This window comes from Loxodonta africana, chromosome 7 (assembly GCF_030014295.1).
Source record: "Loxodonta africana isolate mLoxAfr1 chromosome 7, mLoxAfr1.hap2, whole genome shotgun sequence".
In the NCBI taxonomy this organism is placed as follows: domain Eukaryota; kingdom Metazoa; phylum Chordata; class Mammalia; order Proboscidea; family Elephantidae; genus Loxodonta; species Loxodonta africana.
In genome coordinates this window covers 2,007,245-2,144,965 of record NC_087348.1, presented here as the reverse complement: position 1 = coordinate 2,144,965, position 137,721 = coordinate 2,007,245, and the positions used below count along the sequence as shown (strand labels likewise).

General features: G+C 56.0%; 6 protein-coding genes and 1 long non-coding RNA gene across 12 annotated transcripts; 2 read left to right on the top strand and 5 right to left on the bottom strand.

Annotated features, from left to right (window-relative positions):
• Nucleotides 1-1,463: 1,463 nt before the first annotated feature.
• On the bottom strand, nucleotides 1,464-9,005 carry MRPL23 (mitochondrial ribosomal protein L23). Of its 2 annotated transcripts, none has more exons than XM_064287572.1 (5): nucleotides 8,916-9,005; nucleotides 6,688-6,810; nucleotides 5,826-5,908; nucleotides 5,064-5,137; nucleotides 1,464-1,736 (listed from the first exon to the last, which is right to left on the bottom strand). In XM_064287572.1, exons 1-5 carry the CDS (start codon nucleotides 8,930-8,932, stop codon nucleotides 1,566-1,568), a joined length of 468 nt encoding a protein of 155 aa, XP_064143642.1. In that variant the 5' UTR covers nucleotides 8,933-9,005; the 3' UTR covers nucleotides 1,464-1,565. The 2 variants fall into 2 exon arrangements, with proteins under 2 accessions (XP_064143642.1, XP_064143643.1); XM_064287573.1 differs by lacking the exon at nucleotides 8,916-9,005 and adding an exon at nucleotides 7,766-8,554 and having other exon boundaries at nucleotides 1,465-1,736.
• LOC135231772 (uncharacterized) lies at nucleotides 8,931-10,050 on the top strand. The gene is made up of 4 exons (XM_064288939.1): nucleotides 8,931-9,309; nucleotides 9,366-9,492; nucleotides 9,582-9,802; nucleotides 9,890-10,050. Exons 1-4 carry the CDS (start codon nucleotides 8,931-8,933, stop codon nucleotides 10,048-10,050), a joined length of 888 nt encoding a protein of 295 aa, XP_064145009.1.
• A 20,629-nt stretch (nucleotides 10,051-30,679) lies between these two features.
• TNNT3 (troponin T3, fast skeletal type) lies at nucleotides 30,680-44,924 on the bottom strand. Of its 2 annotated transcripts, XM_064287569.1 has the most exons (11): nucleotides 43,782-44,924; nucleotides 43,533-43,547; nucleotides 40,509-40,527; nucleotides 37,758-37,803; nucleotides 36,536-36,652; nucleotides 36,296-36,373; nucleotides 35,879-35,992; nucleotides 35,653-35,762; nucleotides 35,337-35,427; nucleotides 32,407-32,447; nucleotides 30,680-30,862 (listed from the first exon to the last, which is right to left on the bottom strand). In XM_064287569.1, the coding sequence occupies exons 5-11, from the start codon at nucleotides 36,617-36,619 to the stop codon at nucleotides 30,808-30,810; spliced, it is 573 nt and encodes a 190-aa protein (XP_064143639.1). In that variant the 5' UTR covers nucleotides 36,620-36,652; nucleotides 37,758-37,803; nucleotides 40,509-40,527; nucleotides 43,533-43,547; nucleotides 43,782-44,924; the 3' UTR covers nucleotides 30,680-30,807. The 2 variants fall into 2 exon arrangements, with proteins under 2 accessions (XP_064143639.1, XP_064143641.1); XM_064287571.1 differs by lacking the exons at nucleotides 37,758-37,803; nucleotides 40,509-40,527; nucleotides 43,533-43,547; nucleotides 43,782-44,924 and having other exon boundaries at nucleotides 36,536-36,838.
• Nucleotides 44,925-55,132: 10,208 nt separating this feature from the next.
• Nucleotides 55,133-99,375, bottom strand: LSP1 (lymphocyte specific protein 1). Of its 3 annotated transcripts, none has more exons than XM_064287566.1 (11): nucleotides 99,209-99,375; nucleotides 66,816-66,950; nucleotides 64,936-65,100; nucleotides 63,131-63,320; nucleotides 62,647-62,754; nucleotides 61,658-61,701; nucleotides 61,409-61,490; nucleotides 60,666-60,800; nucleotides 60,204-60,281; nucleotides 59,963-60,065; nucleotides 55,133-55,611 (listed from the first exon to the last, which is right to left on the bottom strand). In XM_064287566.1, exons 1-10 carry the CDS (start codon nucleotides 99,274-99,276, stop codon nucleotides 59,976-59,978), a joined length of 1,095 nt encoding a protein of 364 aa, XP_064143636.1. In that variant the 5' UTR covers nucleotides 99,277-99,375; the 3' UTR covers nucleotides 55,133-55,611; nucleotides 59,963-59,975. The 3 variants fall into 3 exon arrangements, with proteins under 3 accessions (XP_064143636.1, XP_064143637.1, XP_064143638.1); XM_064287567.1 differs by having other exon boundaries at nucleotides 64,945-65,100; nucleotides 99,209-99,373; XM_064287568.1 differs by having other exon boundaries at nucleotides 62,647-62,739; nucleotides 99,209-99,371.
• Nucleotides 56,746-58,143, top strand: PRR33 (proline rich 33). Its single transcript, XM_064287565.1, has one exon. It carries the CDS (start codon nucleotides 56,746-56,748, stop codon nucleotides 58,141-58,143), a length of 1,398 nt encoding a protein of 465 aa, XP_064143635.1.
• A 1,790-nt stretch (nucleotides 99,376-101,165) lies between the features above and the next one.
• LOC111748845 (uncharacterized) lies at nucleotides 101,166-106,555 on the bottom strand. 2 transcript variants are annotated; one of them, XR_010322366.1, is made up of 3 exons: nucleotides 105,855-106,555; nucleotides 103,486-105,742; nucleotides 101,166-103,115 (listed from the first exon to the last, which is right to left on the bottom strand). It is a non-coding gene; the product is annotated as an uncharacterized LOC111748845 (long non-coding RNA). The 2 variants fall into 2 exon arrangements; XR_010322365.1 differs by having other exon boundaries at nucleotides 103,486-103,623; nucleotides 103,776-106,497.
• A 13,945-nt stretch (nucleotides 106,556-120,500) lies between these two features.
• SYT8 (synaptotagmin 8) lies at nucleotides 120,501-123,470 on the bottom strand. The gene is made up of 8 exons (XM_010601688.3): nucleotides 123,317-123,470; nucleotides 123,046-123,221; nucleotides 122,511-122,609; nucleotides 122,198-122,365; nucleotides 121,959-122,126; nucleotides 121,646-121,754; nucleotides 121,416-121,549; nucleotides 120,501-121,329 (listed from the first exon to the last, which is right to left on the bottom strand). Exons 1-8 carry the CDS (start codon nucleotides 123,408-123,410, stop codon nucleotides 121,096-121,098), a joined length of 1,182 nt encoding a protein of 393 aa, XP_010599990.2. The 5' UTR covers nucleotides 123,411-123,470; the 3' UTR covers nucleotides 120,501-121,095.
• Nucleotides 123,471-137,721: the final 14,251 nt, after the last annotated feature.

Here is a 137,721-nt window from a genome sequence, read left to right as displayed (position 1 = left end):
AATATGCCTTGGTCAAAAGCCACAGGCCCGCAACACTGAGTTAACCCTCACCTGGACCATGGACTCTAGTTAATAACAATGTACTCATGTTTGGTTCATCAGTTGTAACAAACGTATCACAGGAATGTAAGCTAATAGGGGGCCCTGCTGGGGAGGACGGGGTGGTGGGGGGTAGGGTGGGGTGGGGTGGGCTGGGGCGGGGGGAAGGGAGCGATAAGAAGTCTGCACTTTTTGCACAGTTTGTCGGTAAACCTAAAACTGCTCTAAAAATAAAGCGTATTAAAAAAAAAAAAAAAAGCAAAGGAAGGTTAATAACAAGCGGCAGCCGGGGCTTGTCGAGCTCGCCAGTTAAGACAAGGAAGGTCGGCTGTGAACCCGCTCGGGGAGGTGTCGTCAGCAGCTCTGGGTCCCCCCTCCCCAGCCACCCTCCTGGGACCCAGGAGGAATGGTGTCCACAGAGTGCCAGGCTCCTCAAAAAAGCTGATTCAGCCTCCGGAGCCGGAGGAGGGCCACCAGCGGTGGGTGGCTTGTGCGTGGGGGGCTCTCGCTGGCCAGGCCAGCCAAGAGTGAGCCCCAGGAAAGGGATGCTGACATACACCAGGCCTGGCTTCTGGGACAGGCTGAGAGGCACCTGGCAGCTCCTCCTGGCAGCACTTAGCTGCTCTGGGTGCAGGCAGTGGTCCAGCCCAGCGCAAGGTGGGTGCACCTGGACACATGGACACTGGTCATCGTGAGGAAGGGGCCCAGCCCTGGCCTCCAATGCCCCTTCTCCTCTGCTCACTCCTTTGAAATCTACAAAACTATTCAATTTTGAGGTTCTCCCTGACTGCTCTCCCCTCTGCCTCCAGACCCCAGCACCTCTCCAGGTCTGGCCTGCACTGTTGCCTCAGTCCAGCAGTCAAGAGGCCCCCTGCACAGTTGGTGGAAACTCTCCCACACCTCTTCTGTGCTCCACACCAACCCCCGACCCCCCGTCCCGCACAAGGGCCTCAGACCTGACCCTGGCTCTGCCTCCCTCCCCACCCCCGGCTCTCACACTGAAGCCAAGCTGCCCCCTCAGCCTGGACTCACCCTTTCCATGTAGACCCTTGGAGCTGCTTTCTGGGGGCCTGCCACTGCCTGCCCACCTCCCCACCTAGAATGGGGGTTCCCTGCAGACAGGACCAGAGTCAGTGCCACTCGCCACTCCAGGCCAGCCCGGGCCCTCTCACGGGTTCCGGCTTCACCTTGAGGCTCATCCAGCCCTCTGAGCCCTCTTATACCCCAAGAGTTATGTGGCTGTACTGATCAGATGGATGGCCCACCCTACCACCCTGTGCTGTGTGAAGCAGCCAGGGGCCCAGCAGGGTTCACCCGAGAGGAAAGCCAGCAGGGCCTCCTGGGCGGGGTGCACAGACACAGCCTCAGGCCTGCTATGGGGGAAGTGGCAGCCAGGCCGCAGACTGGTGTGCCCAGGAACAGAAGGAGACGGAGCTCTGGCTTGTTTGTGTACAGCAGGACTTTTATTGGGGCCACAGGGCTGGCTCTGCATAGCTGCCCATTTGCTGGGCCCGTCAGGGGCCCCGTCACAGGCTGAACCAGGCAGGGACACCGCCATGCCGGGGGTCACTGCTCCGCCGCTGCCGCTGCCGCTGCTCCTCCATAAAGTGGTCCTGGAGGTGGGCGTCAGCACTGCCCTCGGGGCCCTGCTCCTTCTCGGGAAACAGGTTGGGGAACGTGAAGGTCTGTCCGTGGGCCTACAAAGACAGGCAATGAGACAAGCAATGGGTGACGGCCAGGGGTCGCTGCGGGCCACCACGAGGACAGCTGCCCATACCCCTGCTCCCCGACCCTTTCAGAAATGCCCTGTGGGGGAAGAGCAACCCTCCGTACCCTCTCTGACAAGGGCAGGCAGACAGACAGACAGCACCTCCTCACCGAGCCCTGTTCAGTCGACCTGTGATGAAATCTCTGCTGCCAGGCAGGCCAGATACAGCCTGGCCAGCAGGCCAGGGTCCCTGGCCATACCTGCCTGGTGGCCGGAAACTACTCCTCCTCAGCAGTGCCTTCCCCTCTCAGACCCTCGACACCGGTGTGGCCTCATCAAAGCCACCATCACGGGCAGACCACTGTACCCAGAGACCTTCACCACCATAGAGGTCCCCCGCCCCAAGCTAAGGCCCTCAGGAAAACGCACCTAACGGACAGAAAAGTGCCCACGGCAGCAGACTGTGAGACTGGATGGCTCTGCATGTTAACTGGCCCTGTGTCCCCCACTAATCGTTCAGAACGTGCCCGGGCTGGCCTGGTGCCGACCTGACCCCAAGGGGTCAAGATGCCGGCCTGAGAGGGGCCCTATGGACACAAGCTGCCCTTCCATCTGGAAATATCAGTCAGCTGCTCAGGAGATTCAGAGCGGAGAGGAAATGGCAGAGAGAGGAGCCGGGCTCGGCCCCTCTGTCCCCACTGCTCCTGCACAGGGAGGACCAGAGAGGCCATCCAGGTCTGGGAAGTTTTAATGAGTCAGATCAGGATCGCGTGGTCTTGGAGACCCCCGTCTGTGGGGCAGTGTGGCTGTGGGCAGGCGGCCAAGTCTGACGTGCAACACCCTGGGCCAGGCTGGTGGTTTGTACGTTCCGCTCACAAAGAAGCACGAGGCCCGTGCATGCGGTAGCTGGCGGCACAGGATCGGTTTACACGGCGCAGGGACTTCCCTTCTTTCTTAAGATACCAAAGGGCAGTATTTGCCATGCAAGTGTGCTGCCCTGAAGGGGGATCTGTGTTGAATAGTGAGGTGACTCTGTTAGCTGGCTGAGGCTGGGGAAGCCCAGATGCCATTCTGAAGTATGAATGTGAAGACGGCAATTTATGACTTCGGGGGAATATGGAGGGGCCCTCGGGAGAAGCCCTGGCTTCTCACTGCACACAAAAACCACTTGTAGGTGCCCAAGTGACAGGCAACCAGGGGCTCACACGATGTCCCCTTTCTATCTCAAGTAACCTTGGACCTTAGAAAAGATGCCAGCCTCACCCTTCAAGGAGGGGAGCAGGCTGGTCGGTGGAACACAACAGGAAAGGGGAAAAACATCCCCATAAAAAGTAAAAAACAATCCTGGCTCCCAACTTGCCCGCGTTGGCCTTTCCGGCTTTTGTCTGTACCCGGGCCTGGCTGCCGCCACCTGCCCACGGGCAGCCCGTTCTCGGACTTGCCCTTGTCTGCCCCGTCATCGTTAAACGTGGTTCTGTGTCAACCTGGCTGCTGCAGGCAGCCCACTGCCACGGGTCAAAGGTCCTTTGTTATTTGGGTAGTGGTGGTGCTTTGGAGAGTGCAGGGGACTCAGGCCAAAGAGATGTTTATCAGGCTGTCAGAGGAAAACTGTGTGACTCCCAGGGCGCGGGAGCGCGCCTCTCCACAGCAGCCAACTCAAAATAAATCTGATAATTTAATTTGTGCTTCTGATGGTCCCCATGTGTGTGTTACAATTTGCTCTGTTATTAGAAGCCCAGTCGGGGGCCCAGGACCAACCCTGGGAGGAAGAGCTTCATGGATGGGCGGCCGAGAGGGGCCTCTGAGCCCCAGGTCCCCTTTGAAGTGGGACAGGGACCACGTGGGGACAGGACTGAATGTCCCGGCAGCTCCAGGGCAATTCAAAGGGGGGGGGGGAGGCGGGGGCACGTCACAAATGTTAATTCTGGAACTGCGAGGCCGGCACAGGACACCGCTGCGCCCAGTTGCTGCGCCGTGTCTCTCGCGGCCCTGATTTCACGGCGGCAGCTGCAGACACCCGGTCTGGGCCTGCTCAGGTCAGCTTTCACGGCCGAGGTGGGGCCCCGAGAAAAATGCAGGGGCTCAGATGACTCAAAAGCCACTTGTAACTGTAGCCCGCCTCCTGAAGTGGCTGGTGGTGGATGCCGGCACATGGACGTCAACCCGCATGCCACGCCGGGGACAGATGGTGGCCGATTTCACGCCAGGACACACAGGCCTTTATAAGGCCAATGGCCGTGCGCGTTGCTCGGATTGGCTAGTTTTACGTACAGCAAATATCAGGCCAAATAATGGGGGGGGGGGCCCTGTTTAGAACAACAAATGTACTACTTTTCAGAAAAGCAGCCATTTCCACCAGTCTTTCCAAAAACGGCCTTCTCACCCTAGAATCAGCCAGTTGGCTGTCAGGATGTCGTCCCAATAGCGCTACTGCCATCTAGTGGTCAGGACCGGCAGCTCTCACAGAGCTCCCCTCCGGGGATGTGCACACTCGGGGGAACCCGAGGCAAGGGTCTTCTATGCAAAATGGGGGGCCCCAAGGCAAGGGTCTTCTTCCAGGGCTGTGCGTCCAGTATCCTAGTCTTTAACACTTTTAAAAAGGGTCAAGAAGAGTGTCAAGTGTCTCAATCTCCCTTGGACTCAAAGCACAGAACCTAGGCACGGGCTTGGCGATCCCAGTCTTGCCCATGGCCACTCTGGGCTTTGACAAAGGCCTCCGTGGGGTACGTTAGGCCTTTTCCCTGGAGCTGGGCCAGGCCACTCCAGAGAGCAGTGCCCACGCCCCTGCGATGTGCTCACAGACAGGGCGCCCAGAGTATGGACACACCTGGACCACCAGGCGAAGGTGACCAAGCTCATGCCTGGATGAGGATCCAGGGTCCACCCAGTGGGAGGTGCTGGGCCCACACCGACTGAGGGTCCAGGGTCCACTGGGGGGTGGGCTCCGACCTCAGGACAGGCCAGGTTTGGCTGAGCTCTAAGCCCGAGCCCCCTGCCTACACCCTTCGCTCCCAGCAGCATCGCACTGTCCCCTTGCCTGGAGCCCCCAAAGACAGCACTGAATGGGGGGCCTCCTGTGTGGTGGAGCCCACACCCCAGGGCTGGGGCTACTCTGCCTGTGGCTCCTGAGGGCTGTGTCCACGGGCCTCCCAGCCCCACACGGGCCTCCCAGCCCCACACGGGCCTCCCAGCCCCACACGGGCCTCCCAGCCCCACACGGGCCTCCCAGCCCCACACAGGCCTGAGCTCAGGCCTGGCTCTCAAGGCCCCTGCCCCGCCCACCCGCCTGAGGCCTCGAGCACTCGGCAGTACTCACCAACTGCACGTAGGCGACCTTGTAATCTGGCTTCTTCACCCTCACGTGTCTGTGATCCCGCTTCCTGTTGGAACCTGGACATGGGGGTGGGGGGAGAGAAAAAATGGTTCTCTGCTCTGAACACAATGAGACTGAGAGCCCCCTTTCTAGAAAAAGCCATTAGTAAATTAAATGTCCCGCAAACGGCAGCCCACTGGGCTCGGACAAGGACTGCCGTAAAGTCTGAGTTACGTTCTTGGGGGCGCTTCCCTGGACAAGTCGCCATGCTCTCCCTCCAAACTGCAGGAGCCCCAAGTACATCAGGATGGTGACCCCAGTGCCGGGCCAGGGTCAGCGAGGCCACTGGCGTGGGTCTGTGGGCTATGTCCTTGGGCCTCGCTCTGAGGACAGGGTCACAGCTCAGCAGCAAAGGACGTGGACAGGAGAGGAAAGAGACTTTGCTGAGGAGCCTCAGCCACCCCCGTGGGGCCCCATCTCTGAGGCAGAGGAGCTAACAGGCTGCCAGGACTGGAGGCTGAGGGGTGTCCTGGGGAGCTGGTGGGCTATGGGGGATGAGTGGGGCTGGAGTGCCACAGGGGATTGGCTCAGAGCAAACTGTGGGGATAGTCTGCCTGAGTTCCAGGGCTGGCTCTGCCACCACGTCAATGTGGCCCTGGGCAGGTGACCTCCATCCCTGTGCCTCAGTTTCCTCCTGCGCCCACTGCAGGGGCCGTGCAGAGAGCAGGACAGCGTTAGAGCCAAGCTGCCCCTGACCACGCTCACCGTGCTGCACCCGTGTCCGCACGGCCGCCACCGGCACCTGGTAGATACTCTCTAGGTAGTTCCTGAGGTCCACCCTGGTCATCCTGGAGATAAGGAGAGAGAAGTCTGACCCAGGCTGCTGAGGGTGAAGGGTGGGAGGCTCAGGGCCGCATGGCAGGGCACTCCACCCACACATGGAGTGAGGCTAGGCTGGGCCAGGAGTACCTCCCTTCCAACCACATGGGCACCTTGGTGACCAAGCGGGGCACCAGGGCATGGCTATTGTCCACCTCATTGCCTCCAACCACCTCCTGAGAGCCAGTGCCAGGCAGGGCACCAGGACAGATAGGCAAGCCCACGTTCCTCCCCATAGGGTCTGCATAGTCATGAAGCCTTGGGCCCCAGGCCTCATCTGCCCTTGCCCTTGAAGGCCAAGGGACACCGACCCTCCAACTGTAGGCAAATACTCAGCCCCCAAAGTCTGGTCACAGGGGGATGGCGGCGTTCCCCCGCGGCCACACAGTGCTGGCCCCAATGGACTGTACGGAGCTCAGCAGCTGTGGACACAGACGGAGCCTGACATGTTGGAGGGGCTCCTGTGTTGCACATGGAAGCACGCTCCCCCAGCCTCCAGAAGCCTGGCCAGGAAGCAGCAGGAGAATCGGCCGAACACTCTAGGAGAGAGTAATCTGCTGCCTCAGTCATTCAGTGGGAGCCCCCAGGTAGAGGGAGAGCAGGGCTGCATGTCAGGTGCCCCCAAGGCGCTACAAGGCCGCACCCCATCAGCTTCTGCTGAGCAGGCAGCCTGGCAGCTCCCATAGTGGGAACCCACCCTGTGAGCCGGGTTATGCAATGTCACCCCCCCACCCCCACCACAGCTTACTCCAGGGGGATCCGGAACTGCACGGTGTCTTCCGGCTGTGCCGTGCCGGGCCGCACCAGCTGGATGAAGAAGTTAGTACGGAACACGCGGAGCTGGGGACCGCCCAGCTGGTACAGCGGGTACCTGTGGAGAGTAGTGCGTGTGAAGACCTAAAAGACCGGCCCCCCAACCTGTAGGGCCCCTGCTGGGCACAGGCCTTGCTGGCCCCTCTGTGGGTGGGCACCCAGTTCTAAGGATGGAGTATCCAGAGGAGCAGGCCTGACTTGTTTTACCGGCGGGGGCGGGGGGGAGGGCAGCAGTGGTTCAGGCCCAAGGGAAGGTGGCCATCAGGGGCTCATGCCTTCCCCCTGGTGACCAACTGTGGCACTGCAGTGGGCGGAGGGAGCTGGGGACACTTGGCAACTGTGGACATGGGTGGGGAAGCCCCCATGTCTTTGGACCCTGCATTTGGGGCCCGAGAGGCACATTTGCCTAGGGGTCTAAAGGCGCTGAGGAGGAAGACGCAGTTTGATGGGTCTGCAGCATGACCGGCCAGGAGGGGCTGGAGTCGGGTCCATCCTTTCCATGTCCTCACACCCACGCTGACCCCGGGGCCTCAATCCTAGCTCTGAACTGACCCACACTGCTGACCCTCCTCCTGCGGCCTCCGCTCCTGGGTCTGGAACACACTGTTCCACCTGATGGGGCCAGCCCCTCTCCCTCTCCTTAGGGGAGCCTCAGCCCACCTCACCCTGTCCCCACGGACCCACCGACCACCTTGCCCGAGGTTTCACCATCCCCTTGGCCTCCACTGTGCCCTGGGTATTTCATGAGCACCTCAAACTTATCTCGAGTGGAACCCTTCACTTTTCCTCCTTCCTAACAGAACCTGGCTCCCTGCCCGTGGCCCTAGCTCCCCGGGCCCCACCAGTGACTCACCCCCACCCCACCCGCATTCCACCCCTGAGCAAGTCCCATCAGCCCCCTCCAAAGCTGCTCTGGTGCACGGGGGGGGGGGGGGGTCCTGGCTGCACCTCCGCCCTGCTTCCTCTCCCACCTCCCACAGCCACCCGCCCCGGCCCTGCTCTCTGCGACTCACTGAGGCAGCCACAGCTCCAAGTTTCAGTCCTCAAGGCAGAGCCTGTCTTGATCCCAGTTAAGCTCCAGCCCCCACCTAGCCCCCAGCAGGAAAGTTTGCTGAGGGAGGCCCTGTGGTCTGTACACCTCCACCTGCCCTGGCAGCCCTCTCCCTGCCCCCGCCCCCCAGCTCTGTGCAGGGGCCCCCGAGTCTGCACTGCCGACACCCCACATTCTAACCACCCACTGGATGCCTCCCCACGGATGCATCCACGCAGCACATCCAAACACACTCACCACCAGACCCCCAAACCGACCCAGCAGCTGACCTGCTTTCCCTCCTTTACTGTCACTCATCACCCAGAAACACTAAGAGTCCCCCGTTTAAATTCCAGGGCAGACGTGAAGGAGACAGGGCCCTGACCTCACGACTCTTGTTCTCTGGGACCCTCCTGGTACGGCCATGTGGGGAGGGACGGGGGCCCAGGGCTGAGCTGGGATCAACAGTCTTAGACCCTCCTAGAAACCAGTGTTTCCCCACTCCCTTCTCCTCCAGGGGAGTCTGGCCCCGCTTCCTGTAAGCAGGCCTCTCCACCTTGGCGGGACTGCTGACATCAGGCGGCCTCTTTACAGGAAGGGGCCTCCTGTTCACGCGGGGGGCTTAGTGGCTCCCGCACCCCGGTGTCTGCAAACATCGCCACGAGTCCCCTGGGGACAGAATCGTGGGTTGAGAGGCGCTGCTGCAGGTTAAACGCTGTGGTCGCTGCCCAGCCCAGGCCTCTTCCTGCGCCCCCCCAGGCGGGCGGGACCCCCGCCGCCCCGCAGCGCCCTTCCTGCCCCCCACTCGCTCAGGTTGCCTCCTCCCCTCGGAAGGCTTCGAGCCTTCGCCTGGGCCCCACCTCCCCACGTGCCCGGGGCCCCCACAGCCCTTGGCCTGTGCCCTCGCGGCCCGGCGTGCTCCGCAGCTCGGGGGCCGGGGACCGTCTCTCTCGCCCCGGCCTCACGGCGGGGCCGGCGGCGCCCACGCCAGGGCCGGGGTCCCCCAGGGTGCCCGCGGGGGGGTCTGCCGCGTCGGGGCGCCCCGGGTGCGCGTGCTTGTGCCACTGCGGGGGCGCCCGCGGCAGGGCGGGGCGGGCCGGGCGGCCGGGCGGCCGGGCGGGGGCCCTACTCACAGCACGTTCCGCGCCATGGCGGCGCTTCCGGTCCGGCGGGCGGAAGGAGCGGCGCCAGGCCGGCCCGCTGGCACAGCGCCCCCTCGCTCCCGGAGGCCGCGCCCGCACGCCCGCGCGCCCGCACGCCCGCACGCCCTGCACCGCCGCCCGCGCCCCGCAGGCCCCGCACTGCGGGCCTCTCCGCACGGCCTGACCACGCCCACGCACTGCCGCAGGCTCGGCCCCGCCCGCAGCCCGTCCACCCACGCAGATCCCGCCCAGCGGGCCTCACCCGCAGGGCTGGCCCCACACGGTCCCGCCACGCCCTGCACCAGCCACGCCCACTCCGCACTGGCCACGCCCACCCCGCGGCAGTCACGCCCACCCCGCACTAGCCACGCCCGTCCCCGCAGCAGTCACGCCCACCCACCGTCACGCCCACCCCCGCACTAGCCACGCCCATCCCCGCAGCAGTCACGCCCACCCGCACTAGCTACGCCCACCCCGCACTAGCCACGCCCATCCACCAAGCAGTCACGCCCACCCGCACTAGCTACGCCCATCTCCGCAGCAGTCACGCCCACCCCGCACTAGCTACGCCCGTCCCCGTAGCAGTGACGCCCACCCACCGTCACGCCCACCCCCGCACTAACCACGCCCATCCCCGAAGCCCGTCCACCCACGCAGGTCCCGCCCAGCTGGCTTCATCTGCAAGGCTCGTCCCACACGGTCCCGCCCACGCCCCGCACCAGCCACGCACATCCACGCAGCAGTCACGCCCACCCACCAGCCACGCCCAGCGGCACTAGCCACGCCCACCCCGCAGCAGTCACGCCCACCCGACCAGCCACGCCCATCCCCGCGCGGGAGCTTCGCCCACAGCGCACACCCAGTCCACACCCTCGCAGGTGTCTGCACTCCTCTGGGCCACTGATCTGTACCCCGTCACATCTCGCCGTTTCTCCAATTCCCCCCTACCCATCCGCGGCTCACAGGCCCCACCCCGCACCCCGCAGACCCCCGAACACCCCTGGTTGCCTATGCCCAGGGGCTGCCCCAACGCATGGCCATGCTCTTCCAGCTGCTGAAGGAGGGGATATGGGGACGTGGGGCGGAGAGAGCTTGTCGAGGGTTCGAGGCTGACCGTCCCCCGTAGGCCCTAGCCTTGGCCATTTTTCCTTTCCCTGTTCCCCACCCCCCCGCCAGCTCTCATCATCCCCCCATCAGTCTTCCGCCCCCCCACCCCTTCCCCATTCCAAGGGCTCCCCAGCCACTAGCTGCTGACCCCTTTCCAGGCTGCACTGCTCCAGCCTGGGCACGGCTCTCACCCAGAGGGACCCTCTCTTCGTTAGGGCCCAGTCTGGGCCTCAGCCTGCTCTGCCCTTATCTTCCATGGCAGCTATCTCGGAACAGGGGCTACAGGAATGGGCAACTGAGCTCAGACCTGTCCAGACCAAGGACGTGGTCCTCGTCTGCAGGTCCCCCCCTCCTAGACGTCTCGGCCTGCCATCTTTGGGCCACTGCTCAGCCCCCTGTCTTCCGGTCAGACTGACTTGTTTCCCTCTGCACCCCAGAGCCCCGGAGGCCAGGGAAGTGGGGGGTCAGGGGAGTTGTAGGAGGAGGGACTCCAAGGGGATCATTGGGGGCTCTGATGGGGTCAGAGCAGGAGGCGAGACCTGGTGCTGGGGACAGAGGAAGCCTGAGGGGCAGGGGGGTGGTGGAGAAGCAAGGTGAAGGGGCTTTCTGGGGGCCCTAGATGAGCAGTGGGTTTTTGGTGTTAGATGAGCAGGTCTGCGAGAGACAGGACACTGGAGGCCTGTTATTCCTGTGGCATTAGGGTGCCGAACACAGGGACACCTTGACCCCACTTACAGAGGAGGGAGGCACTGAATGAGGCTGGGCACTGGAGAGAGGTTAGGTGGGACCCTAGGGGACAGCCTGTCCGCTGGGGGAGGAAGAGGGCGTCCAGGACAAGGCCACCAGCTCACAGGTTAGAGGGTGGTGGCCGCAAAGGAGATGGAAGTGTGGAGATGTGCAGCTGGAGAGGAGGGCTGTACACCGCTGGCTGTGCCAGGGCCTCATGAGGTTGGCAAGGGAGCAGCAGGGTGGAGGAGGGGGAGGGGTCAGAGAGCGTGGGGCTCCCGCCTGGGGCTCAGGGGGCATTCCGTTGCTTTTTATAAAGCAATGACTCTGTTCTTGGCCATTCTGATCTGAAGGCAGGATGTCCTCAGTGTAGCTGAAGATGGGTTCAGGGCTGTGTGGCTGATGGGTCCCCTCGAAGAGGAAGGAAGAGGAGAGGTCTGAGCTGGGTGCTGTGGTTCTTGATGAAGGAGGAGGCAGAGTGGGGTCTCATGGGTGGTGCAGACCCCTCACACTGCCTGTCACTTCCCTGGCTCTCCACCCACTTACTGGGGTTGCCCCATAACCAGAGAGACCATGGTGGCTCTGAGGTGGTGCGAGCCAGTGGGGGCCCTTCTCTATCCCCACCCACCCCCTCATCCTCCATCAGACAAGAAACCCACTGCCTCGACCACCTGCCTGTTACCTGAGGTCAACAGCCCAGCTTTACAGGGCCAAGGCTGCCAGCCATCCAGGATGCCCAGTTAAATAGGAATTTCGGATACATAACGAATTGGTTGAAGGATATCCTATGGGTATTTGGAATATATTTTTTAATTTTCACATCCATTTTTATTTGCTAGATCTGGCCACCTACTTGGGGCCCTACCAGGCACCTGTGTATCTGTGCACCTGCTCAGGGCTGGTGCTGGGGAACCCCCCAACCCAGGGCAGAAAAAGAGGGAGGGGCTGGGCTGGAGGCCTTCTGCGCGGTAGCTTCCCTGCTGAGCTGGTCAGGCTGGTGAGCCAGGGTGTTTTCCAGAGAGCAGGGAGCCCTGAAGGGCTTTCACAGGAGGGGCAGGATCTGCTAGCATCTTGGAAAGTGCCTTCAGGCCGAAGTGGGAAGCAGGGTATCAAGGAGGCCAGCTCAGAAGCTCTGGGGTACCCGGAACCAGGACAGGCTTCTCTGTGCCTCAGGGGCAGGAGAGGGTCCCCAGGAGCCTGCCTTCCCGGCCTGCCCATGTTCATTCACTCATTCTGCAAATACTTACTGGGAGTCGCTATGTGCTTAGAGGGGTTTTGGTGTTTGGAAAACAGCAATGCACAAAGAACTAGGCAGATAACATCCAGGCCTGCGGGAAGCTGGGTTTGCAGGGGTCAGACAAGCCAGATCCACACATGTAAATGAAGGATATCAGGTGCAAGCAGAGACGCGGGCTGCACAAAGATAAAAAGGAAGTAAAGCCTGAGAGGGTGACGGGATGCGGCAGGTGTGGAGTTCTAACAGACACTGAGAAGAGAGCATTTCGTGGCACCTGAGCAGCATGTGCAAGGGCCCTGAGGCCAGCACGCTGCCTGCCCAGGGGGAGGAGGGCAGTGTGGCTGGAGCAGGGGCCCCCTCCCCTCCCCAGATTTCTGCCAGAAGCGAGGTCTCCCTGAGGTCCTGAGTGGTGGGGTGAGGCCCTGGGGCTGAGAAGGGTTAGCCCTGGGGTCCGAGGAGCAGGTGCTGGGCAGAAATGCCCAAAGACCAGCCCCTGCGACCACTGGGGTCCTGCTGCCCAGGCAGCCGAAGCGGGGCTGGCAGAGAGGAGAGAGGGCAGTCGGGAGCTGCAGGGGTCTGGGTGACAGGGAGGGCCCCTCTTTCTGATTTATCCCCACTGGTTGTTGCACCTGATTCGGAACTGCTCTGTAAAACTCCGTTACAGTCACCCCGGCCCTGTGTTTTCACTTTCATTTGCACCTGACAACAAAAGCAGGCATAGCGGTATGCTGGCTCCCTAAGGAGTCCTCCACAATGGCACAATGGCACAATGGCACAATGGCACAATGGCACAATGGCACGAAGGTGAGGGATTTAATAACGACAAAGGTAAAAGGCATGGTGCTTCCTATCTGGCTTATGCGCACCTGCCTGAAAACCCATTGCAAGCCTATAAAGAACCAGAGTATTCTAGAAAGGGGCGGGATGTTGGGGTCTTGCCCCAGGGGGCTCCTCCATGAGGCAGGCCAACCAGCAGGGCCCAGATCCAGCCCAGGTCTGTGTGATTGAAAGCACCCCACCCTGAGCCTCTCTGGGTTGAATTTGTCCCCCCAAAAGACATTTCGAAGTCCTAACTCTTGTACCTGTAAATGTGGCTTAGTGTGGAATAAAGCCTTAGAAGATGTTCCGAAACCAGTTGCCATCAAGTCCATTCCAACTCATAACAACCCTACAGGACAGAGTAGAGCTGCCCTGCAGAGCTTCTAAGGAGCACCTGATGGATTTGAACTGCCGACCTTTTGGTTAGCAGCCATAGCCATTAACCACTATGCCACCAGGGCTTCCTGGAAGATGTTGGCAGTTCACGTAAGGTTACACTGGGGTAGGATAGGTCCTAATGTCATAGGAGCGATGTCTTTATTAAGGAGGAGAAGAGACAGAGGCACACGCACAGGGAATGCTGCCATGTGAAGATGGGGGCAGAGATAGGAGGGATGCAGCCATGAGCCAAGGGAAGCCTGGAGCTGCCAGAAGCTGGAAAAGGCAAGGAAGGAGCTTCCCCAGGAGCGCAGGGTCCTGCTGACACCCTGAATTCCAACTCCTAGCCTCCCGAACCTAGGGAGAAAGAGAGAGTATAAGCCCCCCCGGTTTGTGTGCTTTGTTCCAGCAGTCCCGGGACGTGGGTAGCAGTGGAAGTGGTCCCCTTCGTGAACAAATATGTGGCTTTGCCAGGAGAGGGCGGACACCCAGGCTGGGAAAGAGGCTGGGGGAGGGGGCTACTCAGCCATCCCTAGCACCCCCCTGGGCTGGCATACACCTCCCCCTTCCGTCTGGCTTAGAAGCCTCACCTGCTTTGGGGCTCTGAGTGAGCCACCTCCCTAGACCTATGGTCACCCACCTACAAAACAGGTTTGAAGAGCCTGGGTGTGCTGCCTGAAGATTTGCCATCCAGCCTGGCCAGCAGGGCGGGAAAGTGCTACGGGCCCGTGTGACATTAAAGTCTTGGTGGCTTTCTTCTCTAGAAGGCCCCTTGAACCCCCTCGCCACCAGTGTCTACCTTTCCCTCTGGATCCCTGATTCCCAGGGGGTGATGGCTGTCCATCCCTAGCCAGGGTCTGGCACACAGGAGACATTCCATAAAAGAAATGGTTGTTATCACTATCATTGTAGTTAATGACTGTTAAGTTGGCTCTGACTCATTGTGACCTTATATATAACAGAACTCGAAACTTTGCCAGGTCCTTCACCACTCTCGCGATCGTTGGTATGTCTGACTCTGTTGTTGTGGCTACTGGGTCAGTCCATCTCATGGAGGGTTTCCCGTGTTTTCACTGACCATCTACTTTATCAACCATGATGTCCTTCTCTAGCAATTGGTCTTCTGTGATGACGTGTCCAAAGTAAGGGGGCCGAGGTCTCTACAGTCTGGCTTCTAAGAAGCATTCTGGTTGTTTTTCTTCTAAGACTGATTTATAAATTTCATGGATAAAACATAGTGTCTCAATTTTTATATACTTTTTTGTGCATTTATCAGCCATCTGTATTTCTTACTCTATGAATTGTCTATTTATGTCTTTTGTTCATTTTTTTCTCATTCGGATGTTAACGGTTTTCTTCATACACTAATTATTTTATCCCCTTGTCTGTCAAATTGGACTCAAAATATTTTCCCAGTTTCTCACTTGCCTTTCAATATTTTAAAGCAGCTTTCTTGGGGTATAACTGATACATAATAAGCTGTACCCATCTAAAGCATAAATTTGTCAAGCTTTGATGTACGCAGTTTACAGTTTTGACTTATTGCAGTTGGTTTCAATTGATTCATTTTGCTTCTTAGCATAGGTCATGTTTTTCTGTTCTTTTGCCTGCCTGATAATTTTTTATTGATTTCTAGACATTGTGATATCTTACCTTGGTCAAGGTGCTAGACGTTTTTGTATTTCTATAAACATTCTTGAGCTTTGTTCTGGGATGTTGTTCAGTTACTTGGAAATGGTCTTCCCCTTTCAGATCCTGCCTTTATGATTTGTAAGGTGGGTCTGGAACAGCATTCAGTCTGGGGTTAATTATTCCCACAATTGAGGCAAGACCTTCCTGTGCACCCCACCCAGTGCCCATGAACTATGAGCTTTCCCAGCTGGCTGGTGGGAACGGGCACTGTTCCCAGCCCTGGTGAGCATCAGGACTGTCCCTCTAGTCCTTTGGGGTGGTTCTTTCCCTGGCTCCATGGAGTACCCTCCTCACACGCACGTGCCGATCTGTGCCCTGATCCTAACCCTGCAGCTCTCCAGGGCTCTCTCTGCAGCTCTCTCCTCTCTGATCCTGTGTCCTGTGAACCTCAGCTGCCTTGGTCTCCCAGTGCCTAAGTTCACTGCCAATGTTGCCCCTTCCCAATAGAATGCCCTTCCCTCCCAGGGGGTACCCCTTGTCTGAATGGCATGTTCCCCATTTCCACCAACCAGTTGCCTTCGAGTTGACTTCAACTTATGGCAACCCCATGTGTGCAGAGTAGAGCTGTGCTCCATAAGGTTTTCATGTCTGTGACCTTTTGAAAGGAGACCCTCAGCTCTGTCTTCTCAACTCAGGGAGTCAGTTGGGTTCCCCCTTCCCACAGTACAGCCTGGGAACTCCCTCCAGGCAATAAGCTGGACAGTCGTAGGGCTCAACTTAATTGTATTCCATCTGTTAGGACCACTGCAGTTGATTGACCGATATCTGCTCTTGAAAAACCATTGTTTCATGTATTTATGTATTTTGTCTTTATTTTTTTTATTGTTTCAGGAAGGAGGATAAGTCTGGTACCTGTTACTTCATCTTGGCGAGAAGAGGAAGTCTGCCTTTCAGTTTTGATGGACAGTTATGATATACAGAAATTGTAATTTTTAAGTAGTGACATTCACTGGCTTTTCCTTTTCCCCTCTGATTCTACTATTGTGTTTAAGCTTAAAAAATTTTTCCCAGCGTGAAAGCAGATAAACATGCACCTAAAATTCTTTCTAGTTTTATTTTTAACATGTTTTTTTTTTCTGCAGTGAACTCTCTAATTCTTCTGGACTGTATTTCATAGATACTGTTTTTTGGTTATTGTAGTTATGTGAAATGCTCAGCATCTCTCAAGCTGAAATAACTGAAGAAAAATGTCTTGCTTTGAGTCGCAACATTGTAGGATTCTACGGGCAAAATATTGAATGATGCAGGAAGTATCAAAAGAAGATGGAAGGAATACACAGAGTCATTATACCGAAAAGAGTTGGTTGATGTTCATCCACTTTCAAGAGGTAACATATGATCAAGAACTGATGGCGTGAAGGAAGAAGTCCAAACTGCACTGAAGGCATCGGTGAAAAACAAGGCTCCAGGAATTCATGGCATACCCCCTGAGATGTTTCAACAAATGAAGGCAGCGCTGGAAGTGCTCATTCGTCTATTCCAAGAAAATTGGAAGACAGCTACCTGTCACTTTGAGGACGAAGGTGCGCCTGACCCAAGCCATAGTGCTTTCAGTCGCTTCATATGAATATGAAAGCTGGACGATGACTAAAGAAGACTGAAGAAGAATCGATGCATCTGAATTAAGGTGTTGGTGAAGGATGTTGACTGTACCACGAACTGCCAGAAGAATGAGCAAATCTGCCTTGGAAGAAGTACAGCCAGAATGTGCCTTAGAAATGAGGATGGCAAGACTTTGTCTTACGTGAGACTTCATCTTAGGTACTTCGGACACGTTATCAGGAAGGACCAGTCCCTGGAAAAGGACATCATGCCTAGTAAAGTCAGCAAAAAACAGAAAGACCCTCAATGAAATGCACTGACGCAGTGGCTACAACAATGGGCTCAAACACAGCAATGCTTGTGAGGACGGTGCAGGACCAGGCAGGGTTTCGTTCTGTTGTACATGGGGTCGCTATGAACTGGAACCGACTCGATGGCACCTGCCAGCAACATCAACAACAGTTATGGGAAACTCATGGTGACCCCATGTGTTTCAGAGTAAAACTGTGCTCCGTAGGATTTTCAGTGGCTGTAATTCTTATGGAAACAGATTGCCAGGCCTTTCTTTCAAGACACTGCTGGGTGGGTTCGAACCGCCAATCTTTAGGTTAGTTGTTGTTGTTGTTAGGTGCCGTTGAACTGGCTCAGACTCATGCTGACCCTGTGTACAACAGAAGGAAATACTGTGCAGTCCTGTGCCTTTCTCACATTGTTACGCTTGAGGCCCTGGTTGCAGCTACTGACTCAATCTATCTCATTGAGAGTCTTCCTCTTTTTCGCTGACCCTCCACTTTACCAAGCACGATGTCCTTCTCCAGGGACTGACCCTCCTGACAACATGTTCAAAGCATGTGAGACGTAGTCTCACCATCCTTGCTTCTGAGGAGCAATCTGGCTGTACTTCTCCCAAGACAGATTGGTTCGTTCTTTTGGCAGTCCATGTATATTCAATATTCTTCGCCAACACCACAATTCAAACGTGTCAATTTTTCTTCGGTCTTCCTTATTCGTTGTCCAGCTTTCACATGCATATGAGGCAATTGAAAACACCATGGCTTGGGTCAGGCGCACCTTAGTCTTCAAGGTGACGTCTTTGCTTTTTAACACTTTAAAGAGGCCCTTTGCAGCAGATTTGCCCAATGTAACGCATCCTTTGATTCCCTGACTGCTGCTTCCTTGGCTGTTGATTGTGGATCCAAGTAAAATGAAATCCTTGACAACTTCAATCTTTTCTCTGTTAATAATGATGATGCTCATTGGTCCAGTTGTAAGGATTTGTGTTTTCTTTATGTTGTGGTGCAGTCCATACTGAAGGCTGTGGTCTTTGATCTTCATCAGTAAGCGCTTCAAGTCCTCTTCACTTTCAGCAAGCAAGTTTGTGTCATTTGCATGAGGCAGGTTGTTAATGAGTCTTCCTCCAATTCTAATGCCCTGTTCTTCTTCATATAGCCCAGCTTCTCAGATTATTTGCTCAGCATACAGATTGAATAAGTATGGTCAAAGGATACAACCCTAATGCACACCTTTCCTGACTTTAAACCGCGCAGTATCCCCTTGTTTTGTTTGAACGACTGCCTCTTGATCTATGTAAAGTTTCCTCACGAGCACAATTAAAAAAAAAAAAAATTCTGAAATTCCCATTCTTCACAGTGTTACCCATAATTTGTTATGTATGATCCACACAGTCGAATGCCCTTGCATAGTCAATAAAACACAGGTAGACATCTTTCTGGTATTCTCTGCTCTCAGCCAGGATCCATCTGACATCAGCAATGATACCCCTGGTTCCACGTCCTCTTCTGAATTGCTGCTTGAATCTCTGGCAGTTCTCTGTCGGTATACTCCTGCAGCTGCTTTCGGGTGACCTTCAGCAGAATTTTACATGTGTGTGATATTAACCATATTGTTCAGTAATCTCTGCATTCCGTTCGTAGTTGAGAGTAAGCCATTTGCATCATCCAGGAACCTTCTGGAATGTATTTTGTTGTTTGGTGTGAAATGAAGACCTCATTGCCTTTCTTTTTCCCCTCCCAAATATATATCTGATTTTCTCCACCTCATTTGTTAAACATCCCAGCCCTCTTGCGTTGGCTGTGTTGCACCCAGGTTCTCACATGTACATGGTATCATGCTGATCAGTACTGTAGAATGAGAACCTATTTCACAGTCTGTACCAGTGGATGGTGGGGGCTTATGAGCTATGGTTAATGGTTGAGTCCACTGCTTAGCAGCCATGTGACCCTGGGACTTTGCTTGGCCTATTCTGAGCTTCAGCTTGCTCCTCCGGAAAATGGAAGTGAGAGCGTCCATCCGCCCCAGGGCTGCCGTGAGGATTACACCAGGTGAAGCAGACAGCTGCTTGGCAGGAACGCTGGCCGGAAGGGAGCGCTGGGCAACATCAACTAGCATTACCTTCACTTTTTGTAGTTGCTCTTAATTTTCACAGTTTTCTTAGTCATTCTTGCTTATTTTTTTTTTCTATGCATTTTTATGAATTTTAGCATCACTTTACCTAGTACCCTCCCACTCCTGGTCCACCTCTTGCCCCGCAAACAATCCTACTTGAATTTTGACTGAAAATCCAGCAAACCTATAAACTAATTCAGGATGAAGTTCTTCCCAACCAGGAATGTGGTGTGTTTTTCAATTTTTTTTCTTTTCAATCTTGTTTCTCTATTTCTCATTAAAGTTTGTAATTTTCTTCATATAGGTCCTGAACATTTCTTAAGAGGGCAACTGCTAAGTGTTTTTAGGCTCTTTGTTTTTAGTGGGAATACATTTTTTAAAAAATCTACTTTATCTTCTCACTGGCTGTTGCTAGAGAACAATTTTTTTTAAATGATTTAAAATATGTATTTGCGTCTGGCTACTTTCCTGAATTCTCTCATTCATTCTGAAAGCTTTTCCGTTGACTCTCTTGGGGATCCTAGGAATGTGGTGTTTTGGTCTCCTTCTCTCCAGAAGTTATACATCTTGTTTCCGTTCAACATCTTTTGCATTGTCCGTGATTTCCAGACCCATGCTCGACAGTAATGGTAAAAGCAGGCATCCTTGTTCTTGTTTAGTTCCTGTCTCGTCCTGGGACGCTGTCAACATTTCACCAGCCACTGGCAGGTAAAGGAAGGGTGCGTTTACAATTTCCTACAACTTCTCGAGTTTATGTTTTGTTTTGTTCTCAGAAACAAGCGCAGAATTGTAGTAAACGCACTTCCCTGGTATTTACAATTACGAACTATTTAAGAGCTCTCAGAAGGTAAAAATAAAAACATGAACAACTGCCATCTGCCTACCCACCCATTGCATAGTTTAAGGAAGAAAACATGGCAAATTCCCCGCAGTGCCCTTGAAGCCCCTTCCCAACAGAAGGCCCTTCTCTCCAGAGGGCACCCCTCATCTCAGTGCCATGCTCCTCCTCTCCACCGCCAACCAGTTGCCATACAGTGAGCTCCGTATCATGGCGACGCCGTGTGCACAGAGCAGAACTGCTCCGTAGGGTTTTCACGTCTGCAGCCTCTCAGAGGCGGATCACCAGGCCTTTGCTCAGAAGAGCCTCTGGGTGGCTCAAAGTGCCAACCTCTGTGTCAGTAGCCCAGCACTTAGCCGTTTCAGCCGCCCGGACCCCTTCCTCATTTCCAGGCAGATATAATTCATCGGTATATTTAAATTTTTAAGTAAGCAGTGTCATACTGCTGCTTTCCTTCAGCAATTTACCCCTGGCCCTCCCCTCCACTCCCAACATTGTGGATTCAAGGCTTCTCCAGGGGTCACACGGAGCTGTGGGTCGTTGGTTTTAACTGTGCAGGACACATTTATGAACAGACTGCAATTTACCTACCCATTCTCCTTGCTGAAGCTAAAGAACCTTCTAATTTGGGGCAAGCACAAACAGTGCTGCCACGTACGTTTTTGTGTCTGTGTGTGGGTGTTTGAGTGTGTCTACGTGTGTATCCTCCTGTGTGTGTGTGTGTGTGTGCATGTGTGTGCGTCCTCGTGTGTGTGTCCATGTGTGTCCAAGTGTGTGTCTGTGTGTGTGTGCCTGTGTGTCTTTGTGTGAGTGTGTATCCTGAAGTGGGATGGCTGGACTGAGGCATAGGTGTCTTCGGGGTGAACAGGCATAGCCGGCGGCTCTCTCGGGTCATCACCTCCTCAACATGGCTAGCGCCCCACAGCCTCAGTGCCTGATACTTTTCCGCTGTAATTTGCTGCATCTGCTTTCGGTCCCACCCCTCCGTGAGTCATTTGAAAGTGAGCTGCCCTCATCATACGGTGGGTAAGAGGGTCACAAACATGTGTCGTCATACGCAATCAAGGCTCATGTGTCGTGTTTGCCACATCTCTTTGGTCTCTGTTAATCCAGAACAGCCCCCCCACCGCCCACTCTATACTCTTTTTTGTCTTTTAGGTCAGTGATGGCTTTGGAGTCCAGACCAGCGGTCCTGGATTTGCTGAGTGGTTTCTTCATGATTCGATTCAGGCTGGACTTGTTAGCGTCAGGAGGCAGGCAATGCCTGTTGTCCGATGATTGGAGACGCTAAGATAGATCACTTGGTGGAGGTGGTGCCAAAGGAACACTTTTGACTTTATAATTGTATTAATCGGTCAGGTCACGCTTCGAGCCTGAATATTCAATCCCTCCCCCCACCGCGTTAACTTCTTGCCCAGTTATCTTAGCATCCACTGATGACCTTTGCTTCCGTCACCGATGACATTAATGGCAGTCTACTGATTCTCTCCTTCCCTCTCCATTGATGAAGCTGCCTTCTTCTGCAAAGGTTAGCTTCTCCTTCTCTTGGCCGACATCTCCATGTCTTCATCTAATTAGCCTTTAGGAAGGCTTGGTGGCTCAGTGGTAGAATTCTCTCCTCCCATGTGGGAGAACCAGGTTCGATTCCTGGCCAGTGCACCCCCTGTGGCTTTCATGTTGCCACGATGCAGGCTGAGATGGATGAGGAAGAAAGGCCTGGCCATCTACTTCCAAAAATCAACCAATGGATCACAGTGGTCCAATTCGCAACCAGTCATGGGGATGGTGCAGAACCAGGCGTGGCTTTGTTCTGTTAACCATGGGGCCGCCATGAGTCGGGCTGGCGGCAGCAACAACAGGGGTGGTATGCAGCAGCATCTTGTGTGGGTTTTAATTAGATTCCCCAATGAGGACTTTTCAAGTATTTGTTGACCTTCAAGTTTTCTTCTCTGTGAACTGCTTATTCACACCCTATGCCCATTTTTCTATTCAGTTGTTTGCTTTTTCCTGATGGTGTGTTAAAGCTCTTTGCACGCAGCAAAGCCTAATTCTCTGTCAGTGATAATGTGCTTCAGATATTCCCTCCTGGGGGATGGCTTGTACTTTGCTAATGACGTCTTTGACGCAGAGGAGTTTACTTTTAAAACTGTATTTTACTCTTCAGTAATTTATTTACGGTTTGTGCTTCTTATGTCTTATTTAAAAAGTGTTCCCTGTTAGAAGGCCTTTATCATATACTCCCAGTTTCTTCTAAACATTTGAATGTTTTCTTTTCCACATTCGGGTCTTTAAAATGACCTGGCATTGATTTGTTTTGTGGATGGTGTGAAGCGAGGCAGCAATTTCATTTCATTTTTTTCCCCAGTGGCTCTGCAGCTGCTTCTGCACCGTCTCGTCTCCAGGTATTTGTCATTTCTCCATGCTTGCTGTCCGTCAAGTCCCCCTGTGTATGCAGGGGTCTCTGGTCTCTCTCTTGTCCCACACGCTCTCTGTCCATCCCTCAGCCAACTTCCCACCACCATAGAGAAGCACGGTTTCACATACAGCTGGAGGTTGCATAGCGCAGCCAAGTCCCTGGGTGGTGAACACTGAATGTGCTCGGCTGCTAACCAAAAGGTTGCAGGTTCGCATCCACACAGAGGTGCCTCAGAAGAAGGTCCTGTTGCTCTATTTCCAAAAAATCAGCCATTGAAAACTGTGTGGAGTGCAGTTCTACTCTGACACACCTGGGGGCGCTGTGTTGGCAAACTAGATTTGCTTCCCCCCCATTTTTCTTCTCCTCAAAATCTCCTTGGCTATTCCTGGCTCTATTTTCTTCCATACTGATTATGGAATCAGCTTGTCAATTTCCATATAAGCCTTGTTGGAATATGATTGAGTTGTACTGAATTCATTGATTAATTTAGGGAGAACTGACATTTTTAAAAGATATCAAGCCTTTCTCTTCTGGCACATAGTAACAATCTCCATAGATTTAGGTCTCTTTAATATCTTTCAATAACAGTTTTTATTTTCTCTATAATTGTCTTGCACTTTTTTTTGTTGTTGTTGTTGAATTTATTCTTAGTTATAGGAGCCCTGGTGGTGCAGTGCTTAAGTGTTCAGCTACTACCCAAAAGATCAGTGGTTCAAATCCACTCAATGGCCCTGAAGGAGAAGGACCTGGTGATCTGTTGCTGTAAAGATTACAGCCTAGGAAGCCCTATGGGGCAGTTCTACTCTTTCACAAGGGGTCGCTATGAGTCGGAATTGACTCAACAGCACCTAAAATTTTTTTAGTAATCTTATGTTTTTAAATTTCCAATGGGAATGTTATCTTTAAAAATTATGTTTTCCAGCTCTTGGATACAAACAGATGCAACACTGGCAGTGCTCACTTCTCTATGCCAAGAAATATGGAAGACAGCTTCCTGGCCAACTGACAGGAAAAAATTCATATTTATGCCTATTCTCAAGAAAGATGATCCAAACGAATGAAGAAATTATCAAACAATATCATTAACATCACACACAAGCAAAACTTTGCTGAAGATCATTCAAGAGCAGCTGCAGCAGTATATCAACAGGGAACTGCCAGAAATCCAGGCCGGTTTCAGAAGAGGACGTGGAACCAGGGATATCACTACTGATGTCAGATGGATCCTGGCTGAAAGCAGAGAATACCAGAAGGATGTTTACCTGTGTTTTATTGACTATGCAAAGGCATTCGACTGTGTGGATCATAACAAATTATGGATAACATTCCAAAGAATGGGAATTCCAGAAGACTTAGTTGTGCTCACGCAGAAGCTATACTTAGACTAAGAGGTAGTCATTCGAACAGAACAAGGGGATACTGCGTGGTTTAAAGTCAGGAAAGGTGTGCATCAGGGTTCTATCCTTTCACCATACCTATTCAATCTGCTGAGCAAATAATCTGAGAACCTGGACTATATGAAGAAGAACAGGGCATCAGGATTGGAGGAAGACTCATTAACAACCTGCGTTACGCAGATGACACAACCTTGCTTGCTGAAAGTGAAGAGGACTTGAAGCACTTACTGATGAAGATCAAAGACCACAGCCTTCAGTATGGATTGCACCTCAACATAAAGAAACAAAAAAATCCTCACAACTGGACCAATAAGCAACATCATGATAAACGGAGAAAAGGTTGAAGTTGTCAAGGATTTCATTTTACTTGGATCCACAATCAACAGCCACAGAAGCAGCAGTCAAGAAATCAAGAGACTCATTGCATTGGGCAAATCTGCTGCAAAGGACTTCTTTAAAGTGTTGAAGAGCAAAGATGTCACCTTGAAGACTAAGGTGCATTTGACCCCAAGCCATGGTATTTTCAATAGCATCGTATGCATGTGAAAGCCAGACAATGAATAAGGAAGACCAAAGGAGAATAGATACCTTTGAACTGTGGTGCTGGCAAAGAATATTGAGTATACCATGGACTGCCAAAACAATGAACCAATCTGTCTTGGAAGAAGTACAACCAGAATGCTCCTTAGAAACAAGGATGTAGAGACTGCGTCTTCCATACTTTGGGCATGTTGTCAGGAGGGATCAGTCCCTGGAGAAGGACATCGTGCTTGGGGTCAGCGGGAAAGAGGAAGACAGTCCACAAGATGGATTGACACAGTGTCTGCAACAATGAGCTCAAGCATAACAAAGATTGTAAAGATGGCATAGGATGGAGCAGTGTTTCGTTCTGTTGTAAATAGGGTCACCATGCATCAGAACCAACTCGATGGCACCTAACAACAACAATAACTCTTGTTCGGAGCCCTGGTGGCACAGTGGTTGAGAGTTATGGCTTCTAACCAAAAAGTTCAGCAGTTTGAATCCACCAGCTGCTCCTTGGAAACCCTGTGGGGCAGTTCTGCTCTGTCCTATCGGGTTGCTATGAGTCAGAATCTACTTGACGGCAGTGGGTTTGGTTTGGTTGGATTTAACTCTTGGTTGCTAGTAAATAAGGAGGAATTTGATTTGTGTACATTGTGCTCATATGGAGCCACATTGAAATTTTATCAGTTCCAATAACAGAATTGTAGCATCTCTTGGGTTTCCTTGTAGACAATTATGTGTTTGTGAATAATATTTTTCTTTCTTTCCTACTTCTCTCTTTACTTTTTTTTTTTTTTTTTCCTGTTTTCTTGTTTTACAGGTCTGGCTGGGAGACTTGGCAATGTAAAGTAGAAGGTGAGTGCTGACATTCTTATTGATTCTTTATTTTTAAGGGGAGTCTTCTAACATTTCACTGTTAAGGATGAAGTTTGCTGTAGGTTATTAGAAGATCCCTAACTCCAAGATCTTTTATTTTTTCATGAATGGCGTTGTATTTTATCCTATGTATACATTTCAATCGTTTGCACTCTTCATCCCCTACGTGTCTGTCAGTTTGTCGTACTGTGGGGGCTTGCGTGTTGCTGTGATGCTGGAAGCTATGCCACTGGTATTCAGATAGCAGCAGGGTCACCCATGGAGGACAGGTTTCAGCTGAGCTTCCAGACTAAGACAGACTAGGAAGAAGGACCCGGCAGTCTACTTCTGAAAAGCATTAGCCAGTGAAAACCTCACGAATAGCAGTGGAACATTGTCTGATATAGTGCTGGAAGATGAGCCCCCCAGGTTGGAGGGCACTCAAAAGATGACTGGGGAAGAGCTGCCTCCTCCAAGTAGAGTTGGCCTTATTGACGTGGATGGAGTAAAGCTTTCGGGACCTTCATTTGCTGATGTGGCACGACTCAAAATGAGAAGGAACAACTGCAAACATCCATTAATAATCGGAACCTGGGATGTACGAAGTGTGACTCTAGGAAAATAGGAAATCGTCAAAAATGAAATGGAATGCATAAAGATTGATATCCTAGGCATTAGTGAGCTGAAATGCACTGGTATTGGCCATTATGAATTGGATAATCATATAGTCTACTATGCTGGGAATGACAACTTAAAGAGGAATGGTGTTGCGTTCATCATCAAAAAGAACATTTCAAGATATACTTTAAAGTATAGCACTGTGGAAGGACATCATCCACGAAGAAAGCAAGAGGTCACTGAAAAGATAAAGAAAAGACAGGAAAGAAAGAAAAGACAAAGATGGATGTCAGAGGAGACTCTGAAACTTGCTCTCAAACTCGAGCAGCTAAAGTAAAAGGAAGAATTGATGAAGTAAAAGAACTGAACAGAAGATTTCAAAGGGCCTGTCAAGAAAAGTATTGTAATGACATGTGCAAACAGCTGGAGATGGAAAACCAAAGGGGAAGAACACGCTCGGCATTTCTCAAGCTGAAAGAACTGAAGAAAAAATTCAAGCCTCAAGTTGCAATAGTGAAGGATTCCATGGGGAAAATATTAAACAACACAGGAAGCATCAAAAGAAGATGGAAGGAATACACAGAGTCATTATACCAAAAAGAATTAGTCGATATTCAGCCATTTCAAGAGGTGGCATATGATCAGGAACCGATGGTACTGAAGGAAGAAGTCCAAGCTGCTCTGAAGGCATTGGCGAAAAACAAGGCTCCAGGAATTGATGGAATATCAATTGAGATGTTTCAACAAACAGATGCAGCGCAGGAGGTGCTCACTCGTCTATGCCAAGAAATATGGAAGACAGCTTCCTGGCCAAGTAACTGGAAGAGATCCATATTTATGCCTATTCCCAAGAAAGGTGATCCAACTGAATGTGGAAATTGTAGAATGATATCGTTACTATCACACGCAAGTAAAATTTTGCTGAAGATCATTCAGAAACGGCTGCAGCAGTATATCAATAGGGAAGTGCCAGAAATTCAGGCTGGTTTCAGAAGAGGATGTGGAACCAGGGATATCACTGCTGATGTCAGATGGATCCTGGCTGAAAGCAGAGAACACCAGAAGGATGTTTACCTGTGTTTTATTGTCTATGCAAAGGCATTCGACTATGTGGATCGTAACAAACTATGGATAACACTGCGAAGAATGGGAATTCCAGAACACTTAATTGTGCTCATGAGGAACCTTTACACGGATAAAGAGGCAGTTGTTCGGACAGAACAAGGGGATACTGTTTGGTTTAAAGTCAGGAAAGGTGTGCATCAGGGTTGTATCCTTTCACCATACCTCTTCAATCTGTATGCTGAGCAAATAATCCGAGAAGCTGGACTATATGAAGAAGAACGGGGCATCAGGTTTGGAGGAAGACTCATTAACAACCTGCGTTATGCAGATGACACAACCTTGCTTGCTGAAAGTGAAGAGGACTTGAAGCACTTACTAATGAAGATCAAAGACCACAGCCTGCAGTGTGTATTGCACCTCAAAGTAAAGAAAACAAAAATCCTCACAACTGGACCAATGAGCAACATCATGATAAACAGAGAAAAGATTGAAGTTGTCAAGGATTTCATTTTACTTGGATCCACAACCAACACCCACAGAAGCAGCAGTCAAGAAATTAAAAGATGCGTTGCCTTGGGCGAATCTGCTGCAAAGGACCTCTTTAAAGTGTTGAAAAACAAAGACTAGGGTGGGCCTGACCCAAGCCATGGTGTTTTCAGTCACATCACATGCATGTGAAAGCTGGACAAACAATAAGGAAGACCAAAGAAGAATTGATGCCTTTGAATTGTGGTGTTGGCAAAGAATATTGAATATACCATGGACTGCTAAAAGAATGAACAAATTTGTCTTAGAAGAAGTGCAAACCAGAACGCTCCCTAGAAGCAAGGATGGCGAGACTGCATCTTATATACTTTGGACATGTTGTCAGGAGGGATCAGTCCCTGGAGAAGGACATCATGCTTGGCAGAGTACAGGGTCAGCGGAAAAGAGGAAGACAGTCCAGAAGATGGATTGACACAGTGGCTGCAACAATGGGTTCAAGCATGACAATTATTGTAAGAGCGGCACAGGACCGGGCAGTGGTTGTACATAGGGGTCGCTATGAGTCGGAACCGACTGGACAGCACCTAACAACAACAACGCTCTTTGTATGTGAACATCAGTCAGTTTTCTAATGTGAAACTATTTTTGCAGTGGAGAGGACAACCTTGGCAGGATGTAATTCCTTAAACTTCGTTGGTTTTTGTTTGCTTTGTGTTTTATTTTTGGTGGAGAGATTTTTAACTACTGGTTCAATGTCTTTAAAAAAAACTGATCTATTCCAATTCTGTACTTCCTCTTTAGTCAACTGACGTTTTTAAGATATTAAAGCCTCCTCTCCTGGAGCATACTAACAATCCCCACGGATTTCGGTCTCTTTGTCATCTTTCAATAACGTTTTTTTATTTTCTCTGTAGTCGTACATCTTTTGTGGGGTTTATTCTTTCTTACCTTGAGGAGTTGTCAATCCTCCCTAAGTTACACTATATTCTTTCAGGAAATCGGCTGTCTTCTGTAGTTTCAAATTTATGGTCATAAAGTTGTTTATGGTTCTTTTTTATTATACATTTAATCTCTGTAGTGCCTGCAATTATGTCCCTCAGTGACCTTCTCATCTTGTTTGTGTTTTCTTCCCTTTCTGTGAAAGTTTACTCAAGGCTTGGCTGCTTTACAAGCCTTTCACAGAATCAATTTTTTACTTCATCGATCGTGTCCATTATATTTTTGTTTTTTATTTAATTAACTTCTCTTTTCCTTATTATTTCTTTCCTCTTTCCCTTGGTTTTAATCTTTTGTTCTTCTAATTTCTTGGATGACACGTTGAATCTATTGGAAATTTTCGTCTTCCCTCTCCCCCTTTTTCTTTTCTAATGTAAGTACTCAGGTCCCGATGTTTCCCTCTAAATTCTGTTTTCACTGCATCCCTGGGTTTTGAGATGTGGCTCTTCCATTATCACTCAATTCTAAGCATTTTCTACTTTTCCTGATGATTTCTTCTATGACCTGCGAATTTTTCAGCTGAGTGTTTTTGAATTTCTAAACATATGCTTTAGAAGTTATCATTTAGCTAAGCTCTGACTTGGTCACAGAGGGCAGGCAGTTGGTGTCTAGGACTCACTTATCACTTGGAGTTTGTTGAAACTTGCTTTACGTCCTAATGTATGGTCAACTTCTGCTAATGTTTCCCACACATTCTCTTGTTTGGGGGAACGTGTTCTAGAGACATGCATTCAGGGGAGCCTAGTTGCTTTGTTCAAATCCTAGGCATCCTTCTCCACTCTTTGTGTCTCCCTGACTAACGGTTTCTGTGGGATGTGCCCTAAAGCCCCTCACATGGTTGGTTTGCCCATATGATTCTGCCATTCCTATTTTGTACAGCTTGCTATTGGGCTCACATACATTCCGAGCCACTCGTCCATGGCGACTTCCTTATTCCCTGTGAAACTCTTTGCCATCTAGAGGTTTGTCCTGCTCCAACACCTTGTCTTGGTGCTATCCAGTCACTTGAGCCCCTCATTTATGATATTTAGGTCTTCAGCTTTGATAACCGCAACAGAGAACACTTGGTTACGGAAAGTGCTTCTCTCACGTCCTGCTCATATTTCACTCAGGATGTTGACATCTCTGTGGGTGTGGCACGCGGGTATCTGGGGGGCATGTGTGTTTGTGGGTGTATGTGGTGTGTGTGGGGTTTGTGTATGTGCATTGTAGGGCTTATATGTGTGTTTGAGTCTATGGGTGTGTGTTGGGGTGTGTATACACATGGGAAGTTTTGTTTGGGGGAAGCATGAGTGTGTGTGTGTGTGCATGTATACGAGTGCACGCTGGGACATGCACACGTGTGTGGGGAGTTACGATTGTGGGGGGTGGAGTGTGCGCATGTGTATGTATGTGTGTGGGTGTGTTGGGGTATACACACGTATAGGAAGTTATGGTTATATGTGGGGGATGGTGTGTATATGTGTGTGGCTGTGTTGGGGCAGGCATGCATGAGGGGGTTATGTTTGCTGGGGCATGGGATGTGTGTATGTTTCTGTAGGTGTGTTGGGGTGTGCACACACATGTGGGGAGTTATTGTGTATGTGGAATGGCTGCATGCATGTATGTGCATGTGTGTGTGTGTTGGGGTGTGTACACATACGGGGAGTTATGCTTGCGTGTGTGGAATGGGCTGCATGCATGTGTGTGTGCATGTGTTGGGGTGTGCACATGTATGGGGAGTTATGCTTGCATGTGTGGAATGGGCTATGTGCACGTATGTGCATGTGTGTGGGTGTGTTTGGGTGTGCACACAAGTGTGTGCATGTACCATCTGAGGTTGGGTTTCATCGGCGGGCTGCAAGCACTCCTTACAGACCGCACTGGGTGCCCTGCCTCTCTTGCCCATCAGCGGGTGAACAGTGTGGCCCTCGCCCCCCTTGCCTCTGTGGAGAGGCGATGCTGGACACCACGATTCCTCCGTGACTGCTGTGCAGGGCTCTACGTCTTGATCCAATTTTTGTGATTTATACTTTCCATGATTCCATTTTGTCAGGGGTTTCACGTTTATGGGTGCAACTTACACTGTGTCCTCTTGGAATATAGAAAGGACTGTTTGTGTTTTCGTGTTTGCTTTCTTGCTGGAAAATGTGCTTTTTTGCATTCCTTCCCCTCCCAGTTCATGCGGCGCTGGCCTCTGTCCTGAGGTCCTTAGAGAAGGGTCTCCCAGGGCCTGCACGTCCTGTGGGGTGTTTGTCAAGTTCGGGGCATTGCCCTTGAGCTACATCCCCTCTGCCTGCACGTAGGGACGCTCCACCCTTCCTCCCTCTGAAAGAGCAAAACTCGGACCTGGCTCAAGTCAGTCAGTGAAACCCCAGCTGGAGTGGAGACCTGAGGGCTGGTGTCCTGGTGGGTTGAGGATAGGCGTGGAGGCCACTGGCTGAGTCCTGGGTGCAGAGGTTCTGGTGGCCATGGGAACCTGCCCTGCCGTCTCCTGAGCTGAGCCCTGAGATGGGCAACCACTTTCTCACTGGTCCGCGAGCCGCAGAGCTGCCACAGGATGTTCTGCCTCCCCCCCCCCACTGGCTCAGCCGCAGCACAAGTGCACACCTGGTGGAGGGGGGTCTGCTCACTTTATTCCCAGGCCCCAAGAGGTGGGGACAACGAGGACAGAGGCGGGAGGGAAGCTCCGGGACAGGCTGTGACTGTCCTGGAGCCTCAGAAGGAGCCTTGGTGTGGGGGCTGGGGGACAAGACCCATGGGGGGTCTCTGCCTCAAAGGTCCTCTTCCACTCCACCTCGTTACTTCCAGCGCCCACCGACCTTACCCTTGGCCGTGGCACCAGCCTTCTTGCTGCTGCAAATGGGAAGTAAGGTGGTCTTGAGTGTCAAGGTTGCGGCCGAGCCCCACCCAGGCCCCCAGGCCCTCAGCCCTAGCAGCTAGGCCCCATGGGCTGCTGTGAAGGCAAGGGTCCGGCCCAGCCCTCCTGGTGCCCCTGCCCACACCTCACTCAGCCCAGCAGTGCCGACTCACCTGTACCTGGCCAGTACCTGGGCCTAGTGGATTGGTACAAGGGGTCAGTATGATTAGGGGTCACGGGGGACTGGTGTGCAAGCCTGGGACGCCCACCCTCTCCTGCCCAAGGGCTCCGGGCATGGGCAGCCATGGTGGCTCTCGACCCCAGGACGTCTATCTCACAGACTTGTCTGTTTTCCTGACTTCTGGCTGGGAAGAGCTCGTCTTCCTTTCAGCACAGCCTCATGTGGCAGGAGGGGCTGAGGGTCCCAGCCTGAGGACCAGGAGGGCCTGGGAAGCCATGGCTCTGTGGCCTCCAATTGGGTCTAAACCCTGAAGGTCAGAAGTTCACCCCACGAGGGGTTACAGCCCTCTGGAGCTTGCCCCAACTGGGGACCTTTCCACACTGCACCCCACAAGGACACTGGATGGTAGGCTGGGGAAAGGGCCAGGTGGGGGCACAAGGATGTCTCAGGCCCAGGCCTCTGGGATCAGGCACTGCAGCTTAACAGGACCTCTGGTCCAAGAAGCTGGTACCGTGGCCAAGCTAGCTGAGGACAAGGCCTGACCCATGACCATGCCCTGGGCTAGGACTCTTCCGCAGGAGGAGGTGGGCTGGGGAGGTCCAGCGTGTCTGTGCACACACCCTTACACATGCACATACATGCACACACGTGTGTTCCCCTCACCCACACGGTCCAGACTTGACCCGCACAGCAGAGACCAGGGTGGGAAGCTCTCCCTATTGTCACTGGCCCCCAAGAGCAGTAAGGAAGCCAGGGTCAATGGAAAGAGGGCAGAAAATCCCCAAATACGTTGTAACCCGAAATTGGCCCCTGGGCCCACTATGCTCCTTGGGGGTGTGAAATGGCTTCACAACCAAACTTGGCAACAAATCCTGAGTGGGGGGCATGCCACCAAGGGTGTCTGAGATGGGCCTCAGGTGGTGAAGCCGTGCAGCCCTCAGGGTCCTCCCTGGCAGTGTTGCCACTGGTTGCTGGCCCTGGTGGGGGTGATTTTATAGACTGATTCCCCCCCGGGATCAAATCAGACCCCACACCACGGACCCTGTCCCTGGTCACCCTTTGCGGTAAAATGCAGGTGGAGGACCAGCAGTCTGAGGGCCTCCTCCTGGGAGAGGTGTCCCTGGCTCTGCCCCCTCCTGGTCTCTGTGCCGGGTCTGAGCAGGTGCAGTGGGTTCTGGGGCAGAGGGCCGGGCGTGTTGGAGGAGGTGCGGCCCACAGTTAGTTGGGTTATGCTCTGCGCAGGGCACCACCACTGGCCCTTGGTTTAGGGATGGGCGAAATGGCCCATCCCCGTGGGGGTCGCAGTGGCCCCATGGGGCCGTGTACCCAGCACAGAGTGAGGGATGGTAAGCTACTCACTGCTTCTGGGCCTGGTCGATACGGCTCCTGAAGTTGGTGATCTGTAAACAACACGGATGACTTACTGTGCAAGGCTGAGCAGGGCAGCAGGGAGGGGTCAAGACCTTCTTCTCCAGAGGAGAGCATGGGGTCACTGCAGTGTATTCCCATGTGGCCTCTTGTGATGACAGTTCCTCGGCAGGCATCCCCAGCCCCTAGCGCACCCGTGGACCTCAGCACCCCACACACCACGAGGATGTATATCAGCATCCCGCACACCACATGGATGTCAGCACACTGCACACCACGTGGATGTATATCAGCATCCCGCACACCACGTGGACATCAGCACACTGCACACCACATGGATGTCAGCACACTGCACACCACGTGGATGTATATCAGCATCCTACACACCACGTGGATGTCAGCACACTGCACACCACGTGGATGTATATCAGCATCCTGCACACCGCGTGGACATCAGCATACTGCACACCACGTGGATGTCAGCACACTGCACACCACATGGACATCAGAACCCCACACACCACGTGGACGTCAGAGTCCCGCACATCACGTGCACCTCAGCACGCCACACACCACGTGGACGTCAGAGTCCCGCACATCACGTGCACCTCAGCACGCCACACACCACGTGGACGTCAGCACCCTGCACACCACGTGGATGTATATCAGCATCCTGCACACCACATAGACGTTGGAACCCCACACACCCCGTGGATGTCAGCAGCCTGCACACACGTGGACATCAGCACCCAGCACACCATGTGGATATCAGCACCCTGCACACCATGTGGACACCAGCACCATACACACCACAAGGATGTCAGCACCCTGCACACGACATGGATGGATGTCAGCACCCTGCACACCACATGGACACCAGCACCATACACACCACAAGGATGTCAGCACCCTGCACATGACATGGATGGATGTCAGCACCCTGCACACCATGTGGACACCAGCACCATACACACCACAAGGATGTCAGCACCCTGCACACGACATGGATGGATGTCAGCACCCTGCACACCACGTGGACTGTCGGGCTCCCTTACTGTTTCCTGGTGCCTTGTGTGAAGGGGAGCTGCCCCCAGCCCCCAGGGCTCGTGCCTCCCTATTACTCACAGTGGCCTGCGCTGGAGACCTGGGCCAGGGCACAAATGGCTCTGAGTGACCACTTACCATTGGCTGCGGTGGGATGCAGGCCAGGGGCATGGAGTGAGTGCGGCTTCAGGGAAGTGGGGACTTGCAAGTCCCTTTGTCTCAGCCTGGGCTGCCTCTTATAGTCCCTGAGCCCTTGGGGGCCTGGCTGGTGGTCCCAGCACAGAGCCACACACCTTCCCTCTCTCCCCTTGCCCCCAGCTGCCCCCTCCTCCTGAGTGCACCTCGGGGACAAGGTGCTGTGGCCAGATCTAGGGCCAGGAGCTGGAGAGAGAAGGGGGCAGGGGGGCTTGGCAGAGGCCCATGCCCAGTCCGTGCCTGTGGCCTCAGCATTCTGCACGATCTGAAGGGTGCCATGCGTGAGCTCCCCGTGCACTTCACACCAGCAGCCGGGCCCACAACGTCCCGGGTACTTACAACTTGGCCAGCATCTCCACTCTGGCCCGCAAATTCATAATCTGGAAAGACCAGATAGTTATGGGGCTGAGGCTGCTGGTCCTACCTCACCTCAGCTGCCTGGGTTTGAGGCCTCGAGGCTCCCCCAGCCCCAAGGGCCCCACAGACTATGGGTCGATGAGTGTGATCACAGGCAGGGAGGGCTGGGCTCATGTGAATGCTTCTGGGGCTCCTGACTTGGGTCTGTGACCCCCATGCATGCAGGGGGACCCTGTGGCTGTAGGACTGCCTTTCCAGGGAGGCTCCCCAAGAGGCAACAACCTTGCTCTCTCAGCATACCCACCAGCTGGACCATGCTGGGCCCGTGGGGACATGTTCCCTCCTTGCGGTTACACGGGGTGGGGGGGTTAGGAGGACCTCTTTCTGCTAGAGAGAGGAAACTGAGGCACAGAGAGGTTAGGTGGGCTACCCGAAGACACAGAGCACCAAATGGAGCCCTGAGTCTGTGCCCATCACCTTGCACCATGCTGTCAGTTGCCCCATTTGAGCAGTTGAAGGAAACACCCTACAGCATGAAACCACTCCCCTCACCCAGGCCCTCTGACCCAAAGTTCCAAGAAAACAAAAAAAAAAAGTCACCCCGAGTTCCTCACCAGGCCCACGTGGCCTTGGGGGGCAGGAAACAGCCTCCAACGCTGCCCCACTCTACTTCTCAGACCAAGGCAGCCTGCCTTTGGGGCCCCAGCCACCCCCCGGGGCAATGTCTACATCAGGGCGCTATGGTCTGAGCCCCCAAAGAGGAGCAGCCCCACCCCTTCCGCATCACTGGGAGGGGTGTGGGTCACCTCCTGCCTGCTGTGATGCCAGCCGAGGCAGCAGCACCCTGGCTCCGCTCCCTGGGACAGGATGGGGGCTCGAGGAGGCATGCATCTTGGGGGGGAGGGGGACCCTGCTCAAGGACCCGGGGCACCAGCTGCCCACATGGGCACAGGAAAGCTGACTTCTCAGGGATCTAGGCTTGCAGGGACACCGGGAGAGAGACTTCCTAGTGTGGAGAGCTTAGTGTCCCCCAAGATGAGCTTGGTGACACGGGGACTCCCTACCAGCCTGAGGTAAGTTGGAGAGGACCCTGCAGCCCCTCGCCCAATGTTCCACCCTCACCCCTGCCCTCACCTGGTCAGCTCAGCACACATGGGGGCCGGGCTTATGCTGTGGTGTCTTGGTGACCTGCCCCAAGGGCATGCCAGCCACAGCCTCAGGGATTGGGGGCATTTGGTGGGTTCCAGAGGGTGAACCCAGAGTGTGAAGGGGGTCAAGAGGCTCTTGGTACCCAGCCTACAGGGGACCAGGAGGCCTGCACTCACGTCATATTTCTGACGCTTCAGTTTCTCCCCAAACTCGAACTTGTCAGTCTCCAGCCGGTACAGGGTGTCCCAGAGCTCCTTGGCCTTGTCCCTGTGGAAGGGGACAAAGAGATGATTGCCAGTTAAGCTCTGGACAAGCAAGGCCAGGCCCACCTGCTTGTCTCTGGCCACCACTGGGAGTTGAGCCCAGATGCCTGGAAGAAACCATGAGGGTGGGTTTAGAGAATGTTCTGGAAGCTCCATTGAGGCCAAACTATTGCCACCGCCACTGCCCAGCCCCCCAGCACGTCTTCTCCCTGAGAGGGTGTGTCCTTACCGCAGCTTGTCCTCGCCGAGGTGGTCAATGTTGAGCGGCTTTCGCCTCTCGGCCAGTATCTTCTTTTTCATCTCCCGAGCAGTCTGCTTCTTGCCTCTCTTCTGGTCAGCCTGAGCGGGGACAGGGTCCAGAGAGAGGAGCCTGGCCTCAGGAGCCTGGACTGAAGGCCAGTCCAGGGGTTTAGACAGAGGCCAAGCCATCACTTTGCTCTGAGGACCACACTCACCTTGGTCAGGTAGCTGCTGTAGTTGGCACCCATGGAGGACAGAGCCTTTTTCTTCTTCAGGTCATCCTCAGCTCTCCTCTTGGCATCCTCCTCCTCCCTCCTGGCTTTCTCCTCCTGTGAAGAGCCCAACCAGTATATCCTCAGGCATGGGGTCATAGATGCGCTGTTCTCTGGGCAGAATTCAGGGCCCTATCCTGGACTTGGAAATTTCTGGAAGCTCCAGGTAGTGGTTGAGGTCTGCCATTTTGCAGGTGGTTCTACAGAGCAAGGCCACCATGGGAGCCTCACCAAGGGCTCTGACCACTGGCAACTGTGACCAAGAACACAGGAGAAGGAAAGACAGGGACTCATATTTCTCTGGGCCTGGGGCTCATTGTGTCAGGGTCTAGGGGTAGGGAGGGGGTTCCTGGGCCTCACTGCCAATCTGTTCTGGCGCTCCCTCTCCTTCTCGGCTCGGATTCTCTGTTGTTCAGCTCTCTCTGCACGGCGCTTCTCCTGTGGTCAGAGGAGCAGTTCAGCCCAAACTTTCCACCTTCCAAGAGCAGCCACCAGTGGCCCCATCATCTCATGTCAGTCCCCTCCCCTGGGATGTGGGCTGAGACCACACCTATACAGATGCAGAAACCGAGGGCTGGGACCAGAACTGCCCAGACTCACAATTCTTTCCTTGAGAGCAACCAGCTCCTCCTCCTCCTTCTTCCGAGCTTCGAAGTGGCTGTCAATGAGAGCCTGGAGCTCCATGAGGTCTTTGTTCTGACGCTTCTTCTGGATGTCCTGTGGGCGGGAGATGCCCGTCAGTCTCCAAGAAACCTCTGATACCCTAGACCTGCCTACAACAAGCAGCACCTGCCTTTGCTCCAGCTGAGAAGCCCTTACTCCAGGCAACCAGAGAGCTGAAAGCTGCAAGGGGCCTTGGGCCCTCACCACACCTCCATGGCTACTGCCTTCCTGCAGGTCCAAGCCTGCCTGATCCCTTAGCTGCAGGGTGGGAATGGTGCCCTTTCTGTGTGTGAGTCCAAGTGCTGCCTGGGCCCTGCTCAGCCATGAAGTCATCAGCATCCCTGGGATGGACTGGATCTGATGTGGCCTTGTTTCCATTCTCAGCGATGCCCTGTACGGCCTTGGTAGAGAGGATACTGGCCAGTGAGATAATTTGCTGGGCAGAAAATAAACAGGTGGATGGGTGGGTGAGTGAATGAATGTATAGGTGGATGGGTGGATGGAAGGAAAGGAGGAATGTTGGATGGATGGATGGATGGATGGGTGGGTGGATAGATGGATAGGTGGATGGGTGGGTGAGTTGGTGGGTGGATAGACAGGTGGATGGATAAATGGGTTGGTGAATAAATAAATGGGTGGGTAGATGGATGGATGGGTGGCTGGCTGAGTGAATGTATGAATGGATGGGCTAATGGAAGGAAGGATGGATGGGTAGATGGATGGGTGTATGGGTAGGTGAGTTGGTGGGTGGGTAGATAGGTGGACGAATGAATGGGTGGGTGAATGAATGGATGGGTAGATAGATGAATGGGTGTGTGGATGAGTGAATGGATGAATGGATGGGTGGATGGAAGGAAGAAAGGATATATTGATGCATGGATGAATGAGAGAGTGGGTGGGTGGGTGGGTGGATGGATGGACGGGCGGATGGATGGATGGACGGGCGGATGGATGGGTGGATGGGTAGGGGAGGAAGAAACAAGAATGTCTATTCCTGGAGGAATCTCCCATAGCCCAGGAATGTACTAAGGTGGAATTGACTAGACCAGGAAGCCCCAGCTCTGGGTGCTTGAAAGGGGGTGACTTTCTCAAGCCTAATCTGAGACTGCAGGCTGGGGACAGAGGGGATACCATGCTGACCTGAATTCCACAAACTTACATCAAAGTCTACTTTCTCCCCTTCCGGGATCTTAGGAGCAGTGAGTCTGAAGAAGAGAGAGAGAGAGAGAGAGAGGCTCAGGAGCAGAGACAGCTTGAGACCCCACAAGGGTCAGCCTGGCCCACCTGACCCCAGCCCAGGCTGGCCATGGAACCCTCGCACCCAGCCAAGGGCACCTGCCTAGTGGCGCATTTGCCTGACCTTTGTTCTTATCAGGTATGTAATCCACTGCCAAAGAGAGTGGCTTGACTCTGGGAATGTTTCAACCTCCCAGTGCCCTTCTCTGTCTTGCCATCTTCTGAACATCTCAGGGTTGTTTTAATCCATCTGTCCAAGGAAGGGGGCCTTGGGTTTCTTCCTCACACAAATAAACAAAAGTGGCCAGTTTGGAACAGAAGTGGGGCAGCAGGCAGGTGGTAGGTCTCTGTGGTCAGGTGCATTTCTCTGTCTCCTGTTTATCTTTCTTTGACTCCAAGGAAAGAGAGAAGGGGGGCTGGGAAGACAGCACCTTGAAGAGTCACTAACCGTCTGGCCATCAGCCTGGCCCCCTCCCTACTGCATTACATCCCAGATGGATTAAAGAGTTAAAACAACAACAACAACACATTAAAAAAACCCAAAATCATCTGTAGAAGAAAGCGGAGCTGACTATTGATCCAACTGCTGGTGAGGAAAAGGATTTTCTAAGCTCCAAAGGACCAGAAGGTCCCAGAAAGGGGAAGATGTCCAGATGATTACATACAAATGAAAAAGCTATGTATGTGAAAAAAGGCAAACATTGAAAGGCCAAAAAAAAAAAAAAAAAGACTAGAAAAATATTTTCAGCAAACCTGGAGAAGGCTTAATATCCCTATGCGAACGGATGATTAAAAAAAACCTAGAGACGCCACCATAGCTGCTGCCACCGCTGCCCACCCATGAGATCAACGAGCTCAGACACAAACTACCAATTCTCCAAGACAGGCAAGCAGTTACCAGCCACTCGGGCAGGGGCTCTCACTCTCAGTAATCAAAGGAATGCAAACGAAAATAGCCCGAGAAGCCATTTCTCCTGCATCAAGGGCTAAGATGTGAAAGCAGGGCGCTGTCCATGGAGAGGGGGGCGTGTGCACAGACGCCATCACACGCCACGTCGAAGGCCTTGGCAGGCCCTTCATGGAAAGCAATTTGGCAAAGGATGTCAAAAGCCTTAAGAACGCTCATACTCTTTGACCCAGTAATTCCAATTCTGGGACTGCGGCCTAGGGAAATAACCCCAAAGACGGAAAACGCTTCCCACCCAGCGTTATTTATGATAGTAAAATATTGGGGCAAGCCTTCATGTCCTACAATAGGGGAATGGTTAGGAAAATTATGGTTTGCCCGATGGATGGAATACTATGTGGTCATTCAAAATATTTAAGAAGACGATGTAAAAACATGGAAAAATACTTAGGAATAGTGCTAAATTTTAGAAAAGCAGAATTCAAGGTCGGACAGACAGGGCGATGTTTAAAAAACAGCACAGCATTTGAAACTTTTTTTTTTTTTTTTTTTTAAAGCCCTATGCATGGAAAACTTGTGGGGGGAAAAAAAAGCTTTTTATTTCTTTCCACTCTTTTCCACAGTCTGGCTGGCTGGGTGGGAGAATTAGGGGTGCTTTTTTTTTCTTCTTCTTCATTAGAATTTTACGTATTTTCCAAATTTCCTTTAATGAGGTGTTTTGTTTTTATAGTGAAAACACAAACTGTGTTTTCGAGCTAGAAAATATCTTGTGATCTGTATGACTTTATTTTAAATTGCTGAAAAGGAAGGTGCAGGGTGGGCATGAGCTGGCCACCCTTCCACCTTTACACTCTTCTCTGAGCCTCGGTGGTGCCTAGCTCGGTGGGAAAGAGCACTGGGTGTGGATGTTTGGGTTAGAATCCCAGATCCTGCAGCATGAACAGCAGGCAAGAATACTCAAAGGGATAAAGGAATGAATCACGTACGGAGCGCTTGGACTCGAAATCACTGAAGAGCAGAGAAGTCAGAAGAGTTGGGTAAAAAAGAAACCTCCAAACTCCTCCCAAGCAGGATGAGGGGAAAGACCCTCCCAGAAGAATGGCTCCAACAGGGGCTCCAGCAGCCCCAGGCAGGGACACAGCGGACTTGGCCAATGTGAACGCCAAGGCCGGGCCATTCTGAGTGGGTTTTGGGGAGAAGACCCCTCCCGCCCACCCCCAGACCCCATTTATGTCGGTTTTCACACTGAAGGCCTCAGAGGGCCCTGCAGTGTCACAAGCACAGTGAGATCCATGAGGGAAGGGGAGCACCCTGGCTCTGCTCTCTCTGCCCCTTGTCTGCCAACCCTCTCCCGATCTGGCTGCACCCCCACCTTCCTTGGCCAGTAGCTCTGGGAGGCCTTCTTCTCCAGGAAGTCTTCCTTGACCACCCTGGATGACTCGCACCCAGACTGGACCCTGGAGTTTGGTTCTGCCCACCCCTGGGGGTGAGGAATGCAGATACAGTCTACCCTGGCATGTGGACATCCCGAATCACGTTCTTTTGTCAGATATCTAGAATTTTAAGCACCAAAGTGAAGCCCAAAGGAGTGGTCATGTGACCTCTGGATCTTGGGTCTCTGATTCAGCCCCCACCAAGGCTGGGTGCTTGCTCTTCCTCTGGGAACTGGGGCCCTGTCCTGTGGGATAGCAATTCCCCAGTCATCCTGCACACTGGGCTCCAATTCCGCACCCCAGCCCAGGGCCCTATTGCCCTGCCCCCACTCACCTGGGTCTTGGCTTCTCCTCTGGTCACAGCAGCACCAGTGTGGGGAGAGGAGGAGAGACAGACCAGGTGAGACCAGAAGAGACCAGGTGCCTCTCCAGCTGAGCCCACCAACCCCCAACCCAACCCGCCAGGGACCAGAGGGTCTTATCCCCACTCCAGGCCTGAGAAAGGCCCCGGTGGGGTTCAAGGACAGCTCGCGGTATGGGAACCAGGACACAGAGGGGGAAGGAGAAAAAAATAGAGAAGAAGGAGAAGAGAGAAATAGAAGCCGGAAGTAGAATTCTCCAAGAAGGGACAGACAGGAAGAGGTGGAGGAAAGATGAGGACAGGGAGGCAGGAAGAAAATGAAGATGAGGTTGAAGGAGCAGGAGGAAGCTCTGCCAGGGAAGGCCTCGGAGGAGCTGAGAAGGGGACAGAGGATGGGAAGGCAAGGGGAGAGGGCATCTCCCTCCTTCTCAGGTCCTGGTCTGTCCTGGTCTTCTGGTCATCCCCATGGGCCACCCTCTCTGTGCAGGGCAGAAGCTGGGGGCCTGTCTGGCTGGGGGAAGCAAGGGACAGACAGACAGGCAGAAGGACAGGCAGACATATGGACAGGCAGGCGGAGGAATGACGGGCGGGGGTCCTCTCCATCTCCATGTTGGGCTCATCCCTGGAAAGGGCTGCGGAGGGCCAGAGCCAGCAGAGCCGAGGGTCCGGGCGCAGCGGTGGCAGGACAAGCGGCCTTACCTCCCTCATCCTCCTCTGGCTCCTCGGCGGCGTCTTCGGGGCGCAAGCAGATATGCAAGAGAAAGGCCGTGCAGAGGCGCCACCAAGCCCTCCCTTGGACCCTGGCCCACTAGTGTCCCGAGCTGGGGAGGATGGAAGAGCTGGGTCCCAAGGAAGACCTGGATATAGGGGCACCAGTTTTTTTTTTTTTTTTTAAACAAACTTTTTTTTATAGAGAAGGCCTGGTCACAGTCCGTCCCCGTGGGGCTGGGAGGGTCTCTCTTGGAAAGTGGGGACCACCCTAGATTGGAGCCCCTGAACTGGGGTGGGGGCACAGGCCCAAGGGCAGCTTCGAGGTCAGTTGGGTTGAAACTTAGTGACTCAGTAAACAACTGGGCTAGTAGAGGTTCTCAAGCCTGCGGGCCTTTCTACACTGTTTTGTGTTTAGCTTCCTGCTCTGTAAGGAGCCCAAGAGAACCCTCAGGGCGGCCCCCCCCGGGGCCTGAAAGTCCACTACAGCCACCCAGCCTGGGTCCCAGCTTCTTCACCCTGAGGATGGGACTTCCTTACCCCCCGAGGCAGCCTGCCCTCTGACCCTCAGGATTGGCTAGGACTCTTTCCCGGTTGACTCTCTCCCTCTAGGCCTGCCTTGGTGCAGGCGCCTGTCTTTAGGCCAGAGCCCCCAGACCCTGGACTTCTGCTGGCCTGCCTGGACTGGCCTGGCCTCCCAGACACAAGCAGGAGGCCAGTGTGGCCTACACTGCCCTCCAAGCTCCTCTTCAGCCTATAGGATGAAGACATTCAACTGTGTGGGGTTCCTGCCCCCACTCTATCTGAACCCAGTAAAGCCAGACCCAGAAAACCTCCCTGACCTTCACAGAGATGCAGAAGGCCCCATCCTGGGGGCTGAGCTTGGCTAGACCCCTGTCCTGGCCAGCACAGGGCCTCACCACAGCTCATGGATCACGTGGTGGCTTAGGAACCCACTACACACCCGCCAACACCTCCCTGTCTGGCGCTTGGCCCTGCAGGTGGCCTGATGTCACTCTCCCCTGACACCTGGGGGCGGGGGCCATGGGGAGCAGAAACCCTGCAAATGGGCCAGAGCTGTCTGGGAGGGGGACAAATGGCCTGGCGCCTTTGGACTGCTCCTATCCCTGGGACTGGCTGGAGCAGCACCTGGCTGAGGCCTTTGGGGTCCACAGAGGCCTGGGCTGGGGCTGGCGGAGGGAATGGGTTGGGAAGGCCAAGGCCCACAGCCTGAGCAGCAAGGAGCTCCAGCCAGGGTGCCCCGCCGGGGCTTAGTGGAGGCTTCTGGTGGTGGCCTCCGTGTCTGGGGCTCCCCCTTGCTTCTTCCAACCTGTAGGCCTCAGTGCTGGTTCTGGGATGACCTTGCCCCTTCCCGGTGACCTCTAGCAAGTCGTCATCTTCCACCTGCACTGCCTGAATATCCATCATTCAACCCTCTGCTGGGCAGACAGCCTCTCTGGGGCCAGGGCAGTGAAGACCCTTGCCTGGTCTGTGCCGGGTGGAGGGGGGGTAGTTCTGGGCTCCACTGAGGTGGCATGCAAATGAGCCTAAAAAGAACTCCCTAACTCTGGCCCCAAGCCCTTGAACCTACAGCTTCCTCACCTCTACCTTGGGTATGGCAGCCCTGCTGCAGGGGGGAGAGGCCCACCCAGGCCTCCTCACACTGGGTGTGTCTGGCTCTGGCCCAGCAATGGGTGGGATTCGACCTGACTGATTACGTGCTTGCACGCATGGCCTCTGGTAATTCCCAGTCCCCATTCCCACCTCAGGCCTCAGCTGACTTTCTGCTTCACCCCACTTGCCCCTCCTCACCCTCCCTGCAGCCTCACCCCTCCTGACTTTCCAGCTTCTGGCTCGCTATCTGGGGCAGGGTGGAGGCTGCCTGCTCTACCACTCCTCTGCTCTTCCCCACCCTGCCCTGGTGGATCAGGAGGGTCCCAGTGGACCCCAGCACCATCCTCCCAGAACCCACACCCTTCTCAGGGACCCTTCACCCTTCAAAGCTGGCCACAGCACACCTTCTTGCTGGTGGCCTGGGAAGCACCCCCTGGGTCCTTGGCCCTCTCTCCTGGTAGAGGCCACGAGGAAGCCTGCACTCCACTGGCCAGTCTTGCATAAATCATCCCTTCCTCCAGGCCCAGCTTGTCCTCACTCCACCCCCAGCTCACAGGCCAGAGTGGTCATTGTGGTCAGCAGTGGCAATGGGAGCGAGGTGGAAGTGAGGAAGTGGCAGGGGCTTTGGGGGCCTAGGGCAGTGGCGGAGCCCACCCTCACCTTCTAGACACATACCTTCTTGAACTTCCTCTGCAGAATGGCATCATGGGGACACACGAGGAGAGAGAAGAGGAGGGAGAGAACAGCTGTGAAAATGTGCGGGGGAAGGTTCTGGTGGGAGGGGACACAGGAGGGCAGAGGAGCCTGAGCCAACCAGAGCATGAGCAGGTTAAGTGGCCCTCTTGTTCCTCTCTTGTCTGTACACACCACACATGGCCACACATACGCACGTGTGCCACACGGAGATGAAGTCATGTCACATACCTGGCTCATGAACTTCATGGACTAAGGAGGGCCATGGAACAAGAGGCAAGACCACGGGTCAGAGGCCAAAGGAGAAGGATTTCCAGGTTAATGGAACAGCCCGTCGCCACTCGGAGGGTCAGCAGCGAGGTGGGGGTGGGGGGCATGCGGAAAGCGAGCGAGAGATGGTCAGTAGTCAGTGCCAACCTCAGATGCCACCCCACCCCAAGGCCCCCAATCTTGCTGCCTGCTCTCAGAGTCCACCCCTCACCCAGTCTCGCCTCACAGATGGGTAAACTGAGGCTCAAAGGTGCCGTTTGGAACCGGCTCTTGTTGCAGTGACAGCCCCTGCCTCGGCCATATTGGGGAGGGGGCCTGGGGACCCCCATGCCTCCCTTTGTTTCTGGAGAGGACTTTCATGCAGGGCTATGGTGGCAATGCCAGGGCCTTGCAGCGTGTGCCCCCTTGCACCCAGGTTGGGGCCTGTAACCAGGGAGGCAGAGCTGAAAAGTGGGCGTAGCGGCATGTCCAGGATACCCCCTATCTCCTCCCCTGCGTCTATCCACTCTGGCCCAGCTGCCTTCTGGGCCCAGGCCCCAAGGAGGGGAACTCTGGGCTGGGTTGGAGGGATGGGGCTAGACTGACAAGAACCCCTGCTGGGGGCTGACAAAGGGGCATAACTCTTTAGCAGGGTGAGCTGGGAGGAGCACAGATGAAGGCCTTGCCCTGGGTGCACAGCCGCCTGGCCCTAGCACCCCCTTCCCATCTGCCCTCTCTCTCTCCATAGCCAAGGCCTTCCAGGGGGCTGTGCAGGGGTCCTGACCTATTGGGGTCCCTCAGTTACCCCCTGAGCTGGAGGGATAGTCTGGGGGACAGAGAGTCTGGACCATGTCCCAGGAGCTCAGCCACAGTTCCCCCAGTCCCAATCCCCAGCTTGGAGATGCCCCCTCCGTTGTAGCCCAGCTCCCTCCAGCTTGGGGGGCCCTCCAACAGTCCCCACCAGCCGGGTTCTGGTGGGAGCTCCTGGCACAGCCTGTGGAATCGGGCTGGCCCTGCCCTGGCATGGGATCCCTACCCTCCCTGGTCAAGCAGTGGCCATGGTTAGTGGGTTACTGTGGGGCCACATGTGGGGCTTCTCGGCCGGCTGGGTGTCCTGCTGCCTCCCCCCTCGCGCCCCCACCCTGGTCAGGCACCAGCGAGCCCTAGGCCCCACATGGGGTCAGAAGTCCTTTGTTTCGTACCTTCCTCATGGACTTCTGCAGGTGAGGGGTGCCGGGAGTAGAGCGGTGGGAGGAGAAAGGAGAGGGTTAGATAAGGAGGTGCACACGGCAGGGTCTTAGAGGCCAGGGGTGAGGGGCGTCAGGACGAGTCAGGGACAGGCAGGCATGTTGGGGACACTTGGGATGAAGGTCGGGGCAGGAAGGCTGGGAGAGCCAGGTGTGGGCTGGGGTCCTGGACCCCACTTACCTTCGTCCTGGGCCACTTCTGGGGTACCAGGAGCAGGAGGAGGCAAGAGGGAGGGAGGGAACAAGGACAGTCATTAGAGGTATGCACACAGGGCTGTAGAGGAGGGGGATGGTCCCAGAGGGACAAGAGGAGCAGTGGGTGCTTGCTTGGGCCAATGGGGTGCGAAGGAGAGTAAGCCTGTATTTCTGGGCCCAGGACTCAGGGGATGGCCCCACCTAGCAGGGGCCTCTACAGGAAGGACATGGCCCACCGGGGACGTCCTCCTCAGAGGCCCTACGGGACCCCCACACTAGGCGACCTCTTTTTGCAGCCCTGCTCCTGAGGGGTCGGGGTTCAGAGACCACTGAGGTGTCTGAGCAAGAGAGGAGCCTGGCTCAGACTCTCCCTGCAGGTCTCAGCATGAGGACTTGAGTTAGTAATAATGTACCCACATTGGTTCAGCAGTTGGAACTAATGTATCACACGAATGCAAGATGTTAATAGCAGGGGAGACAGCAGCTCACAGGGGAGAAGGGCTTCACTGGAGTGCTCTGTGCCCTGTGTAATTGTCTGGATACCTAAAACTGCTCTAAAAAAAATAAAGTGTATCGGTTTGAAAACCAAAAAACAACAACAGAAAAAGCACCCTGCTGCTTGGCCACATTCTGCCCATGGGAAAACATCTACAAGGAAGATCGCCGAGGTACAGACGCCGAGGGTCTTAAGCACAAGAGACCCTCTGGTGCCCCCCCGTGGACCCCTTCCTTTCATGGCCACCTCTGTCCTGCCACATTCTCTTCCTGAGGGAAGGGTTGGCCTCCTCAAGCCCACGTCTCCCACCCAGAAAGGTCTCTTCCACCTTTTCGGCAGAAAAAGTAATATTTTTTGTTCATGTTGTTAGGGTAGCCAAGTGTTTTCAAAATATTTTCAAAACATAGCACTGAGCTGCTCGCAGGAGGCCCTGCCCCTCACGGTGGCGTGAAAGCTCCCGGCTTGAGCGAGTGCCGGGTGCCAGGTGCCTGCACTCCTGTGTGCAGCCTGAGAACCTCCGTGCCGCAGAGCTCCCAGCACCACGCCTGCCTGGGCGCGCTTTGGCTGCCGCGCCTGCCCAACAAGGGCATTTCGGGAGGAATCCCAGATCACGCCTGAAGGTTGTAAGCACAAGGGGCAGAGGATGAGAGACTGAGAGGGAGGGAGATGCTGAGAGAGACAGAGATATGGGGGGGGGCATGGAGATAGAGAGAGACAAAGAAAGATACGGAGGGAGATACAAAGATACAGAGAGACAAATAGAGAGAGAGAAAGACAAATACTGAGAGGGGCAGAGATACTGAGAAACATAAATGAAAGAGACAGAGAGATAGAAAGAGATACTAAGAGAGAGAAATAGAGACAGAGGGAGATGCTGAGAGAGGGAGTGGTCAGTGTCATGCAGGACAAGGCACTTGATATTAATCTGAGTGAGAATGGCAATGATCAAATTCCAGGTAACTCCAAACACCTCGCCACGATGAGGATGACGTATTAATGACCACAGACAAAGAGGATGACATACTAGTGACCATGGATGAGTGTGTCAGTCTATTAATGCATTAGAGAGACGGGAAGTTAGAGGTGGTGGCGGCCCCGGAAATCATGGGGGAAGGATGGGCAAGCTCGAGGAAGCCAGGAGAGGCCATGGTAGGTTTGGCTGCAGAGGGTCAAGCAGGAAAAGGAGAGGTTAAGAGGAGGGAGGCATTGGGGGCTCTAGGAGGCCTCCAGAGGCTGCTAGAATTACCTTCCTCTTCATACTGTTCTGCATTGGAATAGAGACAAAAGAGAGTGGCCTGTTAACAGAGTCTGCAGGGCTGGCCTGGGGGTTGGGGGGTAGGCCAGAGGAGGCTGCCTGGCACAGGAGGAGGAAGAGGTTTGCAAGGAGGGCTGATGCCTGGATGCCTCCATCCTGCAGTGGGGAGCACGGCAGAGTGGCCCCACAGGCCCCCTCTGGCCAAGCCTCCCTGGACACCACCTTCTGTTGCAAACTTCTTGGTAGTGCCCAAAAAGACAAGGCTCCAAGGGGGAGCCCATTGTCATGGGGGCCACTGTGAAATTCACCCAGTGAACACGGGAAGTCTGAGGTGTCCAGGCCAGGGTGTTCCCCAAACAATCAAACACACACCCTCCCCAAGTGTGGTCTTCTGTGTAGGGGGATGCAGAGGGAACAATGATGACTTTGACACTTACCCTCAACCTGTTCACTGTGGGAGGAAGAGAGAGAGAGAGAGAAGGGAGAAGGTGAGAGTGGGCTTTGCTCAGGCTTGTTTGTCACAAACGCCAGCAACCCCTCCAGCCTGAAAGCGTTCCTTATACATAAGCCAAGGGTCAGAGGGTCCCAAGGTGGGGGCGGAGGCTGGTGACTCTGACTGGTACTCACACTTCCTCGTCAGACATCGTGGGGGTGGGTTGTTTCTGCAGAGAAAGAGAGAGACCAAGACCAGAGTTAGGAGTTGCCTTGGTGGAGAAGTACAGGAGAGAGGCTGGGGTGGGCTCTCGGAGCTGGGGGATTGTGAGGAGACATGGTGGGGTGGGTTGTTTCTGCAGAGGAGAGAGATCAAGACCAGAGTTAGGAGTTGCCTTGGTGGAGAAGTACAGGAGAGGGGCTGGGGTGGGCTCTCGGAACTGGGGGATTGTGAGGAGACATTCGCAGGCAGGAGTCAAGGGCCAGTTCTTGGGCCTTGGGTGGGTCCACCTCCCAGCCTTGGGCCCCTCCACAGGCCCCTTGCTTCCTCCGAGGCTCCAGCCCCCTCCTGCCTGCCCAGCACTCACTCTGGCTGAAGCTGGAAGGGACGGTCATCCACCCCCACCCGGGCCGACAGCCTCCCCCAGCATTCCTCGCCTAGGGTCATCCAGAATGCACAGGCTTGTCCAGGGCCAGGGACCGCCCATCCAAGTCCTGCTGATGTGGCTATTGACCTGCCTCTGGGTGGTCTTTGCCCAGTGGCCTAGGCTGGGGGAAGGGGCTCTCCAGGAAACCCGAGATCACCGAGCCCTTGCTCCCCCAGATGGGCCACCTGGACCTTCTCTCGAATGCCTGCCCCACAGCTCCCCCCCATGAGAACCCCTCCTCCTTTTGGGAGCCTGAAGCTCCCTTCTGTGCACAACAGCTTCCCACCAGGACCTTGTGTTCTCTTGATTAAGGGGGAGCTCTGGAGTCTCCTGTGTGTGCCCCCCAGCCCTCCACAGCTCCTCTCAAAACCACAGAGAACAGGAGCTGGTACATGGCCAGGGTGAGTGCTCAAGCTCCTTTAGCCAAGGACAGGACATGGGACATGGGGACACAAGACATGGGACTGGTCTGGCTGTTCCTCCCTGTGTTTACTCACACACCCTGTGCCCGCACAAGGCCCATGTGGGCTGCAGGGCTGCAGATGGCCCCTCTGCCCCCACCCCTCCATGGCTGCTTCCCCAGGCCCCAGGACGCTCTTGAATTTGTCAATGTCTGGGGGAAACGCCAGGCCGGATGCGGCCAGGTGCGGCTCAGCGCTCGGGGACTATCTGCCCGTGGGCTGTCCACTGCGCGCGGGCGGCCAGGGCCGGGGGCCTCACAGCTGCCTCAGAATGTTGGCTCAGGGTTTCAAATCCCGAGCTCCTGACAACACATTACAGCTTGCTTGAAGACAATCGCTCTGCCCCCCAGGGAGCCTTGTATAAGAAAAACACAAGTTAATCATCTACAAAAGCATCCACATTGCATTTCTTAGGTGGGAACTGTTCTCCAAACCCGCTTTCAAGAATGTTCATTTCCCAGAGCAACCTAAGCTCTGTGCAAAATTAACCAGCAGCTCTCTGCTAACTGCCTCGCGGGGCTGCGCGCTTCCAGGTTCAGCCCAGGCCTCTGCTGCCCCCTCTAGTCACAGCCTGTCTCTCAGCCCTCAGCCCAGTGCTCCTCAGTACTGCTAGAAAGCTTGGCCCCTCCATGGGTGCAGCCCCCTTTGCCCGGCCTCACCAGCCCCTCTGGTTCTGCCCTTGCCCAGGAGCTAGCGGGCCCCTCCCCGCCCACTCTGTAGGGTTAGAGGGGCCGTGAGAAATGTGAGAGCCAGGACCATCCTGCTGTCCCCACCCCTCACCCTGGCTGGGCCCTGGCACCTGTTGTCTGCCCCAGGAGGATGGCGGTACTGGCCCAGGCCCAGGAGCAGATTATTTTTAAGGAGCTGGTAGCAGCTGGGGTGTCCAGGAATAGGCACCAAAATTAGCCAAGACGCCTCAGCCCAGAAACCCAAGATGGGGGGGGAGGGGGGCGCTGCACCAGCGCCTGTCCCTTAGCCTGGCCTGCCCAGCCTCCCTGTCCCCCAAGGGGTCACCTGCCCTTCGGGGTTGGGGGTCCAAACAGGCACACAGTGAGGGCTCCCACACTCCCAGGCAGGGTTGTCCTGAGAGGCCCTTTTGGAAGGGGGGGGGGCTGCACTGCCTCTGCTGCTCCCGCCAAGGCAGGTCAGCCCCCACCCCCTGCTCTGGGCAGGGTTCAAGGCCCTTGGGTCTCCTGCTCCCATTCGGGGGTCTCTGGGCCCTGGCCCTCTCAAGGGAGGAGGGGGCTGAGTGGGGAGTGGAGACAGGATTTGGGCAGCTGAGAATGCACAGTGGGCAGGTCTCATCTCCCCTCGGAGGAGCAGGCATGAAAATGGCCCCTGAGGTCAGTTTTCTTGGGGGACATGCACCCTTCTTCTCTCCTTCTCAGGCGACAGGCGAGGGATGGAGGAGGGGGGGACAGGAGTTCCTGGCACCCCCTTGCCATGGAACCCAGGCTACATCATCTCCCCTCGCTGCTTCAGCCCTCATTTTCCATTGAGTCAATGGCTACTTGCCCCACCTGCTCCCAGCATGGCAGAGAACACTGGAAAGGCTGAAGGGGCTGGAGCGTGCGAGGGGCTGGGCCTGGGCACCTCAAGAGGGGCCACTGAGCCCTGGGCAGATGGAGCACGGGCAGGGCAGAATGGGCATTGGAGGGCACACTGACTCCCCAGCCAAAGGCCTCAGTCTTTCTGGGCAGCAGGGATGGCAGCCCAGTGCTCCATGCCTCCCTATGCCCCAGCCCAGCCCCTTAACCCCTGAGAGCTGGCCCCAAAGGTGTTGGAAGCCAGGGTTCATGGGTCCCAGCTATCTCCTACCCACGGGTACTCTCCTGGGTGACCTCAGACAACCACTCAGGTCCTTGGTTTTCATCCTATCTACAAAATGGCGGCATTAGGGATGATAGCCACTTTAGCTGTGAGCCCAGGGTCCTCAGCTCAGAGTAGCCTACAAGGACAGGACGAGATAGCCCAGGGTGATCGTGAGCAGCCAGCCTCCAAAGTGGCCTCCCCTTCGGCTTCTTCAGGACCCCCACCTCTGTCCTCCCACCCTCCTGTCTCAGCATTCCAGCTTGGGAACACTTCTTCACCGTTGGTCCCAGGTTCAGAAAACATCATCCCTTGATGCCCCCATCCCAGACTCTGGGCCATGGATGGCTTCTTGGGGTCCCCAAGACTCAAGAGTTCAGAGCCCCAGGATGCACCTAACACATAGGCCCTGCCCACCCCAGCCCAGCCCAGAAGGCCCTGGCCTGGCCTGGCCACTGCATGGCCGCACCAACCTGGGCGGCGAGTCTGGAGAAGGACTGAGTTCCCCGAGGACCAGCTGCAACACTGCCCTCTCGGCCTCACGCCCTTGTGTTATAGTGACATTTGATCTTTGCCCAAAGCCCATTGGCCAGCAGCAGGGGGCTGAAAAGCATGGCCAGGGAGGGAAGGGGCTGTGCCCACTCGAGCCCCTTACCAAGTATAGGAATGGCCTGAGGAGGAGGTAAGGATGGGAGGACGCTCCTGAGAAGGAGATAGCTCTCCCTCCTCGAGTGTCAGCTTCTATTTTTACCTCCCTCCAACCCCTGTCCCCCACACCCAGCAGGCACATTCTCGAAGAAAGGAGGGGACTGGCTGCCCCAGGGGAACAGCTGAGGGCTCTCCTTCTTCCAGGCTGGTGTTGGCCCAGTGTGGAGTCCCAAGTACCCAGCTCCGGGAGAAGACACTTCCCGGGACAGAGCGGTCTGCTCAGTGTAGGTGCTCAGGCCCCCCACCACCCCATCAGAAGGGGCAGCCTGTGGCCTAGAGACCCCATGAGACTGAGGCTGTTGGAGGCCAGCCCCTACATGTGCAAGCTCCTCTAGGGCCTGTCTTCTTTCTGGGGTAGACACACAGGGCAGGCAGGGTAAGTGAGCACTGGGTATACCCACCAAACTCCAGCTGCTTGTGTCTAGGCATATCTCCCATGGCTGCTGTCTCAAAGGCCAGAGCTTCTTCCACTGGCCAGGCTCCCTGCTTGTGGCCCTAGCGCCCCAAGCGCTCCTCCCTCAGCAGGATGCAGCACCCTGCTCAGAAGTAGGCCTGGCCGGGTGCCCACGGGGCCCAGCTTTCTTTCCTCAGGACTCCAAGCGGCACCATCCAACTGACAGACAGCCCCTCATGTGGTCTCTGAGGCTCCAGCAGCCCTGCCCCTCGGCTGAGGGAAACTGAGGCTGGCTCCCTGGCTCTGCTCCCCTGCTTCCCCTAGACCCCACAGGCTCCAGGGATGGGCCTGCTGGCATGCGTGAGGTTCAGTGAGCTGTCAGGGGCATGACAGGTGGCACCCAGGCCAGGAGTAGGTCCTGAGAGATGCCACTGTGGTCCCTGGCCTCCAGAGGTTGACTTGGCAGGAGGGTCACAGACCATGGCCCCAGTTCCAGCCTGGGTCTGCACCTCCAGCTGGGTCCCTGAGGCCTTCTGAAAGGCTTTGGGGGTTCCAATCCCTGCATGGTAGAGAGCAGGCCACAGAGAATGGGGATAGGCAGGGACAGGTTCCAGTCATGAAGCAAGGGGAGGCCGACCCCAGGCTGCTAGACAGAGTTTCCCCCCCAGCCCACCTGCCCCCAGGCTGCTGGCATTGGGGGCCCCTGAGGGCTGGAGTGCTGGGGATGTCATTGCCCTCCTGGAAACAGCCCCCGAGTCCTTTTCTTCTAGACCTGCATGCTGCATCTCCACCTGTATTCGCCCCAAGGTGGGCCACACGCAGCCTAACCCCAGGCCACTGAGACTCCTTTCTTGTGCTTTTAGACCATTGATAGAGCCACTGCCACAGGGTCTCACACAGGCAGGCCGCTGCCACCAGGCAGGACCCCACCCACATCCAGGCATACACAGCACAAGATGTGACCCCATGTCCAGCCCATGCTGAACTCTGGGAGGCCTGCGTCCACCCAGCCCTGTCCACATGTGGGCGCGAGGGAGGCGCCGGTTGCACCGGGCCCTGGCCCAGGGTGTCTACAGGCCAAACAGGTGGATGCGGCCTCTGCAGTGGCCCCGTTTGGCCAGCAGAGGAGAGTGGCTGCCTGCTCAGTACCATGGCCCCTGGCAGGTGCTCCAAAGACTGGCCCGGCCGTGAGTGGGCTAAGCCAGTGAGCAGCTGCAAGGTCAGGAGGGGCAGGTTTTATTTTGGGTATCAGCAGACTCTGCCGTGGGCTGCCCGGCATTGAGTGGGCACTGCTGGTCAGACCACCCACCAGCTCGAGGGAGGTGGACAGGTAAGCCACACCCCGAACCCCAGGACCACCTGGCCAGGCCTGATGGGTGGGAGAGAAAAGGACAGGGCAGGAGCAGTCCCTGGGGATCTACGGTGGGAGCAGATGCACGGTTCTCCCTGCATGAGGGCTGGGGGTGAGGGATAAGGGGCAGCCTAGCCTAGGCTGGGGCGGGGGACTGACTTCAAGCCCAGAAAGGATTTGAGAACTAACTAGACAGGGCCAAGTTTCCGGGGCAGTGGGCAGGGGGCTTCTGAAGTTGGCAAATGCTAAGTGGAGCCCAGAGGAGCAGGGAGAAGGTGTGTGTGTGTGGGGGGGGGTGCATCCCTAAGCATCAGGGTGCAAGCTGTCTGTGAGGGTGACCCTGGGGTGGCAGGGGGCCGGAGACCCTCAATCTGGGCTCCTGGACCCCAGTGCACATGGTGGGGGTGACGGAGCCCAAGGGTACTGCTGTGTCCTGGGAGCCCTGGGCTGACCTGGGTGCTCACACTGATACCAGCCATGGCCTTGTGGTCGGCCAGCCCAAGGCTCAGGTTCCGCCAGGCTGAGGTGGCAGCAGCTGACACAGCACTTGGTGGGGACCCAGCCTCCCCAACCCTGGTGGCTGCTTCCCAGATGCCCAAAGAGCTTCTTCGTGAGTCTGTAGATCCAGCCATTTGCTGTGTGGGTGCATAGGGGTGTCTACCATGTGTGCCCAGCTCTGTGCCCAGAGCTGGGGAGCAGCGGGTGTTAGAGGGGCATCCCTCACTGGGCACCCTTGAGGCATGGCCCCTCTGAGCCTCTCAACCTCCTCAGTGGCCAAGCCGAAAAAAGCAGGGGCTCAGCTCTGCAGTGTGCATCAGGGATAAAGTCCATGCCAAGAACAGAGGACCCACTGTGGGTTCTCATCCCCTTTGCTGAGCCAGGGGGTACTGAGGACCCCACAAGGGGTGGGGAAGGGCACAATTAGCCCCTTTCACCTCTTGGCCTTCATGCTGCCCATGCTGGTCCCTGGCATTGGATCCTGCTTGCTGCTCAGCTGGGCACGCCACATGGTGGACTCTGGGGCCACTCTGCCTGCTGCCCAGGGTGAATGTTCTGTCCAGGAGGTGGAAGGCTCAAGAGTGCCATATCCCTGGAGATGCTTGCTGACAACTAGTGTTGTCAACTTTTCTGAGTCTTCCATGTTCAGGATGGCCCTCATGAGGCTGGCAGAGTTTGACCATGGACCCTTCAGACATCAGAGACTCCAAGCAGAGGGCCAAGCGAAGGCACAGCCAGGTCTAAAGCATTTAAGTTTCACGGGAAGCCTGCTCTTTGGAGAGCTTCCCCTGACTCTGAGGGCAGTACACTCAGAGTCCTCCCCCCACTCTCCCTTCCATCTCAGGCACTTGTCCATCCTCCCCTCCTCCACCCATTTATCCTTCCATCCACCTTCAACTCTTCTGTGCATCATTAACCCTCCCCCCACCACACCCATCACCCACCTCCATCCATCCATGCTTCCATCCACCCATTCACTCTCCTGTGCTTGTAATCATTCACCACTCAACAACTCACCCAGTCATTCATTTTTATATATTCATCCTCCCCTTTTCTTTCTTCTTTCCTTCCTTTCTCCCTCCCAACCATCTATCCTCCCATCCATCCACTCATCCTCCCATCCATCCACCCATCCATCCATGAAAACATCCATCCATCCACCCACCCATCCATCCACCCAGCCACCCACCCAGCCACCCAGCCACCCATCCATCCATCCATCCATCCATCCATCCATCCATCCATCCATCCATCCATCCATCCATCCATCCATCCATCCATCCATCCATCCATCCATCCATCCATCCATCCATCCATCCACCCATCCTTCCAACACATCCATTTTCTTGTGCACACATCCACCTATCTACCCAACCATCCCTCCACTTTTCTCCCATCCACTCTCCACCCAACTATTTTTGCATCTGTGTGGCTCTCATCCCTTATATCTATCCATTCATCCATCCATCTGTCCACCCATCCACCTCCACTGATCCCTTTCTGGGTGCTGGATAGGGGATGCTGGATGAACTCCACGCAAGTCTTATCCTCAGGGGACACACAGCCTAGGGGTGCAAACCCCAAGCACACCCTTGTTTCAGGGGCATCAGAAACACCTGAAAGAGGAGGATCTAGATCCCACCCAAAGTGCGAGTCCCAACTTAGGCAACAACACTCCTCAGGTCCCAGAATCTTACATTGTGGAAGGCCACAGGGAGGGACAGAGCACCCTGAGGCCTGGGTCCCCTCATCTGTGCAATGGGGTGGGCTGGCTCAAGAGCTTTCGCTTCCTGCCGCCTGCTCCTCAACCCTCCCCCATTAGTGAGCACAAGAGACCCAGTGCATGGGGCACAGGGGAACTTTATTACACACAGTGGGCACGCGCGGGGGCAGAGGGTGCAGCAGGGAACAGGGAGGGACGCAGGTTCCTGAGTGCCCAGCACAGCCTCAGTGGCTCTTGACTTGGAGGTTCGCAGTGGTGCCCTGTGGGCCAGCAGGCTGCCGAGCCTTGTTCTGCTTGGGCAGGGCCTCGGTTTCCTGCCTCATCAGGAGCACTTGGCCGCTTGCCCAGTGCCAGCGGTCAGGAGCATCCCTCTCCTCCTCCCTCAGTGAGAGGCAAACCTGGGGTGAGGGGTGGGAGGGAAAGAGCTGAAGGGTCTAGGAATAAAAGGAGGTGGCGGCAGTGATGGTGGGGGTCTGAGGGGTGCAGGTAGGCCAGGAAGCCTTCGGAAGCGGTTTCTTCCTGGGGCCAGGCAGACTCTGGCAGGAGTCTCCCCTGGGTGTGGAAAGTGATGCTGGCTTCACCCTGAGTCCCAGAGGCTGAAACACAATGTAGGGAGAGGGGGGATGGGGCATTAGGCTGGAGGCCAAGGGGGTCTGCTGTCCCCCAGCTCCTGCCACCCAGCCTCCAAGCCTCTCTCTAATGGTTGCCCAGACCTGCACACTTGCCCCTTCCCCCATCAAGGGCAAACCTCTCTCTCTCAGCCGCCGACACCCTGATCCTGCCTCCCCATGGCCTCTTCCCTGGAAACCTGCTCCCGACACCAGCCCCTGAGCCTGGGTCGGGGTCCCCGCTCAGGACAGAGACAGCACTGCCCCTCGCCTGTTTGCCTGTGGCCTGGCAGCTCCCCAGAACTAGGCCTGTCAGGCTCCCAGGATCCTGGCCCCAGATGGCTAGCGGGGAGAGCCAGCCCCAGGGGCAGATCCCACCCGGCCCCTCCCAGCAGAGCCCTTCCTGCCCGGCAGAGCCAGCCCCCACCATGCGGCCCCCAGACCTCCCAGCCTCCCTCCTCCCCCAAACCAGACAGCTTTTTGCTCGGCCCAGACGCCATTTGTCAACGTCCTTGCAAACACGTGGCGCCCAGAAAGCAGGGTGGGCGGTGGCTCAGCCAGGACCACCCCGGCCAGGAGTTCTGCGGGAATATCCCATTTAGTGTAGCTCAGCGGAAACTGCTCCCACCTTCTGGCCACTCCACCTCTGATGTGCACCTCAGCTTCCCGAGGGGCCCGTTGGCTGCCACCCCTCACCGCGGGCTCCCAGCGGCGCCTGTGGTTGGGCCGGCGGCGGCGCGGCGCCCCTCACGTGTCTGTGGCCAGCAGCTCGGCCAAACACCAGCCCCCCAACCCCTCCCAGCCCCACTCGGAGCCCACCCTCGGCCCCCATCCCCGCTTGGCCACCCACGAGGCCTGGCTCATGCTGTGCACACAGGCGGTGCCCACTTCTTGCTGGCTGGGGCACCTGAAGGCAGGGGGCAAGGCTGGACCTCAGTGTGCTCAGACATACAGACACGATGGGGCATACCAGGCAGGTACCGAGCGCACAGGGCAAGGAGCCATCAACAATCGAGTTGTGTCCACTTGGCCTCAGGGTCCTTGACATGCAGGGGGCAAGCATGGGCCCCATAGGGAGAGGCGAGGGCTGCGCTGACCATTGTGCTCCCCTCAGGGTGCAGAATGCTCATCTCTGGCACAGTGATGCCCCCCGAAGCAGGATGCCCCAGCCCTCAGGGCCCCCCTGGCCCACCACCGCCCCTGCTGCCCAAGCCAGGCAAGGACAACCTGCGTCTGCAGAAGCTGCTGAGGAAGGCAGCCTGGAAGAAGATGGGCATTGGGGGGACACTTTCCCCACCTGGGGCCTTCCGTGCCTCCCTGTCCCCCGTGAGCGAGGCAAGCCACGACCAGGAGGCCACCACCCCGCAGGCCACCACCCCGTGGGCCGCCACGTCACGGGCCAGCACCTTGCACGCCGCTACCCCACGTGCCACCACCCAGCGTGCCACCACCCCATGCCCTGCCGAGGGCCCCCACATGGTGGCCGCCTCATCCCACTCCCTGCACACACCCGTCATCCACCACGTGGCGCCACCCCTGCAGAAGTCCACTTTCTCCTTCAGCCTCACACAGCGCAGAAGCCTGGCTGCCCACTTCAAGGCTGCAGAGCCCACCCAGCCCCTTGGCTACTATGCCCCCATCTCAGCCCCGGTGGCGGGGGGCACCCATGTCAGCCAGGTGCAGATCCGGCTCAGCCCGTCCCTGAGCACTGGGACCCCCGAGCTCCCCAGGACTGACAGAGATGCAGCCTTGAATACCCCCAGTCCCCAGCCGCTGATTCCCATAGCCCACATCCGCCCACTGCCCACTGGGGCCCAGGTCACCAACCCCCAGCCTGAGGAGACCCCTGTGCCCAGGACTCCACCTGGTTTCCAGGCCTCTGTGCCCAGAGAAGCCAGCACTCGGATGGTGGTGCCCATAGCGCCCCCCTTCCACTCCTCGGGATCCCTGGCTCACAGCCTGGCCCCTGAGGCCTCTGAACTGCAACCCACGGAGAAGCGCCCCGTGGCTGGCCCCGGGGATGAGGCCAAGCAAGTCTGCAGTCCCCACGGGGTCTCGTCTCCTGCTCTGCCCTCAGGCCCCCATCCCTGCCCTGTTCCCAGAGTGGCGTCCAAGCCCAGGCTCAGTGGCTGGACACGCCTAAAGAAACAGCTCATGGTGGAAGAGGTGGAGCCCCCAGCCCAGAGCCCGGCACAGAGTCCTGGGGCCACGCGGCAGGAAAAGGTTGCACCTGCCCTCCCAGCGCCCCGACCCCCCACCTTCCGGGCCTCCAAGATGTGGGACGCTGTGCTGTACCACATGTCAGTGGTCGGGGACCAGAGCCGCACGGCAGGGCCTGGCGAGGGAACACGCACCCTGACCAGCATGTCTCGGCTCCCCTTTCTGTGCCGACCCCGCTTCAACGCCCGCAAGCTGCAGGAGGCTGCCGTGAGGCCCCCACCCAAGGCCCTTCCTGCCCTGCGGCTGAGCCCCCAGCCCGAGAACTTCAACCGGACTGCAGCTGGCTGGCGGCTCCAGTGAGGTGGCCAGAGGAGCTCTGGGCAGCAGGACCAAGAGCGACAGAAGGAACGGTCTAGCTGGGACATCAGGGCACCAGAGCCAGCAGGGGCTGGGACGGGGGTGCTGAAGAGGGGAGCTATGGGTGGCTTGGTGGCCGAGGCCTGTGAGAGGCTGGGAGGGACAGGCCAGGTGGGTGGGAGCATGAGGGACTCGTGGGTGGTGACAGCAGGGCTCAGAGTAGAGGTGGGATGAGTCAGGGAGCTGGTGGTGTTGAGAGCAGGAAGGTTTGATGGGGTGGAGGGTCCTCTAAGGAGGGGCCTAGAAAGGGTGCACATGGGATAGAGTGGGTGCTGGGGGGGAAATGCTCGATGACAAGAAGACCCCTAAGTCTGCTATGAGGCAGAGTGTCAGACCCCTGACCTCGCATGAGGGTGGCCAGGAGGCGGTCACAGTGGGGCCTTGTTCTGCCTACTCTCTAGAGAGGCCTGGGTCCTGGGTGTGTGGTTCGAGGGAGGGGTGGGGGGCAGGCCCTTGGGCCTCGGGGTGCTGTGGGCTCAGGGAGATTAACTCCTGGCTCAGCAGGAGGGGCTCCTGGGTCCAGACTGCAGTCTACACACCCCCTCCACCCCCCACCCCCCCGCCCAGGCCGTGAACGATTCGGGGACAGATTTATGTTCGCGGTGGGAAGCGGGAGCGGTCAGGGTGATTCAGAGCTCGGCACGGTTGGCCGAGTCGGCAGTTTGGCGGCCCTGACGGATGGCTGAGAGCCAGACCCGGGCCGGGGGCGCAGGAAGGAGGCCCTAAGAAGGGGCTGGGGGCCCAGGCCCTGTGGGAATTGGCATGGATGTGGGATGATCAGAGTTCAGGCATGAAAATGCTGATAGGCGGTGGAGGAGGGGTTCAGCTATGCCCCTGGCCCAGCTCTTGGGCCCCTTGATTACTTCCCCCACCCGGTTGACCCCTGAGGAGAGGCAGCCTTGAGGGGATCACTGACAGGAGAGGTCTCAGATTTCGAAGGCTAGGATAAGGAATAGAGCTCTAAGTCCAGGCCAAGCAGGGCTGAGGAGGGCTTATAACCAGGTAAGGGCAGGGGAGGGGACCCCTGGCCTCATGCAGCTTTGGGAGACACAGCCTCCAACCAGGCAATATCTGACTTGGGGCCAGTGCCCAGGGCTCTGAGAGGCGCTGTCAGCCCAGAATAGGAATGGGGAGGCCGGGAGCCAGGGGAAGCAGCAGGACCCAAGGAGGAGGCAGCAGTTGGCGGGGGGCGGGGGGGTGGTGGCTGTCCCACCACAGGCTGGAACATTGCTGCCCAAGGAGCCTGGGACCCAGGCCACTAATAAATGTGTGTCCAACCAAGGCTGTGGAGTCACTTCCTGTCTTATCACCAGGTGGCGGGGGGGCGTCAGAACACCAAGCAACCCTCCAAGGTCCTGGCTCCTTACAGACCCCAAGCCTACCAAGGAGCATGGAACCCAGGCTCCCTGGGCTTATCCCGCCTACTTCCACCAGTTCTAGCTCCTGGTGCAGGGCATTGGCCTTGCACCATAAGAATCCTAGGTGGGACTCCTTGGCCCCTCCAGGTAAAGGAGCTTCCCCACCAAGCAGTGGCTCTGCTGGACTGAGCCAGGGTGATGTTGGCAAAAGTGACAGAGGCCAAGCGTGGTGCAAGGTCTAGGGGGCTGATAGGGTCTCCGCCCACCCCCAGGCCAGGCGTTCACCCCTGAGCCCCACCCTAGCAGCCAGTAATGTAGAAAACCAGATCCCACCCAAGCTCCCGTGTTCCTGGATGGTGTATTTCACGGGCAGCCCCGTGCTCTGGCCACTGCCTCGGACTCACCAGGACTGGCGATCTAGGGTGCTGCGCCCTCATCCACGAGCACCTTCTCATACTTCCCGTGCCCAGTGGCCACAAACTTGTATCGCTTCCCAGACGGGGTGCTCTGATGGAGAAAGGGAGCCAGAGGAAAGGTGAGTGCCCAGGAGGGAGCCAGCACTCCTCCAGGAAGTCTCTTGGGTACATGGAGGAAGGCCTCTCCTGGCACCCCCCCCCCCCGCCCCAAACACATGGCAGATTCTACCTTAACAGTTGAAGAGGTCTTGGAGCCGCCTCTCTGCTCCCAGAGGCTTCTCTTGCTCATGTCTCCAGCAACAATATCCTGGGAGCGGGAGGAAACAGGTCGCAGGCACAGCCCTGGTCAGGGGGCTAGAAGCCCTGGGCCCTTCTCTCCTGGCTGGTCTTGCCTGGCCAGGGGGCCTGGAGCCTGCCCACCTTGCATCTTTGTGTGAGAGCCCAGGGAAAGAGCAGGGAACATGAACAAGGCACCGTTTAGTCTTCACCTTGCCAATCCATCTTCTTCTCGAATCCTCCAAAACTGGGAAGCCTGTCTGGCTAACTCCAGGCCCCCAGATGTTCCAGTGCCCTGCTCACTACATTACATTTTGGGTGATCTCATGCTGGCTTTTCCAAGGGTGCCTAGTCTGCTGCTAATGTCCCAGGCTCTGTCCTCCTAACCCAGCCATGCCCATGGGAAGGGTCTTACCTTGCAGGAGGCACCCTTGGCTGTGGACTGGGCCTGCACCTCTCCCGTCTCCCACAGGCTCTTGGTATTGGCCACAGCCATGCTGGGGAGCTCTATGGAGGCCTGGCGGGCTAGTTTGGGAGTCCGACCTGCAGTCTGAGGAGAAGATAGAGCCCCAGGAATGCTTTAGTAGAGGGCTACCATGGGACACATCAGAAGGTCCGACTGTGAGACTCTGCAGAACATAAACGATGTCACCTCTATTGTTTTATTTGCCCCAGGAGTGCTTTCCCAACACAGGACGGGCTGCGCTCTTGATGCATGCCTTCACTGAGCACACTTGTGGAACACACCTTCTTCTGGGGTGCACAGGTGATATGGTGGAATATAAGACACATCTGGAGTATGGTCATGGGGCTCATGGCATGGGGCTGGAAGGTAGTGGGTTGGCAGGGGAGCCTGGGCCAGTGAAGGAGCGTGTGTCAGTGGGGAAGCGTGGGTTATGGAGGAGTGTGGGTTATGGGGCAGCATGGGTTGGTGGAAGAGCGTGGGTTATGGAGGACGTTGGGTTGGTGGGCAGCATGGATTGGTGGAAAAGCGTGGGTTGGTGGGGGACTGGTTGATTTGGTGACAGGGAGTGAGTTTGTGAGGGAGTGTATGGGTTGGTGGGGGAGTTTGGGTTGGTGGGGGAGTGTGAGTTGGTGGAGGATTGGGTGCAAGAATAGAACAAGACACTGAACTGCAGAGGAGGGGACCGGGCGTACCTCGATAGCCTGGGTGTATTGCTCCAGGCGCTCATCAATCTTGGAGATAGGTAGGGCTGGTTCAGACTTCTTCACACTGTTACTGTGGGTAGGAGAAGTATCAAGCCCTGCAGCACCTGGCTGTACCCCACCCCACTCTGAGTCTCTGCCAGAACACACTCATGCCCCACATCTCCACCCTCTCAGTCCCTCTCCTTAATCCCCTCCTGGAGAAACCCCAGTTCTGAGCCTGGGTCTGGTAAGACATACCTCTTCTTTATGGAGCGGTTCAAGGACTCAGTCCTGTCGATGAGCTGTGGAGAGTAGGCAGGGAGATGAGTCTGGGTGGCCAGAGAAAGCTCACAGTCTAATTCACAGGAGAGTGCAGTGGACTTCTATCTGTTGAGAAACCTGGCATCTTTGATCTGGGTGGGACTGGCTTCTATACTGATCTCCCAACTCTGGAGAAATTCAGCATCCAGAAAGAAGACCATCTCCTGTCGCCTTGAACTCGAACAGGGAGCATCATTTACCTTAGTGGCTCAGTCCATCTTGGGGCAACTTCTCCAAATAGAAATTTTGGCTTAATTTGACCTGAGATCTGTCTCCTGCTGGCTTGTGCTCATGGGCTAAACTCTATCTTCTGCTCCCGTGCCCAAGGTAACAAACCATACATCCATTCTTCCTTACTTTTATTCATTCACTCATCCATCCACCCACCCTTCCTTCCATTCATTCATCTACCCACCCACATTTCCACGCAACCACCCACCCTTTTGTTCATCCACCTTCCCTCTACCTACCTTTCCTTCCATCCATCCACCCATCCACCCATTTACTCACTCATCCATCCGTCCATCCAACTACCCACTCTTCCTTCCTTCCATCCATCCATTCTTCCTCTCTCCCTTCCACTCACTGATCCAACTATCCTTTCTTCCTTCCTTTCTTCTTTCCATCCATTCATCTATCCGTCCATCCATCCATCCGTCCACCTGTCCACCTGTCCACCCGCCCACCCATCCACCCATCCACCCACCCATCTATCCGAACTTCTTTCCTTCCTTCCATCCATTTATCCATCATTCCAGCAACAACTACAGAATTTTCTGAGTGCCAGGTGCTGGGGAAATTAGCAGAGAACAAGCTAGACGTGCCCTTGTGTTCTTGTGGCTGATATGTGGCTGCCTCTCTCAGGTTTTCATTTCGGTCATGAGACTGGGAGAGAAAATGGGAGCAGGCTTTGGAGCTTGACCTACCTTGGTGGTGGGGCTCAGGGGAGGTGGACTGTGTTCGACAGCCCCCTCCATGGCCAAGGGGCTGGGTGTCCTGGGCTGCTGACAGTGCAGGTGCTGGGGATGGAAAATCTGAGGCTATGGGACCTGGATGGCCAGCCATTTGCATCCCTCCTGCCCCACCCCAGGGCCTGCTGGAGCACAGCTCTCCCCTGCCTGGGCCTCAGGTTCTTTCCAGCCCTGACGCGCTCCATCCTGGAATTCTCCACTGCTGGCCCATGAGCCCAGGACAGAGCTCCTGAGTATGGAGGACAAACTTGTCCCGAGGGTCCCCACACCCCAATACTCTGTGAATGTGGAATAAGAAGGGGCTGCAGAATCTGAGGGTGTAGGGTGCTGGCTTTCCCCAGGGCCAGTGCCGTGAGATCCCCGAAGGTACAGGCAGCAAAGACCCACCAACCCAGGGGTTAGAGTGCTCCCAGAGTGCCCAAGGTGGAGCCACTGTCACCTCCTCCTCTGCTTCCCCAGCCTCCGCTGGCCCCTGGGGGTCCTGGGCCAGCTTCTCTGGGTCCTGAGGCTCTGATTCCTCCAGACCCGGATCCTCCTGGGGCTCCACCACTGGGCTCAGGCACAGCCCTTCCAGGGGGACTTCGGCTTGGCCTGGTCCATTGCTATCCACCTGTTCATGCCCATGGGCCCTGTGAGGAGGAGGAAGGAGGCAGAGCCGAGCAAGGGTTATTCCATTACTTGATTCGAGTCCCTGCCCATTTCTAAGACTCAGTTTTCCCATCTGGAAAATGGGGGTAGTCAGATCAGTGGAGTGTCAAGGAATTCACTCCCAGAGCCTAGGTCAGCTTTTCTGGACAAGCTCCAGCCTCATGTTCTGCTCGCCCACTTCCAACTCATGGTGTCTGCCCTCGGCTGGCTGGTCCCCTGGGACTGGGGCTGCCTGGGTGCTGCTCCAGCCATGCTCTGTGTGAGGCCAGCAGGTCTTAGGGAGGAGGACTTCCAATGGGAGGGAAATGCGGGGTCTGTGGGTGGCCTGGGGGCTGGGTTAGCTGCAGGACAAGGCCAGGCAGGGGGTCACAGGGAGAGGGGCCAGTTGTGCTGGCCACGGGGGAGGGGAGGTGCCAGCAGGCAGCCGGAGTGGCTCTCATTGGAGCGGGCCTGAACTTGGAGAAGAAGATGGGAAACTTTGCCATTTTCCATGGTCTCAGGCCTCTTGGTGTACGTGCCAGCCACGACCCAGACCCACCCACCCTAGGTGGGCTGGGGTCTGAGCCAGGGCAGCCACACAGAGGGCCATTCAGGGCTCAGGCGGGTGGGAAGTCAGCAGGTGCAGGGGGGGGTGGAGGCCTGTGAAGCCGCCAGCTCTGACTTCCACCAGAAGAGCCCAAGTGCCCCCTGCTGTCGGGAACCAGCCAGCCCAGCCAGCCGGTAGGGAGTAGGGAGCCCCAGAGCCAGTGGACAGGCCCACCCTGCTGACCTTAACCCCTCTGAGAAATTCAGAGCAGGCAGTAACTCCCCAGGGCAGATGGGGAAACTGAGGCCCAGAAGAGATGTGGCAGGCAGTGGGCCAAGCCAGGACCTGTTGGCCCCTGAGGTGTGGGAGCCTAGTTGACAATTGAAAAGATGGGGGTCGGGCAATGCAAGGGGTCTCAACAGAGCTCACAGCCACTCAGGGGGTCTGGGGGGACCAGGCGGTGGCCCAGAGAGGGGAGAGCTCTGGCTCCGCTTCAGGCAATGGGTGGCCCTGTCCCCCAAACTTGGAGCTCCTGAGGGCAGGTCTGGGTCCTGACAGATGGCAGCCTCAGGGGCAGCCAATGGGGTGCTGTCAGCAGCTTAGACCCTGAATTGTGGAGAGGGGAGAGAGGCCGGGGAGCAGCCTGCTCCCTGGGCCCCCCGCCTGCTCCGGTTCAGACAGGCACACACATCTGGAAAGCTGCCTCACAGGCCCACATCTGGAAATACCTGCTCCCCTCCTCCGTGGGAATGGAGGCAGGCCAGACCCGAGGGAGGAAGGGGCGGGCGGAGTGGGGCCATGGAGCCTCCATTACGTAAGTGGGCTGCAGATGTGTGCTGATGTGGCAACACCCGGCCTGGCTGCAGCTGCTCTGGACGGGGCCCAGGGCCCTAGGGAGCCCAGGAATGAGATGTCCTCACCGCCCCCTCCCCGCAGGCCCCTCGGCCTCCCTCCCGGTCTCCATCTCTTCCCCTCACAGCCACAGGGGCATCTTGGGGGGCTGGCTGGGAAGGGGGAGCCAAGGGACTGCTGTGCTGGGGTGCTGGTTGAGGGGTTTGGGGAGGGCCTACATCACTTGCCGGTTCTCCTCTTGTTCCTGCTCCTGTGGGCTGTCCCCGAGAGTGGCCTCCCGGCCATCTGCGGCAAGCTGCCCTCGTGGTGCTGGTTTCTGGGACCAGTCGCTGAAACCCTCATCCTCATCCAGTTCAGGGGTTTCCGAGGTTTTCCGGTGGAGCCTGGGGGAACAGGAGTGGGCTCAGAGGCCCTGGAGGGCACAGGCAACACACGGCAGCCCAAGGCCCCGTCCCATAACCCACACTTCCCCTCACTTGGCTCCTGGGCTCCAGGGTAGGACATCCCTGTCGGCTGTAAGCACAGCTCCCTGTGGCTAGGGCTGTGTCTCCCCCATCAGTCTAGGACCCCCTGAGGGCAGGGCTGTGTCTCCCCCATCAGCCTAGGACCCCCTGAGGGCAGGGCTGTGTCTCCCCCATCAGTCTAGGACTCCCTGAGGGCAGGGCTGTGTCTCCCCCATCAGTCTAGGACTCCCTGAGGGCAGGGCTGTGTCTCCCCCATCAGCCTAGGACTCCCTGAGGGCAGGGCTATGCCTCCCGCATCTGTCTAGGACTCTCTGAGGGCAGGGCTATACCTCCCCCATCAGCCTAGGACCCGCTGAGGGCAGGGCTGTGTCTCCCCATCAGCCTAGGACTCCCTGAGGGCAGGGCTATACCTCCCCCATCAGTCTAGGACTCCCTGAGGGCAGGGCTGTGTCTCTCCCATCAGTCTAGGACTCCCTGAGGGCAGGGCTGTGTCTCCCCCATCAGTCTAGGACTCCCTGAGGGCAGGGCTGTGTCTCCCCCATCAGCCTAGGACCCCCTGAGGGCAGCGCTGTGTCTCCCCCATCAGTCTAGGACTTCCTGAGGGCAGGGCTGTGTCTCCCCCATCAGTCTAGGACCCCCTGAGGGCAGGGCTGTGTCTCCCCCATCAGCCTAGGACCCCCTGAGGGCAGGGCTGTGTCTCCCCCATCAGTCTAGGACTCCCTGAGGGCAGGGCTGTGTCTCCCCCATCAGTCTAGGACTCCCTGAGGGCAGGGCTGTGTCTCCCCTATCAGACTAGGACTCCCTGAGGGCAGGGCTGTATCTCCCCTATCAGACTAGGACTCCCTGAGGGCAGGCTGTGTCTCCCGTGTCAGCCTGGGCTCTTCAGTGTGGCTCCCCAGCTCAGTCCCAGGCTCTGTGGCCCCCATGCTCACTCTGAGCCCAGTGTCCTCATTGGCTGAGCCCCCTGCGCCCAGTCCCCCAGACCACAGGCCCAGACACTTGTGGCAGAAGTCACATGGCCTGCCCCTGTGCTGTGTGGGCCGGGGGCTCCTGTGGGCTCAGGCTCCTGGCCTCCACCTGCCCCTTCCCCTGGCCCCAGGACCTGGCCGAGGGGTTGTGACCGCTGCAGCAGCCCACCCGCCCAGAGCTGCTGACTTGGAAATAATGAAACAAAGCAGGGCCCAGAGGAAGGGGAGTGCTGTTGGAAAGACACCCAGCCCCCCGCGGCCTCCTGGGTCTGGGGAGGAAACGAGCCGACCAGGGTCCCGCCAAGACAGCCTGGGCCTCCATGAGTCACAGCCGAGGGCCTGGGTGGGGGGCGCTGGGGCCGGGGCCATGCAGCTGGGGCCAGCGTAGTTCAAGCAAGGACCTGGCCCCACTGCATGGTAGCCAGAGCCTGAGTCAGCGCCCGGCAGGCAGCCACATGTGTTCCCCATGGCCACGTCCACACTGCCGGCTGAGGACCCTCACCCTGAGCACTCTGCGCTTTGTCTTGCTCCTGGCAAGGCCCTCTCAGCCTGTCTCCCCCTGCTCTGGGACCCCGAACCCAGGGCTCCCCCATTACTCCCTGTGCCCAGGCCCTGGCTGCATGAAGTCGGGGTCCTGGATCCAGGCACACTGGTGGGGTGGCTTACAGCTTGTCCTGCTCTGGCCCCAGGGCCTGGTGGTCGAGGTCCTCGTCCTCAGCCTGTAGCTGCCGGTCCCGCTCACGTCGGCGTCGCTCCCGGGCCACCTCCTCCTCGTCCTCCGCACTCCGCTGGGTGGTGAGCCTGGGGGGACCCCAGAGAGTCATTAGGCTCAGCTGGGGACAGGATGCTGCGCCCCACTTCTCCCTGCCCGCTCTGGGCCTCAGTTTACCCATCTTAAAACCAGAGGCCATGTGAGACTGTGGAGAAGGGGCCTAAGGCTCAGATGGAGGTCCCAGGGCCTCGGAGCCTCAACAGCCCGGAAAAAGCTCAAGGAAGGGGCTCGAGACCACCTTCCACAGGCTGCCCTGGATCAGTCTGGAGCTGGGCTTCAGGCCCATGTGGCCAGGGGGGACCTGGGAAGGGGTAGGTGAGGGCCGGGGGCCCCTGGGCAGCAGACACCAGACATCCTCCTCAAGTCCATGTGGCTGTGGCCAGTCGGGCACTGGGGGACAGGTTGGGGTCCCACCAGGGGCAGATCCAGTTGGGCAGATGGATTGGACACTCCTTCCTGCCCCCCAAAGTGGGCCTGTTGGGAGTGGGTGCGCACTGCTGCTGTGCCCTGAGGAGGGCCTGTGTGTAGGCCGGGCCGGACGGGCGGGACCCCAGGCCCAGCCGTGTTCTGGCCTGACCCCCCAGCTGAGGGGCCCCTCAGGGTCAGCCCACCCATCACCACCGACCCCTGGCTCCGCCTCAGAGGCCTCTCTGCACTGAGTGGCTGCAGCTTCAGAGATGGGGAAACTGAGGCTCACTGAAAAGCCAGCAAGGGAGGGCTTTCCCCCTCAGCACCCCGACAGCCACAGCTACCCGAGTCCACTCCCCACGGGCAGAGACAACCAGAGAAGGACCATGGGGCGAGGGAGAGCCAGAGAACAGCTCGAGGGTCTGCCCGGGACCAACGGTTCCAAACCTGGCTGCCCCCGGCCCAGTGGCCTCAGCCCACCACACCTAGTGGGACCACCATGGGCTTCTCTGGGGCTCACCGCCTCAGGAGTAGGCCGGGCGCAGGGCTGGGGTCCCCGGGCCGAGGCCTGCCCCTCCTGCACGTGTCCGCCGTGTGACCCTCAGGCCCTGGCCACAGTGAGGCTGCGTGATGCTCCTGGCAGCCCTCACAGCCCATGATCTAATCTCCCTCCCGGGTCTCCCTAAGCCTCTCAGACAAAAACCAGGCCCCTCTGCAGGCTCAAGTTCAAGGCCTGCTCCCCCCAGCGGCCACGTGGGACTCCAGCCACGCAAACCAGACCGCCTGCTCTGATCTCGCACCCCCACCCACCCACACCAGGCCCCTCAGAAGTGCCTGCAGCTCCCACCCCCACAGGCCCCGAGGAAGCTGCTAATTCCCCACACCTGGCTCCCATCAGCCCGGCAGATGAGGCCCACTTCCTGCCTTGGCCGCCCTTGGTGGGAGTGGGGCCTGTGGCCCTTCTACCTGGGAGGTAGAGCCTGGGGTGCTCTCGTGGCTGTCGGCTGAGACCTGCACCCAGAGTCCCTTCAAACGGAGGGTCGGAACAGAGATGGGCAGGGAGGGTGGAAACTGGGTACCTGGGCTGTGGGGCTCAGTGAAGGTGACACCGCAGCCCACTCCTGGGACAGTCCCTGGGGTGCTCCTGGAGGGAGTCCTTGGAGGGGGGCTGGACTCCGCCATTGGAGGGGGGCTGGACTCCGCCATTGTGCGCTCCCCATTCCTACATCTAAGTGCACATGCTTGTAGACATCTGCATGTGTTGGTGTGTGGACATGCGTGCCTGTGTGTACACGGGTGCCTGGGATGCTTTAAGTGTCTGCATGTGCCCAGGTGTATGCACGTGTGCCCTGGTGTGTCATTCGTGTGTGTGTGTGTGCACATAGTGTGTGTGCCCCGGTGAATGTGTGTGTGCCCCAGTATGTGCATGTGTACCCTGGCGTGTGTGTCCCAGTGAGTGTGTGCATGCCCCGGTGTGTGTCATTCATGTGTGCCTGTTCCCTGGTATGTGCTGGTGCATGTGTCCTTGTGTGTGTATATGTACATGTGTCTGGTGTGTGTGCCTCCATGTGTGTACCATGCCCCAGTGTGTGCCCTGGTGTGTGCCTTGTGTGTGTGTGCATGGCCTGGTGTGTGTGCAGGGTGTTTGTGTGTGCCTGGTGTGTGTACCTGTGCCCCAGTGTGTGCCCTGGTGTGTGCCTTGTGCATGTGTGTGCATGGCCCAGTGTGTGTTCAGGGTGTGTGTGTGTGCCTGGTGTCTGTACCTGTGCCCTGGTGTGTGCCTTGTGTGTGTGTGTGTGTGCATGGCCCAGTGTGTGCCTTAGCGTGTGTGCCTTGGCGTGTGTGCCTTGGTGTGTGTGCCTTGGTGAGTGTATAAGCGCATGTGTCCTGGTGTGTGCATGTGTGTTGGCGTGTGTGTACCATGGTGTGTGTGCATGTGTGTTGGCGTGTGTGTGTACCATGGTGTGTGTGCCTGTGGACCAGTGTGTGCCCTGGCGTGTGCCATGTGCGTGCGTGTGTGTATGTGTGCATGCGACCTGGTGTTTGTGTGCCTCACTGTGTGTGCCTGTGCCCCAGTGTGTGTTCTCATGTATGCATGTGTGTACCCCAGTGTGTACCCTGGGGTGTGTGTGTGCCCTGGTGTATGTGTGTGTGGGTGTGGGTCTGAGGCCTGTCTGGAGGCCTCCTCTGTGGGCCCTGCCGGTGGATGAGTCGGGCTTCCTGCAGTGGCCAGGGCACCCTAGACCTGTTCCCCGTTCCCTTTCCATCAAGCTTAGGAGCCTCCACAAGCACAGACGTATGCAGCCGATCACACCCAGGGGTTCCAGCGCCCCATCTGTGCAAACCCCTTCAGGTCCCCAGCGGGTCCAGCCTGCCCTCTACAGCCACGTTCCGCAGACTACACGGCCACAGACCACAGAGGGCCCACAGACCCGTGCACGCATACCCAGCCAGACACTCAGCTCCACACGTGTGGGCAGGCTTTCACTTGAACACGCATGTGCACAGGAGCACAGACAAGAGCGGGCACCTACAAAGACAGACACACGTGAGCTTTTTCCATGAATCCTAGCTCAGGTCCATGTGGGAACACACACATGGACACACGTGGGCCACAGCCCCCAGACACTGCTACACATGCACACATGCACACGCATGAACGTCCGCATGTACATGCAGACTTAGATCCATGTCACGCTGGGGGCACTGTACACACACACACACACATGCACACATACACACGTGGGCCAACACCTCCAGACACCTCAACGCCCCAGTGCTCACGTGTGTGCACACGCACATGAGGACTCATACGTGGGAACCAGGGATGCAGCACGGCCGTTCCAGCCCCTGCAAGGCCTCTCGGGGCCCCTGGCCACACTGTTGACTGTTTTCCTTGCATTGCCTGGACAACGTGGTGTAGCCCCTGGCGGGAGGCCCGGCCTGCACTTCCTATTTTCTGAGAACATCACCTCTGTGGACTCAGAAGGTCAGCCTCCTGTCCCCTCACTGGACAGGGACTTGGGGCAGTGTCTACATGGGGTGCAGGCTGGGGGTCTCCTTGCCTCCCCTAAAGCCCCTCGCTGGTCCCCAGCCCCTGACCCAGGGCTGGTGAGTCTGCCCGGCCCCGCCTTCTGCACCCCTCCCTTCCCCCTGCCAGGATGTGAGTAATGGGGCCTTGCTGGCCCCCTCCCCGTGACCTCACTGCGCGGTTCCACAGCTGGGCTCCGTTCTGGGAACTGGGAGGGGGGCAGCTCTCCTGGGGTGGGGTGGGGGCCCTTGGCCTGGGAAGGCGCCCCGACTGGCCCCCTTGGCGCGCACAGAGCTGTCAGGAGTGCGATGGCGGCCTGGGAAGGCGCCCCGACTGGCCCCCTTGGCGCGCACAGAGCTGTCAGGAGCGCGATGGCGGCCTGGCGCGGCCTGCCTGCAGCTGCCTGGGATTTGGTGTTCCCGAGCAAGTGTGATCAGCCGTTTCCTGTCTGTTCTGGCTCAGCCGCAGCCCAGGGTTCCGCCCAAGGCCCTGCAGAATGGGGCATTCCCCCTGCACCCCTCACCGTCCCATGCCCCCACCATGTGGCCTTGTCCCCCCTAGTGTACTAGCCCGTGCAGATCTGCAGCAGGCCCAGGACGCTGGCTTGCTCCCCTGCCAGCAGGGCTCCCTAAGTTCAGGGGCTGCCTCTGCTGCCCTGACCAGGAGACGGCCCCCTCCTCACCTCCCTCCACAGCTCCTCAGTCCTGTCCCCCAGCCTCCACCGAGGGTCTGCAGGTCCAAGGGTTGGTCCTGACCCAAGTGGGGCCTTCCCACTGTCCCAGCCCCTTCCTCTCAGTGTGACCTCCAGAAGATGCAGCAGACTTTGCGCCTATCAGGGCTCTGCTCCCTGCAGGCGGCCTCGTGGCACCCCACCTGACATCCTGCCCCTGGCTGTAAGGTTGAGGACAGACAGGGCTTGTTCTGAGTCCTGGGGAGAGCTCAGGAGGGCTTGGCTGGGGTTGAAGGGAAGATGCCAGGTCTGGGCTCGTGTTGGAGGTCTGCTCAGCCACGTGCTCCCAGGCTCCCCACAGGAGCAGGGGCATGGCCCTCCTGAGCCCCGAGGTCTCTGGTCCCCCCTGTTCTCCACCTCCCTTGTGACCTCCTGTGCCACTGACCCAAGTGGATGCCCTGGAGTAGACACAGAGCACACGGGAGGGAAAACTGAGTCACAAAGAGGTCTTCCTAGTTGCTGGCTTCTGGGTGGGTGGCGCAACACAAGCACCGAACCACGCAAAGCAGGTCTGAGGGGGGCAGAGGCTAGGGGGAGGGCAACGGTGGGTAGGCACAGCCTGCACCCCACTCTCGGGGCACACTTATGTGGCCACCATGGAAGGGTCCCCACAGTTGTGCAATGCTGGGTCTGCCCCAGGCTTCCCAGAGAGGGCTTGAGGGCATGGCCCCTCACCTGCCCAGTGCTGCAGTGGGCCTGGGTGTCAGGCATTCTCAGGAGGCAGCTGGGGGGTGAGCTGGGAGCTCAGAGACAGCCCCAGGGGAGCAGGTGGGTGTGGGTAGGGCGAGCAGGAGGAGCGCCCTTCGCCCAGGGCCGGGGTGTGGGGACAGGGAGCCACAGCTGCCAGGAACCCAGAGGCCCCCCACCCAGAACCCCTGGCACTAGGCCAGCCCATCCTCTCCACCACCCCTCCCTCCTAGCACCCCAGAGAGCCTTTCGGGGTGTGTCCCAAGCCTGGGTGATCCTTTTCCCCAGCGTCAAGGGCCACAGGTGAGGCAGACACCCACCGTGTTGCTGTGGGCAGAACCCTGCCCTCTGCCCAGGGAAGGAGGTGACCCTGCCTGGGTCTGAGAGATGAACAGGGCTTGCTGGGCCAGGAAGGGGGTACAGCTCCAGCCAAATTAGCAGGCCCATGGGCCAGGGAGCTCGGAGAGACGAAGAAGGCTGGCCAGCCCGGGGCGGGGGGGGTGGGCGTGTGGGTAGGGAAGGCTGGGGAGTCCCTGTGTTCCCTGGAAGGGCTCAAGCGACCCAAACTAAGACAAGACACCACCCTTGAGGCCCCACGCCAGTGAAGGGTATGCCTGGATCTGCCTTCTAGAAGAAAGCCTTGGCTACAGAGGGATGAACAGGGGCAGAGAAGCCTGGGCCAGGGGCCTGGTTAGGGGACGGATGCAGGGCCAGGTCGGACAATGGGGCTGGACATCAAGGAGAAGAAGGCAAACGAGAGGGAGGGCTCGGGCCAGGTTTGTTGAAAGTTGGGGACTGAACAAGAAGCCCCCAGAAACTACCCTTGTCTGTCCCCGGCCCCAGGAGGGGCTGGTCTGGGGAGACACTGAGCTCATAAGGCTATGCAGAGCGTGGGGGGTCAGGGACTCCCCAGAGGAGGCAGTGAGCAGGGGGTCAGGGGAGCCAGAAGAGGGCTGCCTGGGTGGATGCCACAGTGAGGCCCGAGGGTCCAAGGTGGGTATGAGCCCAGGAACAGTTGGGAACCAGCTCCCCTCCCCCTTCACTCCAGGCACAAGGCCCCTCCCTGTGTCTCTCAGCCAATGTGAGGCCTCTCTGCATCCCTTGCTCCTGGGGCAGACCACATGGGTATGCTGCTGCTTCGCCATGGACGGTACCTGTCTAGCTAGGGGCAGGGCCGGAGCTCAGCCGGGGCTAGGGGCTGTAGGAGCCTCATAAAGTTCAGAGCAGAGAGGTAGAGGACTGGAGGAAGGTGTAGCCTAGAGTCCCTGGCTGCCCTGGAAAGCACGGGGCAGGGAAACACTAGGGCATAGAGGGCTACTGTCATCCTTGGGGGACCCAGGATGAGACCAGACAAGGCCAGGGGCGGTGGGGAAGGAAGGGGGTTGGGCTGCATGGAGGAAACCAAGGGGCTGATGCTGGCTGGATGTGGCCCCAAAAGAGGGATGTGGCCTGGTATGGCAGAAGGGAAGCTGGGAGCTGGGGCCTCCCCCAGCCAGAAGAGGGGTAGATGGTGGCAGAGACATGGTCCCGCATACCTCCTCCCCAGCCTCACTGTCTACAGTAAACTGTTTAGCTAAGACTGAAGCCCTCCCTCTCCATGCTGACCTGGTGGTGAGTCTGCCAACCTGGGCAACTGGGCTTCAGGGCCCTCTAGACCCCTTCTTGGCTGAGAGCCCTCAGTATTTCCAACCCCCAGCTTCCCCTTGTCACACTCTGTGTGCAGAGAATGCAGCTAAACCCCCATGAGGGGCGAGGGGGCCTTGGGTGAGACTACACAGCATCCCCACTCCTGTGACCCTTTGTGGCCTTTTGTGGGAAATCTGCCTGGAGGAGTCGACACTAGCACGTGGCCACTTGGCTGCAACGCTGGCTTCCGCATACCATGGAGAGGGCGACACCCCAGGATACAGCCTGAGGAGGCATCTAGTCGGGGGCTCTGAAGGGCCACGGCGCCATCCCTGCAGGGTGCGCAGGCTGATATGGGGGAGACAGTGGATACAGCCACAGCCTCAGGTACCCCAAAACTGTCAGGGAGAAAGGCTGCCACCCACGGTTTCTCCACATGCCAAGTGCCCTGTGGGCTCAAAGACAGGTGCCAGGGGTCCCTAGGGATTGATCCAGAGAACGGGTACCTGGGCCTCCAGCCCAGCCCCTCCCCAGCCCCTGACAGCCCAGGAGCACCCCGCTTCCTGCCTGCTGAGGCTGACCCACCAATGCTGTGTATCCTGGTCAGGGTGGCTCCAGGGCCACCTGGGCAGGAATGTGCTTTCTAAGGTAAAAGGCCATAACAGCCTGTTGATGGGGACTGCTCATTTTCAGTCGTCGCGATGATGAAGGGCATCCACCATCCTCAGGACTTCCTTTACCCCTCTTCATAGCCATGGACCACAACTGGACCAATAAGCCCCATCATGACAGACAGAAAAGATGGAAGTTGTCAAGGATTTCGTTTTACCTGGATCCACAATCAACGGCCACGGAAGCGGCAGTCAAGAAATCAAAAGACGCATTGCATTGGGCAAATCTGCGGCAAAAGACCTCTTTAAAGTGTTGAAAAGCGAAGATGTCACCTTGAAGACTAAGATGTGCCTGACCCAAGCCATGGTGTTTTCAATCGTATGATACGCGTGTGAAAGCTGGACAACGAATAAAGAAGACCAAAGAAGAACTGATGCCTTTGAATTACGGAGTTGGTGAAGACTATTGAATACACCATGGACTGCCAAAAGAACAAACAAAACCATCTTGGAAGGAGTACAACCAGAATGCCCCTAAGAACCAAGGATGGCGTGACTACGCATCACGTACTTTGAATATGTTATCAGGAGGGACCAGTCCCTGGAGAAGGACATCGTGCTTGGTAAAGTAGAGGGTTAGTGAAAAAGAGGAAGACCCTCAACCAGATGGATTGACGCAGTGGCTGCAACAGTGGGCTCAAGCATAGCAAGGATTGTGAGGACGGTGCAGGACCGGGCAGTGCTTCATTCCGTTGTATAGGGGGTCGCTACGAGTCGCAACAACAATCATGGCTCTCTGTCTGCTAAATCAGGGGTTCCCCCAGGGCCTTCCCTGCCACTTCCTTGTCTTCCCACTGTGAGACGGTACTTGGGGGCTTTTGTTGTGGGGGACCCAGTTGGCCCCAGTGGAAACCCCCAAAGCCAGCAAGCCTCCTTTCTGCCCCACTGCCTGGGCTCAGTACCGCATGCTTCCCTGAGGGCCCAGACTCACCTTTCTCGGGGACCCCCTGTGCCAAACCCCAGTCCTCTGCTTAGCCCACACCCCACTTGACCTCCCTGGTGGCCCCTGGAGGCCATATCCCTGGCTGCCAACTGCCATTGCCCTGTGTGCCCCACCCCAGCATCTCATCAGTTCTTACCCTGCTGACCGGGCGCTGTCCTGTTTTATAGCTGAGGGAGTGAGGCTTGGGAGGTGAGGTGCTGGTCCCAAGATATTGCCACTGGAGGGTGCGGTGGCCAGGCCAAAGCCATACCCCTGCCCCTGTCCCCAGCCTCCTGATCCTCTTCTTCCCTGGTTCCCTACCCAGACCCTCCTCAGCCAGCCTGGGGGCCCTCCAGCAGAAGGATCCATGCCCAGCCTCCCTCCCTCCTTCCTCCTTTCCCTCCTCCCTCCTTGCTTTATCGGGCTAAGTTCTAGGGACACAAGATGGCACATCCCTCTCTTGTCCTCCCCCCCCGCCCGGAGTCTCAGAGGCCAGTCAGAGAGCAGCCCAACCCCAAGTGGCAAATCAAGGACCACAGGGAGGGCCCCATCCCAAGCTGTTCTGGGGGTAGCTGGCAAGACTTCCTCCTGGGGGGGACTGTGCTGAGCCTTAAGGGACACAGGGACACAGTGGGGGACACAGTGGTAGAGGCCCATTGGAGAGGGGAAGGGCAGCAAACCCGTGTACAGTAGTCTGGGAGAAGTTGGGAGGGGGACTGTGGCGGGGGTGGGGTGGGTGGAGGAGGGTGGAGGGACAAGGCACAGCAGACAGAGCTGGAACCCCGCAGCCCCCTCCTTTTCCCAGCCTCCCCAAGCCCAAGGCACAGCCCCTCCTGGGTGGCCACAAGCTAAGCCGTCCCAGCACATCCCAGGCCAGTTACTCTCACTGCCCCTGCCCCGGGCCCAGGAAAGGGACCCAGCGCCAGCATCCACTCCCACCCACCCAATCCCAAATCCACCCCCTTCCCAGCTAGGGCCACTCTCCTGGCCTGGCATGGCACTTCTGGCCCTGCCCCTGTGAGAGCTGCCCCCTTGGGAGGAGCAAGACCCCATCACCAACCCTGGGTGGGATGGGGTCCCTCCTTTGATGACAAGTCCCCCTTTGAGCCATTGTGGAGTGGCCGGTGCTGCACAAGGTCCCTGGTACTCCTGCCTCTGCCCTCAGCTGGAGGCAGTGCACCAAGGGGCTTGGCCACATCACGGAGGGGCTACTTGGTGACGGCCTCAAATGCACCAAACTCATCAATAAGTCATAGGGCTCTGGGTGCAGAACGGAGCCACCAGCTGCCCAGGTTGCTCAGCAAGCCACCCCCTGAGGGCACCCAGGTGGTCCCAAGGATCGCCTAACCTAAGTCTCATGGGCCAACTCATGAACTACCCCCGTAAAAGTGCTCAGACCTTCCTGTGGACCACTCCCATAAAGGCACCCAGGCCTCCCTGCAGACCACCCCGTAAAGGCACCCAGGCTGCCCTGCAGACCACCCCCTCACCCCGGCCCCACGCAACCCTGCTAACCACCCCTCAAAGGCACAGGGGCCAACTCAAAGATACTCCATCGTCCGCCCACCCCTCCTGATGGGAGGGAGGCACCCGGGGTGGGGGCTACTTCCCCCAGTGCCCAAGCCATGCAGACAGTGCTGACCCTCAGTGCCTTTGACTCGCTGAAACTCTCCTTTTGGGGCTGTGCCCACTCACGGCTCTGCACCTTATAGGCCCCTGGAAGACACTGCACAGTGGGGGCTGTGTCCCCCAGGCATCTTTCCCTGGCTTCCCGTGGCTCTTCAGAGCTCTGTCCCCCAGAGTGGCGTCCAGTTCATGCCAGCATTTGAGGCCAGCTTGTCACCTCCCTGGAGCTGGGTGTCCTACCTCTTGGGATGGAATCCAGATGGTCAGTCCCATAGCCAGAGCCTCTGGGCAAGGTGCGGCTGGCTCCGATCCACCGCAGCCCCCATCTGCCTGCCACCGGCCTTGGGGTTGGAGATCAGGACCTCACGCCCCCCAGGGAGTCCTGCCAACTGGACCTCAGCCTCGAGATGCCGCCTGCTGCCTGCCATGCGCCTCTGCTCTGGCATGAGTGGATACTCCCAGGCTCCTCTAGTCACCGGCCACCACCTCACACAGACCTTGGCCCAGCACCTCATCCTCTGACAGCCCCAGGAGACCTTCCGGGTGCCCCTGCGGCCCCAGCAACGCCTACCTCCTTGACACTGCTCCACACTGTGCTGCTCTGCCTAGCCTCCCCAGGGCATCACACACCTTGTGGGGACGCCCATGGCACCCACACCCCGGCCCCACCTCCCAGTCCAGGCCTGTTCTCCCTTGGTGCCAGCTGCCCCCAGAGCTCATGGCTCAGCTGGGCTGGGCGGCCCTGGCAGCGTTCGGAGTGCTCCCGAGCACGATTTGGGTACATTCCATGGCACAGGGCTGGGCCCTGGCACCGGCTTGAACTCTGCCACCCTGCCTCCTCCCTGGCCAGCCGTACCCGGACCCGCCTCACACCTCAGGCACTGCTCTGCCCACGGCTGCCACCGGGCTCAGAGTCTCGTTGAGTCAGAGTTGCACATTGCTCCAAACTTGGCTGCCCACCTGGGAAGGAGCACAGCCAGGGGCCAAGAGAATTCAGTACAATCGAAAGATTGGGCGTTCAACTGCCTGTCTGCAGGCCCTGGCTCTGCCCTCTTGGGGCACTCCTGGCTCCCCCGGCGCTGCTGGCTCCCCCAAACACATCACAATTTCCCCGCCTTGGGCGTCGATGACCGAGCCCTCTGCCTGGCACCACTGCCCCTTCTCTGCCTGCCAGGCCACTGGACCCCATGCCTGGACTGACTGCCACTGTCCGCTGACACCCAAACCCTTTGCAAATTGATCCTCTTGGGCTGGGGGGTGGTGGTGACAGAACAGAGAGCTTGGGCTTTACCACGGGGCTGGCCAAGTGCCTTCTCTTTCCACAGACCCTACTGCCTGCCCCTAGGGCCATGACCAGGCACTGAGACACCTGAGCCTCATCTTTCTTATCTAAAGAAAGGAGTGGAGGCCGGCCTCCACGGGCTGTGAACAGCCTGTGTGACTTCTAGATGTCTCAGTCGCTGAGGTCGGGCTGGACTTGTCCCTGGTCCCCTGTCCCTGAGGTAGTGGCCGGTAGAAAGACGCTCGGCCAGAATAGCCACATTAAAGGATTTCCCCCCAGCCGACCTTCCCCGCATCAGCACACGGATGGGAAACCCCGCAGCCATCCCAGATGGGAAAACAAGCTCAGCGGGGCGATGTCATTCCCAAGGGTGCCCCACTAGCAAATGGTATAACCAGAACCTGAGGATGGGGAGGGGGAGACCAGCAGTGATGGCTGCCAGGAGGGCCTTCACCCTCAAAGTGATTCTAGGGCAGGGCACCATTCTGGGGTCCCAGTCTAGGTATAGAAGCTGTCTCCTGTCCCCCATCCTTGCTCCTTTCCTCTCCTTCACTTCCCTTTCATCCTCTTTTTCCCTTTATTTTCCCAGGTACCCTCTCCCCTCTCGGCCTCCCAGTGCCTCACCTAGCCTTCTTTCTCCTTCTCTGAACTTCCCTTCCCCTCCCAGCCTTTCTGGAGAGCCAGCCTGGGCAGTTGGGTGGTGCTGACACTGGCTGCCAGCTCCAACTCCGCCCTGGGTTCAGGGTGCCTCCCTGGGCCTTGGTCCTCTCATCTGCTAAATGGGCATAATTCCTGCCTGGGCTCCTTTTCTGGGCTGCCTTCGCGCAGCCGTTCTCTTCTTTTAACCACAGTACCTCTGGTTTCCTCTCTCTGAACCCTCTTCCTCCCTCCTCGGCTGTCCCTCTCCCCCTCCCCTTTCCCTCACCCCTCTCTCTCCCATTTATCTTTCTCCCTTTCTCTTCTCTCGTCCACTTTCCTTCCTCCTCCCACTAACAGGCAGGGCCACGTCCCGGGGAGACCTCACAGCCTGGCACCCTGATCATCTGCAGCCCCCCAGGTCATGCCCTGGCTCCACCTCACACCTGCACCTGATCACCCCACAGGCCCCTGGGCCAGGCCCTGGCACTGCCTCATACCTATAGCTCACGTCACCCCTCTCGCCCCCCAGGCCAGGCCCTGCTCCTTGAGGGGCTAGCCTCCCGAAGCCACACTCAAGCCTCTGGGGGGCAGTGGGCCCAGGCCTGGTGCCCTTTCCTCCCTCAGGGATCACCCCACAGGAGCCTTTGGCCCGAGCCCCAAGTGTAGCCAGCCCTCTGCAGCCCTGGAGCCCTGTCTGGGTCAAGCCCTGGCACCAACTTGTGCTAAGCATTTCTGAGCTGGGTGCAGTGTCCTGCGGGCTGTGGCCTCTCCAGCTGTCCCTGGGGCCCAGGAACCATGCAGTGTGCCTTCCATAACATAACATCAGGAGAGGCAGCCCAGGCTGCCCAGCCCAAGGCTGCCTCAACGCTGGCCGCTCTGCCCAGCTCCTATATACCCACTGGGCTGGGAGCCCAGCCTGAGCCTCAGCCCTCTCAGAGCACGGTCCACGTGCTCCCATGCCCCTGCTGTCATTCACCAGGCTCCCAGGAAGGACTGTGTCTGGGACAGACCCCACCCCAGGCTGTGCTGCCCACCTTCCACTCACCCACCAACCCACCCACGCATTCAGGCCACCTACCCACCCATGACATCCGGGCCTGGGTGGGCCGCCACAGCCTCGCCCCTGTGGGCCTGTGCTTTGGAGGTCTGGCTTCTCCAGCCCCCTCAGGGCCAGCCCAGCCCAGCCGCTGCCAGCCCTGGAACCCCCACTGGCCGTGTGGAGTCCCCAGAGGGCTCCAAGCCAGGCCACTCAGGGCCAGCACCTGCCTGCAGGGCTGCAACCCCAGGAAGAGCCAGCACATGGAGCTCACCACCATGTCAGTGGGTGGACATGCACCCAGAGGCAACGGGGACAGAGGCTCCACTGGTCCCCAGGCTTAGGAGCCTCGATGGGGCACGGCCACCAGCTTCTGGGCCCTGAGAGCCAGATAAGGATAAGACAGGTCAGGTGGTATGAGTTGGCTAGGCCCTGGAAGCTCAGGGCAGTGCCAGGCCTAGCTCTGGAGTGGTAGGTCCAGTCCCCATTCCTGAACAGCCCCAACACAGGCCTGGGAGAGGAGGGCCTGAGAGGGCCTTGAGTCACCAGGGGCAGGCAGATTGGACGGGGCTGGAGGTTCACCCAGCTGGTCAGTAAGGGCCCAGCTTGTGGTGGCCAAGGCTGGAAGGTACAGACCGGGAGGAAGTAGCTGTCTGGAGGCCATATGGCCGCTACCCCCAGACTAACAACCAGATTTAGGCAAGGAAGATGGGGTGGTGCCCGTAGGGTCATTTTCAGTGGGCTTCCGCTGGATTTGGTTTACACCTCAGTCTGTTGCCAGCCAATGCTCAGCCCACCTATTTGGGGCTTGTATAAGGAAAAGACTCTTCTGCCTTTGTTGCCGCCCCAGCCCTGCGCCTAGGTGTGGTGGGCCACAGGGCAATTCTGAACCCTCTCTGAGACCCTTTCCTTGTCGTCTGCTGGGGGGCGGCTCTGGGGAGCGGCAGGCCCAGGGAGCAGAGGATGGAGCACGCGTGTGCACGGCCCAGCCCTGCGTGGGTCAGGGGCCTGGAGACGCACATGTTGGTCGTGCCCGTGAGCACCGCCATGTGTAGCTACCTGTGGATTTCTCACATGTCCTGGACAAACTGTTGTCCTTTAGAAGGCATTTTAATGACCCCTGTCTAGCCTCCCACGGCGCCGAGCCTAACCCCCAACCTGCCCCGCTGGGCCCTACCAGTGCCCGCTCAGTGAGGGCTGCAGCACAGTGCAGGGTTAGGGAACAAAGCCAGTCACAGCGGGGCAGACGCTTGCAGCCCTGGGCCCTCTCCAACGAGGGGCGCTTCCCTCATCCCCTCTCCTCCTTGGACTCAGTTTCCTCATTTGTTGTTAAATGGACTCCAGGTATGCCTCTGCCTTCCCCTGGGGGCCATCCCCAGCCACTCTGGTGTCCCCCGGAAGAACACGCCCTAGCTCCACGTGGGACATGACAGCCTGCAGAAGGTGTCCCCCTGGGCAGCAGCAGCACCTGGGCAGCAGTACCTGGGCAGGCCTGGGAAGGATGGGGAGTCAAGAGAATGCCTTGTAAGTGAAGGGTGGGAAGGACCCAGCCAAAACCTGAAAACCTGTGTCTAGTCTCCACCTGGACGGCAGCCCAGGGTCTATGCCAGGTGGGACCAGGAGAGCCTTCTGTCTGGCAGCCTGACCTCTGTATGCTGGAGTGATGAGGCCAACTCCTCCTTGCCACCCCCCCCCAAATCTTGGCACCGTGTGCCGGGCTTGGGTGGACGTGGGGCACCAAGATGTGCCTGTTCTGCCCTCCGGGAGCTTGAGGTCTGGCCACCAGGCCTCTCACCACCAGGGGCGGGCAGGCAGCGGGCTTGTCAACCTGGCAAGGGAGGCCAGCAGAGAAGCCAAGATGGGCTTCATGGGGGAGGTGGCACTTCAGCTGGGCCTTAACTGCCTGGAAGGGCTGAGGAAAAGGAAAGGCATTACGGGTGGCTCAGAGGAGGGGCAGCTGGCAGCCAGCCCTCCCAGGGTGTCTGTGCCCACTAACCACTCTGAACTCCCACCACACGGTGGGCACTACCACAGGAGATACATTACAGGGAGGAAACAGCCCTGCTGAGAGAGGGCACGGCACTGGGCCCAGGCACCCAGAGGAAATGACCAGCCAGGAGTTGGACACGGCAGCCCGAGCGGTCACCATTGTCCTGTGTGCTCCCACGCAGGGCGGGCTTGCTAAGGGCAAGGGTGGCAAACATGGCTGGCAAACCCAGCTCATTGTCTGTAACGTAAGGCAGGGGACAAGATAATCCCCGAGTGCCAGCAGGACCCAGATGCGAGGTCTCCAGCCCCGTGGAGTCCTTCTCTTCATATGGGAGCAGCTGTGGGGTGCAGTTCAGTGGAGACCCCTGGGTGGGAGTAGGGCAGGGCAGGGGTCAGTGAGCAGAGGGGCTGGCTGCCCGCGGTGCAGCAGTGCCAGGTGGGAAGGGGGAGGCTGTCCTGGCATCCGTCAGGGGCAGAGCAAAGACCTGGGCCCTCGTGCATATGTATGCACACATATGCACACAAATGTGTACACCCCTCACCCTGCCCACAGCTCAGGGGCGCAGACCCCAGTGAGGCTGGGGGCCAGGCTGCCCCACACCTTGTGCTGGCCAGGCCCAGGCTCAGTGGTGCCAGCCCTGCTGTGGGCAGTGCCAGTATGGGCACCTTGCCTGCTCCATGCAGCCTGGGCCGGGAGGGACCTACCTCAGGAGCTTCTCCAGGCCCTGTCTGCTGGAACTCCTCCTCAGGAGTGCAGAGCCGCTCATGCTGTCTCTTGGCCTGCGACCTAGCCTGACCCCAGCCCTGGGGACACTGCCGCGCCTTCTTCAAAGGCTGCAGTCTCGCCGGCCTGTCTCTGCTGCTGCCTCCACCCTCTCCGCCTCCTGCTCGCAGACCCCCTGGGTTTCCCTATCCTCTCTCCCTTCCTCTTCTGTTCTCTCCTTTCCTGCCCTGTCCCGTCCTCTCTGTCCCTGTCCCTCTGTCTCTGAGCTGTCTCTCTGTCTGCTTGTCTGGTCTCTTTGGCTCTGACACCCCCTCCCTCCCTGTCTCCTTCGTCTGGCTGTCTGTCTGTTGGTAGAGTCGTCTGTCTCCGTGACCTGCTGTCTGTCTGTCTGTCCAGCCCTCTGCCCCTGGGCTGTCCCTCGGGCGCTGTGGGTTTTTCTGACTCTGTGGGTCTCCCTCTCTTCCTTCAGGAAGCTCAGCAGCTGCTTCCCTTTTGTTCCCCCCAGCCCCCTCCTCCGCCCCTCAGCTCCTCCACCTCCACCTCCTCCTCCTTCGGAGACTAGTAAAAATGTCAGAGAGAAAACCTCCCGGCCCAGCAGCCTCGGGCTTCCCGAACCACTGCGGCCCTCTCTGCTGCCCTCGCTGGCTGCCTCCTTCCCTCCCTCTTCCCCGTCCTCCTCTTCCTCCCTCTGCTTCCCCCCTCAGGCTACCTGGGAGGCTCCCTGCCTCTCCCTCCTCCCGCTCCTGCACCCCCTGGCCTGGGCACTGGGCACGGGTCCCCATCCTCCCCGCCAGCCTGTCCCTCGGCCTCTCGCCCGCTCCCCTGGCCCTGGCGTCCCCCTTGTCCCGCCTCCTTCTTTCCCCTTCATCTGAAGTTTGGTCCAGCTCTTCCAACCTGTCTCCTCTCCCCTCACCCACCCTAGGTCCTGGGCCCTCTGCCCCCTCATCTTCTTCCTCTCCTTTCTCTCTGGAGTCTCTGGCCCTATCTCTGTCTCTCTCCCTCCCTTCCTCTCCCCTCCCTCCTTTCCCCTCCCTCCATTCCCCTCCACCCCGGTTCCCTTTGTTTATTCCCAGCCCTCTGCTTCTGTTATCACCTCAAGGGGGAGGCCCAGGGCGCCCCAGCAATCCGCTCTGGTCCCCAAGTGGGGAGGCTGCTGCCCGCCCCAGCCCCACCAGCCTGTACTGGGAGGTCCCAGCAGAGGGACCCCCGGAGGCAAAGATGCCCCTAGCACAGCATCCCACATGTGGTAGCAGGGAGTATGCTCCTGAGAAGGACTGGCGGGCATAAGGCTGGCGCGCCCATGCCCTGGCCACTCAGACCCCCCTTGCCCAGTTGCCTGCTGGCCAAAACCCAGGGAAAGCAGCCCAGCCCACTGTTTCCCTGGTTGGGCTTAGCCACCGTGACTCACTGGACAACACTCGCGGCTAGTGGCTGGACTAGGGGAGGGACCGGACCCGTTTATGGGAATCTGATGCGCGCCAGCTCCGTGCTAAGCAGCCCTGCATCTGGGAACATGCCCAGCTCGCCAACGCTCATAGCTGCCCGGAGAGGCAGACACCACGTACCCATGTCCCAGGTGAGGAAACCGAGGCTCAAGCAGCAGCAATGGAGTCCAAGCCATGCAACCACTCCCAGGGGAAGCTGTCTCAGTCCCCTTCTTTGCTCCGTCCCCGACCCTTCCTGCTTCCCCCACTAGGCTGACCCCGGGCTGGTCAGGCAGTCAGGACCAGTGAGCACCTGGGACTAGGGGAGCGGACAAAGAGTGAGGTTACCGCCAGCGGGCGAGCAGGGCCCACAAGATGAATCACTATGTGAGGGAGTAGGCCGAGGGGGAGAAGCAGTCGTAGGAAAAATTCCACATGGGGCCAGAGTCTGGTCTGCAGTGACTCAGGTGGCAGGCTGGCTAGTGGAGCCTGGCTCAGACCTGCCCCCCGCCAACACACATGAGGCTGGGTCATGTGGCCAGTGTGGAGAGGAGCCCACAGCGTCTTGCCCACCCCTAGCCTCCACAGAGTCAGACTCTGGGAGAATGAGGAGAAAGGACTGGGGAGAAAGCATGGGCAGCAGGGCCAGGCCTCTGAGTGGCAGAACACTCTGCAGATGCTCCCGGGGAGGTGAGGTGGTGCTCCGACTACATCTCAACCTGCCCTTCACCCCTCTTCCTCCTGTTTTCAGTTCGGAAGTCCCCACCACAGGCAGCTAGGAGAGCATGGTGGCCAGGGCGTAGAGGGGAGGGCTGCCTTGGGATAAACGGAGCTTCCTTCTAATAGAACTGCATGGCCATCGACCAGAAACACTTCTGGTGGCTTCTGACGCCGGGCAGGAGGTGGAAGAACAGGCCTTTAAATACAGTGGCCAGGATGCATGGATTTACAGCCAGGGCATGTCCTTACAGAGACAATAGGCAGAGTGACATGGGCTCTGCTATTACTTGCCCATCCACCCAACCATCCATCCACCCAGCCACTCTGTTTTTCCTGTGTCAATCCATTTATTTCTCAATATATCTAACTAACCAGTTATTTATATAAACATAGTATATTCTTCCGCCAATTCATTCAAGAATCAATCCATTCAATCTTACATCTTTATACCTGTTCATTCTTCTCTGTTCACATTTCTCCATTGAGCAAGTATCCATCCATCTATTCATACTTCCATCCATCCGTCCATCCATCCTTTCATCCACCCATTCACCCATCCAGCCGTCCGTCCATCCATCCATCCAAATGTCTTAATACATATAAAACACTTAAAAGATGCGTTCACCAAGCCATCCATTCATCTGAAGCATAATAACCACTCGATACATGTTAATTGCTGTTATCTACATGCTCACTCATCAGTTCTTCTATTTACCCAGCTAGATGGCCAGCGAGCTGTCACTTTCATACATCCTTCTATCTCTCTGTTCTCCTGTCCTTACTGTCATTCATATGTCCAAATATTTTACTATTTACCTATTCCATTGATACATCTGTCTGTCCACCCATCCATATGTTCACTCATCTTCCCATCTAGCAAGCCATGTATCTAATTGTGCATACATACGTGTTTGTCCTTTCATACACACATTCACTCATTGATTTTCTCATTAAGCCATTAACCTTCAGTCAATGTTAGTTATTATTTTCCATCCATCCCTCCACCTGTTTGCTCATCCATATCTCATCCAACCAATCACTCACTTATTCACCTCTCCTTTTATCTGTTCATATATTTGCCTATCCACCCACACATTTTTTTCAACAAATGTGTATTGAACACTTTTTGTGTTCCAGTAGGTCCTGGGGGTTAGCATGAACAAAGTTTCTGCTCCCATGATGTTGACATTTTAATGGGAACAACCAACCAAGTAAATGTACACTGTAGTATACCAGGTGGTGGTAAATGCTATAGGAAATGTAAACCAGGAAAGGGGCTACAACCTTCTGGAGGGTAATGATATTTTATATGTGATAGTCAAGGAAAGTCTCATGGTTAAGACAACATTTGAAACTCCCATCCATTGCCGGAGGGAATGTGAAATAGTGCAGCCACTGTGGAAAACAGATTGGTGGGTCCTCAAAAAGTTGAACATAGGACTACCATATGATCCAGCAATCTCAATCCTCAGTATATATCAGAAGAAATGAAAGCAGGAATGCAAACAGAACCTGGACACCGATGTTCCTTGCTACACTTTTCACAATATCCAAAATGTGGAAACAACCAAAATGTCCATCAGCAGCTGAATGGATAAACAAAATGCGGTATACATATACAACAGAATATTTCTCAGCCATAAAGAGAAATGCAATTCTTATGCATGCCACCACATGGATGAACCTTGAAAACGTTATAGTTGTTGTTTTGAGGTGCCATTGAGTCAGTTTTGATTCATAGTGATGTTATGTACAATGGAACAAAACGCTGCCTGATCCAGCACCTTTCTCACAATCCTTGCTATGTTAGAGCCCATTGTTGCAGCCACTATGCCTATTCATTTCATTGACGATCTTCCTCTTTTTCGCTGACCCTCTACTTTACCAAGCATGATGTCCTTCTCCAAGGACTGGTCCCTCCTGACGACCTGTCCAAAGTAAGTGAGATGAAGTCTCACCATCCTTGCTTCCAAGGAGCATACTGGCTGTGCTTCTTCCAAGACAGATTTGTTCCTTCTTCTGGAAGTCCATGGTATATTCAATATTCAATTTTCTCCTCCAGCATCATCATTCGAAGCCATCAGTTCTTCTTGGGTCTTCCCTATTCATTGTCCAGCTTTCACAGAGATGATTGAAAATACCATGGCTTAGGTCAGGTGCACCTTAGTCCTCAAAGTGATATCTTTGCTTTTTAATACTTTAAAGAGATCTTTTGGGGCAGATTTGCTCAATGCAATAAATTGTTTAATTTCTTGACTGCTGCTACCATGGCTGTTGATTGTGGATCCATGTAAAATGAAATCCTTGACAACTTCAATCTTTTCTCCATTTCTCATGATGTTTCTTATTGGTCCAATTGTGAGGATTTTTGTTTTCTTTATGTTGAAGTGTAATCCATACTGAAGGCTGTGGTCTTGAGCTTCATCAGTAAGTACTTCAAGTCCTCTTCGCTTTCAGCAAGCAAGGTTGTGTCATCTGCATAACACAGGTTGCTAATGACTCTTCCTCCAATCCTGATGCCCCGTTCTTCTTCATATAGTCTGACTTCTCAGATTATAGGTGCAGCATACAGACTGAATAAGTATGGTGAAGAAAGGATACAACCCTGACACACACCTTCCCTGACTTTAAACCATGCAGCATCCCCTTGTTCTGTTCCAAAGGCTGCCTCGTGATCCACATGCAGATTCCTCATGAGCACAATTAAGTGCTCTGGAATTCCCATTCTTCACAGTGTTATCCATAATTTGTTATGATCCTCAGAGTCGAATGCCTTTGCATAGTCAATAAAACACAGGTAAACATCCTTCTGGTATTCTCTGCTTTCAGCCAAGATCCATCTGACATCAGCAGTAATATTCCTCTTTCTACATCCTCTTCTGAATCTGGTTTGAATTTCTCTCAGTTCCCTGTTGATGTACTGCTACAACTGTTTTTGAATTACCTTCAGAAACATTTTGCTTGCATGTGATATTAATGATATCGTCCATTAATTAGTGTTCAGTCATTAGTATTTAATGTATCTAGTCTATTCTTGAGAGGCTCCCTAAACTCAGGTGGGATATATGCAAGGTCATGCTTTGGTTCTCGTGGACTTGTTTTAATTCTCTTCAGCTTCAACTTGAACTTGCATGTGAGCAATTGATGGTCTGTTCTGCAGTCAGCCCCTGGCTTTGTTCTGACTAATGATATTGAGCTTCTCCATTGTCTCTTTCCGCAGATGTAGTCTGTTTGATTTCTGTGTATCCCATCCGGCAGGGCCCATTTTTATAGTCATTCCTTATGTTGTTAAAAAAGGTATTTTCAATGAATAGGTCACCGGTCTTACATAATTCTGTCATGTGATCTCTGGCATCATTTCTATCAACAAGACCATATTTTCCAACTACCAATCCTTCTTCCTGGTTTCTAGCTCCTGAATTTCAGTCACCAATAATTATCACTTCATCTTGATTGCATGTTTGATCAATTTCAGACTGCAGGATTTGGTAAAAGTCTTCAGTTTCTTCATCCTTAGCCTCAGTGGTTAATGCGTAAATCTGAATAATAGTCGTATTAACTGGTCTTCCTTGTAGGTGTACAGATACTAGCCTATCACTGACAGAGTTGTACATCACGATAGATCTTGAAATTTTCTTTTCGACGATGAATTTGATGTAATTCCTCTTCACGTTGTCATTGCCGGAATAGTAGACCATATGATGAAAAAAAAAAAAATATGATTATCGAGTTCAAAAAGGCCAGTACCAGTCCATTTCAGCTCATTAATGCCTAGAATGTCTATCATTATGTGTTCCATTTCATTTTTGACAACTTTCAATTTTCCCAGATTCATACTTTGGACATTCCACATTCTGATTATTAATGGTTGTTTGCAGCTGTTTCTTCTCACTTTGAGTCGTGCCACATCAGCAAATGAAGGTCCCGAAAGCTTGACTCCATCCACATCATTAAGGCCAACTCTACTTTGAGGAGGCAGCTCTTCCTCAGTCATCTTTTGAGTGTCTTCCAACCTGTGGGGCTCATCTTCTGGCACTATATCAGACAATGTGCCGTTCTTATTCATAAGGTTTTTACTGGCAAGTTCTTTCAGAAGTAGACTGCCGGGTCCTTCTTCCTGGCCTGCCTTAGTCTGGAAGCTCTGCTGAAACCTGTCCTCCATGGGTGACCCTGCTGGTATATGAAATACTGGTGGCAGAGCTTCCAGCATCACAGCAACACGCAAGCCCCCACAGTACGACAAACAGATGAGTGGTGGTTGAAAACATCATGCTAAGCAAAATAAATCAGTTGCAAAAGGACAAATGCTGTATGATCTCACTTATGTGAAATAAGCAAATATAGAAACCAAAGATTATTAGGGGAGAGAGAAAGGGGGAGGTTTTGCTTAGGAAGGCAGCAGTGAGTTTATGTTAATGGTGGTGAAAACGTTTGGAAAAGGGTAGCAAGAATAGCTGCACGACTTGAAGGATGTAAATGTCCCTGAAGTGTACATGTAGAAACTGTTACAGGGAAAAAGCCAATATTTGAAAAGAACCTTGAGAGAAATTATAGTGGGAGAAACAGTTCTAGGAAGAGAAAACAAGTGCAAAAATACTGATTTAGGGGTGTCTGCTCACCCCTCTATCTATTCAACATTTCATCTTGTCTCAGTTCTTACATCTATTTATTCATTGCCTATCTATTTTTCCATCCATCTCTTTCTATATTTGTCCATCCGTCCATCTCTCCATATTCATCCATATGTCTTCCTTTCCTGATGTCATTCTATTCACCTGTCCAGTCATTTCTCTGTCCACACATCACCTACCCACCCACCCATCCTTCTATCCTATGTGTCCACCCATCCATCCATCCATCCGTCCGTCTGTCCGTCTGTCCGTCCAACTGCCCGCCCGCCCCCCTGCCCGCTCACCCATCCACCCATCCGTCCACCTGTCCACCCATCCACCCACCCATCCATCCACCCGTCCATCCATCCGTCCGTCCGTCTGTCCATCCATCTCTTGGTACACCTGTTTATTCATCTATCCAGTGCTGATAATCAGGTGCTATACACAGGTATAATTGTATAGTTAATTAAAGTCAATACCTGTTCTGCTAGATTAGTGCTTACGCCATGTTGTTATTGGGTGCCATCAAGTCAATTTGGACTCATAGTGACCTCATGTGACACAGTAGAACTGCCCCATAGGGTTGTCTAGGCTGTAACATTTACGGGAGCATATCACCAGGTTTTCCTCCCTCAGAGCCTCTGGGTAAGTTCGAACCACCAACCTTTCTGTTGTTAGCAGCCAAGTGCTTAACCGTTGCACCACCAGGGCTCCTTGTATAGGTATAATTGTATAACTGATGAAAGTCAATAACCGTTCTGACAGGTTAGCACTTATACTATACCTGTTTTCCAATATTCCAAATATTGTTATTGTTGTCAGGTGCCGTCGAGTCAGTTCTGACTCATAGTGACCCCTTGCACAACAGAACGAAACACTGCCCGGTCCTGCACCATCCTCACGGCTGTTGTTATGCTTGAGCCCACTGTTGCAGCCACTGTGTCAGTCCATCTCATTGAGGGTCTTCCTCTTTTTCACTGACCCTCTACTTTACCAAGCACGATGTCCTTCTCCAGGGACTGGCCCCTCCTCATAACCTGTCCAAAGTATGTGAGACGTAGTCTTGCCATCCTTGCTTCTAAGGAGCATTCTGGTTGTATTTCTTCCAAGACAGATTCTAAATATTCTACATTTATCTGTCATCTATTCATTCAGCCAGCTCCATTCACCTACGCATCTATTTACCTGTCCATGTCCCTTCATCTTGCTAAAATGTTCATCCTTTTGCTCATTGGTAACTGCTGTTACCACTTACTGGTCGCCATCGAGTCACCTCTGACTCATGGCGACCCCATGCGCCTCAGAGCAGAATCGTTCTCCACGGGGTTTTCAGGCTGTGACCTTTCAGGAGAAGATGCCAGGCCTTTCTTCAGAGGCATCCCTGGGTGGGTTCAAACCACCAACTTCTTGGCTAATAGTCCAGTGCTTAACCATTGCACCACCCGGGGACTCCTACTAGTAGCTGACATTTAGGAAAACGTACGGTTACCTATCCACTCCTCTGTTCGTCTATCCATCCACCCACTCATCCATCCAGTTGTTGGTTTTTTCTTTCTTCAGTAACTTTTCCAAGCACCTTCCTTTATTATAGAACCCTCATAAAATCCCTATAGGGTAAGTTGTTTTTGTTAGTTGCTGTCAAGTCAATTCCAACTCACGACGTCCCCACGTGCGCAGAGTAGAGCTGCTCCTTAAGGTTTTCAAGGCTATGATCTTTCAGAAACAAATCGTCAGGCCTGTCTTCCAAGATGTCTGCGCGTGGGTTTGGACTGCCAACCTGTTGGCTAGTACTCAAGCCCTTAGTGGTTTATGCCACCTAAGGGCTCCTACAGGATTGGTAGTACACGATTTTAATGAGGAAACTGAGATAACTTGTCTAAGGTCACATATATCTGTTTTCTGTTATTTTCATAAACCAACTGTTTATATTCTATCACTTCTCTCTATCAATTTATCCATCTCTTTGTTCATATATTCAGCCGCTTACCCATTACATAACAATGAATCTACTCATATTTCTGTTTATGCACCAATATATCCGTAATACATGTATCCTTCTGGCCATCCATCTATTCTTTATCCATCCATCCATCCGTCCGTCCGTCCGTCCGTCCGTCCGTCCGTCTGTCTGTCCATCCATCCGTCCACTCACCCAACCATCCATCCATCCATCCATGCATCCATCCATCCCTCCTATTGTTCTTCTTTTCTTTCTTCGTCCACCTTTCCATTCATTTATACTTTTCTTCATCATTGATCCTTCCTTTAATATTCTTCTTTCTTTTCTTCTGCGACCAAGACATGGTTCCTGCCCTCATAAACTCATGGCACAAGAAGACAATAGAGCAGACCTCATGGCCCAGTAGGTACCAAAATAGAACCTGAACAGGGGCTGGAGAAACAAGCATTTGTCTTCTTCACATAGTCCCATCACCCTCGCCCACATACGCACATAGATTGCACCACATGTAGGCTCACACGGCAATGTCACAGTGAAAGACACAATGAGCAGTGAAAGAGCCCATGGGGTGCAGGAGGTTAGTGCTGGTGGCTTCTGGGTGACTTCTGACAGAGAAGTGTCCCTGACTTACAGAGTAGGCAGCCTCCAAACAGAACACTTGTCTAAGTTGTCCCTCTGTCCAAGAAACCACCTCAGGCCGAGGAGGGCGTGGACCACAGCCAAGGGCTGGGGCTGAAATGGTAGGCTGGTGTGTGGTGGTGAAGAAGTTGCGATTTTTGTTGGGCCTGGGGCTAGAAGAAAGCTGGACGCTTCTTTCTAGATTCCTCTGGAATGAACAGGCCAGATCCCCCAGTCCCTAGTCCCATTTCTGTTTTGAAAGGAGGTACCTGGGAGAGACACCACCAGTCTGTCAGTCTGTCCTGCTGTGGTGGCTTGCATGTTGCTGTGATGCTGGCAGCTCTGCCACCAGTATTTCAAATACCTGCAGAATCACTCATGATGGGCAGGTTTCCGTGGAGCTTCCAGACTAGGACAGACTAAGAACAAAGGCCTAGCCATCTACTTCCAAAAGTCGGCTGAAGAAAACCCCATGGATCACAACAGACCATTGTCGGATTACCAAGTACCAGGCAACATTTCATTCTGTTGTGCATATAGGGCCACCATGAGTTGGAGCAGACTTGGTGGCAACTAACAACACCTGAGAGAAGGGGAGAAGAAGGGGGTGGAGGAACCTTGGCTCAGCCTCGGAACTGAAACAGTCGAGAGTGGCTCATGTCTGGAAATGAGGGGATCAGGGTCTTCCCAGGCATCAGGAAGGAGCAGTATCTGAGATTCCACCTGCAGGGATGGCATGGGGTGGTGAGCCCTTCCCATATGTCCTTCTTGTCCTAGGTGGCAGCTGGAGGAGCTGGGCTATGTTAGGGTCAGAGCCCATCCTCACCAGCTCTCTCAAGTCACTGTCATCCTGGCAGGGATGGTCTCCTGGATACCCCAGACCTCTCACTTGCGTGCGTGTGTGTGTGCGTGTGTGTAGGGGCTGTAGTAGCAGGGCCCACAGCACCTGGATAACCAGGGTTTCCCCAGAAGATTTGGTGGGGACCACACTGTCCAGGTGTTGGTGGAGGGTGGCTGCCCTGCTAACCCCACACCTGCCCTCCCCAGGGCTGTCCCTGCTCCAGACTTTGAGGCCTGAGGCCCAAGTCCCCCTTGTTCAGCTGGGGAGATAGGCACCTTGAAGGGGAACTAGGTAGTTCCTGAGTTCCCAGACAGCCCTCCCTGCTAGCCACAGGGGCAGACAGTACCTCCCTCAGCCCCTGCAATTTCTTAACTTGGAGGCAGTTAGCAGACAGAGTTTGAATAGGGCTGGCCTGGCCCCAAGAAATGGCCAGGGGCTTTACTCCCTCCACCCACCCTCCAGTCCCTACTCTCTCCCTTGCCCCCTCTTATCTGCCTGTGTCTGGCACCAGCAGATCTGTGCTGGGCTGGGCAGAGTTGGGAAGCCTGATTTTTCCAACCCCCTGATCTCCTATAAATCCGGCATGCACCCTCCCCGCACACATAGCTCCACTCAGCCCCCTTTCCAGTCTCGTGAGTGTTGGAGAGGGGTGGGGGCTGGGCTAGTGGAGATAGCCTGGAGTCTGGGGCTGCTGGGCTGCTCTCTAGGCACACCCCAAAGTTTGAACACCCCCAAGTCCAAGCATGCTGAAGTCCACATACACTGAAGGCTGAGCACTCTCAAATTTGTGCACTCTCAAATCAGAGCACCCACGAGTCTGTATATTCCCAAGTTCATGGACTCCTAAGTCCACATACCCCCAAGTCCATGCGTCAGGGGTGCCCAAGCCTACACACCCTCAAGTTCAAGCACCTCCATGTTCACACACCCTCAAATTCACACCCCCCCGAGTTTAAACACCTCAAGTCTGAGCACCCTCAAGTTCATGCATTCCTAAGTCTGTACACCCCAAAATCTGAATACCCTCGAGTATGCATACCACAAGTCCCCATACCCCAGCTCTGTGCACTGCAAAGTCAGGGTACCCTTAAGTCTGTGCACCCCAAGTCCACACACCTCCCAGTCCATGAACCCCAAGTATGTGTACCTCCATATCAGTGCATCCTTTGAGTCAAGTCCATGAACCCCCAAGTTTGTACCCCTAGTCTGAGCACCCCAAGCCTGCCCTGTCCCCCATGTCTCACCACCAGCAGCCTAGTGGCTGATTCCACTTGCCTCAAGGACACTGTGGTTAAGAGAGTTTGGGAGGCTGCCCCCCACCATCGCGTTGTGTTCAGGCCCCTCATCTCCCAGAGGGTCTTTAGAAGCTGCTGCAAAGGGGGTTCCCTGGTGTGAACGACCTGGGGCTGGGCTGGGAGAAAAGCCAGGGGTCCTCCCTAGACGCCTCTAGAGAGAACCAGCTGGTGGTGCCAAGGCCCATTTCTACTTTTGAGGGGGCCTAAGGGTCCTGCCCTGGTGGCCCAGTGGTTAAGAGCTCAGCTGCTAACCAAAAGGTTGGCAGTGGGAATCCACCAGGGGCTGCTTGGAAATGCTATGGGGCAGTTCTACTGTGTCTCATAGGGTCGCTATGAGTCGGAATCAACTTGATGGCAATGGGTGATGGGAGGGTGCTGCTGGAGCTCTGCCCTGTTCTGGGTGGGCCAAGAAGCACAGCCACACCCCCATGGCACCCACGGGCAGAATGGTCAGCATGGGGTGGTCAGGTTCCATGAGGGGCAGCACCTGCGGCTTTAGCCCAGGCTTCAGCCCACGGAGAGCACACGGGCTCCCCAGACAGGGTCCACGGCTCACTTCATGGCAGGGAGCCATGTTGGAAGGTGCAGGCTCCGTGCTGGGGATGCTGTGGTCTGTCCCACCCCCCGCCCCCTGCTCAGGATGGGCTGTCCTGGACCAGCGCATCGACTGACTCTTTGGGCTTCTGTGTCTGCCCGTAAGAGGGAAGGGTCCTGGAGCCCATCTCTCTGGGCTGTGTGGGAATAAGCTGAGGGTTTCAGTGTAAGGAGTGTGTCAAAGGCTGACTATGACTTGAGTGTGCAAATGGGGAAAATGAGGCCTCCGGGAGGTGGGGCTCTTGCCCCCACAAAGTGACAGTCAGGTGGCTGTGGCTCACTGGGCTTGCCAGTGCTCTATGCCCACCCCTGTTCCCTGGATGGGTGCAGCCTGCTGGACCTCACAAATGTCTGGCCCACGGGTGTCTCAGGACTCAAGGGGATGAGCCACAGTACCGTGGCCCGGGAACCCCGCTATGAAGACCCTCTTTTCCCTGGGGGTGCACACCCCTCCAGCAGGGGCCAGCTAGTGGGGTCATGGAGAGGAGGGCAGTGTAGCCAGGAAGCCCCCTCTAGACCATCTGTTCCCAGAGACTCCCTGGGCAGAAAGTGGGCAGGGCTGTGGGAGAACTCAGGCTCCCAAAGTCGGTGGGCAGGGCTGCGAGGGCCACTTACGAGGAGCCCTATCCCCTCTCCCACAAAGGAGGGAGTGTGAAGGGGCCCAGCTGGGAGGGCGTGGGAGGAAGGCGTCCATCATGGGGGCTTGGCTAGGCCTCCCCCTCCTCCTGGGAAATTCCAGGCTCCTGCGACTCCCAACCCAGCTAGGAGCCCCCCCACCGGGGATCCCCAGGCCAGACCAGCTGCCTGTCCGCTGCCTCAGGGCTGGAACCCAACAGGGTGGGGAGGGAGCTCCAGGCTCCCCTCTTACCAGTCACCACCCTCTGGGGAGCCCACTGGCTCTGCCTGCCCCAGGGCTGTGTGCCCAGGCTGTGCCAGGGTGCCTGATCTGCCCCCTCATCCCTTCCACTCCTCATGCCCCGCACCCGTGGATCCCTCAGGGGGATAGGCTTCCCAACACCCTCCTTGTGCAGGCAGGTGCCCCCCAGCCCCTCAGGAATGCTGTGACCCTTCTCCCACAGAGCCTGGAACCCCCAGAGGCCTTCCAGGGACAGATGGTCTAGAAGGGGGCCCTGCCTGGTGGTCCCCAAGCATCACTGGGGGGCGAAGGCCTGGATGGCAGGGTACAGACCCCCACCCTCTGCTACCCCGGGCCTGGAGGAAGGTGGGTGGGGCTCCTGGCTGGCCCTGTCACGTGCAGCAGCAGGACTCCAAGAGCCCACAGCAGTGGCCTAGGGTGCCAAGTGAATGTTCTAGAGACTTCGAGGGGCAGGGGCAGCATGGCAGCCCCAGGAGGGTACTGCTGAGGCCCAGAGCCCACAGCCATGGTTCTGGCACCTTCCAGAACTGGGGAGCTGGGGAGGCCTTCAGGGGCCACCCAGGAGTGTGGGTCTGATGTAGCTATGTTGGCGTGAAGAACAGACCAGGCTAGTGGGTGGCTGGAGGCCGGGGTGTTGTGGTCACTCTGAGGGGGGCTGGGCTGCAATGTGGGGACAGAGCATGAGGGCCAGACGAACCAGGCTTGTAGGTCCGGCTGACAGAACTTGACCATCAGATGTGGGCGCTGGGAGGACCGGGTGGCCTGGGCCTGATGCAGTTGTGTGGGCTGGCTATGTACCGAGGTGGGGTCCAGGTCTGGAAGTGGTGAGGTTGAGATCCCAAGGGCACCTATCCCCTCCCCCCGCACCAGCACTGGGTGACAGGCCTGTCGCCGCCCCACTCTCGGCCAGTCCCTCCCACTGCTTCTCATGGTCCCAGGTGGGGAGGGGCCAAGGTTCAGAGGGACCACTCTGAGGCATACAGGGGAGTAAGCTTTGTATTACCTGGGCCCCGAGGAGCCCCCAGAGCCTGTGGCCCAGGCTCTGCACTACCACACAAGGTCATGCTGACCACAGACCACAGGAAGCCAGGCAAGGCAAGCACCCCCAAGTGGGGGGCATGAGGAGTGCAGCCCCATCCACACACATGGAGGGCTGTCACGGATTGAATTACGGCCTCCAAAAAAACAGGTGTACCAATTTGGCTGGGCCCTGATTCCCAGTAATGTGTGGTTGTCCTCCATCTTGTAATCCTAATTTTATGTTAAAGGGATTTAGGATGGGAGTGTAACACCCTTACTAAGGTCACACCCTGATCCAATGTAAAGGGAATTTCCCCGGGGGTGTGGCCTGCAACACCTTTTATAAGAAATAAAAGGAAAGGGAAGCAAGTAGAAAGTTGGGGGGCCTCCCACCACCAAGAAAGTAGCGCTGGGCGCAGAGCACATCTTTGAACCTGGGGTCCCTGCGTGGACAAGCCCTTTGACCAGGGGAAGATTGATGACAAGGACCTTCCTCCAGAGCCAACAGAGAGAGGAAGACTTCCCTTGGAGCGGATGCCCTGAATTTGGACTTTTAGCCTTATTTTACTATGAAGAAATAAATTTCTCTTTGTTAAAGCCATCACTTGTGGTATTTCTGTTACAGCAGCACTAGATGACCAAGACAAGGGGGTTGTCCCATATGAGGGGTGGCAACCCGAGACCTTAGAGCTGGCCCCCTTCTCTGTAGGCAGTACAAGGGGGCTTCACTGCTGCTCTCTCCTGGGCAGGTAGGGGCTCCAGGGGGCTTCCCAGGCCTGTCATACCCATCCTTCTCACCAGAGCCAAAGAGGAAGCTCCCCCACCCCCCAGCAGGTTGGCTGAGTCACCGAGGCGAAGGAGAACCTCAGTGGAGCTGAGTCTCTGTTTCATTCTGAAAGGGCCTTGAGCACTCAGCAATGTGTGCTGTGTGGGGGACAATGGGGTACCTAGGGAGTGTCACCTGGTTTTCCTGCCTGCCCAACCCCACACAGGTGTGTCCCCAGCCCCACGGGGTCAGCGTGCCTGCCCACCCTAGCGCCCGGGCTGAGCCTCCATCCAGGATCTGTGGAATGCAGGACAGCTGGGCAGGACAGGCAAGGAAAGGCCAAGGAGGAGGCGGGGGCCACACTGGGAGCTTGCCCTTCTAAGGGCATGAGGGGGCAGGAGGAGCCGGGGCACCCAGGCTCAGGTGGCCCACGGCGGCACTGACGTGAGAACCGTTTCTGCCCAGGACAGCTGTTCTCAGGGCTCTGGTTGCGTGCACCAGCAACCTGTCTGCCCCACAGTGTGCCGAGGTTCACAGACCGGCAGTGACCTTGACCACCTTGGCCCTCACACCTGCCCCCATGGTCACAGGAGCACACCCCCTCTCCCTGGGTGACAGGTGTAACTCCCCAGCCCAGCCTGCACATGCCTCCTGACCAGACCCCAGGCCCAGCTCTGTTCCTCATCTGGTGCTTGGGGCCTAACAGCCCCAGGAACCTCGTGGGGCCAAAGGGAATGCAGTGACGAGAAGATGGAGGTGATGCTGACCGCCCAACCCAACACTCACTCACTTACACACATGCACTCACACTCATACACACTCACACCCGTACTCACACTTGCATTCACACACTCATATCCTCACACATGCTCTCACACACACTCACTCACACACACTCACACTTGCTCACACTCACAGCCATACTCATACTTGCTTTCACACACACCTTTGTACACACTCACATGCACTCATGCACACACACACTCACACCCTTGCTCACACTCACACACATGCACTCACACACACACACGCTTATACCCTAGCTCACACTCACACACGGTCACACCCTTGCTCACACTTGCTTACACCCTTGCTCACACTCACACACATGCACTCACACACTCACAGCACAGTCTGAAATTCTGCTCTCATTTCCATTATTAACTGTAAGGTGTGTCACCGCAGGATGAGGTGCAAGTCAGCTGTGAGGCCATGAGGATCCCTCATGACTGCCTAGGCCCCCCCATGTTAGCCCCAGGCCGAGTCTCGGTGGTCACCATGCACCCCCCAGCCGAGCCCCCAGCAGCAGCATTGGGCACAGACGAGCTCCAGTCTGCCCTGGGCCTCTGGTCAGCCAATGGGGTCACTCGGTCCAGGCTTTCTGTCCCCTCCCCCTACATGCCTAAGCCCCTGTCCGCACTGTCCCGCTCCTGGACGGGGCCTCCAGCCCCACTCCTGGGCTCCTTATCCCTCTGCCCATCACCCGGCTTTCCCGTGCCCGATGCTTGCCCAGCCCACCTCTGCTCGGAGTTGCCCCCAGGCACTCAGCCCACAGCTCAGTTGGGCCTCGATGTGTCCAGCCAGGGTGCAGGGACCAAGCACTGATCCGGGTTCCCAGCAGCCCACGGAGCACTGCTGTCTCCTGAGGCAGCCGTGGCTGTGGGGAGTCTACCCAGCTTTGCCGTGGGGCACAGATGGTTCCTTCCGCCCCGGCCTCCTGCTCGCTCCCCTCAAAATACGCTGAACTTCCATGCCCAGTGACGGGTCTCCTCCGCCCCTTAGGCCCTACCCGTGGTTCTGCAGGGGCCCAATCCTGGGCTCAAGGGTTCTGAGATGGGGCAGCTCCCCTCGGCCAGCCTCACCCTTCCCAGTGCAGCCGCTCCCCAGCTCTCTGTACTTCCGCCCTCTGCCCAAGGCCCAGATCTCATCCCTGCTGCCAGGCCCAGATCCCGAGGCCTGGTGGGGGGCCCAGCCCTCTCTGTCCCGGGTGGAGGACCCACTAGCTTATGGAGGTGGGTCTGAGCTGCAGAGGCAGACGGACAGGCATCTCCCGGCATGGTGAGCGGGTTTCCAGGAAGACCCTCTGCCTAGGCACTCCCAGCTTGCCACCTGCCAGCCAGCGCCTGAGTCCCTGCACTTAGCACATAGTCCTGGGATATGCATTGCCCTCTGGCTGAACGGCCCTTACCCTGCCGCCTCGTCCACCAGCAGCTCCTCCTGCTCCTCAGAGCCGGGGTCATTCGTAGCCTCCGCCATGGGCCTTGCTCTCTTCCGGGGTGCTAAGCCTGAATCTGGGTATGTGTGTGTGTATGTGCTCGCGTGCTGTGGCCTCTCGGTGCTTCTCCGGCGGGCGGGCCTGGCGCCCCCACCCCCAGCTCAGTTTCACTTCCCCCTTCCGGCCTGCAGGTTGAGGTTTGGAGCACAGTGGGGCTTGGGCTGGGTGTGGCTTTTCATCTATTGCCGTAAGAGGACTAAACCAGCTTCAGGAAACGTGAAGCAAGTCACAGGGGCCTGGGGTTGTCGAGTGGGAGCAGGCTGAGCCTGGGCCACACGGCTCATCACATCTCCTGTGGGGCTGCAGCCAGCTGGGATGCCTCACTGGGGCCTCGCCAGCAGCCTCACCCCAAGCCTGTTGTGTGCGCCCAGTTGCACCCACATCATTTCTATGTCCCCTGAAGCATCCACGTGAAGTGTGGAGCCTCTGCTTTTAATAATTTCTTTTATTTGTTGTCGAGAACATACACAGCAAACATAAGCCAGTTCGACCATTTCTACATGGACAATTCATGACAAGGGTTACGTTCTTCAAGTTGGGCAGCCGTTCTCATCCTCCTTTTCTGAGTTGTTCCTCCCCCATTAACATAAACTCACACCCCCCTGAGGCTCTTGTCTACTCTTTCGAGTTGCTGTTGTCACTTTGGTCCCATTTAGGTAGTTCTTAAAAGAGTGCAATGCTCAAGACAGACATTCTTTACTAGCTAAGCTAGACTATTGCTAGGTTTTAAGAAGACTTCAGGGGATATTTGTGGTTTAAAGTTTAAAGATTATCTCAGGGCAATAGTTTTGGGGGGCCATGGAACGTGGAACTTCTTTGATGGGTCTCCACCTGCAGACCCATCCTCTGGTGTGTCCCCATAGAACACAGCAGAAACTTCTCCTGAGCGGGGGGCCCTTGCCCTGGATGCCCCTCCTGGGCTATGCTCTCAAGGGGCTTTCGAGGCTCGAGGCTCAGAGGCCCATGAGAGGTAAGTTCCACTCCAACATCATAGCGGGGAAGTTCAGGGGCATTTCCAGGAAGAGGGAAGGCACTGGAGGCTGCGAGTCCCCCAACACACAGCCTCCCCTCTTCCATTCCCTGAAGACCTCAGTTGCGGGGACCAGCACAGAACGAAAATATTGGCCTCTTGTTTCAAAATCTGAATGAACTTAAGAGACTACCTCACACCATATACGAAAATGAACTCAAAATGTTATCAATGACCTAATATAAGAGATAAGACTCTTGGAAGAAAACATAGGGGTAAATCTTCAGGACACTGTATTTGGCAATAGATTCTTAGATACAACTTCAAAAACATGGACATCAAAAGAAAAAAAAAGATAAACTGAACTTCCTCAATGTCATGGATTGAATTATGTTCCCCCCAAAATGTGTGTTTCAACTTGGTTAGGCCATGATTCCCAGTATTGTGTGGTTGTTGTCCATTTTGCAATTGTAATTTTATGTTGAGAGGATTAAGGTGGGATTATAACACCACCCTCACTCAGGTCACCTCCCTGATCCAGTGTAAAGGGAGTTTCCTGGGGCATGGCCTGTACCACCTTTTCTCTCTCTCTCTAGAGAGAGAGATAAAAGGAAAGGGAAGCCAGCAGAGAGTTGGGGACCTCATACCACTACAAATGCAGCACCAGGAGCAGAGTGTGTCCTTTGGACCCGGGGTCCCTGAGCCAGAGATGCTCCTCGACCAGGGGAAGACTGATGACAAGGACCTTCCTCCAGGGCCGACATAGACAGAAGGCCTTCCCCTGGAGCTGATGTCCTGAATTTGGACTTTTAGCCTACTTTATAGTGAGAAAATAAACTTCTCTTTGTTAAAGCCATCCACTTGCGGTATTTCTGTTATAGCAGCACTAAAAAAAAAAAAAAAAACAACCAAACCCAGTGCCATCGAGTTGATTCCAACTCATAGCGACCCTACAGCAGCACTAGATGACTAAAACACTCAAAATAAAAAAACTTTTGCACCTCAGAGGACACTATCAAGAAAGTGAAGACACAAATTACTAAATTGGAGAACGTATTTGGGAAGCATATATCTGACAAGGGTTTAATATTCAGAATATATGAGAAGCTCCTACGACTCAATAATAAAATCAAAAAAGGGGCAAAGGACTTGAGCAACATCTCTCCAGAGAAGATGTAGGGATGGCTGACAAACTCATGAGAAGATACTCAACGTCACCAGTCATCAGGGAAATGGAAAACAAAACCACAACAAGGTGCCACCTCACACCCACTAGGATGGCTATTATTAAAAAAAAAAAAAGGACTGAGTATTGGCAAGGAGGTGGAGAAATTGGGACCCTCATCCATTGCTGGTGGGAATGTGCAGTGGTGCAGCCACCGTGGAAACCAGTTTGGCGGTTCCTCAAAAAATTAAACGAAGAGCTACCATAAGACCTACCAATTCCCCTCCTAGTTATATACCCGAAAGACTGAAATCAGGAACTCAACCAGATGCTTGTACACCAGTGTTCACATCAGCAATATTCACAACTGACAAAAGCTAGAGACAACCCAAGTGTTACGGATTGAATTGTGTCCCCTCAAAATATGTGTCGAGTTGGCTAGGCCGTGATTCCCAGTGTTGTGTAAACGTCCACCCATTTGTCATCTGATGTGATTTTCCTGTCTACCTCTGTGATGTTGATGAGATAAGATTAGCAGCAGTTATGTTTATGAGGCAGGACTCAATGTACGAGACTAGGTTGTGTTTTAAGCCAATCTCTTTTGAGATATAAAAGAAAGAAGTGAGCAGAGAGACATGAGGACCTCCTACCACCAAGAAAACGCCAGGAGCAGAGCGTGTCCTTTGGACCTGGAGTCTCTGCACTGAGAAGCTCCAAGTCCAGGAGAGGTTTGATTACAAGGACCCTCCTCCAGAATCAACAGAGAGAGAAAGTCTTCCCCTGGAGCTGACGCCCTGAATTTGAACTTCTAGCCTTCTAGATTGTGAGAGAAAAAGCTGTTTGTTGAAGCCATTCACTTGTGGTGTTTGTGTTACGGCGGCACCAGGCGACTAAGACATTAAGTGTCCACCAACAGGTGGATGGATAAACAGAAGCGGTCCATCCATATGATGGAGGATTTATTCAGCCATAAAGAGAAATCAAGTCCTGATAACACGCAACAACATGAATGAACCTGGAAAGCATTACACTGAGTGGAATAAGTCAGACTCAGAAGGACTGAAAATGTTGTATGATCCCACTTACACAAAATATCTAGAAGAGGTACATTCACGGAAACCAGTTATTAGGGGTTACCAGGTGCTGGGGGGTGGGAGGGATCAGGAGTTATTGCTTAATTAAAGGTCACTGAGTTTCTAAAAAAAAACAAAACAGAATTGTCACCTTCACGTCAAGCAGTGACGGCAGACCATTAGCAGAGCCTGGGGCCTTCTGAGCTACAAAGCTGGCCCTGGAGGGTGTCTGAGGGCTGTGGCCACGTTGGAGGCCTGGCATGGCTGGCCCTGAGCAGCCTTTACAATCTCAACTGACACCAACGGCCTTTTTACCTTCATCTTAGTCACCCAGCGCTGCTATAACAGAAATATCACAAGTGGGTGTCTTCAACAAACAGAAATTTATTCTCTCACAGTCTAGGAGGCTAAAAGTCCAAATTCAGGGCACCAGCTCCAAGTCTTTCTCTCTCCAATGGCTCCGGTGGAAGGCCCCTGCCATCAGTCTTCCCCTGGTCAAGGAGCTTCTCAGTGCAGGGATCCCAGGTCCAAAGGATGTGCTCCGCTCCTGGCTCTTCCTTCTTAGTGGTAGGAGGTCCTTCTTTCCCCATACTCTTCTCTCTCCTTTTATCTCTTGTAAGATAAAGGGTGGTACAGGCCACACCCCAGGAAAACCCCCTTTATATTGGATCAGGGCTGTGACCTAAGTAGGGGTGTTGCATGCCACCCTAATCCTCTTTAACACAACCATATCTTGCCTCATTAACCACAGGCAGAGATTAGGATTTACAACACATAGGACAATTACATCAGATCCCAAAATGGAGGACAGCCACACAATACTGGGAATCATGGCCTAGCCAAGTTGACACATATTTTGAGGGGACACAATTCAACCCATAACATCCCCCAACTTCTGCCAGACCCAGGCCCCTGCTCCCTCACCCCTCTGCCGATGCTGACCCTCCCAGTCCCGGAGGCAAAGCTGGGTCCATCGGCTCACCTGTGTACAGCAAGCAGGCCCTGGCCCCTCCAGCCGAATTCTCCAGAAGCCATGCTGGCAGGATGTTCTTGGGGCCCCTGAGGGAGCGCCCCTGTCCCCTGGACTCCCTCATTCTCAGCGGGCCACCGGCCTCACCTCCTGCTTACAGAGGAGGGGACCGCAATGAGGAGTGTCCTCATCTTGCCCACTTCCTTCTTGGCTCCCTCTGAGGAGGAGGACAGGCTCCTTCTCTGCTGGCACCCAGCTCTCCCTTCCCTCTCAAATTCCAGGGCCATCTGGCTCCGACTGACCTGTCTCCCATCTCTGCTCCCCATCCATCCTGTGTTGATGTACCTTGGTCAGATCTCTCACACCTCAGCAATAAACAAACAAAAACACAACACTGGACCAGCCCAGTCCTGGAGCCACTGCCCTCTGGCCCCCCTGGAATGGGAGGTAGAGGAGGCTGGAGGGAACCCCATAACCATGCTGGTGAGCATGTATGCGTGTGAGCGCCATGGGGCACCTGGCTGGGCCACCAGAGCTGGGAATACAAGATCAGTAGAAACCAAAACCCAAAACCAACCTCTGCTGGCAATTCCCACTCATGGCAGCCCCATGTGACAGAGTAAAAGTGCCCGGTAGGGTTTTCTTGGCTGTGATCTTTACAGAAGCAAGTTGCCAAGTCTTTCTTCAGTGGTGCTGCTAGCTGGGTTTGAACTGCCAATATCTAGGTTAATAATCAAGTGTAAATCATTTGGGCCACCTAGGGACTGATTCAGTAGTCAAGAAACCAAAAGAAACCCACTGCCTTTTAGTCGACTCCAACTCTTAGTGACCCTGTAGTACTGAGTAGAACTGCCTCATAGGGTTCCCAAGGCTGTAATCTTTATAGAAGCAGGCTGCCCCATCGCTCTCCCACAGAGTGTCTGGTAGGCTCGAACTGCCGACCCTTAAGCTAGCAGTGAAGCACTTAACCACTGTGCCACCAGGGCTCCTTCTCAGTAGGCACAGGCCCTCTTTAAAGAGCTAACAGCCTGCCTCAGAGACACGCCATCCTGTGTGGATGTGGGCGAGGCCGGGGGGGACCTGGCTAGTCCCAGAATGGTAGCCTCAGAGGAGTACCTAGAGTAGCAGGACAGCCTGTAGCCTGTGGGTACTGAGAGGGGCTGGAGGATCCTGCACTCTGAGAACTGTAATCTTTACAGAAGCAGGACTCTCATGAGGAGGACGTGGGTCAATTGCCCAAGTGCAGGACAATGGGGCAGGGTGGGCAGCAGAATGGGAGGGAGAGCGGGGCAGCTCCAAGAGGAGGTGGAATGGCCCCACGTTGTGGGTGATGGATGAGGGGACAGTGGCCAGGTCCCTGGCTGGGGAGATGGCTGAAACATTCATGAGGAAGGAAAAGGAGAGAGAGGACAGGCAAGTTTGGGGGAACGGTGGGCCCCTTTTGGGGCCTTGGCTCTGAGCAGCCTAGAGGACACCAAGGTCCTAATGAGATGTGATATGGTGCCTCTGTGGCCTCAAAGGCCTGGGAGGGTGGGCCACCCAGAGAGGGCAGGTGTCAGGACAGCATGTTGGTTGACATATGGGTGAAGAGGAAGAGGCTGGGGAAGTGCCAGCCAGCACATGAAAAGATGCTCAAGTCATCAGCCATTAAACCCAAAACCAAACCTGTTTCCGTCGAGTCAATTCTGACTAATAGCAACCCTATAGGACAGAGTAGAACTATTCCATGGGGTTTCCAAGGAGCACCTGGTGGATTCAAACTGCAGATATTTTGGTTTGCAGCCATAGCTCTTAACCAGTATGCCACCAGGTTTTCTCATCAGCCATTACTGAACCAAACCCAGTGCTGTCGAGGCAATTCTGACTCATAGCGACCCTACAGGACAGAGTAGAACTGCCCCATAGAGTTTCCAAGGAGCACCTGGTGGATTCGAACTGCCGACCCTTTGGTTAGCAGCCATAGCACTTAACCACTATGCCACCAGGGTTTCCCATCAGCCACTATAATAAAAAAAAATTAGGGAGGTGCAAATCAAAACCACAATGAGACACCACCTCACACCCACTAGAGTGGCAGTGATCAAAAAACCTGAGAACTAGATGTTGGCAAGGTCGTGGGGAAACTGGAACCTTCATCCATTGTTGGTGGGAAAGTAAAATGGTGCAGCCCCTGTAGAAAACTGTTCTGTAGTTCCTCAAAAAGTTGAATGTGGAACAACCCTGTTGTTGTTGTTAAGTGCCATCAAGTCGGTTCTGACTCATAGTCACCCTACGTACAACAGAATGAAACATTGTCCAGTCCTACGCCATCTGAAACTATCATAAAAAAAAAAAAGAAAGAAACTGTCATATGACCCAGCAATCCCTATCCCAGGTCTTACCCAGAAGAAACAAAGGCAGGAATGCAAACAGAAACCTGTACACCAATGTCCACTGCAGCACTTAGTCAAAAGGTGTAGACAACTGAAACGTCCGTCAACAGAAGAGCAGAGAAGCAAAACGCGGTCTATCCAGATGATACTCAGCTATAAGGAGAAACGGAGCCCTGATGCACGCCACAACACGGAAGAACCTGGAACACACCATGCCAAGTGAAATCAGTCAGTCGCAAAGGGAAAAACGCTGTGTGATCTAACTTACGTGAGACAGGCACATAGATAGAAGCCACGGATTCTTCTGGTTACCAGGGACTAGAGGGAGGGGAAAGGAGGAGCTTCTTTCAGGGGCAGTGACTTTATGGTAATGGTGGTGGGACGATTTGGAAAACTTGAAGAATGTAATCAATGTCACTGAATTGTACATGTAGAAATTGTTAAAAAAAAAAAAATTTGACCATATATGTAAAAAAAAAAAGCAAGAATGGGGAAGTGGTCTACACTAAGGAGCAGGTCAAGCCAGAAATGATGAGTGTTTGACTTATTTAGCTGTGGCATCATCTCAACTTTGGCCAAAGCTGCGACCGGATTTCTTGGGCGGAGTCAGCTGCTAAGTCTGAGCCCTGCCACGGCCCACTGCCGAAGTGGGTGCAGCAGGGTGCCAAGCACACTGACACATCTCCAGCAAGGTGGGCAAAGCCATATCTGCAGGGGTGGGGAAGCCGTGCCAAGGGTTTGGGTATACCCTATGCGGAGTGGAGCCCTGGAAAGACTGAGCAGAGGTGCTTCACTTGTTTGCACTTTGTATCTGCAGATTGGAGGGTGTAATGAGTGAGGCAGAAAGGCAACTGGAAGGGAGTTCGGAGGGGCCGGAGGTAATGGTGGTTGGGCTGGAGAGAAGAGATGGGCTCAGTGGCCAAATCAGTCAGGGAGATCAGCTGCCGTAACAAGCAGCCCCGGCTGAGGGACTCAGCACTGGCAAAGCTTATTTCTCTCTCTCTCTCATCTCAGCCTGGTTGTCCTGTGACCCCAGGCTCCTCCTGCTCAGTGGCTCCATCCTTCTCCAGGCCCTCAGTGTCCTGGTAGCTCCTCTGTATCAGGCTGGCAAATGAGCATCGGAAGACCCTTGCCCCAGCACCCCAGCCGAAGCCCTGAGAGCTATAAGCCTGTAACCGCCCTTTCTCACAGCTTGTCAGCTCATCCGTCTATCCATTCAACCATACGCCTACCCATCACCATTCACCCACCCACTCACCCATCCATCCATCAATGTGTATACATACACACACACCCTCGTCTACCCGCTCACCACATTCCCACCCGTCTATCATCAATCTGCTATTCATAAGGTTTTCACTGGCTAGTTCTTCTCAGAAGTAGACCTCCGGGTCCTTCTCCCTAGTCCGTCTTAGTCTGAAGCTCAGCTGAAACCTGTCCTTGATGGGTGACCCTGTTGCTATCTGAATACCAGTGGCATAGCTTTCAGCATCACAGCAACACGCAAGCCCCCGCAGTACGACAAACTGACACATGGGGAAATACACAGAGCCATTATGCCAAAAAGGGTTGGTCAACACTCAACCATTTCAAGAGGTGGCATATGATCAGGAACCCATGGTTCTGAAGGAAGAAGTCCAAGTTGCACTGAAGGCATTGGCGAAAGACAAGGCTCCAGGAATTGATGGAATATCAACTGAGATGTTTCAACAAATGAAGGCAGCACTGGAACCACTCACTCGTCTATGCCAAGAGATTTGGAAGACAGCTCTGGTGGCCAACCAACTGGAAGACATCCATATTTATGCCTATTCCCAAGAAAGGAGATCCCACCAAATGTGGAAATTATCGAACAATATCATTACTATCACACACAAGTAAAATTTTGCTGAAGATCATTCAAAAGTGGCTGCAACAGTATATCGGCAAAGAACTGCCAGAAATTCAAACGGGATTCAGAAGAGGACGTGGAACCAGAGATATCATTGCTGGTATCAGATGGATCTTGGCTGAAAGCAGAGAATACCAGAAGGATGTCTACCTGTGTTTTATTGACTATGCAGGGGCAATAGACTGTGTGGATCATAACAAATTATCGATAACATTGCGAAGAATAGGAATTCCAGAGCACTTAATTGTGCTCATGAGGAGCCTGTACGTAGATCAAGAGGCAGTTGTTCAAACTGAACAAGGGGGTGCTGCATGGTTTAAAGTCAGGAGAGGTGTGCATCAGGGTTGTATCCTTTCACCATACCTATTCAATCTGTACGCTGAGCAAATAATCCGAGAAGCTGGACTATATGAAGAAGAAGGGGGCATCAGGATTGGAGGAAGACTCATTAACAACCTGCATTATGCAGATGACACAAACATGCTTGCTCAAAGTGAAGAGGGCTTGAAGCACTTACTGATGAAGATCAAAGACCACAGCCTTCTGTATGGATTACACCTCAACATAAAGAAAACAAAAATTCTCACAACTGGACCAACAAGCAACATTATGATAAACGGAGATAAGATTGAGGTTGTCAAGGATTTCATTTTACTTGGATCCACAATCAACACCCATGGGAACAGCAGTCAAGAAATCAAGAAATAAATCGCACTGGGCAATTTTGCTGGGAAAGCCCTCTTTAAAATGTTGAAAAGCGAAGATGTCACCTTGAAGACTGAGGTGCACTTGACCCAAGCCACGGTATTTTCAATCACATCACATGCATGCGAAAACTGGACAGTGAATAAGGAAGACCCAAGAAGAATTGACTTCTTTGAATTGTGGTGTTGGCAAAGAATATTGAATATACCATGGACTGCCAAAAGAATGAGCAAACCTGTCTTGGAAGAAGTACAATCAGAATGCTCCTTGGAAGCAAGGATGGCGAGACTATGTCTTATATACTTTGGACATGTTATCAGGAGGGATCAGTCCTGCAGAAGGACACTGTGCTTGGTAAAGTACAGGGTCAGTGAAAAAAAGGAAGACCCTCAATGAGATGGGTTGACACAGTGGCTGCAACAATGGACTTAAGCATAATGATTGTGAGCACGGCCCAGGACCAGGCAGTGTTTCATTCTGTTGTGCATAGGGTCGCTTTGTGTCAGAACCTACTCGACTGCACCTAACAACAACAACAATCTATCACTCCACCCATTCACCCACCTACCCACTGATTTACTAATCCATCCATCCATCCACACACACACACACACACACACCCCCATATACTCACTCGCCCACTGTCTCACCCATTCACCTTCCCATCCACACATTCACCCACATACCCATCTTTCCTTCCTTCCTTCCTTCCTTCCTTCCTTCCTTCCTTCCTTCCTTCCTTCCTTCCTTCCTTCCTTCCTTCCTTCCTTCCTTCCTTCCTTCCTTCCTTCCTCCCTCCCTCCCTCCCTCCCTCCCTCCCTCCCTCCCTCCCTCCCTCCCTCCCTCCCTCCCTCCCTTCCTTCCTTCCTTCCATCTATCCACCCATTTATCCATTCATCCATCTATCCATCCGTCATCCATCCATCATCCAGCCATCCACCCACCCATCCATGAAGGATGGCAAGGGAAGTTTCAGGGACCAGGCATAAGCGCACTCCATTGAGCCCTCAATCTCATGGCTATCCCTGTCTGCAAGGTGTGTGACCAGGAGCGGAAGTGCAGCAGTGTTGTAGGCAACCAGCAGCTCCTGCTGCAGTGATCTACAAGATACGGGGTGAGGCAGAGAGAAGTAGGGGCACCAGGATACAGCAGAGGGTCTGGGTGGTGCCAATGGCAAGCATGGGAATGAATCAACAGAGGGGATTCGAACGTGGTCCCGTGGGATGGAGGGGCTTATGGGAAGCCCAAGGTGGGTGCTAGGCGCAGCTGCAGGAACCCATACTGGGCTCTGAGAGGCCATCACACAGGGGTCGACAGGGTCCCTAGATGGGCCTTCTCCCTCTTTTCTCCTCCCTAGCTTCCTGTGAATCCATCACTTCTAGGGCGCATCCACATGACTTCTGGGTTCCACAGTGGAGTTACGCAGCCCCCTTCAGGCGAGCCGATGTGGTTCTGTCCCTCCCCCACAGACCGTGACAGGCGGCAGTTGGGAGATGGGTCACAGAGCCTGACCTGGGCAAGCAGGTGGAGGAGAAGGCTAAGGGTGGAGCCAGGGGTAATAGGGACAGGGCTGTGTGCAAAGAAGCTGAGTCGGCAGTGCCCAGAAGTTGAGAGGACAATGGTGACAGGGACATGTGTGAGGAGGCTGAGAGGGTGGTGTGCAGAGGTTCGGGGGAGGGGGTGGCGAAAGGGAAAGGGACGTGTGCAAGGAAGCTGAGAGAGTGCTGTGCAGAGGTCAGGGGATAATGGGGACAGAGATGTGTGCAGAGGCTGAGAAGGCAATGTGCAGAGATTGGGGGACAATGGAGACAGGGCTGTGTACAAGGAGGCCGGGGAGGGGGAAGTGGACAGGAGGGCTCTGTGTGTAGTGAGGCTGTGACTCAGAGGCCAACCTTGATGGTTTGCAGGTGGGGGATTCGGGAGATGAAGAGGCCCAGGGTGACTGAGGCAGGGGTGTGGGGAGAAGCTGTCTAGAGGGTCTTACCCTGAGTGGGATGTTGGTGACAAGACAGACTGATTTGGAGGCAAGGCAAGGGACAGGCCCTGTGGCTGGTGTGGCTCTCCAGAGTGCTGGTGCTTCCAGGAGGGCAGAGGGTCATGGTAGGAAGTGGCTGGGGAGGGGAGGGCTGCCCGGTGCTCTGTCAGCCCTGTAGGCTGTGCCACACACTCCTAGGGGGCGCTTTCTGCCCAGGCCCTGCAAATGCACATTCCCATTCAATAGGTAGCTTTTAAATTCCCGGGATAAGCCAGTCCCCTCCGACTCCCACATTGGTGACCCAGCAGCAGGTAGCACGAAGTCCTTGACTTTCTGGAGTTGACCTGTGGGGGTGGGGGGTGGGGGCAGACAGTAAATAAATCAGAAGTCAGATTCCAGGAAATCATGGGAAGATGTGACAGGGCACAGGGGTGAGGGACACGATACCCCAGGGTGTGTGGAGGGCTTCCTGGAGGAGGGACACGATACCCCAGGGTGTGTGGAGGGCTTCCTGGAGCAGGGACACCATGCCCCAGGGTGTGTGGCGGGTTTCCTGGAGGAGGGACACCATGCCCCAGGGTGTGTGGAGGGCTTCCTGGAGGAGGGACACCATGCCCCAGGGTGTGTGGCGGGTTTCCTGGAGGAGGGACACCATGCCCCAGGGTGTGTGGAGGGCTTCCTGGAGGAGGGACACCGTGCCCCAGGGTGTGTGGAGGGCTTCCTAAAGGAGGGAAGCGTGGGAATCTGAGGGGTGAGGAGGAAGACCCACAGAAATGCCCAGAAGTCTCTTCTAGGCCAGGTGCTGAGGCCTGGCCATGCTGGGATCTGATGAACACTGGGTTACTGGGGACCTAGCAGCCAGATGTACCCCTGAGGAGCTGGGGGAGGCCAGGTGGACTCCAGGGCGATGGGGATGGGAGGTGCTGGCCAGACAGGTGTGAGGCTCCGTCCTCACCTGTCCATCCAGACAGGTGATCCTGCTACCATGCCCATTTTATAGTTGGGTAAACCGAGGGTAAGCAGCCCATCAGGTGGAGCAAGGATTGATCCAGAGGACAGCACTAACCACTGGGCTCCATAGCTGCTAGGTAGAGGCCAGAGATGTGGGAGCGAGTGTGTGGGTGTGTGTAAGAGTGAATGAGTGTGTGAATGTATTTAAGTGTGTGGCAAGTGCGTATAAGCGTGTTTGAGTATATCAGTGTGAGTATATGGTGAATGTATGTACAAGTGTGTGTGTGCATAAGTGTGTGACTATATGGTGACTGTACATGTAAGTGTATAAATGTGTCTGTGAGCGTGTGTGTAAGTGTGTGAGCATGAGTGAGTATATGGTGACTGTATATAAGTGTGTAAATGTGTGCGTGAGTGTGTCAGGGAGAAGGATAGTAGGTTACAGGCTGAGGCCCGTGGGGAGCAGATGGCACGGCTTTCCAGGGTTGCAGCAGGCTGCTGCAGGGCCGCAGGCAGGTCTGGGCCCAGATGGAGCTGATTCTCAGCGAGAGCAAGGGACTGGACCGACGGGGGTGGGAGACCAGGCACGCCCCGTGTCCTGGGTCTTTTGGGAGGGGGCCCTGGCAGTGGACAGTCATGGAGGCACTCTGTCCCCCCTCTGCCCCACAGGGTCTTCTCCGATGTCTGCCAGTCCCCCTGACCCCACTCCTGGAAGCCCCCTCAGTCTCTTTCCACGGTCACGGGGAATTTCTGGGGGGCTTCCTGCCGCAGTGCAGCACAGCTTCCATCTGGCCCCCGAGGGACCACTGGTGCCCTGCTGCCTGCTCCCACCGTGGCCTGATGTTTGTTTGCCTCGGTGCTTCTTGGGCCATTCAACTCTCAGCCCTGTTCACGACCAGCTGCCCCAGGACACCTTCCGCGACCTGGGGGTGGGCACAGCTCCTTCCTCGGGGTCCCTCACCAGCACCCCGGCCACCCACCCACGCCCAATGCTCAGGGACAGTCTCCCTCACTCTCTCTCCCTGCTGACTCCCACTTTCGCTGCCACAGCTGGACTTTGGTCAGTCTTGTCCACTACAAACATGTTTTTGTTTTTTGCTCTATTTTTGTATTGTTGCTTAAAACTTGTTTTAGGTCAAAAAGTTTAACTTTTTGGAAAATTATTTCAAACTTACAGAAAAGTTGCAAGAATAAGAATAATACAAAACACCGGTCCAGTCTTTACCCAGAGCTCCCTAATGGCCCAGTGTCCGCGTTGACCCGTTTGCTTTATAATTTGCTCTCTATCTCTCCAGTTCTCTCTCTCTGTTTATCTGTCTGTCTATCTGTCTATCTATCATCTGTCTCTCTGTCCATTAGTCCATCTATCTGTCTGTCCTATCTATCATCTGTCTGTCTATCTCTCTGTCTATATCTGTCTCTATCTCTCTCTGCCCATCAGTCCATGTGTCTGTTTCTCTTTTTTTTTCTCTCTCTCTCCCTCCCTTCCTCCCCCTCTTCCATTTGAAATAGGATACATAACCATGGCCTTTTCCTTCTCAAGGCTTCTTGATGTTTCCTAAGAAGAATAATGGTTGGTCTTTTACATAAGACAGTACAGTTAACATTGAAACATTATTTTTATCTAATCTACTGGCCCATGTCCTTGTGATGTTCTCCTGTCTCTGTTGTTTTGATCACATTCTTTCTTTCTGGCATAACTAGTCATTTTAGCTTACCCATTTCATGTCCTGCCCTGAAATCGCCATGTCTAAGGAGCCTTGGTTCTTCGTAGTGGAGAATGGCCACACAGACCCCCACCCGCGTGTTGAGTGCTGATGCTCTGGGGTGCCATTGTTTCTCGGCCCTTCAGTGGACACTGCCAGGCCATGGATGCACATATGTAGTCATGTACACACGCAAACATGCAAGGGCACATAGGTACATGCATTGGGCATGTGCTGGGCTTGCCTTGCTCTCCAGCAGCTAAAACCTTCAGGGCTGTCTTGCATGGCTCCTTGGAGGCTTCATCCTTCTACTCAGACCCAAATCTACAGCATACCTCAGCCCCAGCCAAGGTGGCTGGTGACTTCTCGTGGCCACATGCCTCCCTCTGACCCCAGCATCATCTATGGTACCTGCTGCTTCCCGGCAGCTGTCTGTTCTCCTCCTCCTGGCACCACCCCTTTGGGGGTTCCCTGCCCAGGCTGCTGCTCAGGCCCTGAGTGTGGCAGCCCCTCTCCTCCCCGCTCCCTGTAGCTGCCTCTGCTTGCCTGTGGCTGTGAGACCCTGATCACTCATGTTCCAGGATGCCTGGGCCCTCTGTTGGCCTCCAGACCAGAGGCCCTGTGCCTGTGCAGGCTGCCCTCGAAGCTTCCACAGGCCACCCAGATCCCAGGCCCAGCCTGCTCCCCATCACTCTCAACCTGCTTTTCCACCGGGCCTCCACCCTGCAGAACTGTCCCCATCGCCCTTTCCTGGACTCACCTGTCAACCTCAGCACCACCCCTCCAAGTCCTGTGTATTGTGCCTCTTAAATACCCCCCACCCCGATTAACCTGCCCCCCAAGGAGACGACCGAAGAGTCTATCTCATCTCTCCACCTCTAGTCTTGCCTCCTTACTTCCTATACTCTACCCCTCAGAGATCTTTCAAGAACATGGCTCTGGCAAGGACAGGAAGCATTCCTGAGCCCTCTCTACCTGCCAGCTGCTAGGCTGCAGGCTGTACAGGTGCCCCCGTTCATCCCTCACTGCGGCTGTGTGGGCTACAGGACCCCAGCTCAGGAATCCCAGGCTCCCCACGGCCAGGGCTCATGCTGGAAAGAGGCACACATTGGGTCCGGGGGGCCCTGGCTCCAGGGCGGTGGAGCTTTCAATGTTTGCTTATTTTGTTGCATGGTCCTCTTTGACTTCATTCATTCACTGACCCCAAAGTGATGGCGGTTTTGATACTTGTTGATTTTTTTTTTAATAGACTTTATTTTTTAGAGCATTTAAGTGCTATGGCTCCTAACCAAGAGGTCAGCAGTTCAAATCCATCAGGCACTCCTTGGAAACTATGGGGCAGTTCTACTCTGTCCTGTGAGGTCGCTATGAGTTGGAATCGACTAGACGGCAGTGGTTTTGGGTTTTAGATTTTCAGGAAAATTGTGCTGAGAGTTCCCATACACCCTCTTGGGGCTTCTCCTATTGTTAACATCTTGTGTCTGTGTGCTGCGTTTGTTACAGGGCCTGAGCGAACATTGATACCTTGTTACTAACTCAGTCCACAGTTCGCAGGCAGGCTCCCTCCTATGCTGCACGGCCCTGTAGGTTTTGACAAATGCATAATGTCATTGCCCACCACGACAGTGCCCTACAGCATAGTTTCAGTGCCCTAAAAATCCCCTGTGCTCCGCTGGCTCACCCCCTCCCACTGCGCCCCGGGCAACCGCTGCTCTTTCACGGGCTCTATAGTCTTGCCTTTCCCAGAACGTCCTACAGCGGGGATCGTATAGGATGGAGTTTTTCAGGCTGGCTCCTTTTGTTGGTTTCCTTTGGCTTTTTGTTGTTTGTCTCTGCATGGTCCTCTTTGACTGAATGAATTCACTCATTTATTCACTGACTGTAGAGTGGTGGGGATTTTGAAGTTTTATTTATTTGCGTGATCCTCTTTGACTTCATTCATTCATTCAAAGACTGACATCACAAACACTGTAAATCCAAGATCCAACCCAAGAATTACAATATTCCCCAAACCTACGTCCACTTAGCGGCTTCTAGCCCATTCTGTTCCTATCCCAGATAACTGCTCTCTGGGATTTCATATTTAAGATGTCCTTGCCTTTTTTAAAAATAGTGTTCTCACATTGGGTGTCTGCCTAAGCCCGGTGGGCTGAGCCCCTGATGGAGCTGGTGCCTGGAGTCCCTGCCTCTCCCTGCTTGGTGGGCCAGGTGCCCCTGCACTTTGCAGTAGGCACGCCTGATTCCTTCTTCGGGATTACTCTCTGTCCCTGGCCCCACTGAAACGCTCTCCTGAGTTCCCTGCTTGCCGCGGGGCTGTTGACACTACAGGCTGCTACCTTGGCCTAGAACACTCCACAGCCCCGATACCCCACCTTCCTCTGATACCTGTCCTCCTCCTTCAAGCCTCGCCGAAGACCCCACTGTCCATGGGCCCACTCCAGGCCTGCTTCTGTGCCCCAGTGGCCCCAAAACTCTATACCTCATCTTAGCCTGGGTCCCCCCACAGCACTGCGGCCCAGCTGTGTCCCCCAGTTTGAGCTGTGAGGGAGTGGCTCACCCACCACCCCACCTTCCCCAGAAAAGCCGAGGGGTGGCCAAGACACCAGGCAGCAGATCTGGGTGGGGATTCACAGCTGGGGTTCAAGCCGAAGGGTCTCCAAGTTGGAGGGCCTGGCAGGAGAGTATTCAGAGAAGCCAAGGCCAAACCCCAGGGCTGTGGGGGTGGGGGGCCGGAACACCACGAAGGCCGCCTGACGTCTGTCCCTCATGGCAGCCCCAAGGCTGGGCCCCAGCTGCCCTTCCTGCCTCCGGCAGATCAGTCGCCCAGGGGCAAGGGCAGGTTGATTGGGCTGACAGTCGCTCCATCATGGGGCCTGTGGGGCCTGGCTCCCCCAGAGATCTGAGCCGGGGACCTTGGCAATTCCGCTCTATCACCGGCCCCGGAAGGGGACTGACAGCATGGCCTTGCCAGGGATGCTGTTGTCCAGGCCTGTTAGGGATAGAGCTGAGCAGAAACCAGGCACAAGCCCCCCACCCCCCCACCCCCCGCCCCACCATGGGGCCTGGGTGTAGGGCCAGGTTTGGTTTGTCATCAGTCCCCAGGCCCTTAAGTATAGACCCTGGCCTAGATGTGTCCTGCCTCAGGTGTGCCCTGCCCCATGTGTGCCCCAGTCCAGATGGAGGCTGAGTAGCCCAGGACTTCCCTGTATGCCCCCAGTGAGGCTCTGGGGCCTGAGGTCTACCCTGTGCCCCTGACCAGCCCAGGCCTCAGTTTCCCAAGTATAGCTTAGAAGTGATGCTGCCTGCCTTGGAGGGTGGCAGAAAGGGTCAGAGACCCCAGCCAGGTTGCCGCCGGCCTGGCCTGCTCAGGCCCCACCGTGTGGGCTCAGTGCCTAGGCCTTCACTCCGTCTCAGGCCTCAGTGCCCAGGCCAGTAGGCAGACACAGAAACACGGTGGGTCTGGGGTGCGGAAAGGTTGGCCCAAAAAGGCTGGGGAAGGGGATGAGCAGGAGAGGGAAGTGCGTGTGGGGGCACACTTGGGGCAGCAGCCAGGGGCCCTGTGGCTCCTGGAGAAGGGGCAGCCTAGGGGTCGGGGGTCTGTCCTGCCCACATTGCATTGTGGGGCATGCTTGCCCGTCTCCTCCTGAGCTGGCTGTCCTCGAGTCTGGAGTCAGACAAAGTAAGTCCTAGGCCACTGCCCCCTCCTAGGCTGTAAAAGTGTCATGAGTGCCGGGGACTCATTCCTGGAGCCAGCCAGCAGCAGGGTGGGCTCCATCAGCCATACAGGACTTCCTGCCCTATGCTAGCCATACAACTGGCCCGCGTCCCTGATCACAGTGTCACAGAAGGTGGCACCCGGGAGGTGACAGCCTGACCCACCAGGTGGGCAGTGGACAAGAACGTGCTGCAGGAGGTGGCCAGCAGCTTGGGGACAGTGACTCAGGGCAGCACCAGACCAGACCAGTCATGGGGATGTGCAGCCTTTATTGACCAGTGAGATGGGCCCAGCTGGCTTGGGCTCTGCAGGTGGCCCTGCCAGGTGAGCGGCCTAGGACTCAGACTCAAACATCTTCTTCCGGCCTTCCATGCCTGACTTCTCCTCGATGTTTTTCCGCCAGTCACCCACGTCGCGCAGGTCCCGCTCCTGGAGTGGGGGACAGGCTCAGGTCCACCACCATGGGGCCCAGACCCTGTAAGCTGAATGGCTGGGCCTTCCCTCCCTGCTCCCAGGGTGGGCAAGGACACAGCAGTGCTGGGGCACCCGGGGTGGGGTGGGTGTACCTTCTCGGTGTCCTCCTTCTTGACCTGCTTCAGGTTGGCCCTCAGGTCCATGCACACCTTGTGCTTGGAGCCCAGCAGGGCCTTGAGCATGGCGTCAGCCGACATGCGCACCCGCCGCAGTGGGGGCCGCTTGAACTTGCCCCTCAGGTCAAACAGCTTCTGGTTCATGTCTTCCAGCTGCAGAGGGGAGCCCAGTGAGCACCCAAGGGGGCACTCAGCCCCCACTTGCCCCCACAGCCTCTCCCTTCTGGCCCGGGTCTGGTGTCTGCACCCCAGCCCACAGCCCCTCACCTCCTTGGTGCTCTTCTGCACCTTCATCTCCATGTCATACTTCTCCTCCTCGGCCGCGTCCACCTTGGCATGCAGCTGCTTGCAGAGCTCCTGGGGGTGGGATCCTCAGTCACCATGTCACCCGCTTCCCGCCCCGGCCTCTGTCCCCTGACCACCCCTACAGGGCTCTGCCTGCTTGACAAGTGGGGAAACTGAGGCAGCATCTGGGCGGTACCTGCACTTCGGCCATGGAGCCAGGGAGGTACAGGGGTGGACAGTGCTCGTTCAGGTAGGCCTGCTTCTCCGCCTCGCGACGACCCTCTTCCTTCTCCAGCTCTGTAGCCGCAATCTGAAGCATGACGCTCTGCCGGCAGCCGGGTGGTGAGGGACTGCAGCTGGCCATGGGGACCCCACCGCCCTCTGCATGGGCCCTACCATCCTCCACTGACCCCACTGTCCCCCACAGACCCCACTGCCCCCCACAGACCCCCATTGCCCCCCGCAGACCCCACTGCCCCCAGCAGACCCTGCCACCCTTGGGACTGCCGCTTGTACCTTCAGGTGCTGCCTCCGGGCCGTGATGGCCCTGTTGCGTTTCTGCAGGGCAGGGGAGAGGGAGCCGGGTGAGGGCGGCCGAGGCCTAGCACCCCCCACCCCCTACATCCCCCCTCTGAGCCAGGGGGTTCTGTGCAGAGGAGTGGGTGTCTCCCAAAGCTGAGCTCAGGGACACAGTGCAGTGTGGAGATGGCATTGTTCCCAGGGAGCAGTCCAGCTCCTAAAGGCAGGGGCAGAGGAGAAATGGCCCAGCAGCAGGGGCGGGGGACGCTGGAGGCCGGGGGGTGGAGGGGGGGAGGAGGCAGTCAGAAAGGAGAAGCAATCCCCTCCATGGGACCAGGCCGCAGCCCCACTTCCCCTGACTGTCAGGCACCGGGTACCACTTCCTCTGTTTCATCAGTGCTGTCCTGGGGGGCTGTGGGATGGGGCATTTTCACGGCAGGGGTCGGGAGCCGGCTGGGCATCTACCCTGGGCTTGAACTTCTGACCTCTGACCCATCCCCAGTGGGGGTCCATCCCCTCCATGTGTTACCCCCCCCAAGCAAGTACTCACCTCCTCACTGTCCCAGGGGAGGGGGGAGAGAGAAGAGAGAGGTTAGGGTCACGGTCATGGCTGGTGGGGGGCAGAGCTGGGGTGGTGGGGAAGGGGCTAAGTGGTGGTGAGGTGGGTGGGGGCAGCTGCTGGGGGGGCATGTGGGAGAGGGCAGGTGGCAGCAGGCTGGGGACACGACTTACTCCCCCATCCTGAAGTCCTGAGCTTAAAGCCTGTGGGAGGGAAAGGACAGGTGTCAGGTCACCGCCCCCTAGAGGCAGCAGGGTGCGGCACCACAGGGCACCCTGGCCCCTCCACCCGCCCAGCCTCCACCTCCTGGAAGGGAGTTGTTGTCTTGGAATTCCCCAGGGTGGGGGTTAGAGAAGAGAGTGTCCAGGGTAAGGTCCGGAGGAGCTGCAGCTGTCCCCGGGGGAGGGGGAGGCACCGGACTGGCCAGCGCAGGTGGTGGCTTGGCCACTCGGCTATTTTTACCCCTGCTTTTTTGGCTTCTGGCCGAAGTGCATGAGAGCCGCTCCTCAGCTTGGTTTGGGGGTGTAGCTCCGGGGGTCCCTCGACCCGTAAAATCTCTCTCTGGTGTGTCCAGAGGGAGGTCTGGTCATCAAGGGCTGCCTGGGAGCCCTGCCCCATCCCAGCCGGCCTCCTTCTTCTCTTGTTCACTCAGCTCCGTGGAGGCCCCCAGGGTGGGCTGCTGCCCTCAGTGCCCCTGGCCCCCGACCCCCAGCCCCAGCCCTCGCCCCAGGAAGTCCTCCTTCGAGCTCTCTTGGGTGTGCCCACGCCCCGGCCTCAGCTGCCTCGGCCTCACCTAGTGTCTATGCGGCGGAGCAGAGTGGGTCAGCCGGTGGCGGGTTGGGCTGGTGGGCCAGGGGAGGGGTATAAATGGCCTCCCCTGGGCTGGGCCCCCGCTCAGTAAGGGCATGGAGCCCTCTCAGACCAATGGGGGCCCAGGGAGCCAGCTGGAGGCTCCCCACCTGCCCAGGCTGCCTGGCCTGGCCCAGCCCGAGACCTCGTGCTGCCGCCCTGTCCAAGATGTCTTGGGGGGAGGGGGGCTGTGGTTGGGTTGCTCTATTTAGGGCTTAGTGACGAGTTCAAGAAGCTTTCCCTGTTCTTGCAAGGAACTTGAGGACAGCCACATGTGGCCTTGCTTGCTGGTGCGTAGGGTGCAGGGCTGGGCAGCCCATCTTGAGCTGGCCACAACAGGCTCCCACACCTCACCCAAACGGGTCCATTGGGTCCATCCAGAGCCCAGCCCACACTCTGGCCTCAAGCCCTGCCACCCTCCAGCCCCATCACTGTTGGCTGGTGCCCAGGGTAGCCCCCCTCCAGCTAGGGCTCCCCATCTTGCCCCTATAATCAATTGGGCCCCATTTCAATCAGAGGGAGGGTGGCTTTCAAGGCCAAGCTGACCATGTCCCTCCGCTTCTCCAAGGCCAGTCCCCAGGTGAGGCCTGGACCCCCTGGTGCAGCTTCCAGCACCCTGCTCTCCGGGCCGGGGCTGGGGGTGGGGGCTGCCCTCCGCACATGAGACCCCCTCCCAGCCTGAATGTGTGGCCCTGCTCTGAACGCCCTACCTGGGGGCCGTGCACCTGTGGGCCTGGGAACATGTCCTTCAACCAGCATGGGGCCCTGGGAACCTCTCCCCAACCTGCGGGCGGCGCCACTGGCTGCCCGGGCAAGCCCGGCACTGCCCTCCTCACCCGGCCCAGCCTGCACCACCTCCAGGACCCGGCCCCTGGCCCGCTGTGACTTGGCACCCTGTTGTGTGGGGGCACGGCCCCCACTCTCAGCATGGGGGTGATGGAGGAGACAGCGGATGCAGGAGGCTTTGCTGACTAAAGCCATCCAGATGTGCGGGATTAGGAGGCGCCCCGGGGCCAGGGCTGCACCCCCAAACGCCTGGGCAGCTTTCGAAGGTGTCTACTGCCCCCTGCTGTTCATGTGTGAAGACTCCACAAGCCCTGCCACCGGGTCAAGTCCTGGGGTCTGAGCTGGGAAGGGATGGCCCTTTGGGTTGGGGTTCCCCTCCCTCCATTGCTACCCCCAAATTGTCCCCAATCATCCCCACACATGTCCCCAGGGGGCCAGTTCCCCACCTTTTCCTGAAGCTGGCCCTGACGACCTGTCCACCTCCTCCCCATCTCTCCCCAATTGCCCTGGAGCACACAGCCTGCCTGGAGGAGGTCTGTGCCTCCTGTAAGACCCAGGCCTGCCTGGGGAGGGGCTGTGGGGAGGAGGGGGAGCCCTGACTCGGGACCCAGGAAGGACATGTAGTGGCTGGAGAAGACATTTATTCCGGGGGGTCCTCTTAGGCTGCCTGGACACGTGGCCACGGCTCAGGCTGGAGAAACCGAGGCGTGGGGATGCTCTTAGGAGTGAGGTAAGGGCAGGCGCAGGCGGGGCTGCAGGGCCAGGGCCTGGTCCACCTCTCTGGCGGGCTGCAGGTGGTGCCACTGGGTGACAGGCCGCCGGGCATGAGCCAGCATGTCTGCCCAGTGCTGCAGGGGCTGGCCGGAGGCCCGGGCACCAAGTAGCACCTTCCCCACTGGCCCAGCGCGAAGCTGCGGGCCTCGGGTCCAGACTGCCAGCACCAGGTCCACACTCTGGCTGGCGGGAGAGAAAGACAGTGGTGAGTTTGTCCCTGCCCCTGCGAGGCCCCCCCACCCAGCCTTTTCCCCCTAGGGCCCACCTGGATCTGGCTGAAGGGCACGTGGAAGGTGAAGGCCTCGTTGAAGTAGGGGGTGGCCGTGCCCTTCCGCCTGGAAGACCGTCTCCTCTTCCACTTCCTCTGGTGCAGCACGAGCTGAATCTTCACATAGGACTCTGGGCAGCACAGAGGGCACGGGGCAGAGCCGATTCTGAGGCCCAGCACTGGGCACCCCACCCTCTCTTCACCCCGAGCGGGCAGTCAGCACTCACCTGCCAGCCCCGGCTTCAGGCCTCGGGCCTCCAGCACCACCACAGTCAGCCGGCCGGAGCTGGGCAGGTACCGAAGAGAGAAGCATAGCTCCCCGACAGTCTGCTCGGGCTGGGGCAGAGGACTGGACCTCAGCCTGGGTGGGGCCACACCTGCCGGGCCAGCCCAGGACCCCACACAGGGTCCGCTAGACCCTCGGCCACACCCCTGGCCTCTTGTGCCTCAGGCTCCCTGTTAGCACCCGGGGTGTGGAGCTCCGCCGGCTGTGCCTCAGGGCTGCAGGCTGGGCCGGCACCTGGCGGTCAGTGGCCTCACCTGGGCCGTGCCTGGTGGGCCCAGCTGGTGCCAGAGCTCCAGCACATGCTGCAGGTCCACGGTGCTCAATGGCAGGTGCAGCTCGCCGAGCGGTGCGTGCTGGGAGAAGCGCCTGAAGTCCAGGACCTGCACACGCAGGGTTGCCACGGGCAGCTCAGATTTCGGGACCTGGGGGACAGGGGTTGTGAGCCGGGCCCCTGCCATTGGGCCCAGACCCACTCCAGCTGGCCCAGACCCACCTGGAAGCAGCAGATCTCCTGGAACAGGGGGCTGAGCGTGCTCCGGTGCACCTTGGTCTCATGTGCGTGCCCAGCCTGAGTGGAGACGCTGATGCGGGCATAGGGGTCAGCTGTGCCGCCAGGCGCTGGGGCCCTCAGGTCAGCTGCCTGTTTCAGGCCCACCTTGATCTAGGAGGCAGCGGCATGGGCTCAGCCCAGGTGCTCCCCCCCCAGTGGGCCCCAATCACCCAGCACACACTGTTTGACCTTCACCTGCCCACCTGCCCCACTAAACAGGTGGACTGTCTGGGCCTAGGCAGTGGGCAGCCCTCACCTCCTCACTCCCAAAGTCATACTCCAGAGACAGCAGCAGACTCCCCCAGTGCTGAGGACCCCCCGGGCCACACTCCAGGTTATCCACATCTGGCTGCACCTGGTGGGAGGGGGAGTAGGACGGGGAGACAGGTGCTGCTGAGGCCCTGTCATCAGAGCCCTGGACATCCCACCTCCGGGCAGCACCCTCAGTATCAGTCACACCTCTACCTTCCTGAAGAATCTCCCGTGGCTCCCGACAGCCCGAGGACCAACCCCAGGGGCCAGCACTAAGGCCCTCCAACCTCTGGTCCCAGCCACCTCCTCCTCCTGCTCCCTTTTGCGCTGCCTCCCCCTCACCTTTGCTCCTCTGTGACCCTCACCAGGAAGGACCCGCCTGCCTTGCCTTCAGTGTGCACCTAACCCTTGATGGGGGCTGAGCCTTCCTCTAGCTGCCCTGGCCCTTTGAGGGCTCCAGGGTCCCAGCTGTCCAGGCAGGTCTCTGGGACCGCCCAGCCTAGAGCTGGGCACAGGCAAGAGGTGGTGCCATTCCTCACCAGGTAGGCGGTGGTGGTGCTATGGGTGCTGCCCAGGCCTACGGCCTCCTTGTGTCTGGGCTTCTTGCTGTGACGGCGGCGGCGGTGGCGGCGGGAACACCATATGGCACAGAGGAGGCAGGCAACAATCAGGATACCAGCAGCCACAGTAGTGGTGATAAGTGCCCAGAGTGGCCCTGGGGGCACAGAGAGGGGCCAGGTGCTTCCCTGAATGGCCACCGCCTCCATGGCTGGGCCATCCCCTGCCCCTCTCAGGGATCCCACAACTCACAGGACTTCCTGGTGACGAGGTGTGGAATGAGCCTGGGCAGAGCTGTGGTGCCAGGTGCAATTGGGGCATTGCTGGGGTCTGGGGGGAGCGCCATTCCCTGGCCCTGCTGGTCTGGAGGGCACAGCCGGGGAGAGAGGGTCACCTGGTAGGGTGGCGCCTCGGGCCCCTGCCCGCTGCCCCATTTGCGCAACAGAAGCTGCCGTGCTGGCTCTGCCTGGGGAAGGAGGTGGCCTGGGGTGGCCAGGGGTGTGGGCTCTGAGCAGAAGCCAGTCTGAGGTAGGCGCTGGTCCCTGGCCGAAGCTTGGGCTTAGCTGTCACAGGCCCAGCCTCCTGGCCACCATGCCAGCCCCCAGCCCCAGCCAAGGAGGCCAGGCCTGGCAGCCTGTCTTCACTGGTCCTAGACCGAAGAGCCCTCCCCTGCCCTCCTTCCTCCCTGTACCCTTAGCTAGCCCTGCAGGGCTGGCACCAGGACTTCCTCCTCCAGGAAGTCCCCCAGTTCCCCCCGACTGTCTCCTCTGGCCCCTGTTCAGGCCACAAAGGTGGGGTGGAGGTGGATCTCATTCCTGCCTCTGTCCCCTTGGGGTCTGCTGTGGTTAGCAGTTACACAGGTCGAACATGTTCATTGTGGGCCCAGGAGCGATTTGGAACCACAGGGAGCAAGGCTCTGAGGGGTCACATGGGGGGTGGCGGGCAAAGGAGAGGGGCTGGCAGGGGTGCAAGCCCATTCTAGCAAGCCTGGGCTAAAGGTGCACCCCTGACACGGGTGGGCCCGGGGCCAGCAAAGCCTGAGGATGAGGGTGAGGTGGGGGCAGGTAGGGGCAGGGTGCGGCCAGAACATTCCGGGCAAGCTGACTCAGCTGCCCAGACTCGCCTACCTGCTTGGCCACCCTCTGGTGTGTGGGCGGGGTGGGGGGATGGGCTGTCGTGGCCTGCCTGGCCCCTGCACCCTACCTGCCTGGGGCCTGGGGTGGGAGCACACCTGGCTGGGCTGGCTCCTCCCACCTGCAACCCATCCCATCAGGGAGGCCAGGACTCCAAGCAGGGGACTGGAGTGCAACAACGGGTCCTCTGTGACCCTGGCCCACAGGCACCCCTCTCTGGTCTGCTTCCTCTCTGCCTTCCACGGCCAGGAGCACCAGATAGCAGCCACAGCTCTAGCCTGGGGCTGCTCCTTCTTTGCCCACAGAGACTGGCCCTGTTCTCACCATCTCCAGTCCCACCTGTCCTCAGGGCCAAGCACAGGATTCTGCCTCCAGGAACCCAGCCACGCAGTCTCAGCACCCCCCCCCCCGCCACATCTGCCCCCAGCAGCCTGTGCTGAGCATGGGGAGAGGCAGAAAATTCCAGAGATGACTCCCCTACACACAGCATCAATGCCCCACTCCTGAGCTTTGGGAAGAGACTCCACTCCCCAAACCCACTCAACTCCTGGAACAGGAGGAGGGGGCCCGGGTTGCAGCGAATCTACAGACCAGAACTGGGAGTCCTGCCCCTCAGACCCCATCTCTGTCCATCCCTTAGGGGCTTCACTTACACACATGGTCTGTGAAGTCAGGATTATGGTACCCTTTTAAAGATTTGCAAAGTGAGGCTTGGAGCCCCTGGGTGGTGTAAACAAAACACTTGGCTGCTAACTCAAAGGATCGAGGTTCGAGTTCACTCAGAGGCACGTTGGAAGAAAGGCTTGGCAATTTACTTCCAAAAAGCCAGCCGTTGAAAACCTTATGGAGCACAGTTCTACTCTGACACACACAGTGCCATCGTGAGTTAAGTCAACTCGAGGGCAACTGGTTTTTAAAGTGAGGCTCAGACCTGGGGTGTTACATGTGCAGAGAAAGGGGATGTTGAGAGCATGTGACCTGAGCCCAGGGCCCAGGCTCAGAGGGTCCCCAGCTTGGTTTCCTCTCTGCTGTTGCTGCTTTGAGAATCTTGGCCAGTTTGGAACAAGGGCCCCACATTTTCGTTTTGCATTAAACCGTAAAGCTCGTTGCCTTCGAGTTGATTCCGACTCTTAGCGACCCTCTAGGACAGAGCAGAACCGCTCCACAGGGTTTGCAGCGAGCCACTGGTGGAGTCAAGCTGCTGACCTTTTGGTTAGCAGCTGAGATCTTAACCGCTGCACCACTGTGGCTCCTTGTTTTGCTCTGGGCCTCACAAATTCTGCAGCTGGTCCTTGTCGAAAGGAAGACCCCACAGGCCCGCAGATGAAGCCCCTGTCCACCGCCCTCCCTCCTGGCTGTGTGTCGTCTTCAAGCACTTTCCGAGCGCAGGCTCAGCATCCCACAGGGCCCCAGCAGAGCGCCCCTAGTGGCCACTGATGAAACCACCACCGGCCTGAGGGCTTTGGCTGGGGCGCAGGGTCCCTGGAGCAGGATGTAAATATCTACAGCCCCCCCTCCCGTTCCTGTTTAATTAATTTTATCCTATTAATTCAGTTTTGACTTTTCGGAATGTCAGAGCTTACATGTATCCTGAAATTAAAATAGCTTCCTTTGAGGTTACGGTTCAGAATTTGGTCTTGGTTATCAATGGTCTTTGTGTGCGTGCACGCTCATGTGTGTGCATGTGCGTGTTTGTGTGAGTGTGCACGCGTGTTTGTGTGCACACGTGTGTGCACATGCATGTGTGTGTGTGTACATGGGTGTGTGCACTGGCATACACGTGTATGTCCCTGTGCACACCTGTCCCTGTGCCCCTGCCTTGCTGGCATCTTTGGTCTTGGTTTAGTCTAAGAACAGACAGGGTTTGGGACAGGAGAGCACTGTCATGGATGGTAATCGGGGCCCCGGTCCAGCAGGATTCCTGGCCTACCAGGTGGATTCTATCTCACAGGACTGCTGGGGCCACCTGGAAGCCTGACCAGGAGGACCCAGAATCTGGGGACGTGGGCATCAGCGTGGGATCTGGGGTGCCTGGGGACACACAGGGCCCCTCGGGCCCTCCAGGTCCCCACGGTGGTAAAGGTTCAGGCAGTGATGTGGCCACCAGGTGGCGCCACCAGCTCCCCGAGCCACCCAGCCTCCAGGCTTCTGGAGAGAGTCCAGCAGCCCACACAGGACAGAGAGCCTGAAGCCACTGCTCCCAGGCCCTGGGAGGGGCTACCTGGTCCCCCAACTCAGTAATTCTCTCACTGTCCTTTGCCAGCACACTCTGGGGGGCCTTTCTCAGCACACCCGATTTCTCAGAGGGCAGGAAGTCCTTCCTTTTGTCTCACCTTGGTTGTCCATCTCCTGTGGCTTGAAGGAAAAACCCTCTCTTGGTGTCAAGATCTTTTGTCCCAGTGAAGGGAGACAGACCCCCTTCCTCAACTGAGCCACCACCCCAGTCACCCCCTAGTGGCATCACTGCAGCTCTGCTGTCTCCTCTGGCAGGTCAGCCTCATCACCCCCTTCCAGGCACCAGGTGGCCATTTCTGCAGCTGTCAAGCTCTGCTCCCTGGTTCCCTGTCTGAAATGTCCTTCCCTTTCCCTATTCTGCTCACCTTTCAAGGCCTGCCTTAGCCCCACCTTCTCTGGGAAGCCTTCCCTTGTGCTCCAGGCACCTGGCACCTGTCCTGCAGTTTTGTGCTGGGTTCCAGGAGGAATTGCAGCTCCCACTGGGGAGAGTGGAGGCTGGCTCCTCTCCTTTAGGCTTTCTCACCAGCTCAGTGCCACTGCTTATTAAAGACTTGCTAATTAATCTCTTCTTGGGAAGTTCCACCTTCAGTCTAACTGAAATTTTCATGCTGTTGTGTGAGCAAGTTTCTGTGGACCCTTGCAGTCCTCCAGAAGAGCAAGATTTGCCCAGATGCTCAGTGGTAACCCCCCGGTGCAGACGGTTCTCACCTGATGCCCGCCACTTTCCTCTGCCAGCCTGGCCTCCACACCTTCCTCTTGGGCCCTGGGCACTCAGGGGCTGGTCCGGCTCGCCGACAGCACTCGGAGCCCGTGGCCAGAGCCCGACGTTGCTTGGCCTCTAGTGATTGGGAGTTCTTAGTGGGGAGGAGGGGGTGTGGGGAGGCAGGGCTTCGGGGAGCCCCACCTCATGGCTGGAACTGTTGGCCCTGGGGAGCTGGGGAACTTCCTTGGGGAGGAAGGTCCCTCCTGAGGCCCAGGAGCCAATGCCCCAATCTCGGCCCACTTCCAGCGGCACCTTGGGGTGGGGGCGTCTCAAGCCCAACCAGAGGCTTTGCAGTGTGGGTGACTGGCCATCCAGATGGGAACAGAGGACATGGGCAGCAGGCGGGTCAGGCTGCATTCAGCTCGAAACCAACAGCACCAAGGACTGTCCTGAGTCACAGAACATCTGGGTTTGGGGAGGGGTCCTCTCTGGTACTGCTAGATCCAAGGAACACACTGGAGTGGAGCAAGGGTGGCTACAGGGCGCTGCTTTCCCAAGGTGGCCCTGGGCAGTGCTGGGCAGTGCTGGGCAGTGCTGGGCAGGGCCCCACTGGACTGGGTGGTGACTCTCGAGGGGGATATCAGGGACTACCCAGCCCTGCTGCTGACCAGCTTCCGGGACCAGAGAACCTTCTGGGGGTCACCCTGTCTGTGCCTTTGCCACTACTAGGCTGACTCAATCCCCTGAGTCCTTAGCTTCCTGGTCAGCAGACTTCTTACCCAGGTGAGCCATAAATCAGTGGACCAAAAGTCCTTGCTTAGGTCTAACCTCAGTGCCTCTTGCTTCATGGGTCCAGTGGGGTCTGAAATCTGGGCTTCCCACCTGTGGTCAAGCCAGTTCATCTGGATTCTAAGGAAGTGGGTCCAAGCCATCTGGGTCAGATCCCTCCCACGAGCCCTCCTCCCAGACCTGGGCGTCTCTCAGACCCCTTATCTGCTGCTGGCTGGCTGGACAGAGGGACGCAAAGCTGGTTAATGTTTAACAGGAGAGCTGGTCCACCAGGCAGTGGCAGCAGGGTTGGGTGGCAAGACCTCAGGGAGACAGGCTCTGAGGGGTGCCTTGGCCTGTGTGCATGTGGTGTGTGCGTACCTGCTCATGCGTGTGCCCCACACTGGTCAGCCACATGTGGAGGGCCCTTTAGGCATGTTGTATTGCTCCTGGACAGGCCTGGGCGGTCTTCTAGTCTGAGGAGCATGGCGTGAGAGGGGGTTTGGAAGAAGTGGCCAAGCTGGAGGAGCCAAGCGCTGCCAGTGCAGCCTGGGGGCAACAGCAGGAGGCCTGCTGGGGGCACGTGGTGATCAAGTGCCTCCCTTTGGGGGCCAGCGCCCATCCCAGCTGGAGCCGAGTGCTACGTGTGCCGTCTACCGCTCCTGGCTGGCTGTGTAGGGTCTTTGTGACTCCCGCGTCAAGGGGCGCCAGCCTGGCGAGACAGAGTTGAGATTCCTGGGCAGGAAGGGGAAAACCAAACAGAGTTGGCCGCCCGCAGGGCTCCTGGCCAGGGGTGCTTCCTTTGAGATCACCTGGGAATGTGTGAGGTCGGAACACACGGGGACCTGGCTCGGAGGAGCAGGCTGCTGGCATTGACCGAGACGTGCAGTCCACGTGCATCCAGCCAGCCTGACCCCAGGGTCGGCACCAACAGAGTGCCCAGATGGCCAGTCCTCTGGGGCTCGGATGTTCATCTGGGGTGCTCTTGGCTGTGTCCTAGCCTGTGTGTACCCCGACATCCTTGGTTCAGGAGTCTACAACCTCTTCATCCAGGAAGCTTGCACCCCATCACCCAAGCATGGGGAAGCCCACACCCCGCTGTGTACTCACTCCTGTGAACATGAACCTTGTGGTGCTAGCCCCCATCTCTAAGAATCTGTGCACCTGTCTGGCTCCTGTGGATTTCTGGGGGAGGTGAACACCGTTCCCCCTAGCGAGTCTCTGGGTGACTAATACCCCGTCCATCAACTGTCTCCCTCTGCAGTTTGTACCAGTCAGCACGTAGCTGGTGCTGTAAGGCCTGGTGTCAGAGTCCTGGGTCCGCCGTTCCCGGGCACCCGGGCCTCTGGGCAGTCTGCACTCGTGGGCTCTGTGGCCTCTGGGCCCTGGGCCGGTGCCTTGTTTTTCCTCAGCAGTGGGTCTCTGCTTCAGCCTCCTGGTCTCCACCTGTAGGACCCACTCATTTTGTCCCAGGGTCTCTGGCGACAGGGGCCCCTATCATCAGAGCACCTGTCTGGAGGAGAGCACCTTCTCCCCGCCTGGGAACACCTGGAGGCCCTCCTGGAGCATCTGTGTACCTGAGCAGCCTTTGCTCACACAGGCAGCTCTGAGCAATGTGCTCTGCTTGGTCTGGAATGGGGACTCCCCGATCCATGGCCACTAGGGCACCTGTACTGCCTGCACCCCACCACCAGGCCCCTGGACTCCCCCCTCAGTGCCTCTTATGGAGGCCTATGTCCTGGTCTAGCCGGCAGCCAGGCCTCGCTCCTGTGGTTTTGGGCACCAGCCCCCTGTCATCTGGCTCGGCCTGTGTGAGTCCCATTCACACTTGTCTCAGGTTCTCTGTGGGTTACTCATTCGTGTGCTGGGCCGCTGCCCACTCCCAGGTGTTGGGAACTCTGTTCTGGCCTGCAAGGAGCTGAGCCTGGGCCCTGGCCATCCAGTACTGGGGTGACTATTCCCCTCAGTCTGAGAGTCTGGATTCCTGCACCCTGTTCGGCAGAGTAGCTGAGGTGTCAACCCCACTGTTGTCTCAGAATCCATAGCCCAAATGCCCCAGTCGTTGGAGCACTCTGGACTCTGCTCTCGGGAGTCCTGCACCCCATTCCTTGTTGAATTGGGGTGCCTCTATGTCAGCCGCTCCTCTTGGCATTTACGTGCCTGAACTCTGCTGCTCTGAATTCCTGGATAGCACATACCTTGCTAGACTGAGAAACTAGGGAGCTGGCACCGCACTTGTCTGAGTATAGAGGTGTCTGACATCCCTGGGTGGCACAAGTGATTAAGCGCTCGATGACTAACTGAAAGATTGGAGGCTTGAGTCAGAGGCTCCTCAGAAGAAGGGCCTGGCAATCTACTTCCGTAATCAATCAGTGAAAATTCTGTGGAGGACAGGTCTGCTCTGACACGCATGGGGGTGTCTTAAGTCGGAGTTGACTCAGCGGCAACTGTTTTGGTTGGTTTTGTTTTAGGACCGTCTGGGCACTCTGTACCCCAGGCATGGGAATATCTGGGTGACGAGAGCCCAGCCCTCTGAGCTTCGCTGTCTTGTACCCTTCCATTGGGGGATCCACACTGCCCAGTCCTGTCATCTCAGTACGTGGGTGGCCTGTCCTCTTTTGTGCCCCATCACCATGAATATCAGGGACTCCAGAGGTCCAGGCATCATTTCAGGTTAGAGAGCCCCCTTACCCCCTTTTCTGCTCTTGCCTGCCTGGCTTTGTGTCCTGGTCTCCAGCCCCTGCTCAGGAGTAAGGGCCTGGCCACCCACCTCCACCAGGCTCCTGAGGTCTGGGCCACCCACGGGGGTTCCTGAACCTCCCGGGTTTCTGGCCAAGTGCACAAGGGACCCCATTCCAGTTGGCCAAGGGGGGCATTAGGAACAGTGACCGCAGCTTCTCTGCCCTTGGGACTGATGGCCATGCTGGACCACAGCTCTCAGGCACTGTGGGGGTAAGCTGCTGGGCTGGGGTGGTGGAGCTTCAAGGAGGGGGCCTCTCCTGTCCATCCTGAGGGTGACGATGAGGCCCTGAGACCTGTTCTTCAGGTGGGCAGGGGACTGGCCGCCTGTGCAGGGGGTGTGCAAGGGTCCCTTCCCAACAGGTGGAATCTAGGGCTCAGAGAACAGGAGCAAACCAGACCCCACGGGTCCTCTCCCTCTTCCACCCCCACCCCAGGGGGTCCTTCCTCAGGTCTCCTCCAGGCCTCGAGAGTCTGGCCCCTGAGGGCCGCACTTCTCCCCATCACAGTGCTCGCTGAGGTGTGGGGTGTCTATGGGGCTGGTGGTGGCTGCTTCCTGGCCCCTCATCCCAGCATACACTTGATGTGCCTAAGCCCTACTCGGGGTGCCCTCTTCATGGATCACAGGTGAGGGCAGTCCTGCCTAGAACCCACCCCAGCATCTCCCCAAGGTTAGCCCCGAGGTCAGCCCCAAGGGCCTCTGCTCCCCTGACAGGGCCGACCCAGAGCCCAGCTCCCAGTGGTACCTTGGCCAGGGTGAGGCTTCCGGGCACAGGGTGAGGGTGCCAGGGCCAGTGGATCAGCCAGGCTCCAAGCTCCCCCTGCCGTCTGCCGTCAGCTCCTGGCAGCAGTCTGACCTCCGCTCCCGCCCAACGCGGAGCTCCCTCCCTGCGGCCCCACTCTGCTTGGCTCTGCCTGCTGCCAGCCCAGCCCACCCAGCAAGCCCCAGCCAGCCTAGCTGCAGGCCAGGCGTTGGGCGCCCCCTTCCGTACGCAGGCCTCTCACCGGGCCCTCTGTGCAGGCTGCCTGCTGACCCTTCTGCCCCCAAAGGTACCTGCCCGAGACCCTGAGGGTTCCCCGTGCTCCACCCTGGGCCCTCCCTGCAGACTCACCTGGCTGGGATCTTCTCTCTGAATGAAAGAGGGGCGTGGGCCGATACAGAAGCCTCCAGACTGGAGCCCTTTCCAAGCAGTTTTCACCCTGAGACCCACTCCGACCCACAAAGAGTGCCCGCAGGGCTAACTGTGCTCCTGGAAGACCAAGTAACACCTGAGAAGGAGCTTCTGCTTTCTGGTCTCAGACCCTCCACACAGACCCGCAACACAGGGGGTCACCTTACACCCTTGACATCAGGCTTCAAAGGCCACATTACAGCCGCCCCTGTGGTTGGGAGAGAGGAGACGAGAGAAGGGGCACAGGGACGCCAGCCAACAGGAGTGAATTCCTTAAAATACGGCCCTCTCTCTGTGTGTTACTCTCCACGTCCTCAGGGTTGTCTGTCTGTTTGTGTATCGGTGTCTGTCATTTCTTCCATCCTCTGTGGGCCCTTAGCTATCAATCAAATACCTCTCTCTCTATCTCTATGTATCTATTTATTCTGCCATCATCTCTCCATACACCCATCCATCCATCCCCCCATGTAACAGTTTATCTTTCCATATGTTCTGCATTAATCCATCCACTGCTCAATGTATCTATCCATCCAATTGTTTATATAGTCTAGCCTCCATCAATTTATTCAAGTATTAATCCATTATAGCTTCTATCCATACATATATACCCATGTCTATCCATTTCTCTTTATATTTCTCCATTGAGCAAGTATTCATCTGTCTATACTTCCATCCACCTATCCATCACTCTTCCATACACCCTTCCTTCCATCAATCCTTTCATGCATCCACCCACCCACCCATCCATCCATCCATCCATCCATCCATCCATCCATCCATCCATCCATCCATCCATCCATCCATCCACCCATCCTTCCTTCCTTCCTTCTTTCCACTTATCCATCCAACCATCCATCCATCCCCCCATCCCTCCCTTCCATATCTGACTCCATTTTTCCCTGACCCAGGGGCTCATACTGTCCCATACCCTAAGGCCAGATAAGGTGTGGGCAACATTAGGCACGAAGGACCAGCCAGGTTGGACTCACCTGCGACCAGTTTGGGAGTGAGGTGTGGAATCCTGAGCACGAGTCTGCCCATGGAAGTGACCACTTTCAGCAGTCCTCCCAAGAGCATGGGGCCCCTGCTGCCTGGGTGCCCTGCACACCTTTTTAAATAAAGATACTAGGGCCTTCTCAGCTGAAGGGCCATGGCGCCCCTGTGGCTGGACATTGGACACACACTTAGGTCAGCCCAGAAGCAGCAGACTCAGCAGGACCCTCTAGAGTGCTAACAACAGAGCAAGGAGAGCCTGGAGCGGCCTCCCAGCCCCAGGTAGAATGTCGTGGGGGCAGGGGTGAAGGACGTGGATCCTATGCAGTTCCTGCAGGAAGGAGCTACCTCAGTGCTCTGATTTGGGGCACTTCTGCCCAGCCTGAGGCCCTTTGCCAGTCAGTAGGAGGTGAGGACAGAGGTGGACCAGCCCCCCTGTCGCTGCAGGCACTGCATGGGATGGGGCACCTGGTGCCTGTGGGCCACTGGATACCAGGACTGAGCTGAGCCCACAGGCCAGGCTCTAACACCTGAGCCTGACCCAGGGGGAAGTGTCAAGATCCCTGTGAGTGCCCAGGCCAGCCCCAGCAGAGAGGCGGATGCAGGGGCCACGTGACCCAGAATCTGGCTGGTGATTTGACCTTGCCTCCACGTCATTCATCCATTCAGGGAATCTTTCCCAGGCACAACTGTGGGCTGAGGGCACACTCCAGGAGCACACAGGGGCTGTATGGCAGAGGCAGCTCCTGATCCCAGAGAGGAGGTAGACTCTAACACTGTAGACCCCCATCTTAGTGCTCTACAGCCGCCACAACAGAACACCACAAACGGCTGGCTTCAAAAAAGAGAAGTATATTCTCGCACAGTTCTGGAGACTAGAAGGCAAAATTCGCTGTGCTGAGAAGCTCCTAGACTGGGGGAGATTGATGACAAGGACCTTCCCCAAAAGCCCACACAGAGAGAAATCCTTTTCCTGGAGCTGTCACCCTGAATTTGGACTTCTAGCCTCCTAGACTGAGAGAATAAATCTGTTTGTTAAAGCCATCCACTTGTGGTATTTCTGTCATAGCTGCACGAGATAACTAAGACAGTCGCTAAGAGTCAGAATCGACTCAACAGCAATGGGGTTGGTTTGGTTTTTGGTGTGGTATTTTGAACTGTTATCAGGAGGGACTAGTCCCTGAAGAAGGGCAGTAGAGGGTCATCAAAAAAGAGAAAAATCCTCAACGAGATGGATTGACACACTGCCTGCAACAACGGGCTCAAGCATAGCAACAATTGTGAGGATGGCACAGGACTGGGCAGTGTTTTGTTCTGTCTTACGTGCAGACCAACCAAACCCAGCGCCATCGAGTCGATTCCGACTCATAGCGACCCTATAGCGACCCTATAGGACAGAGTAGAACTGCCCCATAGAGTTTCCAAGGAGCGCCTGGTGGATTCGAACTGCTGACCCTTTGGTTAACCACTTAACCACTACGGCACCAGGGTTTCCTCTGTCTTACATAGGGTCGCAATAATTGGAACCAACTCAAAGGCGCTTAACAACAACAGCTCTAGGGGGAAGTCTTTCTTTGTGAATTTCAGTTTCTAGTAGCTGGCATTCCTTGGAGTTCCTGGGCTTGTAGGTTCTTCTGTGTCCACCGTCAGACAGCACCTCTCTTCTGCTGTGTGTGCGTGTCTCCTGTTCTGTAACTCAGAAGGAATTAGGTTTAGGACCCACCTGACACTGGTATGACTTCATTAATATAATGAAAGAAAACCCCTATTTCCAAACAGGGTCATATTTACAGGTACAGGGGCTAGGATCTCGACACATATTTTGAGAGGACACAGTCCTATCCATGTTGTTGTTGTTAGGTGCCCTCAAGTCTGTTCTGACTTATAGCGACCCTATGTACAACAGAACGAAACACCGCCCGGTCCTGTGCCATCCTTACAATCGTTGTTATGCTTGAGCCCATTGTTATAGCCACTGTCAATCCATCTCATTGAGGGTCTTCCTCTTTTCCGCTGACCCTGTACTCTGCCAAGCATGACGTCCTTCTCCAGTGACTGATCCCTCCTGACAACATGTCCAAAGTATGTAAGATGCAGTCTCACCATCCTTGCTTCTAAGGAGCATTCTGGCTGTGCTTCTTCCAAGACAGGTTTACTTGTTCTTTTGGCAGCCCACGGTATAGTCAGTATTCTTTGCCAACATCACAATTCAAAGGCATCAATTCTTTGGTCTTCCTTATTCATCGTCCAGCTCTCACATGCATATGATGTGATTGAAAATACCACGGCTTGGGTCAGGAGCACCTTAGTCTTCAAGGTGACATTTTTGCTCTTCAACACTTTGAAGAGGTCCTTTGCTGCAGATTTGCCCAATGCAATGCGTCTTTTGATCTCTTGACTGCTGCTTCCATGGCTGTTGATTGTGGATCCAAGTAAAATGAAATCCTTGACAAATTCAATCTTTTCTCCGTTTCTCATGATGTGGCTTATTAGTCCAGTTGTGAGGATTTTTGTTTTCTTTTTTATTATTTTGAGGTGTAATCCAAACTGAAGGCTGTGGTCTTTGATCTTCATTAGTAAGTGCTTCAAGTCCTCTTTCAGCAGGCAAGATTGTGTCATCTGCATAATGCAGGTTGTTAATGAGTCTTCCTCCAATCCTGATGCCCTGTTCTTCTTTGTAATGTCCAGCTTCTCAGATTATTTGTTCAGCACACAGATTGAATAGGTATGGTGAAAGGATACAACCCTGACACACACTCTTCCTGATTTTAAACCACATGGTATCCCCTTGCCATGTATCAATTATTCAAATACAGATCTGTGTCTGAGATTTGCCTTCCATTCTATTCTTATTAGTTATTACTTACCATTTATGCAAAATCATGCTATCTTAATTATCATAATAGCTTCATAATGCTTGATATCTGGTTGGGGAAGTTTACTCAACTTCTTCAGAAAGAGTAAACTTTCTTGGCCATTTGCTCATAAATATTAGAATTACTTTGTCAACTTCCACAAAACTCTAGTAAGAATTTTGATCTATTGTGCAATTTATCTATAAATCATTTTGGGAATAATGGGTGCTTTTAGAATATTAAGGATGTAGAAAATGGACGTACTTTACTCGTTCATCCAATCATTTGTTCATTCATTCATTCACTTGTTATTGTGAAATATACAGAATTATGCGTAAAGCTTATCTGTGCAGTTTAATAAATTATTGTAACATCCATGTAATCCCCACTAAGGACAAGAAATAGTATGTTATCGGCATCCAGAATGCCTTCACGTGTCCCTGCTCAATCATAACCCTTCTTTGCTCAGCTGGTAGTCGCTACCCGTGATTACGTAGTCATCTGGTCCTTCTTTTACCTCCTAGTTTTACCCAATTCCGTATGCGTTCCGTATGCGTTCCTAAACGTCTTAGGCAGGTTTGCCTTTCTTTAAATCCCAAATAAATGGTATCACGTTGCACATTTCCTTCTGGGCTTGCTTCTTTGTTTCGACATTCCTTGAAGATTTGTCCATAATGTTGAGTGCATCTTTAAGTCATTCGTTTTAATCGTCATCTAGTATTCCAGTGTACAGATATTCACATTTATTCATTCTACCCAAGATGGGTATTTGGATCATTTTTCAAGACTTTGGCAAATACAGTGTTGTTTGAACATTCTTGTACATGCGCTTGATGCAGACAGAATGCTTATATCCAGGAAGTGTGTGTGAGTGCATGTAGGTGTGTGTTTATGTACATACGTGTGGGTATGAGTACATGTATTTATATGAGTGTATGTGAATATATGTGTATATATATGTGTGTGTGAGTACATGTACGTGAATATATGTGTATATTGTGTGTGAGTACATGTATGTGTATGTGAACATATATGTATGTGTGTATATGTGTGTGTATGGCAGTACATATGTACATATATGGGGCACTGGCTCAGTGGTAGGATTCTTGTTTTCCATGGAAGAGACTCGGGTTCAATTCCTGGCTAGTCCGTCTCAAGTGCAGCCATCACCCGTCTGTCACTGGAGGCTCGAGTGTTGCTATGATGCTGAACGGGTTTCAGTGACACTTCCAGCCTAAGAAGGGCTAGGAAGAAAGGCCTGGCAATCAACTTCCAAAAATCAGTCAGTGAAAACCCCGTGGGGCACAATTTGCATTTCGATGTGCGTAGGGTCGCCATGAGTCAGGGGCTGACTCAACGGCAGCTAAAGACAGTATACACATACATAGTACACATATGTGTATGTAAGTATCACACGAAATATTCAATATCTGACAAATTTTGATGCACAGAAGTGGCAATCTCAATGATGCCACGCTCTTTTCTAAAATGGTTCTAGACAAATTAACACACCTACCAGGAGCGAGTGAGCGTTTCTGAGCCTCCACAGCCTCCCTGGTACTTGACATTTTTCCGACTTTTAAATTATTGCCAACCTGATGAGTGTGTAATAATTTATTACAGTTGTAATTTGCATCCCCCAATGTGCCTGCCAGTTTGTCGTACTGTGGTGGCTTGCACGTTGCTGTGATGCTGGAAGGTATGCCACCAGTATTTCAAATACCAGTAGGGTCACCCAAGGTGGGCAGGTTTCAGCGGAGCTCCCAGACTAAGACAGACCAGGAAGAAAGGTCTGACGATCTACTGCTGAAACTTAGCCAGTGAAAACCTTATGGATCCCAACAGAACATCATCTGACTCTCTTTGGACGAGTCCTCAGGAGGGCAACATCATGTTTGGTGAAGTGGACAGCCAGTGAGGGTGAGAGAGACCTTGGTGAGATGGACTGGCACAGTAGCCACAATGATGGACTCAAACACGGTACAGACAGTGAGGATGACACAGGACGGGGGACGTTTCACTGTTGTACGTAAGGTCACCGTGAGTCAGGATCAACTCA

What these genes read in the sequence shown, in the direction of transcription:
- LOC135231772 (XM_064288939.1), top strand. Translation starts at nt 8,931, where the DNA reads ATGGCGGCGCTTCCGGTCCGGCGGGCGGAAGGAGCGGCGCCAGGCCGG. An exon ending in CCACGCCCGTCCCCGCAGCA is followed by an intron (nt 9,310 to 9,365) that starts GTCACGCCCACC and finishes CCATCCCCGCAG; the next exon opens with CAGTCACGCCCACCCGCACT. An exon ending in CCCAGTCCACACCCTCGCAG is followed by an intron (nt 9,803 to 9,889) that starts GTGTCTGCACTC and finishes CGCGGCTCACAG; the next exon opens with GCCCCACCCCGCACCCCGCA.
- MRPL23 (XM_064287572.1), bottom strand. An exon ending in CAGTTCCGGATCCCCCTGGA is followed by an intron (nt 5,909 to 6,687) that starts GTAAGCTGTGGT and finishes CCTTATCTCCAG; the next exon opens with GATGACCAGGGTGGACCTCA. An exon ending in GCGGACACGGGTGCAGCACG is followed by an intron (nt 5,138 to 5,825) that starts GTGAGCGTGGTC and finishes CCCCATGTCCAG; the next exon opens with GTTCCAACAGGAAGCGGGAT.
- TNNT3 (XM_064287569.1), bottom strand. Translation starts at nt 36,619, where the DNA reads ATGGAGCTCCAGGCTCTCATTGACAGCCACTTCGAAGCTCGGAAGAAG. An exon ending in TGAAGCGTCAGAAATATGAC is followed by an intron (nt 32,448 to 35,336) that starts GTGAGTGCAGGC and finishes TGTTGTTTACAG; the next exon opens with ATCACCAACTTCAGGAGCCG. An exon ending in ATCGACCAGGCCCAGAAGCA is followed by an intron (nt 30,863 to 32,406) that starts GTGAGTAGCTTA and finishes TCCCATTTGCAG; the next exon opens with CAGCAAGAAGGCTGGTGCCA.
- PRR33 (XM_064287565.1), top strand. Translation starts at nt 56,746, where the DNA reads ATGCTCATCTCTGGCACAGTGATGCCCCCCGAAGCAGGATGCCCCAGC.
- LSP1 (XM_064287566.1), bottom strand. Translation starts at nt 99,276, where the DNA reads ATGGCGGAGGCTACGAATGACCCCGGCTCTGAGGAGCAGGAGGAGCTG. An exon ending in CCCTGAGCCCCACCACCAAG is followed by an intron (nt 61,702 to 62,646) that starts GTAGGTCAAGCT and finishes TACTCTCCACAG; the next exon opens with CTCATCGACAGGACTGAGTC. An exon ending in AACCGCTCCATAAAGAAGAG is followed by an intron (nt 61,491 to 61,657) that starts GTATGTCTTACC and finishes TCCTACCCACAG; the next exon opens with TAACAGTGTGAAGAAGTCTG.
- SYT8 (XM_010601688.3), bottom strand. Translation starts at nt 123,410, where the DNA reads ATGGCGCTCCCCCCAGACCCCAGCAATGCCCCAATTGCACCTGGCACC. An exon ending in AGGAGATCTGCTGCTTCCAG is followed by an intron (nt 122,127 to 122,197) that starts GTGGGTCTGGGC and finishes CCTGTCCCCCAG; the next exon opens with GTCCCGAAATCTGAGCTGCC. An exon ending in TGCCCTTCAGCCAGATCCAG is followed by an intron (nt 121,330 to 121,415) that starts GTGGGCCCTAGG and finishes CCCGCCAGCCAG; the next exon opens with AGTGTGGACCTGGTGCTGGC.